Source organism: Rana temporaria, chromosome 10 (assembly GCF_905171775.1).
Source record: "Rana temporaria chromosome 10, aRanTem1.1, whole genome shotgun sequence".
Classification (NCBI taxonomy): Eukaryota; Metazoa; Chordata; class Amphibia; order Anura; family Ranidae; genus Rana; species Rana temporaria.
The window spans coordinates 100605035-100731499 of record NC_053498.1 but is presented as its reverse complement, the minus strand read 5'-3'; the positions used below and the strand labels follow the sequence as shown (position 1 = coordinate 100731499).

Below are 126465 nucleotides of genomic sequence, written 5' to 3'. Positions count from 1 at the left end.
ATATACTCCTCTATGTGGGAGAACTAAAGGGTTTCTTCCTATACACTGGTGGCCACTAATGTGAGGTAATGAAGAGGGGGAGGGGTGCTCCAGCCAAGAGACCTGGTCAGGGTCTATACAAAATACAAAAAGATACTTGGTGGGCACACCCTAAAAATGCTATACATCTAAGCTGGTGCTGCTATAAGACCAAATACAGTACAAAACAGATTATAGCGCACACATGCAAAAATGACATTTATCCTGCAAGGCTAGTTAAAAACACCTGAACATATTCAAAAATACGGGGGTTTGGTCACACTATATAGTCATATAGTGCTAAGCCCACTTACTGCGACAAAGTACCCCGAATTAGTGGGTCCTACCCTAGTAATAGAATGAAAGAACCTGGGTCTCAACCATGGGAGATATACTCCTCTATGTGGGAGAACTTTTTTAGGACCAGTCACCAACACGAACAGTGAGTCCGACCTCCGAAACGAAGCCGTAGCAGACAACTACACCCGTAGGGCTCGAACCACGTCCAAGGAATGTAAAGTGGTCTCCTTCTGGTTTTTCGGCTGAGGGCATAAGGATGGAAGAACAATGTCCTCATTAATGTGAAAGGCCGAAACAACCTTTGGAAGGAATGATGGCTGCGGTCGCAGCACCACCTTATCCTTATGGATGACTAAGTAGGGAGCCTTGCAAGACAAGGCCGCCAGTTCAGATACTCAGCTGACCGAAGTAATTGCCACCAGAAAAAACACCTTCTGAGACAGAGTCAACAAAGGAATTTTCCGAATGTCCTCAAACAGAGCTTCTTGAAGCGCCGAAAGAACTAAATTCAAGTCCCATGGAGGTAGCGGAGGACGCACAGGAGGGGCCACATGCCGGACCCCCTGCACAAACGTACGCACCAGGGAGTGCGACGCCAAGGGTCACTGAAAGTAGACAGCTAGAGCCGAGATCTGACTCTTCACCGTACTCAAGGCTAGAGCCTGATCCACTCCACGCTGTAAAAACAGCAAAATTCGGGACACCACGTATGTACGGGGGTGCCACTTCATCTCTTCACACATAGAGATGTAGGCCTTCCATGTACGATGGTAAATCTTTCGTGAAGTGGACTTCCGTGCCCGTAGCATGATAGAGATCACCGGGCCCGACAGGCCTCGGTCCTTCAACACCTGGCTTTCAACAGCCACGCCGTCAAAGCCAGCGACTGTAAAGCAGGGTGAAAGATAGGACCTTGCGACAGAAGGTCTTCTCTCAGGGGTAGACACCAGGGAATGTCTGCCACCAGCCACACCAGGTGGGTGGCACTGATAGATGGCTTTTGAGGGCACTGATTAGCAGCACTGGTGGGCACTAAGAGGACTGGTGTCCCTCCAAAAGAAGACGGTTAACAGCTTTCTTCTTTCTTTCATGTTGACAGCCTGAAAAAATAAAAAGCCAATAACTGTCTTCTGTTTGCTTCCTTGAGCAGCTGTGATTGGCTGACAGCTAATCACATGATAAAGGGCCCGCTGTGATTGGCCCTTAACCCGATCTGTGATCAGCCAAATCCCAGCAGCGGGAGAATGGAAGGACGTCCATGGATGCCCTCCTGGCATTTTAAGCCCACGCTGTAGCCATCTTTCTGCTATAGCTTGGGCGAAAAGTAGGAAAAATCCAGTAATACACTGTCTCAACCTGCTCTGCACATGTTCAGTTGCTCTCCATATTTAGGCACTGTTCAGTTTGTAGAGGCTTATCTGCTGACAGCCTTAAAATTGAATTAAACCCTCCTATCTTTTACAGCCAAGAAAGCTGCTTCTGTTTGATCTGCAACTGCCATGGTATTGCACATGTGATTAGTTATGACACCAGCCATTTGGTGGAGGACACAAGTTTGTAGAGGACACAAGTAAATTAGACATTAAAGGGTCACTAAAGGATTTTTTTTTAGCTAAATAGCTTCCTTTACCTTACTGCAGTCCTGGTTTCATGTCCTCATTGTTCGTTTTTGCTCTGATGTTGCTGTAATTCTCTGTTCTGGACACTTCCTGGTTGTCTGTTTCCTGATCACCACAGTACTGGGAGATTCTAGTTTCATTTTTCAAACCATCACTGCTCTATGGCTCTGTATAGCACAGAGGCAGGATAACATGCAAAAACGAAACTACAGGTACATTATATGATTGATTTTTATCTATTTTTAATCAATTTTAAAAGGAATCGGTTAACTATTATGTCTCTATACCCTGTAAACAGTCATTTCAGCAAAAAAAATGTTTTCCTTTACAACTCCTTTAAGCAATCCTGGCATTCCAGGAATGTAACTGTTTTTCAAAACCATTAAATGAATGGGTTTAATTCCGCTTTATGATTTACTGCTGTTCAGGGGCACTGGGCTTCAGTAAAATGACAGCCTCCAGCAAGAAGAAACAAGAAACAGGAGCAATGCTGGACGCAATCTACAGTAGGGTGACCAGACATCCCCAGTTTCGGGGGACAGTCCCCTGATTGAGGACACTGTCCCCAGACCAAGTCTGTCCCTGGCTTTGTCCCCAGATTGGATTTAATAGGGGGCAGGGGCGATTTCAAAGAAAGTCAGTGCAGAATTAAAATAAAAAAAATTGAATTACACCCCCCCGATCCGCCGTGCCTACTAGCATAGGGGGGTTGTATTTTTCCCATTATCTGTGCCCCTTTCTGATGATCATGTGCTGGTCGGAGTGGAGGGAATATTTCTTCAGTTTCGGGCGCATGCCCATTCAGCTCCGCTCGCATGTTCTTCCGCCTTGGCTCAAATCCTGGCCAGCCACCTGCCTTCTTATCTCTTTGCCTTCGATGGCAGAGTGATCTTCCTCCGCTCTCCATCCAGTAGTAGCCGGGGCCTAGAGAGTAAGGCTTTGTACACATGATAGGATAGCCAGAGGACAACGGTCTGAAGGACCGTTGTCCTTGGTTAACCTATGAAGCTGACTGATGGTCCGTCGTGCGTACACACCATCAGTTAATAAACCGATCGTGTCAGAACGCGGTGACGTAAAACACAACGACGTGCTGAAAAAAACGAAGTTCAATGCTTCCAAGCATGCGTCGACTTGATTCTGAGCATGCGCAGGCTTTAAACCAATGGTTTTGCGTACTAACGATAGGTTTTGACCCATCGGTTAGGCGTCCATCGGTTAAATTTTAAAGCAAGTTCTCATTTTTTTGACCGAAGGTTAAATAACCTATGGGACCTACACGCGATCGGTTTGGACTGATGAAAACGGTCCATCAGACCGTTGTCCTCTGGCAATCCTATCATGTGTACAAGGCCTAAGGCTGCATTCACACTTCGGCGTACAAAATCGCAGCGTTTTGTCCCGCGAATTGCGGCGACAAATAGCGGCGTTTTGTACCGCGATTCGCGGCGACAAAACGCAGCGATTGTGAATGCAGCCTGAAGGAGGACACGGGGTGTCTATGACAGATCCGCCACTGTGTAGTTCTTTGATGGGGGTGTAAGGATGCTTTGGGTTGTAGTAACTAGATGGGAATGCTGGGAGTAGTATTCCTGCATAGCTGTGAGTGGTTGGGGCAGTGCTGGCAGTTGTAGTGCCTAGTTGGGGATGCTGGGAGTTGTAGTTTCTAGCAAGGAATAATGGGAGTTGTAGTCTCTGGTGGGGGATAATGGGAGTTGTAGTCTCTGGTGGGACATAATAGGAGTTGTAGTCCTCCCATAGCTGGCAGTGTGAAGTGTTGGGAGTTGTAGTCCTCCCTCTTACCTCCTCCAGCCGGGCGGTGATCAGTCTGCTCTCCCAGGCTCTCCCCGGGGTTCCGGTGATCGGATTGGGGGGGGACGGAGCTCTTTGCTCTCTTTGGGGCCATCGTGTGTGCTGTGTACTTCCGGGACGCCGTCCGTCACCTAGCAACCGGGCACGTGACTCGAACACCTTGTCTGCACTGCCCTCCTCCCCGGTGTCCCCGCCCCTGTGTATATATATGAGTGACAGATGTCTTCTCTGTGTAGACCGTCTCCCGTCCCCGGCACATAGCGGGTGTTCTAGTGACCCGGATCCTCACACATCCTCCTCTATGGAGATGGTTCCCATCTCCTATGCCGAACGCCGAAAGCCGCCTGAAAAAAAGGTCCAGGACGGCGTTCGGCGTGGAGATGTGAACCATCTCCATAGAGGGCAATGTTACATCATCCCTCTGGCGTGTCTGGGCGGCAGCGGGCATCACACTACAGGCGACAAAACGCCTATGTGTGAATGGGCTCTAAGACTTGAGAGGCTGTGAGGTGGGCGGCGATGGGCAGAGAGTTGCTGATTGTTGCCATTACTAGTAAAGAAAAAATATGTCCCCGGATTTCATTTTAAAAATCTGGTCACCTTAATCTACAGCACACACTAACTTTGGTAGCATAATTATTAATGTGCGATGTTAAATTATTAATGTGCAATTCCTTGCTAAAGAACGTTATTTTTTTATCAAGTTGTTATGGATAAAGTTGGACTTTAACTCTTATGTTCCAAGAGATAGTTTAGATACCATCCCCCATTCACATCGTCCCTGGCAACTACATACAATTATTGATGGGAATGGAAAATGCTACAAGTAAGCATTTCAAACTGTTTCTTTTTCTGTGCTTCTATTTGCAGTATTTTGAGTTGGTGACAGGGTCTCTTTAAGTCGCAGAACATATGACGTATTCATAAGTGGACTTCATTGTTTTACCCAAGTCTTCCTGAAGGCGTGTGATACCTAAAGTCTGCCACTAGGTGTCAGGCCTGTAGTGCGAGTCTGTGGCAGCAAGCCTGGCGCTCGGGCTCGTGTTGTCAGTGGGCGATGTTTCTGATTGGTGTGTGCTTGTCATGTGACTATGGAGGACAGGGTCAGGCGGTGTATGTAGTAGGAGGTGATGGCACGTTGAGCTCCCTCTGCTTTCTTTTAGCTGCTCTCCGAACACCGGTTTCTTTCTAGTTGTAAGACCGCCGCAGGTGCCGAGTTGGGAGGGTACGGCAGCCAGGAAAGTCCCTGGCTTCTGGAGGAGGCTTAGGCCGCTGCCAGCTCATCCAACAGAGCCTGACCCTAGGATGAACAGGCAGGCCTGGCATTGTCTGCACACAGGTAAGGGGATAGTTGTATGACGTGTCCTCTGTGTATATGAGGGTAGAAGCTGCTTGTATACAATGTGCACATTGCTGGCTCTGGCCAGTCATATCAGCCTTCCACTTTGTAGTATTAGTTGTACATTTGCTGGTGATATTGTTTGCAGCATATCCATTTGTTTTACTTTGTAGAATCTGGCGCTAGGACGCGGCTGGTATCGGCACCAATCCCTGCACGCAGTACTTGCCAATACCCATTACTCGCCGCAGTCACACTGGAATCTGATTGCATGGGTGTTTACATTGCAGCGTGACTTAAATTGCAGCAATCCCCATTTTATTCACTAGGGTCTCTGCAAAAAAAAAAAAAAAAGAATAATGTTTGGGTGGTTATAAGTAATTTTCTGTCAAAAAATACTGATTTAACCACGTCCCGTCCAGTCAATAGTCAATTGACGTCCGGGAAGTGGTTGTGAAATCCTGACTGGACGTCTATTGATGTCCAGCAGGATAACATGCCCGTCGGGGACGCGCGGCGATCGGTGATGTGGGATGTCAGTCTGACACCCTGCATCTCCGATCTCGGTAAAGAGCCTCCAGCGGAGATTCTTTACCACGTGATCAGCCGTGTCCAATCACGGCTGATCACGATGTAAACAGGAAGAGCCGTTGATTGGCTCTTCCTCACTCGCGTCTGACAGACGCGAGTAGAGGAGAGCCGACCTCCGGCTCTCCTGACGGGGGGTTCGCGCTGATTGTTTATCAGCACAGCCCCCCCTCCGATGCCCACACTGGACCACTAGGGAAGCCCACACTGGACCACCAGGGAAGGGGGCAACAATATATATATATAAAAAAAATAGAGAATAGATGCCAATCGGTGCCCACAAATGGACACTGACTGGCAACATGGGCACTGACTGGCATAATATGGAATAAAAAAGTGATGCCCAGCAATGCCATCAGTGCCACCCCTCAGTACCCATCCATGCCCAGTGCCCATCTGTGCCACCCATCAGTGCCGCCTATGAGTGCCCATCAGTGCCGCATACCAGCGCCGCCTATTAGTGCCGTCTATCACTGCCCATCAGTGCCAACTCATCGGTGCCCATCAGTGCCGCCATATCAGTGCCCGTAATTGAAGAAGAAAACTTAATTATTTACAAAAAAAGTTAACAGATAAGAAAAAAAACGTTTTATTTTTTTCAAAATTTTCGGTCTTTTTTCAGTTGTTGCGCAAAAAATAAAAATCACAGAGATGATCAAATACCACCAAAAGAAAGCTCTATTTGTGGGAACAAAATGATAAAAAAATAGTTTGGGTACAGTGTAGAATGACCGCGCAATTGTCATTCAAAGTGCGACAGTGCTGGAAGCTGAAAATTGACTTGGGCATGAAGGTGCGTAAGTGCCTGGTATGGAAGTGGTTAACCACTTCAGCCCCTGACCATTTGGCCGCCAAATGACCAGGCCAATTTTTGCTATTTGGCAATGTGTCGCTATAACTCACAAATGTGCGGTCGTGCGACGTGGCTCCGAAACAATATTGATTTCCTTCCCCCCCCCCCCCCCCACAAATAGAACTTTCTTTTGATGGTATTTGATCACCTCTGCAGTTCTTATTTTTTGCGCTATAAACAAAATTTTTTGGAAAAAAAGCAATATTTTTTAGTTTTTGCTATAATATCCCCAAAAATATATAAAAAAAAAACTTTTTTTTTCCTTCAGTTTAGGCTAATACGTATTCTACCTATTTTTGGTAAAAAAAAAATCACAATAAGCGTTTGATTGGTTTGCGCAAAAGTTATAGCGTCTACAAAATAGGGGATAGTTTTTATGGCTTTTTTTTTTCCCACTAGTAATGGCGGTGATCAGCGGTTTTTATTGTGACTGCGACATTATGTTGGACACTTTTGAAGCTTTTTTGGGACCATTCACATTTATACAGCGATCAGTGCTATAAAAATGCACTGATTACTGTATAAATGTGACTGGCAGTGAAGGGGTTAACCACTAGGGGGTGAGGAAGGGGGTTAAGTGTGTCCTAGGGAGTGATTTTAACTGTTAGGGGGCGTAGCTACGAGTGACACGTCACTGATCGCTGCTCCCGATGAGAGGGAGCAGACGATCGGTGTCAATAGGCAGAACTGGGAGATGCCTTGTTTACACTGGCCTCTTCACGTTCTGTGGCCCGATCGTGTGACACCGGCGGACATCAAGTACGCGGAGCTCACAGCAGGGGCGTGCGGATGCACCCACACGACGGGAAATTAAAAGTGACGGAAATATACGTCACTATTCCCAGCTGTGCCATTCTGCCGACGTGTTTAGTCGTGAGCCGGTCTTTAAGTGGTAAACTTGTGAACAAAAAGTGCCAGAAAAAGCCTGGTCTTTAAGTGGTTAAATTAGCACAAGTCCGTTAGTTTTAGGTAGAATAAAAAGCAAAATGCGCACTATTGTTTATAGACTGTACTATTTGAATTGATTTTGCTTTGTTCTTTGGTGGTAGGTTACGATAGTAACAAAAAATATACAGCTAAATTTAAAGGGAAAAAATATGTTTTTTTAATTTGGGCCAGTATTCCTTGTGATAATGGGGGGGGGGGGAGGGGGATCAAGAGATAAAATGAAAGCCCAATTTGTCCTAAAAAAAACTGATAGCAGGCAGAAGAGACACGTTGCCACTGTCGCTACGACTGAAAATAAGGGAAAATTCTAAATTGTCCCCAAAGAGTTGTGACCAAAGTGGGCGTGAAGAAAAATCTTCCAATGAGGACGCTTGCTCCATCTAACATGGGATTCCCCACGCATTGGATAGTTTTCTGCTCACTTCCTGTTGTGTCTACAGTACAGGAAGTGAAGGGAAATCTCCTTAATGTGACAGTATTTTTCTGCCAGGGGCTTTACCTATTTCATACTCTAATCCAGGGGTCGACAAAATCCAGGCGCCAGGTCGCAATTGCGACAAGAAATTGTGGCAAAGCCGCGGCCTTAATTACCGGCCACCGCGATCCTGTGGCGGGGGAGATAGGGGCGCACGGAGGCACAGGATCCTGTGTCTCTGTGCGCTCCCACCTCCGTGCGGCGGTCCCGAGACGGCCGGTAATTGAGGCCGTGGCTTTGCGGCCTTGTGAAGTCCCAAGCTTCCTTTTGTGACCTGGCGCCATCTGGTGGTGGCCCGTGGCATTACAAGTTTAACAGCAGTTCTAATTGTAGTTTTTCACTTTTTTCACTGCCATCTCCTTCCCTCTAATTAGAACCCCCAAACATTATATATATTTTTTATTCTAACACCCTAGAGAATAAAATGGCGATCGTTGCAATACTTTCTGTCATGCCGTATTTGCGCAGCGGTCTTACAAGCGCAATTTTTTGGGGGAAAAAATACACTTTTTTTGATAAGTAGAGTTATCCCAATTTATATTATGAAAGATAATGTTACGCCGAGTAAATTGATACCCAACATGTCATGCTTCAAAATTGCGTCCGCTCGTGGAATGCCGTCAAACTTTTACCCTTTAAAATCTTCATAGGCGACGTTTAAAAAAACTCTACAGGTTGCATGTTTCGAGTTACAGAGGAGGTCTAGGGCTAGAATTATTGCTCTCGCTCTAACGATCGCGGCGATACCTCACATGTGTGGTTTTAACACCGTTTACATATGCGGGCGCTACTCACGTATGCGTTCGCTTCTGCGCGCAAGCTCGTCGGGACGGGGCGCGCTTTCTGGCTCCTAACTTTTTAGCTGGCTCCTAGATTCCAAGCAAATTTGTCAAACCCTGCTCTAATCAAAATGAAAACAAAATTGGCCTTCGGAGATGCTGGAAATAAAAAACGTCATTGTTCTCAGTGCTGAAAGCCACATATTACACGTGTAAATTTTGGTATGTATATATAAAATGGACGCCAACAGTTTTTGATGGAGTTGTTCCTGAAATGACAGTTGTCTACCTATCTGTTATCCGCCCTTGTGTATGATAACTCCTGCAGTTTGTACTCATTATGCCAAATGTACTTTGATCTGCCTGTGCCACCTGCCTAGTAAACAGAGCCCTGCAAATATTAGAAGAGTATTCACTGTTTAGCTTTCCCTGCTTTTGTATACCTTTCTTCCACCTTTTGCCTGCAGGACATTTTTACTAATAGAGTGCTTTATTTATAGAAATTAAATCCTAATCCAACTGAAGGGACTAGCAGATTGGTGTTCTTCGTTACTGTGTATCTTGGCAGGCTTTGGCCAAATAAATGGGCAAAAGGCAAGCGAGGAGGCAGAGTGTCTCTAAAACATTGGGGATCTTTGCTACTTTTATGTTTCTTGCACCAGTAAAGCAGAAGTCAAGCTGGAAATAACAAGGTAAAAATAATTGGCCCTTTTAACCACTTCAACCCCAGAAGAATTTACCCCCTTCCATTACCTGAGCACTATTTGCGATTCGGCACTGCATGGCTTTAACTGACAATTGCGCGGTCGTGCAACGTGGCTTCCTTTTCCCCCCCCACAAATAGAGCTTTCTTTTGGTGGTATTTGATCACCTCTGCGATTTTTTTTTTTTTTTTTTTTTTTTTTTTTTTTTCCCGCTATAAACAAAAAAAAGACTGACAATTTTGAAAAAAACAATATTTTTTTGCTATAATAAATATCCCATTTTTTTTTTCCCCTCAGTTTAGGCCGATACATATTCTCCTACATATTTTTGGTAAAAAAAATCACAATAAGCGTATAATGATTGGTTTGCGCAAAAGTTTTAGCGCCTACAAAATAGGGGATAGAATTATGACATTTATTTTACTTTATTTTTTTTACCAGTAATGACGGTTATCTGCAATTTTTGTCAGGACTGCAATATTGCGGCGGACAGATCGGACACTTTTGACACTATTTTGGGACCATTCACATTTATACAGTGAACAGTGCTATAAATATGCACTGATTACTGTATAAATGTGACTGGCAGGGAAGGGGTTAACACTAGGGGGCGATCAAGGGGTTAAATTTGTTCCCTGGGAGTGATTCTTACAGTGGGGGGAGGGGACTGACTGGGGGAGGAGACCGATTTGTATCCCTAGGGACACGCCATCGGTCTCCTCTCCCTGACAGGATGTTCATCTCTGTGTTTACACACAGAGCTCCACGTCCCTGGCTCTGTCACTGCCGATCACGGGTACCTAGTGGACATCGTGGCCGCCAGGCACGCGCTTCAGCACCCGCGTGACACGACGGGCCCAGCTTTTCCCTGGGTGCGCATCGCGGAAGTAAACAGGATGACGTCCACCCGGCAGGAAGGCGCCGGCGCTGTAGACGTCTTTTGTCTATAGCGCGGGTGCCAAGAGGTTAAAAAGACTTCCTTATACATAGTGCTTGTTCATAAAAATGCAGCATCTCCTATGATTTTTTTTTTTTTTTTTTTTTTTCTTCTTGTTCAAAATTGCATTCCAACTTTTCCATCCAAATACAAAGTAGTATAGGATGCACATTGTTGAGTAGGAAAAAAACGTACCGATAGTAAGAACAGAGTGGCTGTAGATAGTATTACCTTCCATAATTACGAACTGTAGGCCTGTAAATCCTTTAACCACTTCCATACAGGGCTTTTATACACACCTCCATACCGGGCCTATTCTGGCACTTCTCTCCTACATGTACAAATCATCATTTTTTTGCTAGAAAATTACGCAGAACCCCCAAACATTATATATGTTTTTTTAGCAGACACCCTAGGGAATAAAACGACGGTCATTGAAACCTTTTATTTTGCACGGTATTTGCGCAATAATTTTTCAAACGCCTTTTTTTTGGAAAATAATTGTTTCATGAATTAAAAAAATAACAAAACAGTAAAGTTAGCCCAATTTTTTTGTAAAATATGAAAGATTATGTTACACCGAGTAAATAGATACCTAACATGTCACGCTTTAAAATTGCGCACACTCATGGAATGGCGCCAAACTTTGGTACTTAAAAATCTCCATAGGCAACGCTTTGAAATTTTTTACAGGTTACCAGTTTAGATTTACAGAGGAGATCTAGTGCTAGAATTGTTGCTGGCACTCTAGCGCACGCGGCGATACCTCACATATGTGGTTTAAACGGCGTTTACATATGTCGGCGGGACTTGCGTGTGCGTTCGCTTCTGCGCGCAAGCTACTGGGGACAGGGGCGTTTAAAAAAAAATTTTTATTTCTTTTTTTTTTTTTTTTTACATATTTCTTTTTTTACACTTTTTTATTTTTTTTTATTTTTTTTATTATCACTTTTATTCCTATTACAAGGAATGTAAACATCCCTTGTAATAGGAATGTGTGTGACAGGTACTCTTAATGGAGAGATGCGGGGTCAATAAGACCCCACATCTCTCCTCCAGGCCTGAAAGCATGAAATCGGTGAAAAAAAATTCACCGATCTCATGTTTACTGTTGCTTAGCAGCCGCAATCGCGGCTTTGTTTACTTACGGGGACCCGGGCGTGACGTCATCACATCGCGCCCGGGTCCTCCGACGGTCATAGAGATGACTGGTGACCATCTGGTCACCAGTCATCTCTATGCTTCCTGCGAGCGCCGGACGATTCGTTCTCCGGGCCCCCGATGACACGGGAGAGCCCGGAGAAGCACCGGATGGCGGCGGGAGGGGGGGGGATGTCCCCTCCCGCCGCCTGTAAGAACGATCTAGCGGCGGAACTGCCGCTATGATCGTTCTTACGTTGTGCAGAATCGCTGCAGGCATCATTCAGATATCCCCCCCACAAAGCCCAGAACGTCATATGACGTCCACTCTGAACGGCAGAGGTTCTTTGTGGACGTCATTTTACTATGGGCCGGTAGGGAAGTGGTTAAAGGAGAACTCCGGGCAAAAACTTTTTTACATGTCCTTGCTGCTGATCTCCTACCTTCACCGAACAGTGTATTCATGCATTTGCATCCAGTTCAATAAATGATTAAAGATTGGGGGTAAGGGTCGAAGGTAGGTTTAAGTGGGGATGAGGAGTAGTAGGGGGATTCCTGTGGGATCTGGCATGAAAAATAACAGCAGCTCAGGACATAGCAAGTCATAGATGTAGGGCCGAAACAACTAATCGATTAATCGACAACTAATCGATTATGAAAATAGTTGTCAACTATTTTCATAATCGATTAATCGGCCAGTTGATTAGTTAGCCTGCATATAGAATGCTTTATTTGTTTACATATCAGGAAATGCAGTGCAGAACACGTTCAGTACAGTACACCATCCATACATGTCACTAAGTGCCTGAGAATTTGTGAAAGTGTGAGGAGCAATGCCTCATGGGACATGTAGTCCTGGACAGGAAGTGAGTGGTTCTAAAGGCAGAAGTTTTTTTACCTTGCTATAGCGGGTGCTCTATACTATACTTTGCAGCTTGCTATTGAGGCACTCTGAAGGCAGGAGGAGCCAGAAGCATCGGTGAGGGACCCCAGAAGTGGAGGATCTGGGCTGCTCTGTGCAAAACCATTACACAGAGCTGGTAATATGACAAGTTTGTTTAAAAAAGAAAAAAATCACTAAAGACTCTGTGCAGGGAAGATCAGCATCTGAACCCAGAGAAAGTGGAGGTAATAGAAGGCATTACAATTACTGTAGTTCGTTATTTATATTTACCACTGCGTATGGATATTTAAGAATAAATTGCCTTTTTTTTTATATTAACTAAATTGTACACCACACTTAAAGATTATCCGATTAATCGAAACAATAATCGGCCAACTACTCGATTATAAATATAATCGTTAGTTGCAGCCCTACATAGATGGTACTATAGAGTTCAAGGAGTGCAGGATCTAATCCTTGTGGAGGAAAATGATCTACCCAAGGCTACCATATTTTAGTTTACTTAGGAAGGCTATCTTGCTATGTAGCTTCAATTTTGCCATGGATCATGGCAGTGGTGACCCGGTTTTTAGCTTCGGGGAAACTAGAATGTGGGGTTTCCCAAGCAGCAGCTACTTTTTGCTTTGTTGTAATTTGTAGAAGAAGTTTGAATTCGGCAGGGGTGATGTCTTAAGGGGGGGCAAGTTTAGCATAGCTATTGTGTCTAAAGCAGGGTCTGAAACTGGTGGCCCTCCAGCTGTTGTGAAACTACATGTCCCATGAGGCATTGCAAGGCTGACAAGTTACGACTCCCACTGTCAGTGGCATAATGGGACTTGTTTGGCAACAGCTGGATGACAGCTAAGGTGTCCTGTTAAGCACTTTAGAGAGGAGTTCAAAAATCTCAATCCAGGATTTGTTGACTATTTGACATTTCCACCAAACGTGCTTATGGGTTCCTGATTTTTTATTAAATTTTTTTTTGCAGCCCCAAAGAAACAAATTTAGAGATTCACGCAGAAGCCAGATACCCACGTGAGAGAGGGGCTTCCAACGCAGCAATGTTCATTGAGCATGATTGTGTGGCCAACCATATTTTGGTCCATTCTTTGGGTTCTATAGTGACACCGAAGTCCGTCTCCCACTTGCTAACATAAGTGGGGGGTATTTGGGGAAAGCTTAGAAAGTATCAAAAAGTTTAGGGGGGCGGGGAATAGGACCTGGGACATGGGGGTCCCTATCACACTTCCTTGCTCAATACATAGATAAACCTGTGGCAACTAGGGCTGCAACTAACGATTATTTTCATAATCGATTAGTTGGCCGATTATTGTTTCGATTAATCGACTAATCGGATAATCTTAAAATTGAGTATGGCATACAATTTTGTTAATATGTAAATTAAAAAAAATGCAATTTATTCTTAAATATCCATATGCAGTGGTAAATATAAATAACCAACTACAGTAATTGTAATGCCTTCCATTTCCTCCACTTTCTCTGGGTTCAGATGCTGATCTTCCCTGCACAGAGTCTTTAAAGTGATTTTTTTTTTTTTTTTTTAAACAAACTTGTTATACTTACCTGCTCTGTGTAATGGTTTTGCACAGAGCAACCCAGATCCTCCACTTCTGGGGTCCCTCACTGATGCTTCTAAGCTGTGTAAAGATCAGTAATAGTCATGAGTACAGAGCCATAAAACCAAAAATTAATTTGTTTATGTTTGAGTGCAGTAGTTTATGAGCGTGAGTGTCTTTTATGCATCTATATTGTATAACTTGGCAATGAAGAATTTTTACGCATACATGCGTTTACTCAAGGTGTTTACAGAACATTTTACACAGATTCTTTATGCCAACAAGATCTTGAGTATAAGCATCAGTAAATTATTACATCTATGTGCAACTGGCTAAAAATTGCAAAACAGCAATAACTGGGTTGCAAGCTGTTTCAGTGGGCAGAGGAGGGGAGCAGTGTTGAGTGATCATATATATAAAGAGCAGTTGAGGGGAGCAAGCGATACATAGACCACTGCTGCTGGTTTAGGCCCCTTTCACACAGACGGACCGTTCAGGTCTGCCTGACAGTTTTGACGGCGGACCTGAATGGCCGCTCCATGCAGTCCTATGGAGCGTCGGATGTCAGCGGAGACGTGTCTTCTGACATCCGATCTGCCAAAATCAGACATATGGCGATACGTCCATATCGGATCGGGGGAGATCTGACGAAAACGGACATGCTGTCCGTTTTCATCAGATCGCTCCATAGGAATCAGCGGCGCTGCACAAGCCCCTCCCCGCTCAGTGAGCAGAGAGGAGCTTGTCATCCACCAGCTCTGCGGACTGATCTCCCGCTGAGCTGGCGGGAGCAGGCGGACTTTGTAGCGATGGAGTCCGCCTTGTGTGTAACTGTCCTTATACTTCAGGGAGTTCTAGGATTAGACCATGTATGTGAAGGATGGTGATCCTGCATTGGATGACCCAGAGGAATGGACAATGATGCTGCTGTTTGACGTGGTAGGGATACACATGTCGATGGCTTGGTTGGGTATGGAAGAACAAAAAGCCACAGAAGCATTTCTTTGTAAACTTAGTGATGTAAGTATAGGCAAACGGGTTATTGAGCGGCGAGGAGGGCTAGAAAACGACTTGGGCGATAAGGAGAGACCTTAGAAGACATTGTGGACAGAGGTGAGACAGAACCGTGTGTATTCAGAGAGAGTTACACCGGCGTATCAGTAGATACGCCGTCGTAACTCTGAATCTACGCCGTCGTAAATTTAAGTGTATTCTCAAATTGAGATACACTTAAATCTAGTTAAGATACGACCGCGGGCGCCGTCGTATCTTAGCTGTCTATTTAGGCCGGCCGCTAGGGGCGTGTACGCTGATTTACGCCTAGAATGCGTAAATCAGCGCGATACGCCTATTCACGAACGTACGCTTGCCCGTCGCAGTAAACATACGCCGTTTACGTAAGGCGTTTTCAGGCCTAAAGTTATTCCACCAAAAAGATGGCGCAGCCAATGTTAAGTATGGACGTCGGAACCGCGTCAAATATTTGCATTTTTACGTCGTTTGCGTAAGTCGTCCGTGAATGGGGCTGGACGTAATTTACGTTCACGTCGAAACCAATAAGTCTGTGCGGCGTAATTTGGAGCATGCTCACTAGGATATGTCCACGGACGGCGCATGCGCCGTTCGTTCAAAACGTCAATCACGTCAGGTCACGATTCATTCGCATAAAACACGCCCACCTCTTCACAATTTGAATTAGGCGCGCTTAGGCCGGCACATTTACGCTACGCCGCCGTAACTTAGGACGCAAGTGCTTTGTGAATACAGCACTTGCCTCTCTAACTTACGGCGGCGTAGCGTATATGAGATACGCTACGCCTGCCTAACGTTAGGCTCATCTACGTGAATCCAGCTACAATTTTCCGTTTGCCTATAGTGAACTATTCAGATGGAACGGTAGAGCAGGTTTTATGGTACATAAGAAGACGGCCAAGTTCTGTTTGTTTTGGCTTTGTCAACGCTAATGTCAGACGTCTCCTTTTGGACAATATTTTTGTGCTCTCTTCAGGTTTAATCTCTTATGACTTTTCTCGGATACCTGATATATGGAATGTGGTATGGGTTACATATGGCTGTACATGTTGTTTTTTTCATTTAGTTGAAAGGACTGGGCTGTGCAATTAGGCCGATGTCACTCTTGTAATGCAATGCAGGATCTGCTACCAAGGACACCGCATGGTGGTGAAACACTCAACCTGCTTACATCTGTGGCTCCCTCTCTGGCTGGATGTTCGTTATCTTCACAGTGACCTAATTTATACAGTTTTCACTGTATGAAATGAATGCAAATCTTAGGCAAGCCATAGATTATGCAATGTTCTTTCCTGCAACCATGGGTTTCAAGAAAGAGAACATTGCTTGATTTCCATGGAGCTCCCTCCCATTGTGTTCTCCCAGGGAGGGGAGGGGTGGTGCGGGAGGCCTTCCCTGCCTGGATAACACAGTGATTACTGCTAGTGGCTATAGCCAATGACAGTAATCGCATGCTAAAAATCCAATATGCTGGTTGTAACCAAGTCGATCAATGGATTGAATTTGGTACAGTCAGCCTGCCCATAGTTGGATTGAATCTCGGCTGGTTCCTGCTGAACTGGCCAAGATTTGAGCCATATATGGCCAGTTTAAGCATGGGCGTTTATACCTTTCTGCTGACAAAGGTGGAGGAGAATGGTTGCGTGCATCCACACCTGTGCGCTTTAGGTGCAGTGCGTTAAAAAAATAATCTACATGCTGCATCTTTGATGCGCCTTTATTGAAATACACATCCTATAGAGTTTGGTGGTAACAAGCCTAAAACACCACTCTGGGTCTGCACCAATCCATTTTTTTTATTGGCCAGTGCGAGTAACGATACTTTTGGTCAAGTACTGGCCGATACAGAGTACAGATATTTTGCGGTGCAATTTGTGCCAATATTAAATGGGGCAAATTGCACTGCAATGAATCGCATATATAGAAAAGGAAGCGCCATCTAGTGGGCAGTATTAAAAAAAATTATAACTTGCATAGTGTCCCAGTCCTGGCGATTTATAGAACATCATAGCCGCTGGCAGTGCTCACAGAACTGAAGGAGAAGTTCTGGAAGCCGTGTGGGTATTGAGCGGAAGTCGTGTCAGATTGGGGGTGGACCGCCTATACATCTCCTCCAGCCCTGTGAGCACCTCTAGCTGCCGTGATTTTCTATCATCGATGGGAACGGGACGGTCTCCCTACACCACACAGATGTGAACCAGCGCTTACACTGATATTATTGTTTTTGTATTGTACAACATTCTTTGAAATTTACAATAAAAACCTGCCAGATGTTGTAACCCATCCTTTCCCTATGTTCAGAAAGGCTTCATAACCTGGAAGTGGGAGGGCAGGCCGTATGGCATTTTATAGTATATGTTATTGCCTTGGCTGCTAGCTCTCCTCTGTCATAAGAATTCCTGAAAGAATGATTGTTGACATGTCGTCATGGTTTATTTGCTCCTAACCACGCTCACGAATTGAAAAACCAGTTCTAGGAGATGGAGAAGTAAATCTGTGTTCTAATTTGTATGACGACCCCAATTAAAGTGGACTGTAAAAACACCCATTCTGTTTTATTGTGTGTATAAAACCACGGCCGGCCAGCCTGCAGTTCCGTTGCTTATTCCATTTCTGTGCTCTATTATTTAATCGGTCACATTGTTGTTTTTGGTGGTTTATTTATGGTTGATCCATCGCACAAGCTGTTCTGCTTGAACTGCTAATTGCCTTAGTACAATTATATGTTCTGTAAGCCGATTCCAGCCAAATTGCTACACATCCTTTGGAAACGAGTACAGGAATTGTAGGGTCAGTGCCTATGATCTTGTGATCCATTTATGTCTTCTGTGTCTTGGAGGGGATTAGTAGCTTAAAGCGGTGGTTCACCCTTAGAGGGCATTTTTTAGGCTTAGATTCCTGCTCGTTTTTACTAGGGGAATCGGCTATTTGTTTTAAAATATGTGCAGTACTTACCCGTTTACGAGATGCATCCTCTCCGTCGCTTCCGGGTATGGGCTGCGGGAATGGGCGTTCCTTCTTGATTGACAGTCTTCCGAGAGGCTTCCGACGGTCGCATCCATCGCGTCACGATTTTCCGAAAGAAGCCGAACGTCGGTGCGCAGGCGCAGTATAGAGCCGCACCGACGTTCGGCTTCTTTCGGCTACGAGTGACGCGATGGATGCGACCGTCGGAAGCCTCTCGGAAGACTGTCACTCAAGAAGGAACGCCCGCTCCCGAAGCCCATACCCGGAAGCGACGGAAGAAGATGCAGCTCGAAAACGGGTAAGTACGGATCATATTTTAATACAAATAGCCGATTCCCCTAGACCGAACGAGCAGGAATCTATGGGGAGAAAAAAAAAAAAAAAAAAAGAAATGGTTGAACTCCCGCTTTAAAGCGGATGTGCCACGGGAAAAATATATTAAAAGCCAGCAGCTACAAATACTGCAGCTGCTGACTTTTAATATAAGGACACTTACCTGTCCTGGAGTCCAGCGCCGATCGCAGCAGATGACGAGCCGATCGCTCGTCACCCTGCTGCTCCCCCCTCCATCCTCGGTGAGGGAACCAGGAAGTGAAGCGCTCCGGCTTCACTGCCCGGTTCCCTACGGCGCATGCGCGAGTCGCGCTGCGCCCGCCGATTGGCTCCCGCTGTGTGCTGGGAGCCGAGTGTTCCCAGCATACAACGGGGGACGGACGGGAAGGAAGGAAAAAAACCCGTCCTTTGCCCGTATCGTAGGGCCGGAAGTGGGTGCAGATACCTGTCTGTAGACAGGTATCTGCACCCCCCTCCCCCCTGAAAGGTGTCAAATGTGACACCGGAGGGGGGGAGGGTTCCGATCAGCGGGACTCCACTTTAGAGTGGAGATCCGCTTTAAGATGACATGGCCATTTATTAAAGTAGACATATGGACGCTAAGCGATCCCGTTGCTATGCTAAACATATCCATGCTTGTAAAAGAAGAGCACTGTATCTTGCTGCCTGCGCCCTTGAAAGTCACTCATTTATGAGAAATCATTAGTCAATGTCAGCATTCGCATAAACATTACATTAATATAGTGTGCATAAATCTTTTGCGCATTGATCTTGTAAATGAGGCTTTAAAGTTAAAGTGGAGTTCCGCCCAAATTTTTTTTAATGTTTTTTTTTTTTTTAAGTCGGCTACAAATCCTGCAGCTGCTGACTTTTCAAATGTGGACACTTACCTGTCCAGGGCACCCGCGATGTTGGCACCCGAAGCCGATCTGTCCCTCAGCTCTCGGGTGGAGGCGCCGCCATCTTCGGTAAGGGAATTGGGAAGTGAAGCCTTGCGGCTTCACCGTCAGGTTCCCTACTGCGCATGCGCAAGTCGTGCTGCGCGCCCTCACTAGTCCCCGCCGTCTTCTGGTACCTGTGTGTCTCCCAGAAGACAGCGGGGGGGGGGACGAAGAATGAGCCAGACGTGGCGTTGATATACGTGGATACTGCGGCTATCTATGCCCGGAAGTGGGAGCAAAGGTGCCAAATGTGACACCAGAGTGGGGGAGGATTCCGAAAAAATGGAAGTTCCATTTTTGGGTGGAACTCCGCTTTAAAGTGGAAGTAAAGGCAAGGCCTAACTCTAAACCTACTCTCACATTCTAATCTGTGAAGAAGGAAAAGAAAATCACTATTCTTGCCTATTCTGCAGCCGCTCAAGTCCAGTCCCAGGCTGAGCTGTCAGTGGTGGCTTCACAGTGTAGGAGAGGCAGTGACACCGGTAGCCCCATAGTAACTCTATGGGTGACGAAATTAATCGTGCATCGGGATTCGGCCGCCCACGATGAGGCATCGATGTTACGACTTTCAATAATCGATTGATGACGCCATCCTCACGCCGTGCTGCTGCCTCCGAAACCGAATCAGGCCTTCATGGTAGAATATCTGCTAGGAAACCACTGCTAAAGAAAGGCAACAAGCAGAAGAGACTTGTTTGGGCTAAAGAACACAAGGAATGGACATTAGACCAGTGGAAATCTGTGCTTTGGTCTGATGAGTCCAAACTTGAGATCTTTGGTTCCAACCCCCGTGTCTTTGTGCGATGCAGAAAAGGTGAATGGATGGACTCTACATGCCTGGTTCCCACCGTGAAGCATGGAGGAGGAGGTGTGATGGTGTGGGGGTGCTTTGCTGGTGACACTGTTGGGGATTTATTCAAAATTGAAGGCATACTGAACCAGCATGGCTACCACAGCATCTTGCAGCGCCATGCTATTCCATCCGGTTTGCGTTTAGTTGGACCATAATTTGTTTTTCAACAGGACAATGACCCCAAACACACCTCCAGGCTGTGTAAGGGCTATTTGACCAAGAAGGAGAGTGATGGGGTGCTGGGCCAGGTGACTACCTCTTGAAGCTCATCAAGAGAATGCCAAGAGTGTGCCAAGCAGTAATCAAAGCAAAAGGTGGCTACTTTGAAGAACCTAGAATATGAAATATATTTTATTAATTTTTATATTTAGTTTTGATGCCTTCAGTGTGAATCTACAATTTTCATAGTCATGAAAATAAAGAAAACTCTTTGAATGACAAGGTGTGTCCAAACTTTTGGTCTGTACTGTATGTAAATGTTTAAAACACACATGTGAGATATCGCTGCGATCATAGCAAAAAATATAGCCTGAGAACTCCTCTAACTCCAAACTGGTAACCTGTAGAAATGTTTTAATGTCGCCAAAGGAGATTTTCAAATACCAAAGTATGTCGCCATTCCACAAGCAGGCGCAGTTTTAAAGCATGACATGTTTGGTATCCATTTACTCTGCATAACATTCTCTTTCACATTATAGACAAAAACTGGGCTTACTTTACTGTTTTCTTGATTTTTTTCTTGATTTGATTTTGCCCCTCCAGCTTGTCTTTGTTTGTTTTTATGTGTTTAGAATAACAGGGAGGTGACACCTCCATCAATCAACATGTAATATCCCACCCCCATAGTGTTTATCGGTTTGGTTTGCATGGAGGCGGGAGGGTGTGCACTGTTATTTATCCCTATGTATACCTGTATATGACGTATGTGTGACTTTATGGCCATGTGACTTGCACAGATAATAAAGAAACAGGAGGAAATTAACAGCTTAGAAGGGAACTGAAACTGTAGATGTGCCTACAGCTGGTCTACACAATCTCAGGTTGCAGTGGGGTACGCAGTCAAGAGGGAGGGACAATGAACAGCAGGATCAGCCAGGTTTTTGGCAGAACACAGAAAAATAAATCCATAGTGACTGAGTTTGAACAGCCTTGTAATACAGCGTGTTCTGACAAGCAATGCATAGCTGTGCTGTGAAGGACTAGCTGTCTGCTAATCTATTTATAGCACCCACCCTGACACAAAATTCAGGCTGGTTTTATCTCAGTTGACAGAGAACTTGTCCGAAGTTATCATGCTGATAACAGAAGAACCAAGAAGGAGCAAGCCACTGGACTCAGGGCTTTGAAGAGGGATAAGTAAACACTACAGATGTGCCCAGCTCAAATTTTCCTGAACCAGGTTTACATCCACTTTAATGAAGAGGGTTTAAAGGAGAAGTATTGAAAAAGCTCTTTTGGCTGTACTTCTCCTATAGATCACAGGAGTGTAGTTTGGTTTTTCCACGCCTGTGACCTGTTTTCAGCTGACAGCGGGCTAAAGTGCGCTGCCGGCTGATGCAACTCAGTTGGTCCAGGCTCTGAAAAGATTCTGACCATATCGTTGGGATCCCCCTAGAACCTTGGAATGGCACCTGGTTCAGCTTCTCAGCGATCTACCAAGAGCCTGAGCCAGCCCCTCCCACCACCCGCCACAGCGCAGTGCTGTAGGAGAGAGCAGAGAGCCGCTGACCAACAATCCCAGCTTTCTGCTGAAAGTGGAGGGGGAGAACTGAGCGATGCCGGTTTAAGTGAGGAGAAATCAATATAACGGAGCCCAGGACAGTAGTAAAAATCTAGGAGTTCAGATCCTTCCCAAAACTTAAAATGTTTAATTCAGATAATTAATTTTTTAATTAAAAATACTGTATGATTTGCAATGACAGAGAAAATAAGATGAACTGGTAGATTTTGTGATGGTGTAATTCGAAATCAGTGGCTACTTTGCAGTGTGTTTGGCCAGAGAGGACATGTGTTTTTTTGCCTTCAATTCCATGTCATGGAAAGTTAGAGCCAAGTGAGTGTTGTAGTAGGGTGTATAGTGAACTGTATGTGGGAGTGGCCAGCACTGATGGGCAGGCCTGCAATACCAGTACCGATGCCTTACTGCAAACAGACTGAAAATAGGACTGCTTATTATCTGTACATTGCTGTAACGTTTCAAGACAAACGGGATTGTTCTTCACAGCTCAGGGGGGACTCTGGGAGGTTCAGACACAGCAGCATGTGAGTATGATGTACATGCATATTGCAGTAAGCAGTTTACCATGGCAGTTAGTCCAGATGGTAGATATTGTAGCAAATTTCTATGATCCTGAACAAGTGGTGTTTTATTGGAGATGTGTATTTTTATATTTTTTGATTATAGGTAGCACAAAGCTTTGCTGAGTATGTATTTGCTTTCAGCAGAGCGTGCCGCCTGCCCCCTGGGCTCATACAAATACATACTGACCAAACCTGTATGTCGGAGTGTAATGTCATTTAACCTACTTGTATGTTTCCTAATTTTGAAAGAAGAGTAGAAAGCCTGAAGTAGCCCTATACCAGCACAAGGAAAACAAATGACTAAATAATTCTAAAAGTAGTCAAATATTTGACACGACAGTCCAGTTTTTTCAGCTGATGCATAAATCTGTTGGGCTTGCTTGTCATACTTCAGTGGTATTTTGAGTACAAATATGATGTGCATTCTAGTAGCATCTGTTGTATAGACATATATTTTTATTTTTTAATATTTTTTAGCAGGCAGGAGGCCATCTGTGCATAAAATCATTTTTACAAGTAGCAGCCAGTTGTTGAACTAAAGTCGTCCTTTCTCAAGGAATATGAGAACTTTTGGATGCTGACAGAAGAACGCCCAGGGTATGTAAGGCTATGTGTGGGCTTGATGTTTTGTAGAAAGGATGAAAGTTTTGTGGTCTCTCGTGCTCCGTTGCCTGAAGCCAACATCCCCGGAATATATTTAAGACTTGGCAGTGATTGCTGAGCACTGTACTGCCACGTTTTAGAGGATTTTCTTACAGATGTAGCAGCAGCAAAAGAGCTGTAGGTCATGTGGATAAGCTAAGAATCCTTTCTGTGCTCTCATGGAATGTCTTTCAAAGTATGGCCTTTTACATTTCTTTAAAATATATATATATATAACTCAAATATTAAATAACAGGAATTGCATACAATGTATAAGTTTAGTGTGTGTGTGTGTGTGTGTGTGTGTGTGTGTGTGTGTGTTTTTTTTTCCTCCAAGCTTGAACTTGTTTTCTGTGACTTTAGTTAACCACAACTCTGTGTCTTTTGGGACTTTGTTTCCAGTCTATGCACCTGCAGTATCCCAGTGTCCTGCCCAGCTCACGTTGGCGGTGCTCTTGATTCTTCGGCCACACTGAAGACTGGATGCCAATAGTTTCAATCAAACTGAACGTGCTGGCCTTCTGTGTGCAGACATGTGGCCTAAGGTGGCATAGTAAAGCAACACTGTTGTCTAGGGCCGAAACAACTAATCCAATGGTTTCTAACCTGGGTTCGGTGAGTGAGTCTCGGGGGTTCGGCGGAGGTCACACAGGGCCGCCGTTACAAGGCAGGGGCGGACGGGTGCCCTGGGCGATACTATTTCGTATAGGAGGGGGGGGGCGCAGCCGCAGGTGAAGCTCTGCCACAGCCACGGCCGCCAGCACTGTACAAATTGTGTGCCGAGTGCACTCCTGCATCCGGGACTGTCACCTCCCGGCTCCCTTTCCTGTCTGCTGCAGCCTGTTTACTCCCCCTATGAAGGAGTCTCTTGGTCCCTTCCAGCTGCGTGACGTCACTCCACTTATGGCCGGAAGTGGGGGACTCGGAGCGCTGCGCAGAGAGCTGTGTGTCGGCACTGCCTGTGACAAGCTAGAGAGGCAAGGACTAGTCTCGAGGAGCCTGCCTGACTAGTGGAATTTGAACCTAGCAGACAATGTGCTAAAAAAGACTACCAAACTTGTTTAAAAGTAAGTAGAACCTGTTAAGAGCATATAATTAAATGGCTGGATTGGGGGGGGGGAGGGGAGGAGGCTAACTGAGGTGAGGTGACCAGCACTTTATTAATATAAAATGGCAGATAAAAAAAAGGTTTTTGTGTTATTTTAAATGAGCCTTCTCTGACTAGCAAAAATATATATATATATATATATATATATATATATATATATATATATATATATATATATATATATATATATATATATATATTGCAGCCTACCTGTGCCCATCACACGCAGCCACTGTGCCCATCACACGCAGCCACTGTGCCCATCACACGCAGCCACTGTGCCCATCACACGCAGCCCCTGTGCCCATCACACGCAGCCCCTGTGCCCATCACACGAAAAAATCATTTTATTTTACCGATTAAGAAGGGTTCGGTGAATGCGCATATGAAACTGGTGGGGTTCAGTACCTCCAACAAGGATAAGAACCACTGAACTAATCGATCGACATCTAATCGATTATGAAATGAATTGATTACAATTTTCATAATAGATTAATCAGCCAGTAACATAATGGGGTTAAAAAGCCCCGAGAATTAGCCCTTTATAGTACAAAAAAGCAAATTGCTACTGTAAATATTACTTTCACTGTCCCACAGTAATAGAATTAACCCCTTACAGTAGCGATTATTTGCTCTTTTTGTACTTTTTGTTTTTTAACCCCATTATGTTACTAAACATCTCAGGCCTGGGTCACACCTCTGTTTTATGGTGCTTTTTGCAGAAACGCACTACCGTTCATTTACATGTTTTTTTGGTTCAATATACTTCAATGGAGAAGCTGCAGAAAAGCATGTAATGTGTTTTTTTTTTTGCGGCAATTTGTGTTTTGTAATCTGCCCAACAACAAATTGCCCCCCCCAAAAAAAAAGCTTTTTTTGTTTTGTTTTTTTAAGGCTATTATCCGATTAATCGAAACAATAATCGGTGAACTAATTGATTATGAAAATAAACGTTCATTGCAGCCCTACTGTTGTCCAAAGGGGGAAAAAAAAGCAAAGAATAAAAAGCCTACAAGAAAAGACCTACAAGTCATAAGTAGGGGTAAACCTTTCCCAATTTTTTTTTTTTTTATTTGTGCTCAATTCACACTGCTGTGGTGCGAATTACATCCGTTTTTTAATGCGATTAGGGTGCGAATTCACAGGGCAATTTTCATGTGTCAAGTGGGATTCTTAGGCAAATTTATTGCTGTGATTCTTTTTTTTTTTTTTTATGGCCAATAGAAGCCAAAAAAAGCTGGATTTGCAGTAATGTGAACACAGGATTGCACATGACCCTTTAGCCACATCAGAATGGCATTGGTGTGAGTGGCTTTTTAAAAAGCCAATGTTATTTCCAATGACGTGAATCTATGCATTCGGAACAATTCGAAAATTGCATCAAAATTTGCATCGGTGTGAACCGGGCTTTGGGGTTCACCTTTAATGAGCCTCATTATGTCACACATTAACATGCATTGCCTTAGGCTAGGTTCACACATATGCAAATTGGATGCAGGTTTAGCTGTGTGTGTCTTTAGCTTTGTTTCAGGGCCAAATTCGGACAAAGATTTGGCCTTGCTTCCTCCCTGAACCAGAGAATGGAGACGCACAGCGTTCCTGTGCAATCTGTAGCCAGTTCCAGTGTGAACCGAGCCTTAAGGTCACCCAACTCTCCAAATCAAACAAAGGTGCATGCAGTATTTTTGGCAGTACAGCTTACTTTATTGTGTTTTGCTGCAACACAAGTGTGTTGAGAAGGTACATTGTGATGCTAGTAGTGTAAATTGCCCCTTAGGATTTATAGTACATACACTAAGGGCCAGATTCATGTACGATCGCGCATCTTTGTGCGGGCGTAACGTATCTGAATTACGTTACGCCTCCGCAACTTAGACGGGCAAGTGCTGTATTCTCAAAGCACTTGCTCCGTAAGTTGTGGCGGCGTAGCGTAAATTGGCCAGCGTAAGCCCGCCTAATTCAAATTTGGAACAGGGGGGCGTGTTTTATGTAAATGTTGTGTGATTGACGTTTTTCACGAACGCGCATGCGCCGTCCGTGGAAATCTCCAAGTGTGCATTGCTCCTAATACGCCGCAAGGACGTATTGGTTTTGACGTGAACGTACATTACGTCCAGCCCCATTCACGGACGAGTTACGCAAACGGGAACGACGGCCATACTTAATATTGGTACGCCGCACTTACGCCACCATATAGCAGGGGTAACTATATGCCGGGAAAAGCCTAACCTAAGCGGCGTAAATGTACTGCGTCGGCCGGGCGTACGTTCGTGAATTTGCGTATCTAGCTAATTTGCATACTCCGCGGAATTCGACGGAAGCGCCACCTAGCGGCCAGCGTAAATATGCAGTTACGATACGACGGTGTAACACAGTTACGCCAGTCGGATCTACGGGAAATCTATGCGTAACTGATTCTAAGAATCAGGCGCATAGATACGACCGCGCAACTCAGAGATACGCCGTCGTATCTCGTTTGAGAATCTGGCCTTAAGTTTTCTGCAATATGACTGCAGTACATATTTTGCAACATATGGTTATTTTGTTTTTCATACATCACGGGACACAGAGCTGCATAGTAATAACTATGTGGGTATATAGGCTACCTTCAGGTGATGGACACTGGCACATCCAAGACAGGAAGTCCACTCCCCTATGTAAACCCTATACTACAGGAGAGTCAGGACGCCCACTAACACACCGCTCCTTTCTCTATCTGCAATGTAGAGGGTCCTGACTCTCCTGTAGTCCAAGGGAGGGGGCGAGCACAACACTCCACACCAGGGAGAAAGCCTTGCATTACTGTGTGGAGTTACAGACAGAAGAACAGGAAGTGAGTATTTTTCAGAAGAAATAAGGACATTTAAAAGCAAAATCGAAGGATGAGGTAAGGGAAGGAGGACTGCACTAAGGTAAAGGAAGCTATTTAGGAAAAAAAATTGTACCTTTTACAACCCCTTTTAAACTGGCTTTGAGTACTATCAAGGGTCCGGTTTCGGCCTTTTAGATATTATTTCAAAGACTGCTGGCTACCCATTCTTTAGTTCTGGCCTTCTTACAGGGGGTAACGCTGATTAATCCGCCATTTAAGTCACCCTTGTGTCCATGGGACTTGGATTTGGTTCTCTCGGCTCTGCAGAAACAGCCCTTGAGCCATTACGTCCATATTCCCTTGGTCCTCTTGACTAGGAAAATGGTGGCCATATACTTGCTAGGAGGGTATCAGAATTTGGCTGTTTTTTTCTTGTAAAGAACCGTATTTGATTATTCATAAGAATAAGGTGGTATTGCGTCCTCATCTGTCCTTTCACCAAGATGTGGTTCTTCCTTCATTTTTTACAGAACCTAGTTCTGCAGAAGAAAAGTCACTACATTCTTTAGGGGGGGGGGGAGCCGTCTGACTTTTTTTCTCAGAAAGTCCGGCCGTGTGTACGAGGCATAAGGGGTTATTCCCTTTTCTCCATGTACAATTGCTATCCATCCAGATACATGGGTCAGGAAGAATCTTTGTACTGCATGTCCTAACATCTGTTCTAGGTAGATACAAGGACCAAGTACAAGGTGTACCCTTTGTGTCCTTTTTTTAGTGACCTGCTTGTCTGGGGGGAGCATTCAGAGGCAGATTTTTCTTTTTGAGATTATTGGGGCACATGCAATTTATCAGCCAATTTTAAACGGCACAGGTCTCATAAACAGATTGAATTTAGAGCGGAGTTCCACTCAAAAGTGGATCTTCTGCTTTAAAGGCTTCTAACCCCCTGACATGCCACATTTGGTATGTCTTTTTTTTTGGGGGGGGGGGGTACCTAGTTTTGGCAAGTATCCAGCTCCCACTTGGGCCAAGTTCTCAGTTCAAGCTGTCACAGACGGGTGCCCACACTTGTGATGCCGGAGAGAGCCGAGGAATCAAGTGGCCGCATCGCTGGACTATGGGACAGGTGAGTGTGTTTGTGTTTATTAAAAGTCAGCAGCTACACTTCTTCTTTTTTTTTTTTTTTTTTTTGTAGCTGCTGACTTTTAATAAACACAAAACCGAGTGGAACTTTAAGTTTTTGAAAGCCTTTAGAAGTAATGATGCTGGTCCTCATTAAGGATGAGCTGTGGCGTGTTCGCATGGTACACGTGCAGAGCCCGCCAGGAGGTGTGCACGGCGCTGTGCTAATCACAGCCAGGGAGACATTGTCCCGATGCTCGGCTGCAGAGATCGGGAAATATCTCCCTGGCTGTGATTAGCGCAGCGCCGTGCAGACTTCCTGGCGGGCTCTGCACGTGTACCATGCAAACACGCCAGAGCTCATCCTTAGTCCTCAATATTGATTGCAATAAGGAAAAACTTTAATCGCCACTATTGTTTGCCAGATTAAGGCAAACAAGCCATGTGACTGTCACATTCAAATCTTCTTGTAGTTGATTGAAAATAACTTACTTTTTTTTCAAAAGAAAAAAAAATCCTTTTCCTGTTGCGTTGGGTTTGTGAATAGAGTCTTGTGTCTAATTTGTCTCACTCATCTTTTTATACACCTCGTGACAAGTTTTATAAAAATATTTTAGATAACAAAGGAGGAGGCTTGGTTTTGCCAATTTATTTATCTCCTCAATTTCCTAAAATAAAATATCGGTCCATTATTGGGTCAACCCATTTATTGAAGGGTCACAAAGTCATCTCTTCCAAGTGCTTCAGAATTATACCTGAAAAGTTGTGCTATGTATGGATCTTTGGTCCTACCAAGAATGGGGTAATCCTCCTACTAGATTGATGATGATGATTGCTTTTCTGTTTAATATGGAAGCCCCCTATCCAGACCTGTTGTAACAGTGCATATAAATCAGTCAAAGTTTTATATGGATACAGGGAAAGGGGGCAGTTTGAAGTATATGGCTGGTATTAAATTGATAAAATATGTAACTAAAAGTTTTAATAAACCCATAACAGTAAAATCAGTCTGTATATGCCGTAAAGCATGCTTGTTATACTCACTGTGAAACCTAAGGGGTTAATCCTCTACATTGTGTAAAAAGGCTGTTTGATCCTGTGTGTGTGTGTGTGTGTGTGTTTGTTTATTTTTTTTATATACTCCTTCTTCCACTGTCCCCAGTCCATTTGCTGATAGCACAGAGCTCTAGGAGTCACTCTGCACATGCTCAGTTTGGTGTGTATTGCTAGAGGTTTTTTTTTTCCTCTTTTGGAGGATGCATATGAAAAGCACAGGGCCAATCGGCACTGTCCAGACAGTGTCAGGGGTCATGCAGCCTCCCAAGTCAGTCAGAGGAGAATGAAAAGTCCTACAAGCTTTAACCAGTGCTCGCCTGGACACTGATAGAAGTCTGAAGACTGCTATATACTGCTGATGAGAAAAAGTATTTAGCAGTTTATATTTACTGAAATAGTTGCATTTTCATATTCTGTGTACTGTGGGGGACCAGATATAGTAAATACAGGGTCCTGGGTTTAGGATCATTTTAGGGGTAGGCAGTAGACACACTGGTTGTAATGGTATGTGCAGCAGGGGCAAGATGAGTAATAACAAGCAATGGGATGGAGTTCTCTGGCATCCAATGTGAGGATGCCACAGTGCACTCCCACCCTTCAACATAAAACTAACACAAATGTAAAACTGGTATGAAGAGATTGATAAAACTAGGGCAGTTGTCTCCAAACTGTGGCCCAAGGGCCAGATTTGGCCCTTTGTTCACCTTTTTAAATAGCCATTGGGGCACTAATTATCCCACTGACGCCAATGAAGGGACGCAATACCTCCCAAAGACAACACTGGGGCACCATTCCTCCCAATGACATCGGTGATGGGACACCATTCCTCCCAATGACATCGGTGATGGGACACCATTCCTCCCAATGACATCGGTGATGGGACACCATTCCTCCCAATGACATCGGTGATGGGACACCATTCCTCCCAATGACATCGGTGATGGGACACCATTCCTCCCAATGACATCGGTGATGGGACACCATTCCTCCCAATGATACCAAGCGATGGGACACCCTTCATCCCACTGACAGCAATGATGGGGCACTATTCCTTCCAATGACCTCAAATATGAGGCATTGTTTACTCTCTCTAGTCCAGCCCCCCTAAAGTCTGAAGGACATTAAACTGGCCCTTTGTTTAGAAGGTTTGGAGACCCTTGATCTAGGGGTTAACTAACTTTAACTACAAATTTTAGGGTTAACATATCTTTAGTGTTTAATGACAAATTGTATTCTGCTATGTGTCTTTTTTTTTTTTTTTTAAGGCACTAGATCATGTTTCTGGTACAAGGCATTTATTTATTTTTTTAATTGGCACTACAAACGGTCATAAACACAATGCATACTAGGCAGCAGAAAACATGCCAGAACTGCTGGAAGCGGCTCTCCCTGGGGCCGCTCAAGAAGAGGAGGAGCCAGGAGCACTGTCAGGGGACCCCAGAAAAGGAGGATCAGGGCCGCTCTGTGCAAAACCCTTGCACAGAGCAGGCAAGTATAACATGTTTGTTATTTGTAAAGGTTTTTTTTTTTATAATTACTTTAACCACTTAAGGACGGCTTCCTGCAGATATACGTCGGCAGAATGGCATGGCTGGGCACAAACACGTACCTGTACGTCCTCTTTAAGTGTCCAGCCGTGGGTCACGGGCGCGCAACCCGGTCCAAAGATCCGTAGCTGTGGGACCCGCGGACCCGATCGCCGCCGGAGTCCCGCAATCGGTCCCTGGAGCTGAAGAACGGGGAGAGCTGTGTGTAAGCACAGTTTCCCCGTTCTTCACAGTGGCAGCTTCATTGATCGTGTGTTCCCTGATATAGGGAAACACGATCAATGACGTCACACGTCCAGCCCCGCCCCCCTACAGTTAGAAAAACATATGAGGTCACACATAACCCCTACAGCGCCCCCTAGTGGTTAACTCCCAAACTGCAATTGTCATTTTCACAGTAAACAATGCATTTTTATAGCATTTTTTGCTGTGAAAATGACAATGGTCCCAAAAATGCAATAAAACTATCTCCTATTTTGTAAACGCTATAAATTTTGCGCAAACCAATCGATAAACGCTTATTGCGTTTTTTTTTAGTTTTTTTACCAAAAATAGGTAGAATACGTATCTGCCTAAACTGAGGGAAAAAATTTTTTTTATATCTTTTTGGGGGATATTTATTATAGCAAAAAGTAAAAAATATTGCATTTTTTTTCAAAATTGTCGCTCTTTTTTTGTTTATAGCGCAAAAAATAGAGGTGATCAAATACCACCAAAAGAAAGCTTACACCCGTAAATTGCGAAGATAAGAAAAAAATTACTCAGTGAGCAGTATAACATTTTTGTATATTTTTGTAAATAAAATGTATGTATTTTTTGATAATCCCGCCTTGCCTCAAAAGTCCGTCCATTTAATTACTGCTCTGTGAGTAATTTTTTTCTTGTCTGTACAGTTTGATTTGGTCCTGTGCTGATCACATGCACTCTCCCAAGGAAAAAAAAAACTCTTTAGCAACACCCACCAAACTGGCAGCTTGTCCCCTAGACTCTTTACTGTCCAGAGATGGTTTTGGGACTCTGGAAGAAGGGGAGGATCAGATAAGACTGGATCAAACTGCTTTTTTACACAATACATATGATTAACCCCCACAGTGAGTATAACGAGCATGCTTTACTGCATATACAGACTGATTTTTACTGCTGTGGGTTTAGTAACACTTTAAAGCCTGGCTGTCTTTGGTCTCAATTATTTGAATTCCTGACCAAAAACAAGCACGCGCTCAGTCAGAATGGAGAGGAGTCGGCACTCATAGTCTGCATTCTTGTACCAGGGATGCGAGTCATGCAGACACACCTTCTGTTTTAAAATAGCTCTACTGTCTGTAAATGGTTGTGGACCTGAACTCATAAGTGACGATTTAGTGTTTTATCTGAAACGTCCTGAAATGTTAATTGTCTCTAAACACTACCCTATTATCTTGAATTTTCCAGAAAAATAGCAGTGCGCTTGTTGACATATCCTAGATACTTGTATACTTACAGCCTCATAGCTATATATCTAAGGCAATTTACTCCTAGTCTTGTGCTCACTGTTCTCCTTGAGGAAGCTGTACCTGAGGACCTGCACTGCGTGTATCTCCCTTCTCCTGATTCATTATTTCTGCAGATATTTCTTTACTTATGCTGCTTGTTGGTCATTCCCCCTCCAGTCATCAGATCACCAGATTACTAGGGTTGTCCCGATACCGATACTAGTATCGGTATCGGGACCGATTCCGAGTTTTTTCGCCGGTACTCAGACGCCGATACCCCGCCCCGATACACAAATAGAATATTTAACCCCCCGACCGCCGCCACCGGAGCCGCAATCCGCCGCCGTTACGCCGCATCCCCGCTACCGCCGACTGTGTAATACGGGCGGGAACATTACAGCTTTGAATAGCTGTAATGATTTGCGCCGCGCATAGACACTCCCCCTTGCTCGGGTGAACTGTCCAATCCCGAGCGAGGGGGAGTGTCTATACACGCAGCGCGGCGCCAATCATTACAAAGCTATTCAAAGCTGTAATGTTCCTGGCCGGCCGTAGTACTGTACACAGTCGGCGGTAGCAGGTAAGCGGGCCATGGCTGCATATGGGGGGGAAACATGGCTGGATGGGGGGGAGACACATGGCTGCATATGGGGGGGAGACACATGGCTGCATATGGGGGGGAGACACATGGCTGCATATGGGGGGGAGACACATGGCTGCATATGGGGGGGAGACACATGGCTGCATATGGGGGGGAGACACATGGCTGCATATGGGGGGGAGACACATGGCTGCATATGGGGGGGAGACACATGGCTGCATATGGGGGGGAGACACATGGCTGCATATGGGGGGGAGACACATGGCTGCATATGGGGGGGAGACACATGGCTGCATATGGGGGGGAGACACATGGCTGGATGGGGGGGAGACACATGGCTGGATGGGGGGGAGACACATGGCTGGATGGGGGGGGAGACACATGGCTGGATGGGGGGGGAGACACATGGCTGGATGGGGGGGGAGACACATGGCTGGATGGGGGGGAGACACATGGCTGGATGGGGGGGAGACACATGGCTGGATGGGGGGGAGGCACATGGCTGGATGGGGGGGAGACACATGGCTGGATGGGGGGGAGACACATGGCTGGATGGGGGGGGGGAGACACATGGCTGCATATGGGGGGGAGACACATGGCTGGATGGGGGGGAGACACATGGCTGGATGGGGGGGAGACACATGGCTGGATGGGGGGGAGACACATGGCTGGATGGGGGGGAGACACATGGCTGGATGGGGGGGGGGAGACACATGGCTGGATGGGGGGGAGACACATGGCTGGATGGGGGGGGGAGACACATGGCTGGATGGGGGGGGAGACACATGGCTGGATGGGGGGGGGGGAGACACATGGCTGGATGGGAGGGGGAGACACATGGCTGGATGGGGGGGGGGAGACACATGGCTGGATGGGGGGGGGAGACACATGGCTGGATGGGGGGGAGACACATGGCTGGATATGGGGGGGACATGGCTGCATTTGTGGGGGGACATGGCTGCATTTGTGGGGAGACATGGCTGCATTTGGGGACACATTAAAAAAAAGTATCGGTATTCGGTATCGGCGACTACTTGAAAAAAAGTATCGGTACTTGTACTCAGTCCTAAAAAAGTGGTATCGGGACAACCCTACAGATTACCTTTGCAAAGGTCTGCCTCTACCAATATGGCTTTTTTTTTTTTTTTTTTGTAAATCATAGCAAATCACTAATGAGGAAACGATCGGCTTCAGGAAGCCTACTGGCAATACTAGTGACCAGTCTTTTTTTGCATATTGTGCATTTAACCACTTAAAGCAGTTGTATACCCCACTTTTGTGGGTTTTTTTTTTTTTTACCTACAGGTAAGCCTATAATAAGGCTTGCCTGTAGGTAAAATTAATATCTCCTAAACCTCTAAGTTTTAGCTGTCAGCGGCAAAAACGCTCTGAAGGTCCAAGGAATGCTACCGAAAAATCGGAGCACTTTGCTGGAACTGAGGACTCCTGCGCATGCGCGGCAGTGGCGTGCTCAGGGCCCCCTTTTGCAGCGACGGAGCCGCAAAACCAGAAGAAACACAGAGGGAACATGTCAGCTCTCTGTGGTGACCGGGAGGCGGTACGGGGGCTTCGTTCTAAGGTAAGTATTTCATAATGAGCTAGTATGCTTATTGTGCATTTGCCTTTTTTTTTTTTTTATTTACAAGTTTTTTTTGGTCGGGCATACAACCATTTTGAGGAGTCCAGCCTTTGGAGAAGAGTTCATTTAAAAGAGAAGCATGGACTATAAAGATTTTTTAATATATATATATATATATATATATATATATATATATATATATATATATATATATATATATATATATATATATATATATATATATATATATATATATATATATATATATATATATATATATATATATATATATATATATATATATATATATATATATACACCTAGGTGGATGCAACATCAATTTGATGCTGTTTCTGTTCCCCGCTGGCTCTGCACAAAGAGTGATCAGACACCGCTGATTGCTCAGCTGTCCACCCACTCTGAGCAGAGAGCCATGACCATCAGCCACCACTGTCTGCTCTCCTCTCCAGAGCTCCCTGGAGTGTGGTGTGGGGGGGAGGGGCTGTTTCAGTCCCCCAGCGGCTTTCTGAGAGGCTGAGCCAGGTGCTGATCCAGGCTCTGTGATGTCAGCTGACCGTGGGCTTTAACTTTAGCTTAAAACGGGTCACAGGAGTGCAAAACGAACTGCATTTGGCTATATTTCTCCTTTCTTTCCCTTTTTTTTTTTTTTTTTTTTTTTAAATGATGTCGCTTTTATTTAATCTCTTTGTAGTTCTTTAGATCTACATGTTATGACTATTTTTATTGGTAAATGCCTTATAATGGTTTCTCTCATTGAAAAAGGGTTGCTTTGTAAACTCATAATGCAGTGGTCTGTGCTGGCCCAAGTGTCTTTCCACAGACCTGTATTGTAGAAAAGAGGAGGGGGTGTCTGAACAGTTTTGAGAACTGAGTGCATTTGAACCAACTGTAGTGACTATTGAGCTGCACACTGACACCTGCTGTGGCAATAAAGTGTGGGTGTCTATCAGACTAGGTTGTAGAAGAGAACGTATAGATTCATGGGGAGAGTGTACAAACTTCCTGCATGTAATGCACTTGGTGGGATCTGAACCTAGAATCCCAGTGCAGCCAGGCAACATTTTTTACTGTATTGCTTCTGTACTGGTTAACCATCTCAAGCATGCATTTCTTAATAAAATCAGTTTTATATCACTTAATTTAATATTTTCTTTTCTCAGGGCACAAATCATAACTCCTAAGGCGTACAGAGGATAGGAACAGATGGAAAGCTGTTTGGGCTGCATGGAGTCAAGCTATGTCACTGCATGCCGGTGTCCTTCCATGCCAGATGGGGTTTATTGAACAGATGACAAATTTCTTTGGGATATGACTGTCAAGATGCTGTCTGGTAACTCGCAATCCCCGGAGGAGTCTAAAGCTCTCCTGTCTCAGGAGAAATTGAAGGGTAAAAGTCCTTATCATGTTGGACCTCTCTTCCCGCATCGGGCTGAGAGGATTGTCATCACCCGAAGCGAAAGTGTTCCAGAAGAGAATGTACTGCAGATCACCATCACAGAAACGACCATTATCGAGTCTGACTTGGGAGTTTTCAACTCTAGAGCCCTAATCTACCTCACATTATGGTTTTTCTTCAGCTTTTGTACTCTATTCCTCAATAAATACATCCTCACCTTATTGGAGGGGGAGCCGAGCATGTTAGGTAAGCTTCTGTAAATTGCTAATATCATATTATTCGAAGAAAAAAAAATCCAGTTTAACAGCATATTTGTTGGCAGTTTAAGAATATCTTCTTGCTTAGTTTTAAAGCGTATGGAAATGTAATCTATTGCAAGTTACTATTCTTTAGATGAAGTGCCTACATTCGTTCTTCAGGCTTTTTTTTACCTGGTGAGCGTGCAAATAACACACTTCCTGTCCTTGGATGACCATGCTCCACTCCTCCAGAAATCCACTGACCAAAAAATCTGTTAATCGGTCACCCACTCCAATCATGCCTCAGTTTTTTGCTACTGTTCTAGGAGAATGGATGTCTTTTCCCTTCTGCAGTCAAGATTATTCATTAATGCTGAGCCTAGAGAGTTTCTAGATGCAGTTTTCCAGATCAGGTTGGCTAATCCTCCACATAGCTTTGGAACCCATATCCGGACTCTTCCATGAAGAAGATGTAGGACTCATCTGTTATGTGACCCTTCGGGCACTGGGCTTCGCTTAGAATACTTTCCAGGTCACCTAATGTATTGTGTACGTTAGCTGCAGAGCGCTTCACAGGTCCAGAATTACTAGCATGGGCTCAATATACAGTTCCCAACCTGTCAAAATGTTCCCAGTACATTGGCTCTGAAAACTGGTTTGGTATAGTGACTGGCCTAATCCTTAATAGTTCCTCAAGAAGTGCTGCATTTCCATTGTTGAGCCAGCTATTTCTTGTCTTATTAAGAATATGACCATACAAGTCAAGGACATTCCATTGTTTAAAGAACTTGTGGGGAAAAAAAAAAAACTGGAAACCCCTCCTAATGTCGTTCCCCCCCCCCCCCCCCCCCCCCCCCCCCCCCTTTCAAATGGTTATTCCTGTCATGTCCATCTGCAAGTCCCTGACAGTATGACCCTAGGATATGTCTGGGGATCGAACAATCCACCCTTACTGGTCCTTTTGCCTGTAGCCATGCACTACTGTATTGTGTTTTGATGTGCTTGCAAATATCACGTGCCTTCCAAACCTGGGACTCCATTCTATCACAAGGCTTGGACTCCCAAAGCCTCCAAGCTGCGACAAAAGCTCTATAAGTGGGGGGGACATTTGTTGGCAGTTGCTACCACCTGGTCTGAAAAACATCTCAGACTCATGAATGATGAATGTAGTGTGTAGGGGTTACAGGCTAAAATTTCAAGCTCTACCTCTGCCTGCTGCCTGTTTAACCTGCCAATATCCATGCAGAGACGAGCAGACCTCCACACTGCTTTGGCACAACTCCTCTCTCAGGAAGTCATCATTTCAGTGTTTCAACTCCAACCTGTTTACTCTCTCCAAATCAAAAGTGGGCATTTGCCCTATGCTGGGTTTAAAGCCCTTCAAGTTCACCGGTTCAAGTGCAAAAATGTTGTATTGAATCGGTCAGGTCAGTCATTGCCTCTTTCCACCCAGGAGACTTTATGGCCTAGGTGGACATTGAGGATGCATTCTTGCATATCCCGATCTATCCAGCATGCCAGAGACACCTGCATTTTGCAGTGGGCTTATAAACACTACCAGTTCATATCCTTCCCATTTGGCCTGTGCACAGCTTCTCTAGTCTACTCTGAGGTGCCTAGCCCCTTTGCTTACTTATTCCCAGAGAATCACTATAATCAAGGGGTCTCAAACTCAAATTACCTGAGGGCCACAAGACAAGTTTTCATATCCCATGGGGGGCCGCATGCAAACTTAAACTTAAGAAACAACAGTGCTGGTGTCAGCGAACGCACTATTAACCCCCAGCACTGGTGTCAGCGGACGCACTATTAACCCCCAGCACTGGTGTCAGCGGACGCACTATTAACCTCCTGCACTGGTGTCAGCAGACACACTATTAACCCCCTGCACGGTGTTGGCGGAAGTGCTATTAACCCTTAGCACCGGTGTTGGCGGACACGCTATTAACCCTTAGCACCGGTGTCGGGGGGAAGCAATATTAACCCCTAGCACCGGTGTCGGCGGGCGCATTATTAACCCCTAGCACTGGTGTCGGCAAACGCATTAACACTGACCACTACACTACACAGGGCCCAGCACATCAGGGCACAAGCCACATCGGGGTACAGGGCACAGCACATCAGGACAGGGCATATCAGGACATGACACATCAGGACAGGGTACAGGACACGGCACATTGGGCACATCAGAGCACGATCGGAGTACAAAGGACACAGGTCAGCGTTTACTTGTCGTTTTCTTCAAATGCAGAGTAGCGCAGGAAGCGTCTGTCATAAGTTCAATTCTCTCTCATGACGCGCTGCTGCTCCCCGGTGGCCCCTCCTCTCTTTTCCTCATCCAAGATGATGTCACAAGCAAATGGGGATGAACGAGAAGAGGAGGGGCCGCTGGGGAGCAGCAGCGTGACATGAGAGAGAAGTGAACTTATGACAGACGCTTCCTGCGCTACTCTGCATGCATCTTAATCTGCCGCCACCACCCTGTCTGCAGGCCATTTATAATCGGGCCAGTACTTTGAGACCCCTGCTATAATCGTATACCTGGAGGACCTTTTCCTGACAGCACAGTTTATGAACCTTTTTTATAATGGTTCTGGACTTGATGACTTCCTTCTTTGGGGCAGTCTGGTATGCCTAAGTGTATTCCAGACTGTTGCAGCTCAACATTTGGCTAGGTGGGACCAACGGGCAATTTCTCTAGACAATCACCTGTGCCTGACACCCAGGAACAGGCTGTCCTTGGCTTGGGGGTTAAATGAATCTGTGCCTGGAGTCTGGAAGAGCCTCACAATGGACGCCAGTCTGATGGGCTGAGGAGGAGTAAGACACCCTTTCAGTGCAGGAGACTTTGTCACCGGAGTAAGCCTGCCTCACTGTTAATATACTGGTACTCAAAACTATCTGTTTATTCCTTCAATGCTGGACATCTTGGCTGTAGGGTCATCTAACAAGGATTCAGTCACAGTGCCAGGAGGGTGGATGTACATCAACCATAAGAGAGGAACCCGAAGTCTTGCTTCTCAAAGAGAGGTTGATCAGATTCTGTTTTGGATGGAACCTTATGTTCCGACTCTATCTACTGTGCACATTCCAGACATGGAAAATTGGCAGGTGGATTTTTTCAATGTTAGGACACTGGAGATTGGTCTCTGCCCACAGGTGTTTCAAGAACTCAGTAGCAAGTGGTGAACAACAAACTGAGCTGATTTATTTATTTATTTATTTTCCCAGCTCCAGGGATCCTCTAGCTCTAGTAGGGAATGCCTTTGTGACGCTGCAGCATCAGTTTTCTTGATCTACGCTTCTGAAGCTCCTTGCAGGAATTGAACTGGAAGGTGTTCCAGTGATTACTGTCTCATTACAGCAGATAGAAGCGATTGTGTTCAGCAGGCGGCTCTTCTTTTCCCCGCGAGGGTCTGCTGCTGACATTCATCGTAACTGATAGATTTGCATCCGGGGACATGTTTAATTTTATTTTTTTATGGACTTGTCGCACACAGTCGTGTGTGTGTGTGTGTGTGTGTGTGTGTGTGTGTGTTTTTTTTTATTTTTTATTTATTTACTTTTTACATTCTTGTTCACACTGGGGCGACTCATCAGGCGGCTCAGCCGCCTGACTAGTCACGTCCCATTCAATGCAATGGAACCGTTCTAATAGGAGCGACGCAAGTCGCTCCGACTTAGAAAAAGGTTCTTGCTAAGGTAAAGAGGCAAGTACCTCTTTCGCTTCTCTTTCCCAATTTGCCCCTTGTCTCTTCCCCTAAACTGTTCCTTCCATTCCCTTCGGGGTTAATTTTATTTATTTATTTTTCTTCTCTCTCTCTCTTCTCTTTTCCCCTTCTTTTTTTTTTTTTTTTTGGGTTATCTCTCCCTTCCCTAATGATGGACCCCCCATAGATCGAATGAGGGAATGAAGTATAACAGTATGATCTCTCTGGCCAGCTCTCTTGGAGAGAAGATGGGAATTATGGAGAGGCCCGGAGCTGCAGGTTCCTCTCTCTTTTTTTTTTATTTTATATATATTTTTCCTATATCTCTTTTGAAGGATAGCTCTTATATACTGAGATTTTTTTCTTTTGGTTTGTACTAAATCCACATAAGAGATAAGGATAAAGGAACAATACAGAAGCCACCTATGGCACACGCCCCTATACATAGGCTGACGCTCAAAAACCGTTAAGACGGTGAGTGTTTTTTCTTATTAGCAGGGTAGCTAATATTAGCAAAGTGAGACATCTCTCATCCTATTGAAGGGGGAGATTGTCTCCCTTTTTTTTTTTTGTTGTTTTTTTTTTTTTGTTATTATATAATTTATTTATTTGTATTTTTTTTTTCCTCTCTCTTTTCTTGTTTTGTCTTTTTTGGTCTTTTTTTTTTTTTTTTTATTATAAGGGTGCCCCTATCGTTTGGGGTTTTTTTTTTTTCTTACCCTTGTTCTTTTCCTCCTTTCTCTTACTGTTTGCTCTCCACCCCTATACGCCTAATAAATATTCTGTTGTGAACATAAGGAAACTGGGATGGAGACATTAAATGTGTTATCATTGAATGCGAAGGGGTTGAATACACCCGAAAAAAGGAGGGTCCTTATGCACGACTTACAAAGACTGGGAGTTGACGTGGCATATATACAGGAAACTCACTTTAGAGAAGATAAAATACAGATTCTAAAGAATAAGCAATACCCAATAACATACCACGCGACAAATCAGGAGGCTAAGTCAAAAGGGGTGTCAATTCTTATAGCAGGGAGAATCCAGTGGACATATGTAGATTCTATGAGAGACCCGAAAGGAAGATATATATTTGTGAAAGGTAAGATAGGAGGAAGAGGGGTAACATTTGCTACTGTGTATGCCCCAAATGAGCACCAGGAAATCTTCTTAGATAAAACGATTAAGCGTCTGCAAGATTTCACAGAAGGACAATTGATTTTGGGAGGAGATATGAATATTCCGTTAGACCCCAAGGAGGATACCTCTTCGGGAAAGTCTTCCATTTCTTACGGTGTGAGAAATCGTATCACTCAAAATCTGTATAAAAAACAGTTGATTGATATATGGAGGCTGCTGCATAATAAAGAAAAAGATTACACGTTCTACTCTGTCCCACACAAAACATATTCTCGTATAGACCTTTTTTTAATTCCACATGCCCAACTGCATTCAGTACGAGCGGCCAAAATAGGATCCATTACGTGGTCGGACCACGCCCCGATTTTTTTGGAATATGAGATACAAGACCCAAGACAGAATAGATCAAATCAGTGGAGATTAAATGAGAGCCTGCTGCAAGATAAAGAGGTCTTAGAAGATGTAATTAAAGAGCTGAAGTTTTACTTCAGCACAAACGACACCCCGGAATGTGACCCCGGAATTGTCTGGGAAGCACATAAGGTGGTTATCAGAGGGGTGTTAATAAAACATGGATCTAGGATTAAGAGGAAACGCACGGAAAAACTAAAAAGGTTACTGGAAGAATTAACTATTCTAGAGGGCAGACATAAACAAACAAGGTCAATAACAGTAGAGAAAGAGATGGCTAGGAAAATAACTGAAATTACAGATCTCCTGTATTACAAAGCAAAAGCAGCAATACAGAGATGCAAAAAGTTTGCATATGAATCAGGAGATAAGTGTGGGAAAAGATTGGCTAGACTGTTACGGGAACAAAAGATGAGTAATTATATTCCATATATTAATCCATCGCAGAAACCAAAGGTCACAAAACCAAATGATATAGCCAAGGAGTTTCAAGAGTATTACTGCTCTCTTTATAATATACAGAGTAAGCCCCCGACCCAAGAACAGATCGATCAGTATTTAATGGAATCGGCAATACCGAGATTATCAGAATCTGATAAAGAGAAGTTAGATGAACCCATAACAGAGGAAGAACTTAAACTGGCAGTAAACTCAATGAAAATGGGGAAAGCCCCAGGACCCGATGGCTACACGGGCCAATATTATAAAATTCTGTTCCCCTCGCTATCGAGATATATGGCTAAATTATTTAATGCATTAGGGACATCGGCCAGTCTAGCCAAAGAAACTTTATTAGCCTATATCTCGGTGATACCAAAAGAGGGGAAAGATTTGGCCCTCTGTGGAAGTTACCGACCGATCTCCCTGTTAAATTTGGATGTGAAGATTTTCGCTAAGGTATTAGCGAATAGGATACAACAGCATATTCCAGATCTAATACATTTAGATCAGGTGGGATTTGTCCCTACGAGGGAAGCACGCGATAACACTATCAAAGCTATTAACCTGGTTCAGATAGTGAACACAACACAGACGCAATGTGTATTTCTGAACACAGATGCAGAGAAGGCATTTGACAGGGTGAATTGGAGGTTTATGCGGGCAGTGTTACAGCATGGAGGCTTTGGGAATAAAATAATAAAGTGGATATTTTCTATGTACTCAGGCCTCACGGCACAGGTACGGGCCAATGGAATATTGTCAGAGCCTCTTCAGATTTCGAATGGGACAAGACAGGGATGTCCCCTGTCCCCACTCCTCTTCGCCCTGTCATTGGAGCCTTTTCTGTGTACCTTACGTTTAAATCGGAACATCTTAGGAATACAAGTAGGGAAGAACCACTGTAAAATTACAGCTTATGCAGACGATATGTTGTTTACCCTCACTAAACCGTTGATCTCAATCCCGAACTTGATGAGGGAATTTCAGAAATACGAATCTCTTTCGAATTTACGTATTAATTTTAACAAATCGGAAGCGATGGGAGTCAATGTCCCACATGCATTGATAACACATTTAAAACAAAAATTCAAGTTCAAATGGACAGACAGAGCATTGACATATCTGGGCATACAACTACCAGGGAAGGTGGATAAGATCTTCGAACTAAACTTCCCACCATTATTGCAAAAGGTGAAGATGTTACTGGATAGGTGGAATCGGGGGTTTCATACCTGGTTGGGCCGATGTAATATCATTAAGATGAACATACTTCCGAAAATTCTTTATTTATTACAAACTTTACCAATACGCATCCCAGTGAAGTATTTCAGACAATGTCAGAGTGATTTTTGAGTTTATTTGGGCACACAAAAATCCCCGGATACAAAGGAAACAACTAATGCTTACTAAGCAACAGGGAGGACTAGGGGTGCCAGATATACGGAAATATTACTACGCCGTACATTTGAATAGGTTAATAGATTGGAACAGGCACTCAGACATTAAGTTATGGGTACAAATTGAACAGTCCCAATCTAAGATACCATTAGAAAGAGCACCATGGTGGTTTGCCTCACTACCTAAAGAAATAAATAAGAACCCGATACTGGGAAATACGGTGAAGATTTGTGCAATAGCACTCCCTATGATTGGTATTGACCCTGGGATCTCTCCATTGTATCCGGTGATAGGCAATCCCCTCTTCCCATTGGGATATGAAGATGGTGCTTTTCGGCACTTAAGGGACAGAGACTGTATACAGGTAGTTGACTATATCCGATTGGGAAGATGGGTGACAATAGCTGACCTGATGGAACAAGAGAACGTATTCTGTTTAAAATTTTGGAATGCACTTCAGATGGTCCACTTCCTGAATACTCTGCCGAATCCAGGGGGTTTCGAAAGACCACTAATGAGATTCGAAAAAATGTGTATTGAAAAAGGTATACTATCACATACTCTCTCAATAAGTTATGAACTATTAGCACAGTCGGGGAGTTTCCCTCTGAGGTGCATACAAGAATGGGAACAGGAATTAAACAAGACATTTAGTAGTGAACAAAGACAACGCATATACAAGCGAGCGCACGAAACATCAATCTGCGCAAGGATACAAGAGACAAATTATAAAATCTTTGCGAGATGGTACAGGACACCTGAAAGGTTAAACCACATTTTTTCAGAGGTATCGGATAAATGTTGGAGGTGCCAGGGAAGTAAAGGGACGATGTTACATATATTCTGGGATTGTCCCATGTTAAGGAGTTTTTGGCGAGAGATTAGAAGGGTTCTCCAGATTTGTTCAGAATATGAGATACCAGATGACCCAGAATTCTACCTTTTACATATGAATCAAATATCAGAGAAAGCATACAGAGAAACAAGCATATGCCACCTCCTAGACGCTGCAAAGGCTTGTATAACGAAGATGTGGAAGTCACCATTGGCACCAACTATAGAGATGTGGATATGTAAAGTAAAGGAAATTAGCAAATTAGAAGAATTAGTATGGACAGCACAACATAAACAGGAAAGGCATCTAAGAATGTGGACCTCCTGGAAGTCCTTTTTGGACTCAAGGGTAGAGGTTTAAAGAGGTTAAGGGGGGAAAAAAAAGTTTTTATAAGAAGACTGGAGATCTGAAGGGGTTGTGACTAGGTAGACATGAAGAATAACAGAGAAGGGGGTGAGGGAATTTTTTCCCTTTTTTTTTTTTTCTCTCTCTTTTTTTATTTATTTATTTTATTTTTTTTCCCTTTTTTGGTAAGGTGTTTTGTTGTTCTTGATGTCCCTGGGATAACAGGTGGGAAGAAGACAGAGGTTTGAAAGGGACGCATGTTTGATTTTGATGATAAGGTAACAGGAGATGTATAATACTACGTCAAATGTATGTTGAGTGGTATTATCTGTATTATTTATCTATTATGTATTGTGATTATTATTTTTTTTTTATAATAAAAAAACAAGTTATAAATCAGAAAAAGGTTCTTGCACGACTTCGGGGGCGGCTCGGGGCGACCTGCATTGACTTCTATACAGAAGTCGTTTTGCAGAGTCGCCCCCAAAGTCGTGCCGCGGAAGTGTGAACCGGCTTTGAAGTTGGATGGATATGTGTACTATTTAGCCCACACTTATTCACATGGGGGGTTGCTGGGACCTGGAAGCCTTCTTTATTCTGATAAACTACCCCTCGCACCCCCACAACCACTAGGCCAGGATTGTGGGGAAGAGGCCCTTGTCCTCATCAGTTGAGGGCATGTGGCCTGGTGTAGCTGGGGGGGGGGGGGGGGTTGCCTAAGCTTCTGAACGCCCCTCAATAAAAGGCTATGTGTCCTTGCACACAAGGCTTTTAGAGGAGTTTAGGAGCAGCAGCGATCAAAGGCTTAGGAATGTCAAGACATGTTTAGGCACTTTGGAAATATTTTGTGACAAATCTGGGTTCGGGAGAGGAGCTTTCGAGCACAAAAAAGTGCCTAAACATATCTTGACGCTCCTATGCACACGGCGCATTTAGTGCTTAAAGTGGATTTCCACCCATAAATATAACATTACATCAGTAGTTTTAAAAAAAATGTCATTGGTCCTTTAAGAATTTTTTTTTTTTTTTTTTTTAGATGCCTTCAAAGTGTTGTTGCTAGGCAGAATAGTTAATCTTCCCACTTCCTGCACCTAGGTGCTTAAGCTTCCTAACCTAGCCAAAAAACAAGTGTGCACAGGCTTTTCCCAGAGCTGTCCCATAGACTAGGTGGCTAATAGAACCAGCTTGGCAGAGCACCTGGTAAAAGGGGAGCTTGGGAAGAAAAGTGATTTTGCATAATTTAAAGCTGATTTCCTGGCAAAGATTTACACAGCTCTGCTCCTGTCTTTGCCTCAAGCAGGTAACAATTGCAGGTCCCCTCCCTCAGCCTGTGATTGGACAGTGAAAGGGAGAAGCTGCAGACTGGTGATCCTATCTTTCTGTCAATCTGCTTTCCCATCTTATCGGGGCACGTTCCTTGTTACCGTAGCACATGAGCACTGCAGCACAACTAATTGGCTTGTTGTGCCGTTTCTTCCTCTTCTAGGCTGAGCTCTGCTGTACAGGGGCCTCAAGAGGCTGATACCAAGTCAAATGCATGTCCTAATATTTCTTGTGTTTAGAAAGATATTTATTGATATATAAATAAATACAGTCCCTGTTTCTGTTTCAGGTGCTGTACAAATGCTGATGACCACTTTTATTGGCTGCATCAAGATGTTCGTTCCTTGCTGTCTGTACCAGCACAAAGCACGAATCAGTTATCCTCCAAACTTCTTAATGATCATGCTGTTTGTTGGTCTCATGAGGTAAATTTACACAGTGGTTTTTCGTACATTTCCAGGGCAGTGTATCTCCTACTGTGAACGAGGATAATCTGGGATGCCTTCTATGGACAGGGGGCGCATTCTCTAACGATTCTATAATGGAAGAACTGACCTTTTTAGCACAAGTTGTCTAATGTATCCATTCGCTATTCCATCATTTTTCACCCAGCTCTAAGGCCCCTTTCATACTTGAGTGACCTGAAAGTTGTGCAATTTTGCTGCGATTATTTTATGTGCCGCGATTTTGGCGTGACTTGAAATAATGCCTGTATAATGTTCTGGTCTAGGGACCTTAATTCGCCTCAAAGTCAGACCAAAGTAGTGCAGGGACCATGTTGAAGTTGCTGCGACTTGAAGTCGCAGATATCAACGGTACTCATTGAAAATTATTGAGTACAACTTGTCATGTGACTTTACTGTCCCAGGTTGCAGGGCAAATCGCACAAGTGTGAGAGGGGCTTTAGACTTTGGATTGTTTGATCAATGTAGGAAACTGTCACCTGGTTTAGTAGCACATCTCCTTTCCCACAGCAGAACTCTAGGAGGTGGATGTCTACGCTAAATTCACTCCTCATCATCTCAATGTTATACCATTCTGTGTACGTGAGCAGTTTAGGTCTTTTGTTTTTGTATTACGGTGTTCAGCTTAAAGTATTAGTTTTTAAATGTACCGTATATGTTTGAGCCGGGGTATGCCTAGAGGCTCTATGTTGTAACTCTCTATTTCTCTTGAAACATCAATAAAAGATATAAAAAAATAAAATAAAATAAAAAATGTTTACCAGAGGGTCTGAAATTGAAGCATTACATTGAAAGTTAATCATCCAGGTATAGATTTATTCCAAAATGTGATAACCGCTTATATCGCAAAGCTAACGCATTTCAGGGTCAGAAAGCATAATCCCGCTGCTGATGGACTTTGTGCCTTAGTGCTTACCCAGTCCTTCACAACCGCCTATGTACCAGCTGAAAAACCAAGGGGCTTTACCGTCTACAAGCTGCACATATGTCACTGGGGTGGCTGCTGATTTCAGCAACTCTTGGAAGACAGCCCTCTGTTCGTCCCCCAGCATTCAGAACCTTTCTTTTCCGGGGCAGGCAGAAAGGGATTAAAATCCACATTCTGTCCAGTATAAACAATCTCTATCTCCAAGCTCTGATGAGTAAGAGGTTTTCTGAGGTATGAATGTGTTGGCTTTGTGATAGTCTTATCTTTATTGTAAACAGATCTGTATCTTTTGATGCTTTATTCTCAGTCTGTTTGTTTGCAAACCAGTTAAACAGTGAAAATATATTGGCCTGAAGAAGACGCTTATCCAAAATCCAGATACCCTAGCCAAATATTACTATTCCTGTCAATATTAATATTATCCAGGTTCCAGCACCATCCTTTCATTCTTCCTAAGTACCTATTGTTTATAGACGCTCTTGCAGTCTCCTTTTTGCCGATGAGCCTACCCCTTCCAGTGTTGGGCCAAAAGCATGGTGCAGCTAGGTTGGGACTTCCCCCAGAAAATGTTGGAGTCTCCATGTTTGAGTGCCCAGGTTTTAGGACTGGGCTCTTGGAAGCTCTTTAGGGTCATTGAACATATTTGTCTGCATTTTATTCCATTAGCAATTTTTGCATCTTTTTAAAGGTGCAGGCTTACTTTAAAAGTGTATTGTGACCATAAGTAATATATTGCAGCTTACCAGACCCTAAATATAGTGGTTGTATCAGTTTTTTTACCTTTATTTTTACCTGGTGATCTTGTAATCAACATACTTCTTGGCCCTCCATGGCTACACCCTTTTTTTTCTATTGTATCTATGGAGGGAGCCATTGTTACACAGGCTGGACTATTTAAAGATTATTTTTTTTTTCCTAATAACAAACATGTCATGCTTATCAGCTCTATGCAATAGTTTTGCACAGAGCGGTCCCTTTCCTCCTCTTCTTGGGGTCTTGGTAGCCCTTTTCTATAGTGGCACACATGTGGGCTGTCTGCGTCTATTGACACACGCAGTGCAGCCCAGGGCCCACCCGCTACTTCTTACTCACTGGATTTGAGCGACAATGGCTAAGCCAATGGTTCCTGCTGCTGCCTCTGTCCAGTGATTAAAGAGAGCAGCACTGCTCCTCTCGGGTACAGCGCTGGATTGAGTATTTAGCGGGTGCTTAGGGAAAGCTGATTATAGAAGGATTTTTATCTTAATGCAAAAAATGCATTGAGAAAAACCTAACAATCTCTAAACTTGCTTGGCACATTTTAAGCCTAATCTATCTAGCCCCGTAAAGAAGAAATCGCTATACTTGCCTGTTCTGCAGCCACACCAGTTGGGTTTCATGCTGAGCTGTCAGCGGTGGCTACTCTGTGTAGGCATGTGCAGGAGAGGCAGCCGACAGTGGAAGCCTCATAGTAACTCTATGGGTGACATCACTTCCCAGGCATTTCCCAGCTGTTGCTGGCTTTCTCCTGCCTATCGCTTCCCCACTGGAGCCTGGATTCGATTGGCTTCAGAAAAGGTATGTATAGCGTGTGTTTTTTTTTTTTTTTTTTTTTTTTTTTCGGGGTTAGCTAGATCAGTTTTAGAATGAGAGTAGATTTAGCATTAATTTATTTTTTGACTGAACTACCACTTTAAGCCTTTAAAACCACTTTAAGCTATGTAAAATTATAGACCCCTTTGCATCAGTTGCTACAAGCATAAGAAGCATGAATGCTTGGTGGGAAAATGGTAACGTTGACTCTTAGAATGGGAATCAAGACAAATTTACGGTTGTTCGTGTTTTATTACCCAAATGTAACCTCTATAGGCACCCACTGACCTTGGGGAGGAAAGTTCTTCATGAGCAGGTGGGATGACGACCATGATCATTCTTTGGTCCATTGGCCTTCTTTTACTCTATGTTGGGTTGGTGAGCTAGATCCTGCCTACTCGGCATGGATGGTTGATATTGTTGTCAAAAGTTTTCTATGTGTTACCACACACTCGTTTTCCACCCAATGCCTTTTGTGAAGGTACAATGCTACAAAAGCACCTAAGTGAACTAGTGAGTCATGGGTTTGTAGTGGTATGATATTAATACCAGGGCATTCTTTTTTTTTTTTTTTTTCCTTTTTGTAAGGTATGACATTGAATTTTATGTTGTGCTGTAATTGTATTCTTTTCATTTGTACTCTACATGCCTGCTGCTGATATATTTTTTTTCTTTTTCAGTAACCTGTGAAAAAAAAAAAAATTATAGACCCCTGCCTGCTCTTGGTGGCATTTAGAAGCTGGGATCCCTGTCCTAGGACCTCACTGTTCTGTCCAATGACTATGGGCCAGATTCACGAAGAATTACGTTGCTCCACGGCAGCGTAACGTATGTGATTTACGTTACACCGCCGCAGGTTTACAGCGTAAGTGCCTGTTTCTCAGAACTCTTACCTGTAAACTTGCGGGGGTGTAACGTAAATGCGCTTGGCGCAAGCCCGCCCCATTCAAATGGGGCGGGCACCATTTAAATTAGGCGCGTTCCCGCGCCGAGCATACTGCGCATGCTCCGTCGGGTAAATTACCCGACGTGCATTGCGCTAAATGACGTCGCACCAACATCATTTGCTTAGACGTTAACGTAAATGGCGTCCAGCGCCATTCACAGACGACTTACGCAAAAGAAGTTGTTTTTTAAATTTCGACGCGGGAACGACGGCCATACTTAACATGGCTTAGGTCACCTAGGAGGTAGCCCTAATTTTACGCGGCGTAACTCAACGGAAAACGACGTAAAGTTAGATCGACGGGCAGCTCGGACGTTCGGGGATCGCCGTAAGTATTCATTTGCATATTCTACGCCGACCGCAATGGCCTCGCCACCTAGCGGCCGGCCTAGAATTGCATCCTTAAGATCCGACAGTGTAATTCAATTACACCTGTCGGATCTTAGGGCTAGCTATGCGTAACTGATTCTATGAATCAGTCGCATAGTTAGGAGTCAGGAGATACGCCGTCGTATCTCTTTTGTGAATCTGGCCCTATATTCTTTTTGTGCTGGAAGAAATCTGATTGCACGCTGATTCTTTTTGGGATAAAGTATTTGCATTTACAATGTTTATTAAAGGGATTGTAAAGTCAGAAGTTTTTTTTTATCTTGATGTATTCTATGTATTAAGATCGAAAGCCTTCTGTGTGCAGCAGCCCCCCTCAGCCCCTCTAGTACTTACCTGAGGTCCCTCTCGGTCCCGCAATGTCCGCGAGTGTCTCAGCCATCTGAGATTCTCCCTCCTCTCCCTGGGTTAGACACAGCAGCCACGCCATTGGCTCCCACTGCTGTCAACTAGCCGAAAAGGGGAGCGAGGGAGCGGGGCCAGGTCATGGCTCTGTGTCTGAATGAATGGACGCATTCAAGGTGTGATTCAGCTCAGGTGCCCCCATAGCAAGCTGCTTTCTGTGGGGGCACTCAACAGGAGGGAGGGAGGGACCAGGATCACAGAATAGGGACTTGAGAAGAGGAGGATCTGAGCTGCTTTGTGCAAATCCACTGCAACAGAGCAGGTAAGTATGACATGTTTATTATTTTTATGGGGAAAAAAATACTTTACAATCACTTTAAGGTATGACATCAACTCCCTAAACTGCATTGTTTTTAGTTTGAGATTTGCAATCATGTATTTTTTTTTTTTTTTTTTCAGATTTTCCACTGTGGTTCTAGGTCTTGTCAGCTTGAAGAATGTGGCAGTGTCTTTTGCAGAAACAGTTAAAAGTTCAGCACCTATCTTTACAGTTATAATGTCAAGGCTGATATTGGGAGAGTACACTGGTGAGTAAATTATTAAGTTTACTGTATACCACACATTTCATCCCAAATGGTCTTTCAAAGGGATTTTAAAGAATAACTGTACTTTTGCAGAAAGTAGCTACTCTTTGTACCCCTTGCCCAAACGAACCCTTCATTCCTTCCTTTGTTGCCTGTCTTGGGTACATACAATACTGTATTGGACAAGCACTGTCCGCAGAACTGTTCAGCACCTTCACCACGTTTGCGCAGTAGAACCCCATAAGCTTCTATAAGATAATCTCCTGATACCACTTAGAACATAGGTGTCAAACACAATGCCCGCGGGCCGAATTTGGCCCTCCAGGCCATTTCATGTGGCCCTCGCACCTCTCCTGCAGCTGCAGAAGAGCTCCAGCCCTCCTCTGGTCCTCCTCCAGACCCTTACTTTCTGCTTTTAAGCAATGCATCCTGCTTCTTCCCAGCAGCAGCATGAGGAAAGGGGGGTGCACTGTGATGTAAGGAAGAGTGGGGGACTCAACTTCTGATGGTGGGATGGCTTTTGACATCTAATGTAATGTAAGGGGATGCGCTGGACATCTAATCTTGCAGACACAACCGGCCCTTTTGACGGCAATCATAATGCTGATGCGGCCCACGATGAAATTGAGTTTGACACCCCTGACTTAGAAAATGGCCACATAAGATGATGGGGTTCTAGTGCTTAAGTGCATGGATTGCAGTGGTAGGCTGGTTCCTAAATCAAAAAATACATTGGGCTGTACATTTGCAAGCTCTCATTTGGGCTTTTTCAGTGATAAGGGAAAAGTGCATTGATTAGGATTTGGCCTGCAGTGTGACTGGATACAGAAAATTAATACAAGCATGAAAGCTACAGCCCTTAATTCTGTGTTGTAGCAAGGTTTTGGTGTGTGTGTGTGTGTGTGTGTGTGTGTGTGTGTGTGTGTGTGTGTGTGTGTGTGTGTGTGTGTGTGTGTGTGTGTGTGTGTGTGTGTGTGTGTGTGTGTGTGTGTGTGTGTGTGTGTGTGTGTGTGTGTGTTTTTTAATCCTCATTTTTTTTTTTGCAGGAATGATGGTGAATCTGTCCCTTCTGCCAGTGATGGGTGGTCTTGCACTCTGCACTGCAACTGAAATTAGTTTTAATGTTCTTGGCTTCTCTGCAGCCTTATCTACAAACATCATGGACTGGTAAGATAATTGTATTATTATTATAAAGGATTTGTATAGCGCCAACAGTTTGCACATAGCTTTACAACATGGGGGCAGACAGTACAGTTCACACTGGAATTAAGAGCAGGCGTTTGAGAGGCTTTAAAAAGGTCCCTCAAATGCCCATGCACAAGATACAATATACAGCACATAGTGCTGTTCACACTAAGCGTTAGCGTTGCGTCGCTTCAAAATGTCCGCATGTTGAGTCAGGAGGTGTTTGAATTCAAGTCTATGGTAACGTCTCGCAAATGCCCTGGCAGGCAGTTGCGGAGCATTATGATTTGTTGTAAACCAAAGGAAGTGCAGCGCAATATTTAACCAAATTATGGGACAGGTGGCTGGAAGATGGAGAAACGTGTACTGTCTGAGAGTAAAGGTACAGACCCTCGGTGAGAGCCAGAGGGGGATTAAAAGGGTGGGGGTCACATGGGACCTAATGGGTGGTACTGTCGATCAAAATGTTTCGGTTTATGTTATACATGGTCGGGGACGTGCTTATTTCGGTTTATTTATGCCAGGGGGTACACCTGCGGAAGGGAATGTAGTGGCTATGAATACAAGTAACTGTTTTTGCCATTGACTATATGGGGAATGTTGACCCATTGTTACAAATGTTTGTACACCATTTTTCTACATTTTAATAAACTTGGATTTATTTGGAAAAAAAAAAATTTGATCTTGTCCAAAATTGGCTATATATATATATATATATATATATATATATATATATATATATATATATATATATATATATATATATATATATATAATGTATGTATATCTGTGTGTATGACTGTGTGTCCCAGCGTGTCGAAATCCTACGGGGTAATATGACCGCACCAGCCAAGCAGACACTGGCTGGAAAAAGCGCCTAGAGGCGATTCAGTTTGCATGTGTAGCGCTATACAAGTCATTCATTGACACAAATTTACATTTTGTGCTCAATTTGGAAATTTTCACTTATTTTGAGGGGACAGCAAATTTACACTGTTATACAAACTGTACATTCACTACTTTACATTTTAGCAAAGTGTAATTTCTTCAGTGTTGTCGTATGCAAAGATATAATAAAATATTTACAAAAATGTGAGGGGTGTACTCTTGTGAGATACTGTATATGGAGAGATCACCTGGAATACAAGCTTAAACTCCAGAGAGCACCATATATGGTTGAATTGGAGTGCATGAGTGGACCTGGCCAGTAAGATATTGACAAGCAGTTGTGCAGGGCTGATGTAGTCGCATAGTTGATATCTCTTGCTGGATCAGGGACAGACGAGTATAAGGCTATAGCTGGAAGACCTTTTATGTTTTTTTTTCTCTATAAATTATGCTCACGGGCTAAATTTCAGACTCCATAAGTTGTAAAGCAGGGATAAGGATGATAAACCACAGTATATTTAAAACCGTGGCAATTGCCATATGTTTGCCTTGCTAGTTTTCCTTTAAAGGAAAACTCATTTAAAATTGATCAGGGTATTGCTTTCAATGGGTTTCAGAGGTATTCTTTGATCAAATTGGCATTAAATGGACCAGGCTATTACTGTTTGCCACATAAATTAAGCAAACAATGATGTTTTATTTCAGTTTACAGAACGTCTTTTCAAAGAAGCTTCTCAGCGGAGATAAGTACAAACTTTCGTAAGTATAAAATGTTTTTTGACTTGTGTATTTCCATATAGATGATGGATCTCAAAAATTAACAGAAAAGTACATGTAGAATGCTGTGATAAAGGTTATGAAAACAGCAGACCCTAGCATACGCATATATGAGTATTTTATTTTTGCTTTGTAGGTTGAGCTGGACATTTTATAGATGGGCAACTCCTTCCCTCGTATTGATTAGTGGTTCCAAATTAATAACTACTCTGCATTATATATGTCTTTTATATCTTTTTTACTACTACTATACAATTTTGGCATTTTTTCATTCTATTATAGATACCCTCATACTGTATATCTGCTCTTGACGAGTGGTATAAACCACAAAACGCGTAGAGCTTCTTCATAATGATATGTCACAGTATATACCTACTTCCTACATTTTAAATATTTTAATGGACCGACTACTATTGTCATTATATTTATTATATTTATTTGTTACCTTTACAAATTCAATTCACATACCCAAGGTTTACTATCATGTTATGTTACTGTGAGACTAATATGTACAACTATGTATTGTCTAGACTTATGATTACTATACATTACCATGTATGCTATGTTGAGACAATTGGGTACTATCTTGCAATGTCTAGACTAGGGGTGCAACGGATCAAAAAACTCACGGATCTGATCGATCCTCGGATCATGAGTCACGGATCGGATCATTTTCGGATCAGCAAAAAAAAAAAAAGGGTCCGTTTTTTCATTGGTCCAAAAAAAAAAAAAATGTGTATGTGTGTGTGTGTGTGTGTGTGTGTGTGTATATATATATATATATATATATATATATATATATATATATATATATATATATATATATATATATATATATATATATATATATATATATATATATATATATAATTTTTTTTTTTTTTTTTTTTTTTGCTGTAAAAACATCAAGATTGTACTTTAAGTCCCAAACAGCCTCACCTGCTTCCTCTTTAATCCACCCCTGTGAATTGCTATTGTGCTCTTTTTTCCCCCTTTCCCCCCCCTCCTCTCACACAAGTGCTTCACTGCTATCATTCCCATTCAGCTTGCTAGAGCCCAGTGCACAGCGTGACACGCCTCCCCGGGGAGGCGGGGAGGCGTGTCACGCTGGGCTCTGGCAAGCAGACTGGCCGCCGCTCCGGAGCTAGGCCGAAGCCGGGGACTTTCCTAGGCCTAGGCTCCGGAGCACTCCGCGGATCGCGGGGTGTGCCGATCCGAACGGGGTGGCCCGTTCGGATCACGGATCGGTGACGATCCGTTACACCCCTAGTCTAGACTCTATCTATTGAAACTCATGATCATTATATTTTATCTATTTTATATTATATGTATTGTCATGCCCGGTTTGTAATTAATAAACAATGTTTACCATAGTTGGTTCATTCAATCTAGCAGTGCGCTTCATCTAAAAGTCCCACAACTTAGTCTTTTCATTCAACCTATTGGGGATGGAGGTATATACTAGGTATTGCCTCACTCAAAGTCCCAACCTAGCTTTTATTTTAGAAATTTGTTCTGATCCATAACATATTCAGTTTAAAAAAAAACATTGAACTAAAGGCTGTAATGTAACAAAATGGGTAAAAGGCCAAGGGGGGTGAATACTTTTTGCAAGGCACTGTATTTATTTTGATTTGAACTTTTTCTACATTTTTATATGCAGTCCCCAAAGCATAACCTGCCAGAGCCAATCTGGCCATACACTAGTAGAATGTTGTTTTTGTTTTAGGAGTTCATTAGATTTTCTAATTGTTGGTAGGGTCAGCTCGACATTTGTTCACATGCTGAAACTTCAGCTTTAAGCACTCCTCGCCCCCTTACGTGCCACATTTGGCATGTAATGTTTTTTTTGGGGGGGGGGGGAGTGGGTACTTTCTTTTGAGTGCGAATTCCTGTCCCACTTACTCCTTTTGCCTAGGCGGCCCCTCCCTCTCAGCAATCTTCTGGAACACGCGTTAGGACGTCGGGTCCCAGAAGATTGCCTGTCCACTGGGAGAGCACATGCGCAGTGCGTGCTCGGCCATGAAGCTGAAAGCTGTCATGGCCGGGTGCCCACAGTGGCTATGACGGCACCAGCGGAGAGGAACGACGCTCCAGGCGGCCGAATCGCTGGACCGTGGGGTAGGTAGGTAAGTGTCTGTTTTATTAAAAGCCAGCAGCTAAACTTTTTGTAGCTGCTGATTTTAAATAAACAAAAAAAGCCTGAACCTCCGCTTTAAATTGGCATACAAATATATATTTGAAATTAAATCTTAATTATTTTGTGGCAATAACATGGTGTGAACAAATTTCTGCCTGTGTCTTAGGTGAAGGCTCCATCAATCTGCATGTAATATCCCAACCTCCTTAGCTGGTTAGTGGGCATGAATGGGCATGAATGGGGAGGGAGTGGGCCGTCATTTACCACTGTGTATACCCAGACATGTTTGACTCCATAGTCACATTGGCTGCTCAGATGTGATAGGGAGGAAATGCTCATCATAAAAAATTGAGCATGTGCAGAGATGATCCAACACTGATCTGCAAAACCCCTAGCTGAATTGGGGACATGAACAGAGAGCAGCAGAATCAACCAGGTTCGTTTTCTGTATTCTGCAAAAAATCTGATTGAGTCTGAACAGCATGATGTGGGTTTAGTAACACTTTTTAAGTTGTCTATTGTTTGCTGTGATGGTTTGATTTTAATCTACTGTATATTGCCGTTTTTGCCAAAGTGGTCCCATGTGAACATAGTGACTAAAGGTTTCTGTTGTAGCTACTGCAATTCTTCAGCTGTCATTTAGCAATGTATAGCAAATCTCTGGTTTATATGAGAAACATTCTCACTTTATCCCTCCTCAAGTATACTAGGCGTTCTTTTCTTGGTTTATAATCTTGTGTTTTTTTTTTTTTTTAAATATACAGACCCCCTGAGCTTCAGTTTTACACCAGTGCTGCTGCTGTAATCCTGTTAATCCCAACATGGATTTTTCTAATGGTAAGTAGTGAACATTTCTGTTAAGGCCTAAGATATATAGGCATTATGTGAAAACAAATGTATATTTATTTCGTACTACTGTGATCCCCTGCTTGGCAGGAGAGGGGAGGGTCAGTACTAGAAGCCATTCAGGCTTGGCTTCAGTGAGCGTGTGCAGACAATGAAGAAGCGGACAGGAGCATTTGGCATTGCGTTTCTGATGCCCCTTCAGTATCCGTTCAGCAGTTTGGGTGAGATTCAGAACCTGAATGCTCTGTCTAGCAGGAGTATCTGGATAAAAAAAAACAGCTGCACAGTATTGAAAATAATTTGGCAGGTAATACAGGTCCTTATTTCCTCTTTGCAGATGACACCAAGCTATGCAGTGGAATAACGTCCTTACAGGATGTCTCCAATTTACAAGCCGACCTCAATGCGTTGTCTAACTGGGCGACTATGTGGCAGATGAGGTTTAATGTGGATAAATATAAAGTTATGCACTTGGGGGCTAAGAATATGCATTCATCCATCATACATACATACATACATACATACATACTAGGGGGAGTACAACTGGGGGAATCCGTAGTGGAGAAGGATCTGGGGGTTTTGGTAGATCGTAAGCTCAATAATGGTATGCAATACCAAGCTGCGGTTTCCAAAGCGAGCAAAGTCATTTCTTGTATTGAGAGGTATGGACTCCAGAGAGAAATATAATTGTGCCCCTGTTCAAATCATTAGTAAGACCTCATCTGGAATATGCAGTTCAGTTTTGGGCACCAGTTCTCAAAAAGAATATCAGGGAACTGGAGAAAGTGCAGAGAAGGGCAACCAAACTGATAAGAGGCATGGAAGAGCTCAGCTATGAGGAAAGATTAGAAGAACTGAATTTATTCTCTCTTGAGAAGAGGAGAATAAGGGGGGATATGATCAACATGTACAAATATATAAGGGGTCCATATAGTGAACTTGGTGTGGAGTTATTCACTTTTAAAGTCAACACAGAGGACAAGGGGGCACTCTTTACGTCTAGAGGAAAAGAGATTGCATCTCTAAATACGGAAAGGTTTTCTCACAGTAAGGGCTGTGAAAATGTGTAATAGACTCCCTCCAGAGGTGGTTCCTGGCCAACTCAATAGACAAGTCTGAGATGCGCTCCTCTGTCTGCAGATGCAGCAAGGGCAGTTCTTAGACCAAGCAGGCATGAAGCCAGTGCATTGTGCATGGTCACCGAATTTGTAAAGAGTAACGGGATTGCAGGTTACTGAGAACAGTGGGAGTAGTTAAAAGCAGCATTAAACCCAAAAGCAAGCATTTGTTTTATATTGCAGCTTATCTATTCTTAGATATGGTGGCTGCAATTCCTTTTCTTAAGCTTTCTTTCTTCTATTTTCGCCTTACAAGAATAAGACCAACTATTTAATGCTGACAGGGGTTCTTACAATGGTCAGCTTTTAATTTATTTATGTAAAACCTTTATCTTGAAAGGAAAAATCTGTTTTCTCTAACTGCTTGTAAAGTATTGGCTGGAATTCGGCTTTAATTTGTTAGTGTATCTAAATCTGCTAGTATTGGGGTTGTACTTCCAACACCCCCCTTCCCCCAGACTGACAATGCTGTGCTTCAAATGTGCCCCCTGTGCTCCTTAATTCAAGGTGGAGGCACTCTAATACAGCAGATGTGTTACTGGCCAGATCACCAGGTGAAAGAGAAAAGGGCCAATATAGAAAACGAATGCAGCTACCACATCTAATGATTGATAAATCATAAACACACATACACAATCTGATTTATTTCTTTATTTTTTTGCATTTAATACCATTTAATGCAAATATAAGGCAGTCACTAACAGTTCTTTACAAATCATTGACGCATTAGCAAACCTATATAGATCCAACAGTACAGGACTGGTATTCATACAGGGAGTGCAGAATTATTAGGCAAGTTGTATTTTTGAGGATTAATTTTATTATTGAACAACAACCATGTTCTCAATGAACCCAAAAAACTCATTAATATCAAAGCTGAATATTTTTGGAAGTAGTTTTTAGTTTTAGCTATTTTAGGGGGATATCTGTGTGTGCAGGTGACTATTACTGTGCATAATTATTAGGCAACTTAACAAAAAAAATATATATACCCATTTCAATTATTTATTTTTACCAGTGAAACCAATATAACATCTCAACATTCACAAATATACATTTCTGACATTCAAAAACAAAACAAAAACAAATCAGTGACCAATATAGCCACCTTTCTTTGCAAGGACACTCAAAAGCCTGCCATCCATGGATTCTGTCAGTGTTTTGGTCTGTTCACCATCAACATTGCGTGCAGCAGCAACCACAGCCCCCCAGACACTGTTCAGAGAGGTGTACTGTTTTCCCTCCTTGTAAATCTCACATTTGATGAGGGACCACAGGTTCTCAATGGGGTTCAGATCAGGTGAACAAGGAGGCCATGTCATTAGTTTTTCTTCTTTTATACCCTTTCTTGCCAGCGTGGCAGTGTGGAGTACTTGGACGCGTGTGATGGAGCATTGTCCTGCATGAAAATCATGTTTTTCTTGAAGGATGCAGACTTCTTCCTGTACCACTGCTTGAAGAAGGTGTCTTCCAGAAACTGGCAGTAGGACTGGGAGTTGAGCTTGACTCCATCCTCAACCCGAAAAGGCCCCACAAGCTCATCTTTGATGATACCAGCCCAAACCAGTACTCCAACACCACCTTGCTGGCGTCTGAGTCGGACTGGAGCTCTCTGCCCTTTACCAATCCAGCCACGGGCCCATCCATCTGGCCGATCAAGACTCACTCTCATTTCAGCAGTCCATAAAACCTTAGAAAAATCATTCTTGAGATATTTCTTGGCCCAGTCTTGACGTTTCAGCTTGTGTGTCTTGTTCAGTGGTGGTCGTCTTTCAGCCTTTCTTACCTTGGCCATGTCTCTGAGTATTGCACACCTTGTGCTTTTGGGCACTCCAGTGATGTTGCAGCTCTGAAATATGGCCAAACTGGTAGCAAGTGGCATCTTGGCAGCTGCACGCTTGACTTTTCTCAGTTCATGGGCAGTTATTTTGCGCCTTGGTTTTTCCACACGCTTCTTGCGACCCTGTTGACTATTTTGAATGAAACGCTTGATTGTTCGATGATCACGCTTCAGAAGCTTTGCAATTTTAAGAGTGCTGCATCCCTCTGCAAGATATCTCACTATTTTTGACTTTTCTGAGCCTGTCAAGTCCTTCTTTTGACCCATTTTGCCAAAGGAAAGGAAGTTGACTAATAATTATGCACACCTGATATAGGGTGTTGATGTCATTAGACCACACACCTTCTCATTACAGAGATGTACATTACCTAATATGCTTAATTGGTAGTAGGCTTTCGAGCCTATACAGCTTGGAGTAAGACAACATGCATAAAGAGGATGATGTGGTCAAAATACTAATTTGCCTAATAATTCTGCACTCCCTGTAGACCAGGGATAAGCAATTAGCGGACCTCCAGCTGTTGCCAAACTACAAGTCCCATCATGCCTCTGCCTCTGGGTGTCATGCTTGATGCTTTCAGAGTCTCGCTATGCCTCATGGGACTTGTAGTTTGGCAACATCTGGAGGTCCGCTAATTGCTTATCCCTGCTGTAGACCATGGGTTTTAGACTGCTACCTTCAGCTGATTGGACACTAGCAAAAACTTTTGCTAGGGCCGCTCCTAGAGCTTACCCATATAACCCTACCCACCCTGTGAGGCTACAGTATGTTGCTAGTGTCATTAGGTGGTGGACCCATTCTTCTCTGTAAAAGTATTTTTTCTTTATAAACCAATACCTTCAATATCTGACTGCTTATTGCCTTGTGCTACCTAGCTTCCTGATCAGTTCTCTCGATGTGTACCTCATGGACCATACCACCATACCAGACCCCACTCTGTGGGGCTGGCCTGTAATGTCTGCATCTGGCACTGGTTCAAAGTTCAGCACTTACCTTGGCATTAAGTGCCAAGTGCAATTAGCTGAAGGGTGCTATACAGGTCATGGCGGTGGTCAATTTCTATAGTTCCCAGAGCCCAAAGACCCCTTAGGGCATGTTTGCTCAACCTGTGGCCCTCAGCTGTTGTGAAACTACAAGGCCCATGAGGCATTGCAAGGCTGACCGTTTATAAGCATGACTCGCAAAGGCACAATGGAACTTGTATTTTTTTTAAAACAACTGGAGGGCCACAGGTTGAGCACCCATGCCTTAAGGGCATGGGTGCCCATGATGAACGAAGCTGAGACCTTTTCATGGCCCAGCATTGTGGGTAAGGTAAGATAGGGTTTTCTTGTACATGGGTTCCAGTTCCTAGCTGTAAAAACGCTATCTGCCGGTCATAATACATTATGTGGTTTAGTGGGCAGAGAATTGGGGGGTTTAAATTAAAAAAATTACCCTCCTTTTTCCCAGCATTTTGATTGGCCGAGCCACAATGACGTCACTCCTGCGCATGCACGGGTATGTCGTGCCTTTAGTGGAGGTCTGCCTCTTGGGCCTGGTTAACTCCCTAGCCAACCGTAGAGCCCCCAGAACTCTGATTGGACAGCTATTGATTTATGCAAGACAAATCATTGTACTTCTTTGGAAGGCTCCAACTGCCCCTACCTTGGCCGCATGGAAAAAAATGGTCAACTTTAATTTGCCCTTATACAAGGCCACTTACCTGTCGAAGGAATGCCCACAAAAGTGTCACAAGGTGTGGGACATTTGGACTGAAGTTCCCTTCACTAATGCAGACCCTGATCTTTCTCCTTAAACATTCCACCCACTACTTTAAAGTTACAAGACCCAAAGATTGACCCTGACTGGTTTAAATACAAGCACTTTGCAGGTGTACTGTAGATTTGGGAGCGCACTTTTAGTCTAAGTGCCAGTCAGGGAACTAATGTTTTTGACTGTTCTAAGTCATGTTATATTGTGTAAAGGTTCTGAGCCTGGGTATGCCCAATAGGCTCTGTTTTTGTATGTTACTCAAAACCTCAATAAAAAAAATTCAAAAAAAATTAGGAACCAAAAAATTATAGTGCTCACCGAATTATTTAATACACATCTTAGCACCGGCTGTCGTTTTACGTTGGTACTTTGAAGAGGAATATCGTTATGGCAGCAGCTAGCTACCATAACCCAGGTATCCTCCTCTTCAGCTCCAGTGCCCTCTGCCGCTTACCGGAGCCGTCGGTAGCAGCAGAGGTGATCGTGTCCTCTTTCTGGCTTGGTAGGAAGACGAGTGAGGGGGAAGATGGCCCCCACCCGTCCCCATATCATTGCAGTGCGGAAGTGATGTCAAAACAGCCCAATGCTCTTAAAGAAACATAGAAAACTGGCATATACAGGTTTTTGCATAACGCTACCCCTATCACTGACACGTCCCATTTTTATATGCAAAAGCGGTCCCAGTTAGTGAATCATCCCATCCCTCTCCCTCAATGGCAGGAGATTTGGGAGGCTGTTTCCACAGCATCACAATGTGTGGAACAAAAAGACGGCTTATAAAATATTATTTTTCTGGTACAAAACCCCTAAAATTTTGCATAGATACGATCCCAAGTCCCCTCGGGTGTGTTGAAGATGCCCGGGAGATGTTGGCTCTCATTTCCACATTGGGATTGTCCCTTAATCTGCTCATTTTGGATACCCATTCAGACCTTTATGCATGATCTGTTTAATACCTCCCTCGCACTGGATCCTGTCCACTTTCTGTTGGGCCTGCTGATCCCTAGCCTCTCCAAATATGCCCAAAAATTGTCCACCTTTATTCTGCTTGCTGCAAAACGGGCTATACCCTTGTGGTGGCTTTCACCCTCCCAGCCTTCTCTTTCACAGGTCCTACAAACGTTGAAACAGATCTATGCGATGGAACGCCTTACTGCAATAGTGCATGACACCCTCCCGCAATTTTCAAAAATCTGGGATTTATGGGATCACTCCGACCTTAACCCTGGTATTAGTTCCCTATTCCCTGCTGAAGTGACACTTCCCTGACCACGGTTCTTGGCGTTTTTCTTCAATGGTTTGTTAGCTCATGACCTCGATGATTCCATGGTGCCTTTTCCCCCCGCCCTCCTTTCCTTAACACCCCCTCTGTTGTTGTTTTTACCAGGTGGGACCTTGTGTGGTGCCTCCGTTCCCTGGTTGGGGCGCCCTAGGGGTCTCACTAACACTTGACCCAATGAGTAACAATCTGCTTATCCATGACTTAAATTGTTTAGAAATACCCACCCATTGGGTTTCCATTTGTTTAACTGATGTTCTTTTGTCCTAAGTTTATTGTTTTGCCTTTCTTTTATCCTATCCTCTTCATTTACTCTTAACTCACCTGAAAGTCCGGACTTTCGTTTGGTGGCATTGTAACTGTTTTGATTCAATTTTTCAGAAACAATGTATGTTGTATACAAAACTTAACTGTTTTCACACGTTTTTATATGTATGGGAAAACATTTTTTCAATAAAAACTACAATAAAAAAAAAAGAAACAGAATTTTTTTTACATTCCTTGTAATAACAATAAAAGTGCCACTTTTTTCTTTCTTTTTTTTTTTAAACTGTAAAATAATAAAAGGTAAAATAAGATATATATATATTTTTTTTAAACGCCCCTGTCCCGCCTAGCTCGCGTGCAGAAGCAAACACATACGTGAGTAGCGCCCGCATATGAAAATGGTGTTGAAACCACACATGTGAGGTATCTCCACGATCGTTAGCGCTAGAGCAATTATTTTAGCCCTAGACCTCCTCTGTAACTCAAAACATGCAACCTGTAGAATTTTTTTAAACATCGCCTATGGAGAGTAAACGTTTGTTGCCATGCCACAAGTGGGTGCAATTTTGAAGCGTGACATGTTGGGTATCAATTTACTCAACGTAACATTATCTTTCACAATATAAAAAAAATTGGGCTTACTTTACTGTTTTTTGTTTTTTTTTTCAAAAAAGTGTATTTTTCCCCCAAAAAACTGTGCTTTTAAGACAGCTGCACAAATACAGTGTGACAAAGTATTGCAACGACAGCCATTTTATTCTCTAGGGTGTTAGGAAAATGTTTGGGGGGGTTCTAATTTTAAAATGTTTTTAACTTGTAAACACCAAATCTCAGAAAGAGGCTCAGTCCTTAAGTAGTTAAATTATTCCATTGACATCTGTAAATATATGCATATCTCGAGTCAGCAATAGTTACCAGGTTGAAACACTCCTTGCCTTCATCTTGGGCTCGCCCAGTGTATTGACATACGTAAACCACACAGAGCTTTCTCGCTGTACAAGCCGCTCTTGGCACACCTTTTTTTGAGTGACATTTCTCTTAAATAATTCAGTAAATGCTTTACATAATTCACTCTGAGGTCTGTTCTTTTGTTCCTCTTATGTTCCCATATGCCTCTGAGCGGAGTTGGTAAACCCTGGAGAACCTGTGTGTCAGTTGTATGTCAGACAGGTGTTGTCGATCCCTTATAATACAGAAATCCCTTTCATTCACTACAGAGCTTTATTTTTTACCAGCAGGACACTATGCAGTGAACACCAGTGTGTTGTGTTTTTTGTATCCTCAGCTTGATAAGATTAAACAGATTTCATTGACTGGTTTAACCACTTAAAGACTGGCTCACGCCGATATACGTCAGCAGAATGGCACAGCTGGATAAAGTGACGTATATTTACATCACTTTGAATTTCCCGCGACAGGGGCATGCGTGGGACCCACAGACTCTGTCTACTGGTGTCCCGCAATCGGGTCACAGATTTGCAAAATGGGGAGAGGCCAGTGTAACAGTGTACACAAGGCATCTCCCCGTTCTGCCTAGTGACACAGCACTGATCGTCTGTTCCCTCTCATCGGGACCAGCGATCGATGACGTGTCACAGTAAGCCACGCCCCCTAAAAGTTAGAATCATTTTTCCTAGGAGACACTTAACCCTTTCACTGCCAGTAACATTTATACAGTAATCGGTGTATTTTTATAGCACTGCTCGCTGTATAAATGTGAATGGTCCAAAAATAGATAAAATGTTGCTGAATGCTGTGATGGTTCAGAAGGCAGACACAATAGTTCATTCTTTCACATTCGTGCACTTTGGACGTGTAAAGTTTAGTCTTGTTACTATGGTAGTGCCAGTTGATTAGACTGAGGGAAGTTGGACAAGATCAGCTTGTTATTGCACATATTTGTGACCCCAAGCTCAAAGGGCAGACATTAGCAATATATCTAATGTGATACAGCACAAAAGTTTACCAGAGTTGAGAAGAAAATGCGATCACTTGCAATATAGTATGGTGTTGTTTACAGTGCTGTGACAAGGTCCTGTGGTATCAAAAGCTAAAACCCCCAAATTATTATTTATCAGATGCGTGTGTGTGGGGGGGGGGGGTGAATGATGTAAAACAAGCAATATGAGCTTTACCTGTTTTTTGTTTTGTTTTTTGTGTGTTTGCAATAGACTTTGTCACCTGGCTACAGTCCTGTGTTTATTTATTATGCCATTTAATTACCAGTGAGTGCTCAGTATCATGATACAGTATGTTTCTTGTACTGTGAGTAATCTGTCAGGGCAGGTTTTTACTAAGTTTTTGTGCAATCTTTATAAAGTAGAGAACATAATAGGCTGTCACACAGCATCTTAATTGGTGGATAAATCAAATCAAGGCTGTGCTCTTGCCATATGTGATTTTACCACTTACTTACTGGGCACTTAAACCCCCTTCCTGCCCAGACCAATTTTCAGCTTTCAGCGCACTTTGAATGACAATGGTGCGGTCATACAACACTGTACCCAAATTATATTTTATATCCTTTTTTTTGCCCCCACAAATAGAGCCTTCTTTTGGTGGTATTTGATCACCTTTGCAGTTTTTATTTTTTGCGCTATAAAGAAAAAGACAACATTTTTAAAAAAAAAAAATTTTTTTTTAATGTTTTGCTATAATAATATCCCAATTTTTTTTTTCTCAGTTTAGGCCAATACGTGTTCTTCGACATATTTTTGGTAAAAGAAAATCGCAATAAGCGTATATTGATTGGTTTGCGCAAAAGTTATAGCGCCTACAAAATAGGGGATAGATTTATGACTTTTTTTTTTTTTTTGTCTGTTGTACAGAAACAACGATTTGAACCTATTAAGGAAATCCCATTAGACTTGCTGTCACGCAAGCTAGCCTTCCTGATGGCTATCACCTTGCCTAGAAGGGTGTCCGAGTTGCAGGGAACCGTACTTAATCATTCACCGTGACAGGGTCGTGTTACGACCTGTTCCATCTTTTTTGCCAAAAGTGGTGTCGGCCTTTCATTTAAATCGGGTCATTATTTTGCCGCCCTTTTTTTTTTTTTTTTTTTTTGGCCTCGTGCGGCGGAAGAGAGACGACTGCATTCTTTGGACGTTGTCCAGGCAGTCAAAGTTTATTTATCAAGATCTGCGGAGATCCGAGGATCAAACTCCTTTTTTGTTTTACCAAAGGGACCCAAGAAGCAGCAGGCAGCTTCCATTGCCAATTGGCTCCGTCAATTGGTCGTTCATATTAGCCTAACTCTGTACCATGATGTACTTAAAGAAAATGATTTTACAGGTAAGTATGATGAAAAAATTCTATTGTGATTGGACATAGCCGATCACTTTGTAAAGAGCCGCTGATTGGCTCTTTACCTCAATCTGTGATCAGCAGAATCCGGAGGACACTGCCCACACCCCACAGCGATCACAGGACGCCATCATATAATGGCATCCCAGAGCTAGCCGGCTGCACTGTAGCCATCATTCGGCTTTAGCGCGGTCAGAAAGTGGATAAGCTGAGCAGTCGCAGACTTGTCATCCGCCCAACTCGGGTCCTATCAGCAGGGGATCTGTGAACATCTCCCCTGCTGATTAGAATGCAAACCGTTTGTGTGAAAGGACCTTTACAGGCCTTGTTGCTCCCTCAACCTGTGACTGAACAGTGAAACGAGAAGCAGCAGAGTGAAGAGCTCATCTCTCACTCTACTCTCTCCACCGATTGGCATATTCTTTGCACTGCAGCACAAATAGTTGGCTACTTGTGCTGCTTCTACTTCCCCCAATCTGAGCTTTGCTGTACAGAGTCTGATACTAAGTCAAATTCAGATACTTACACTTCTTTTATTTTATAAAAAAAATGCACTGTTTATCCTTTTTATTCTCTTAGATTACATAGGGTGTATATCCTTAAAGAAGTTGTAAACAGTGTGTGTGGACAATTTCTATACAAATGTATGCTAAACTTACTGATATCTCTGCTCTCTCTGCAGGATGTACCACTGATTGGGAAAAATGCGAAGAATTTTACCTACAGCTGGGACATTATTGTCTTACTACTTATTGATGGTGTCTTATTCCACCTACAAAGTGTCACAGCATATGCCCTTATGGGGAAGATCTCTCCAGTAACGTTCAGGTATGGTTATTGCACGGTTGCACGGACATGCACACAAACAGGGTTTCTTCTGAATGTTTCACCAGAGGAGGAGATGGGCAAGTCTGTGCAAGACATTGTAGTCAGCAGAGGGGAGCAGCAAATGGCTCAAAGACTAGATAGTATGGAGGTTGTGCATTCTGAACTAGTTCCCCTTCTTCAAAAATCTCTAGTGTAATGCTGTAGAAGACTCAGTAAATCAAATGTCCTTTTTCTGTTGTAGCACTTGATATATTAAATGCTTACAGCTAAACTCCAGCCGGATATAAAAGACATGAATTAGAGCGGTAATAAATCCAAAAAGAAAACCATTAAAGGGGTTGTAAAGGTTAGTTTATTTTCTAAATTAGGTTGTGGATTGTTGGTCACTTTTTCCTTCAATTTCCCTTCTAAATGTTTTTTTTCTTTGTCTGAATTTCTCACTTCCTGTTCCTCCTCAGTAAGCTGTTCTAAATGACTTTCCAACGCTCAGATGATGGTGGAAAGCTTACTGAGGAGAAACAGGAAGTGAGAAATTCAAACAAAGAAAAAAAAACATTTAGAAGGGAAATCGAAGGAAAAGGTAAGTGAACCAACAATGCACTAGCTTAAAGGAACCTATTTAGGAAATAAAAGACGAACCTTTACAACCACTTTAAGTTGCAACTCAACCACTTTAAGTTGCAACTCATTCCTGCTATTGTCCTAAGGTGTCTGAACATTTTTTTATTCATCCAGTATGCAGACACCCTAAGGCCCCTTTCACACTGAGGAGTTTTTCAGGTGGTACAGCGCTAAAAATAGCGCCTAAATTTCGCCTGAAAAACTCCTGCCCAGCATTCTCAATGTGAAAGCCCGAGTGCTTTCACACTGAGGCAATGCGCTGGCAGGAGTGAAAAAAATCTCCTGCAAGCAGCATCTTTGAAGCGGTGAGAGGAGCGGTGTGTATACTGCTCCTTCACTGCTCCTTCCCATTTAAAACAATGGGAAACGGCGGTAATACCGCCCACAATGCGCCTCTGCAGAGGCACATTGCGGGCGGTATTACCCCTTCTTCGGCCGCTAGTTGGGGTTAATACCGCACTGCTAGCGGCCGAATCCGGCGGCAATTCCGATGGTTTAGCGCCGCTATTTTTAGCGGCGGTTTACTGCCGCTGCACCTCCCGCCCCAGTGTGAAAGGGGCCTAAGGCAGGAAGTGTGTTGCTGGCTAGTTCGCCGGGTGAAAAAGCCTAAGAAAGGAAACTAATGCAACCACCACAGCTAAGGATTGGTAAACTAAGAGATTACGTTTTTGGGTTTCTGGCCAAGAAAACTTTTAGAGAAAACTGCTTGTTTGATGGCTAGAAAAGCAAAGACATATCCTTTTATGGGTACAAAAGACCTACAGGCAGGTGGGACTGACACAGGAACAGTTGCACCATTCATCAGGAGAAAGCTTTATCTGCCAGCTCATCACAGTGATGTCTGGGTGATCTAAAATAGCAACGTGCAGCTTTGTGTTCATTATTACAGTACTAAATATATTTTTATACATACAAGCAGCAAAGATGCCTTAGTGTGACTTCATATCAGCCTACATTTCTAGTATAGTGGAGCTCACAGTAGCAGAGGGAGAAGCAGCACAAGTAGCAAGTCAGTTGTTTTACATGGTTCAGTTGTTTTACATGGTTCGTGTACTAACAGGGATCATGCTGATAGGAAAACAGAGCAGAGTTACCGAGATAAGCACATCAATGTGCTGCTTCTCCTTTCACTGTCCAGTCACAAGGTGGGCAAAAAACAATCACCTATGTGTATAGTTTTGTAGCCTTCTGGCTTTAGCAGCGCCTGCTGTCTTATTCACCTAGCACTATTGTGTTCACCTTGGATTTGTTACTATGCATCACTGAAGTCGTGTACTGTTACACTGTTTAGATGCACTTATTTCATTTTTGGATCTAGCACTGTATTTATGAGATTTATACTATTATTTCCTATCCCTACAGCGCAGCACTATTTTTTTATTCATATATTTTGGGTGTTGATACACTTGCAGTGCCGCAGCAGTTTTACCCTTTCTCCCCTTGTTTGTTCACTGTCCTTCCCCACTCTCCCATCCCCCCTTCCCTTCCCTTTAGTTTCCCTTCCACAAGTCCTTTGGTAGCACGGTAATACCCCTTCTTACAAAAAACAAGACCTGTAAGTGTTGCTTTTAAAGTACAGTATATTTCAAGCCAAAGATTTTTTTTTTTTTCTAATTTCGGATACAGCAAGTAGGGGTTAATATTTGGTGCCTGATTTTGCCATCTGTGTCTCATTGGCAATATTTCCCGTCACTTCTGTCCTGTAGACTTAACAGGAAGTGGGAGGATCAAGAAAATTGGCAAGATCCAGGCAATGAAAAAAAAAACTGACAGAGGTTCTAAAGGCCTCGCTAATTTATCCGAATACTGTATATAAAGAAGTAGTCCTGCCAGACGGGGACTGTGCTGTAAAAATATCAGGACTGGTAAAAAGGCTCCTGTATATGTATTTCAAGTGTATATTTTACTGTTCAACTGGAGTTCAGCTTTGACGAGTTGTGTATTATAATTTTTCCATTTGCTTTTCTGTCATTTTAGTGTCGCCAGCACTGTGAAACACGCACTTTCAATCTGGCTCAGTATTATTATTTTCAGTAATCGGATTACCAGCCTTTCAGCCATTGGGACTGTCCTGGTCATAATTGGTGTCATGCTCTTCAACAAAGCCAAACAGCACCAGCGAGAAACTTTCCGCATGATGACTGTGCCAGCTAACCTGGAGGATGCTGAGCCACTCAAGGGACAAGAGCAGAAATCTCATGGAAAGTAGAATGAATATAACTTCATTGCGGCCCCTAAAATGATGGAGACTAACTGCTTTCACTGTGTTACTGGGTTACCAGGAAGCTGTTCCCAGCATGACCTGCTTATCAGATGCCCAGGAGAGAAGTGTTTTAAAGTGCTTGAAAAATAGAATATAAGGGACCATAACATCTTGGATTTAGGTAGAAATTATCAGGTTAAATTGCTGTTGTACTTTTTAGTGCCAGGCACATTTATTTTAGGCATTGGAGACAATTTTTTCACTGTTTAACCGTTCTCTACATCTGTTACTGAGCTCATTTGCTGCTTGCCTTTTTACTGACACAGTGTAAAACGTTCATGATGGGAAAGAACCAGTACCAAGAGATTATAGCCTGCAAAAGGCAGGAAAGTGGTGCTCTGCCATCCGACTACATGCATCATATTTGTAGTCCATCCCCCCCTTCTATGCAGTAGGGAAATAATATGCCGACATGAGGCAGCTATAGAAAGTAAGCTTCATTACAATTTCTAAGGATTTTAGCTGATTTTGTAAGGGGGGGGGGGGGGATACCACCTCCTACACTATATTGTCAAAACTATTGGAATGCCTGCCTTTACACCAACATGAACTTTAATGGCATCCCAGTCTTAGTCTGTAGGGTTCAATATTAAGTTGGCCCACCCTTTGCAGCTATAACGGCTTCAACTCTTCCGGGAAGGCTGTCCACAAAGTTTAGGAGTGTGTCTATGGGAATGTTTGACCATTCTTCCAAAATAAGACTGGGATACCATTAAAGTTCATGTGCGTGTAAAGGCAGGTGTTCCAATACTTTTGACAATATAGTGTATATCAAACTTGAATTATATAGCAGCACAGTACCACTTTTACTTTTAGGGGGTAAGGCACTGGCCATCTTCTAGCCAGAGATTTAAGTCCATGATAATATTTAATGCTAATATTTGCTAAATTGACTCTAACCACTAACAATCACAATAGAGGGTGCCTGAGAGCCTAATTTCCATCCTTGCGCACTACCACTTGAGCGTTGATGGGGATGGAAAACCTTGACTTGGAGCACCCAGGGTTTTTCATTTTTATCCGGTGTGCAAGTGGGGTAGATACTAAAGGTGAATATATAAGCAGCTATAGGGTAGGGAGTGGGGCAGTTGAGGGAATTGATTACCTCACCCATAATGGGCAAAGTTTGCTGTAAAGGAATTGCAGACCATGAGTTTCCTTTTAAAAGTTTTAGCCTCTCCAATTTTTGTTAAACACCAGTTTAAAAAATCATTAGTGATGTTTGAGCCTCACTTAAGCTCCTTTCACAGCTGCCCGGTGGACACGGGCAGACCTGTCTGCTCTTTAGGCTTCGCTGCCCCTTTATAACCTGCTACCTCTGGTCCTCAAAAGCAAAGAAAGGTGTAGTTCTTTAGGATCCTAAAAGAGGCTTTAGGATCCCAATTATTCTGAACAAGCATTTTCTAAAAAAAATTGAGTTTACAAGTAGCAGCCAGTAAGATTTCAATATGGTGTTCCTTGTGATGGTTAAAAAAACAATGAAACAACTGCTTCCTGTAAGCAGCACTGACATTCGTATTTAAATCAGTTTTTTATTTTTTGTAGGGTTTTTTCATTTGTTTTTTATTTTTTTATTCTCCTATATCTCTGGCCAGATTTACTTACCTCACAAAGCTTCCTTTTGGACTCACTAAAATTGTTCTTTTGTTTGTAGTGCCTCCTCTTCTGGCATTTTATAGACCTTATTTGAGTTAATTTTTTAATTGTAGATAAAAGAAAAATAGATAAAGGTTGATGGTGTTTCAACTTTAGCTGGCCAGAAAGACAAAACTACGTAGACCTATCAGAGTAAAGGACCTGCCACTATTTTATTTATTAAGGAACTTGTAAATGACTGACAGTAACACAATGCATCCTTCAATGCTTAGACCTCATTAAAGTTCACTTAAATATTTTGTCTAAATTTGCTAGATACATTCGAGATTCAAAAGCATTTTTTTTTCTTTCTGAAGCAGCCACAGTCTCAATAGAAATATACTGCTAGCAGCTGCAGAGTAGGACCCTTGCTGTGTGTGGAGAAGCAGTGATTTCTCTGCAGAGAGGTCAGTCCACTGATTGGAGAGCTTGAGCGCTTAGTCTGAGTCAGCAGAGGTATCGAACTTCTTCAAAAAGATCACAGCTTGTCCACAGACAAGGCTCCCACCCGCAGCATTCTGCCAGGGGAAAGGCTTTTTTACTCAGGCTGTGGCTGATGTTTAAAGAAAATAAACTGTAATGCCCTGTACACACGATCGGTTCATCCAATGAAAACGGTTTGATGGATTTTTTCATCAGATATCCGATGAAGCTGACTTTCATCAGTTAAAAAAAACGATCGTGTCAGAACGCGGTGACGTAAAACACAACGCAACACGACAACGTGCTGAGAAAAATGAAGTTCAATGCTTCCGAGCATGCGTCAACTTGATTCTTAGCGTGCGTGGATTTTTAACTGATGGACGTGCCCACAGACAATCGTTTTTTTCTATCGGTTTTTTAACCATCAGATAATTTTAAAACAAGTTCCTAGTTTTTTCACCGATGGATAAAAAACCGATGGGGCCCACACACGATCGGTTCGTCTGATGAAAACGGTCCATCAGACCGTTTTCATCAGACGAACCGATCGTGTGTACGCGGCATTAGATTTTGCAGACTTTTTGATGCACATGTAATGTATTTAGCTGATTTAAACTTAAAGCTGAACTCCAGCTTTTGATACACTTTTTACATAGTTAGTTTGAGGCAAGCTGACCCAAACAAACCATGTCCCTCACTAACATGTGAGGCCTCTGGATGTGCTGTATACATTGTATGTAGCTGAAGCTACATGCAGCATACCGCACTGTATTCCGGGTTCGAGCATAGACTTCTTGTCTCATACCGGAAACACAATAGAGTCTATCTGATCGGTGCTTGGCCATTCAGAGAAAGCAATGTATTCTAGCAATGAATACAAAGCTTCCTCTGATTGGCTGAGTCAGAGGTTGTTACATCCTCGGCTACATTCGGTTTATACAGCACATCCAGCAGCCTCACGTGTGAGGGACGTAGATGGCTTGGCCCAAACAAACTATGTAAAGTATATCAAAAGCTGGTTTGAGCTTTAAAGTTTTGTGGGACTTTAATCTAATTGTTGGATACTGTATGCTGCTGTGGGTTATTGCACTGTACACGTTGTTGCTGCTTTTGCACAGTTTATTAAGCCCATCTTACTGCAGCAAATTCCATTGCAGAAACAGTTGACGTAAGAAACCGTCCAAATGCCACCTAACAGAAGGTGGAGTGCTAAGGGACCAGTAATTTAAAGCTGGAGCTACACTAATAGATTTGCATATGAATATTTGTATGAAAATTCTCATCAGTACATACAATCACTTGACGAATGTTGCTCAAAGATACTTTAAAATGTTATTTGCTTTCAACATGCAATTTGAGAATGAATGTTATCTCCACATTCACTGTTAGAAATTTGGTTCATTCATACAAGAAAAGTTTTCCATCCTGCGCCTTCAAATGTTCTCATTACTGCAGTGTTTTGACCCCATTATCCATTTGAACAAAAGTTTTCAGAATCAAAAGTTTTCTAATAAAATTCCTCTAGTGTATGGTCAGCTTAAGGGTATAGGTAAGTGTGTATGTCTGTGATAACCATTGTATTTCACTGATTGGGCTTTAGTCCACTAAGTAATATTCTCATGGGGATCCTAGTCTAACATAAGATTTCATTTTATTTGTGGAATTCTCATTTATATGACATATAATATCAAAAGGTGTAAAGAGGTATTTGTAATAGATCATGTGAAACCATTTATTTTGGATTCGCTTTTGAGCAATGTGATAGATGAACTTTGACATTTCTTATGAACGTTCTAGTCCTTCGGGAGCAGAAAAAGCACTAGACAACTAATTGATCTGCCCAAGTCCCATGTTTTAGCTTTGAACTTCTTTTATATAAAAAGGAAAGGTTCTCACAGACCCATTAAGTACTTAATGCCCAATGGCTGATCTGTCTCCATGACCCTTTCTGCCTGTAAAGTCCCTGCTACATTTATGAAAACTAGTCCAACTATAGTAGAGTCGGGCTTGTGTTGGTTCTGGGGCTGTAAATCTTAATGCAGTCGCTTTGCAGATGCAAGTTTTTTCATTTATATACCAACGGCCCCCACGGGGCTGGACAAAATAAATGTTAAATATGTATATGGCTAGCTAGTGTATTGGATAGTTAAACTTCCTGGCTCAACAGATTTATCAGTATAACGTGCCTGAGTATTTGCATGAGGTTGCGTGCCTATAATAATGGTGGAGAAACGCCATCAGTCCTTCCGTCCTTCATATAAAAATGTGTACGTTTAGAAGGCAGAAATCGTGTGCATGGTATATGAAGCTATGACACTTTTATAGTCCTAACAACAGAGCCTCAGAATCAAAGTAATTTAATGTTATTGCCTTAAAATCTATTGTGACATTTAGTTGCCTTTATTCAAAATGCATTTCCTGGATCTGTTCACGGTTAACGTATCCTTCTGGCCTGCAGTTATTTAGTATTTTATGACTGCTGCCAGCTTGGCACGGCTTTGGTAGAGGAAGACAACTCTTTTAGAAAGTCTCTTGGGTGGCTGAGCACAGACTGTAGTTCAAATTCAACTCTTCAGGGAGTTATATTGTTGATGGCAATGTAATTTTTCACCTGTGGATTGTACAGAAATATATATATTTTTATGAAATGTGTTTGAAACCTTTTGTAAAACACATACATTCCTAATCTGTGGTAGATAATGTTACATTTAATTATGAGAGAGATAGATGTTTGCCTTGCGAGAGAGAAAGTAATTACTTGAATATTGTTAATGAACTGTTATCCTTTGTTTATTGCTCCATAGAGCCCCTGAATTATAGGAGAACCCCAGCTAAGATATTAAGTTATTAGTAAATGTACATAACATACTAATATGTGCACTAATTACTTTTCAGTAGCCTGGGCTGAATTGGAGAGGTTAGAATGAAGAGAGAAAGCAGCAGAATTGTGTGCTTCCTCTGTTTTTGTCTTTCATTGCCTGACTTGCTTTTACATTGATAACCCTCACTTATGAATAACAGCAAACCACAATAGACAGTCCAATGATTGACTAAAGATCAGCTATATTGGATATTCTTGATTAGTTGTCATTGTCTTTTGTGTGGGTGGAGCCAATGTTTTGTTAATTTTTCTTTCAGCAAAGCAGGATATACAGTAGTTTTCTATTAATTACTTTTCTTAGCACATTATCCATACATTCTAAATTCTGCAAACGGGTGAAACTTTTGCTGTTATTCCCATCTCTCTGTAATGGAAAAGTAACCATTTAAAAAAAAAAAATATTCTGCGTTCTTTGTGTTTTTAGATGTCAGTATTGAAAACCCAGTAGTGCTCAACTTTGGTTATCAAGGCTCACTCACAATGTGTTTTCCCTTCTACTAGGTAGGGGCACAGTTGCACTAGGTGCATTATGACGGGCATAAAGCCCATGTCATGACAGCGGTTCTTTCGCTGGCAACAAATCACTAATGACCACATTTCTAAAAATCCACTCAACCCCTTTTACCAGCAGCAGAATCGCCATTGTGACATCAGCAATGTCACACTAGCCAGTGAGAGAGATGCCACCAGCAACAGGTTAACTGGTGTGGCATGGTCCTAATGTGGGGTACGCATTATAACTAAATCGGGCAAACAATCGTCCGATTTTCCTCATTGTTTCACAGCAAATCGGAACCGATGAACGGAAATTCTAGTGTGACAAAGGCTTTTTTGTGGTTGGTTGTTTCTGGTCATGTAGTCTTTCTTTTCGAATTTTTTTTGTACGAAAATTGTACACGTTAAATGAAAATCATTCGTTCGGTTCCCATATGAGAAAAATCTTGTAGTTTGTCCCTTCAGGATTTTTCGTAAAAAACTTTGGGATTGGCTGTCAAAAGTTGTGTACGACAGCTCCTCGGAGGAAAATGTTTGGCTGATTTTCTTATAGTGCGTGCGAGCCTTAAGAATATAGCAGTTATTATCGCACCCGTGCTTCATGCTCAAGGGAAATTAAAAAATGATAACTGTTAAGGTGGGCCACATGGGCAGTTCTAGCTCTGGTGAGCTCTTGGCAGCAAATTCAGATTCCAATATCACTAGTGGTGTGGTGGGCTGGGCTGTCGCCGCCCGTAACACTGTTAAAACACCATTGCTGGTGGGGGAGTAGCGATTCAGTAACATATCGCTAGTTTGAACAACAATTGAGACACGCTATAGAATAATTTTAATTTGTCAAAAGCAGCAGGATCACTTGAGGGGCATTGCACTTAGGGAGCCTTGAGGACTGGAGTTGAACTCTGCTGTGGACCCTCCTAGCAATTTCAGAAGTAATTATTGTATTTTGTCGTTGTTTGTTTTTAATAATGTTGAGTGCATTTCAGTCCAATGTTAAAGCCAGTGTTGGTGCAGTCATTAATTTCCATTGGCCTAAACTTTGGTTTTGTACTGTTTTCATGGAAACACAATGGGTTATTTTCTCAAACCGATATCATGCCATCATTCCTTTCAAAGTTGTTTGCTTAATGTCTTACAGCATTCTCTTTCTGTTTTCATCAAACTTGTCAATGGGAATGGGTGCATGCCATGCCTGAAAGGTGTTTTATCCTTTGCCTGTAGATCCATCATCTTATCTAGATCATGAAAAACTAAAGTGCCAAGTCCTGCATTACTCAGGACTTAAATGTTGTTACTCACTGCAACTTATTACTTTCATCATTTGTGGGTCAGGCTGGAATTCTCCTTCAGTTGACTTTTGGTATGTTTTTTTGATCCAAAATACCAGAGGTGGACCTAGTACAGTATAATTTAGTTGTCGGAAAGAGATTTAAGGATCGTAAAATGAAATGCTATTCTAAAGAAATCCTGTAAAAAAAATAAAAATGCAAACCTTAACAGATCTATCAATGTGTGTTAATTAATGCAGTCAAAATCATTACTTGTTTTAGCTTGTTCTCATAGTAATCTAGAATTAAAGGGTCACTAAAGGAAAAAATTTTTTTTGCTGAAATGACTGTTTACAGGGCATAGAGACATAATAGTTAACTGATTCCTTTTAAAAATGATTAAAAATTGATAAAAAACAATCATATAATGTGCCTGCAGTGTAGTTTTGTTTTTGCTGTTGTTTGCTGGTTCTCTGATGTACAGAGAGCCACTAGAGGGCAGTCAGCCAATAGAGAGCAGTGATACTTTGTCTAAAACTCCTCAGCACCAATCCAGTTTCGTTTTACTCACACCTCCTTGATTAGTGACCACCGTGAGAAATCTCCCAGTACTGTGGTCATCAGGAAACAGGCAACCAGGAAGTGTCCAGAACAGAGAGGATTTACAGCAACATGAAAGCAAAAACAAACAATGAGGACATGAAACCAGGACTGCAGCAAGGTAAAGGAAGCTATTTAGCAAAAAAAAAAAATTCCTTTAGTGACCCTTTAACTTCAGTCTACAATTATTCAAGTTTTTCTTTTTTTTTTTTCATTCAGAGCAATTGTCCTTTTAATTCACCAGTCCACCCAAAATTAACCCAATAAGTTGCATGACTCGCTGTCTTATCTCTCAAGTGAGCATTACTAAAAAATGTCCACTGCAGCTGTAAGTCTTCGCCCTAAAGCTTATTACACACGGACCGAATGTCAGACCGCATCGACCAGTTCAATAGAAACCGTCCCGACATTCGACCTTTGTGTACTGGAGTCGGTCATGACCAAAAAAGGTCAGACGATCCGCTCCTTCGGGCAATGGCTGAGAACGCTGACCGGAGTGTTTTGACAGGGTGGGAGATGACAAAAGCACAGCAGAGGAGATCTTTGTACTAACATCGGGTTGTTAGTACAGCAGGTCCAACCTAAGCCGTCAGTTTTTTTTTTTCGTTCAACCCGCTGGGTTGAAAAAAATAAATAAATACTAGCAGTATGAACAAGGCTTTAGGCAGGTCATACAATAACCAGTTTTATTTCCTTCAACCACGACACATTATTGATGGGGAAAATCCTTCCTGTGGAGCTTTTGTATTCTGACATCCCAACCATCTGAATACAATCATTACTGCTGGCAGTGATCACATGAAAAAAAAATCTGACCGGTTGTACTGAAGTCGATCAATGGATTGACTCCAGTATGATCAGTCTGCCTATACATGGATCGAATTTCAATCCATCCTATGGCCGGCTTTAGGCTGTTGAGAGACACAACTTTTGTTATCTTCATTTACCAATTTATTTGAATGCAGCACAAGGAATGTGATACATTTTTTAGCCTAGTTCATAATGGCTTTGATTGGGAGATTTGAGTAAAGTTTTGTGTTCATTTATTTTTCTCTACAGAGCTTTGGTCATAAATGGCAATACAATTATTATTTTTTATATAGGGCAGTGTGTGGGTCAGGCAGTTGAGGTACTTATCAGAGCGATTTCCAGTAAGGGCCCAATTCAGCATAGAGAAGAAAAGACCAAAAGAATCATGTGCGTACAAGTATCTGTGTTTGGTGGGGATCATGGCAGTTCCTGGGTATTGCAAGAAAGGGCAAATCTGTATATCCAGCTCCTTGTTCTAGGGAAATATTATCTACCTGGCCAAGGGCAGCTTAAAACCCTTGGGCCCCTTTCACACGGGGACGGATCAGCTTTCAGCGGTCCACCAGCTCAGCGGGAGATCTCTCTGCAGATCTCTGCTGAGCCGGCGGTTTAACAAGTCCCTCTCTGCTCACTGAGCGGGGAGGGGCTTGTCCAGTGCCGCTGTCTTCTATGGAGAGATCTGATGAAAACCGACAGCATGTCCGTTTTCATCAGATCTCACCCGATCCGCCATGGACAGATGGCGGCGTATCGGCATCCTTCTGATTTTAGCGGATCGGGTCGGATATCATGTCTCCGCTGACATCTGACGCTCCATAGAGATGTCTGGAACGGCCGTTCAGGTCCCCTGACAAAACTGTCAGGCGGACCTGAATGGTCTGACCGTATGAAAGGGGCCTTAAATGTGAGGAGACTACCCTCCAGGTGATACACAGAGAATAAATAAATCCTCCTACATAACTTGTATCTGTCTATCTGCAGTCTTCTCTACATCCGTTCAAAGTGCTGAATTTATAGGCTTGTCTGAGAGTTCAGAAAGAAAGGGGGTGGAGAGCAAAGGTTGCACTCTGCAGAGCTCTGAGAGCTAATCGGAGGGAAGGGACTCATCCCCTTCACACCGGAACACAGTTGAGGCTGCCAATCAGCTGGAGATCCTCCCGTCACAATTTTTCTCTTGGTGTCAGGAAAACCTGTAAGAAGTGATTCATGCTGATTGCAGAGAAACGAGGCAGCAGACAGAAATTACACTTGGTGCTCTTAATTGAGACAAGTACTCATTATAGAGGGATTTGTTAATATTTCATGTCTGAGGTTTACAACCACTTTATGAATATGAGATGCTGATGGGTTATTTAACCTACTGGTGTGCTTTCAAACTGAAATACATTTTTGGGTGGACTTGGTTTTTAAGTTTTTTCCATATCCCTATGTACAGTTGATTTTTGGTTTAAAAACACAGTATATAATTTGTTATACGTTGTTTAAAATATACAAATATGGAACGTTGTCTTAACATAGTTTTAAGTTATGTCACTGATCTATTGTATTTCATCTGCTTGTTGAGGTCTGAGGGCTTCACTGTTTAAGTTGCCTTGTACAAATAAATGTGACTATTGTTCTATTTAATGCATTTTGTTTCTTTTTTTTAAGTCTGCAAATTGGAATATTCTACATACCGCTTACTTCTTAAAGCAAACACACTAATATAAGGATTGTTATTTTTTTTTTTAAAGTAATTGTAAATCAAAATTAGATTTTATTTTTAAAAGATATCTTTACACATCTTGTAATTATAACTCTGTACCCAGGATCTAAAAAGTCATACTTTCTGCATACAAGGTATGACTCGCATTCCCCTGTGCATGTCCTTTCCCTTTTTAGAGTTTAATAGTTAAAGCGGAGCTCCACCCTAAAGTGGAACTCCCGCTGATTGGAACCCTCCCCCCTCCGGTGTTACATTTCACACCTTTCAGGGGGAGGGGGGTGCAGATACCTGTCTAAAGACAGGTATTTGCACCCACTTCCGGCCACACAGTCTGCAGGTAGACTGTGGGCAGGACGTCACCTCCCGTCCCCCCCCGTTGTGTTCTGGGAACACTCGGCTCCCAGAACACAGTGGGAGCCAATCAGCAGGCGCAGCGTGACTCGCGTATGCTCCGTAGGGAACCCGGGCAGTGAAGCCGGAATGCTTCACTTCCTGGTTCCCTCACCGAGGATGGCGGGGGGGGGCAGCAGAGTGACGAGCGATCACTCGTCCTCTGCTGCGGACGGCGCTGGACTCCAGGACAGGTAAGTGTGCCGATATTAAAAGTCAGCAGCTGCAGTATTTGTAGCTGCTGGCTTTTAATATTGTTTTTTTCAGCGGACATCCGCTTTAAGATTTAATATTTATACAATAGTATGGTGTTTTTTTAAATCAGAAAAGGTGTTTATTGAAAAAAAACATACAGAGTTACAAATATACACATTACTTTGTGCAGCAAATATCGAGTACAGGCTTTATCCTAACACATTTCTTTTCTCATACAAAAGGTTACGGAGCAAGGTAACCTATACCCATACAAAAGTATAGACATTTGTCATAAATAGTGCTGTACTATATCCCAACAAATTCTCTCTCCCTTTTTTCTCAAATCAAGGAAACTTATTGAGAAGAAACAAAATAAGATACTAATCATATAAAGTTGGAACATCGAAAAAAGAGAAGGAAAAAAAAAAAGGAAAATTACACAGCAGGGCAAACAAAAAGGAAAAAGTTTTACAGCTCCTATACAGGTCCCACAGGTAGTCATTCAACACAATCTGCATTGCAAGAGGGATACAGTGGCAGTACTGCTAACACCTGCTACCACGCATAAAACAAAAATTCTGGCCTCACTTTCACCGGGAATCATCATTGCAGAAGCCCGCCCCGCGATAAGACACGAATACCACAAGAAGGTCACATTCTCTGCTCTCCTGGTGTTTACATCACTCAGCCACCCCCTACCTCAACAGCCGATCCATCACCAGATAAACTGGGGACAGGCCAGGGGTATCTAGCCAAGGTGCCCACAGTCTGTCAAACTTCCCCGACCGACCCCTATGCTGATATATAAATTTCTCCAAGCGTATAGTGTCACCTATTCGGGTAATCCATTCCCTCACCTTTGGTGGCATAGTAGCCTTCCAATGTCTAAGAATCAGCTTGTGAGCCTGAAACAGGGCCCTAGTTATGGCCTGTTTAGAATTATCGTCCATGGGGATGTCATCCAAGGTTCCTAGTATGCACGGTTTCGGGTCTGTAGGTATGGTAGTCTGAAACACCCCGTTTTATTGTGGCTAAGACCCCTGTCCAGTATAAGTGTAAATTGGGGCACCTCCACAACAGATGGATTAGGTCCCCATGATCTCTCGCGCATCTGGGGCAATTAGAATCCGAGTATGGTGTTTTTTTACATGGTTACTATTTTAAAGAACACTTATCCTTCTAATAAAGTTTTCTTCCCATAAGATTACATATACATTAAATGTATTTTATGCATATTATTTTACCTGTAATGGCTTTCATTGTGTAGTCATACAAAAAGGACCGAGACTGTTGTTGGACACCACCATCGTAAAGGTGTTGTCAGCAGTACTTTCACTCAAGTGAAACTCTGTAGTATTCCCATTCACTCCTATGCCAGCAGCTACGTAAAAGGTTATTTAGGGAGGTGAGGGTAGGAACAGAGAAGCTGAGCATGCACAGAGAGTTATAAGTTACCCCCAGAGAGGAGGCGTCTATGCTAAGGTAATGGACTTTGTCAAGCAGAGTCCATTGTCCATTGTGCTTTGTCAAGCACAGTTCCGCGGCGTGGTCAGCCGCGGAACTGTATGGCCGCATTCTAAGGGAGCTCCCTGGGAACAGATCTCCCTGAGCAACTAATACAGCGACCTGTAAGCCCTGAACGACACCAGCCGGTACCGGAAATTACCGGGACTAAAGCAGTCATGTCGGCTAAGAGGAAGACCAGAGAGGGGCCCCGTAAACTCACCGCATTCTGCAGCCCGGCCGGACTGCAGAGAGAACAAGATGGTGCTGCCCCCTCCCCTCACTGTAGTACAGAACGGCGGGCTGCTCCCTCTCACCATGAGGGAGAAAATTTCACAGCTACAAAGCCCCATCCTGGCAGTGATCGCCTGGATGACATACTGAGCCCAGTGAAACAGAAAAGGAGGATCTCTACTGAGCAAGGTAATCCTCACACATCCCACACTGACATTGCATGCAGTCTGGACAAAAATCCCTATGATGAAAAACTACAGGCTATGCCCACTACAGATTTACCAATTCTTGACACTACTTTTAAAGACATGATAATGTCATTAAGAGGTGCATTGCAGCATGATATGGTCAGCCTTATGCACAAATATAAAATGGAGATTGATGCTCTGGGAGAGAGAGTAGATTATGTGGAGAACAAAATGTGCGATTTTACTACTGCGCACAATGGACTAGTGGACTAGAAGTAGGACAACTTAGAATCAAAGTCGGAGACATTGAAGACAGAAATTGAAGAAACAATATAAAATTTAGAGGTATACCTGAGAATGTGAAGCCAGCAGATCTAAAACGCTTCATTAAAACCATGATTTCTGACCTAATCCCTGCTATTCCTCAACAAGAGCTGGAAATTGACAGGGCACATAGACTACCTAAACAGCATTACATAGCAGAGAAAATGCCTAGAGACATCATTGCTAGAATCCATTTTTTCAATGTCAAGGAACAACTGATGCAATACGGTCAACGCCACTCCCAGACCCATATTCTGGAATAATACTATATTTGGATTTGTCACAAGCGACAATCTTAGCTTGCAAGAATCTAAACTTGATCACTAAAATGCTAAGAAACCATGGCATAATTTACAGATGGGGTTTCCCCACAAAAATTCTTGTAGAATTTAAAGGCACCTCATACACTATCAATGGAATGGAACAAGGTCTGAAAATCCTCGGCTCATGGGGTCTACTCCCAAACCAAGAGAACACAAAAATGGATACGACCACACCTGGTCCCATTTCCCATGACTGGAAAACAGCTTAAAAGTCCTCTCATGACAAATTTAATGTCTCATACTGCAGTTACAAAATGAGTCCTTGCAATCCTCTCATGCCCATTTTACAGGGTCTAAAGAAGCTCAGGGAATCCAGATCTTGAATAATTATTTCTGATCTTGTTAGGTGAGGATTTGTCCTCCACCACCACAAGCTTCTATTTACCTTGGTAGGTAACAAAACTTTTGACTCCAGAGACCTTGCTTCTCCATCCCAATTTTTCAGAAGAAACCTCTGCAATGGTCTTTGATGGAATCTTGCCCATGGCACTGCAGGGAAACACAAGGTCATCAGACCTACTGTCCTTTGAAACTTCCCTCAGCGAGACCAACTGATTGGTCTGTAAGGCTGAAAGTGCTTGCACCATCTTTGAGACCTTCTCCTCTGGGAGAAAAACTTTTTGGTCTACTGAGCAAAAATCGTAGCCCAGATACTTCACCTTCTGGGCTGGATTTAGGGAAGACTTCTCTCTGTTTATCAACCAGCCTAGGGATTGAAGGAAGTCCTGTACAGTCTGGAGATCTGTTAGCAATTTTTGGTAAGACTCTGCCACTATTAGGAGGTCTTCCAGGTAAGGGATGATAGTTATCGCCTTTAACCTTAGCGGAGCCAGCCCCTCCCCCAACACTTTTGTGAAAATGCGTGGGGCTGAGGACAGACCGAAGGGTAGGGCTTGAAACTGAAAGTGACGAATTTCTGTTCCCATTTTCACTGTTATTCTCAAAAATCGTCCCTTAAGTCCAAAGTGGCCATGAAGCAGTTTGGGTAAAGCAGGCTTTTGATTGTGAACACTGTCTCCATACAGAAGTGCTTGTACCTGATCGATCGGTTTAGAGACCGAAGGTTCAGAATAAGCCGATACTTTTCTGATGGCTTTCTGATAACAAAAATATGGGAATAAACCCCTTTGCTCTGATCTGAGCAGGGAACAGGAATCAGGACTTTCTGGTCTAACAAGTCTTCTATTTGGAGACCCAGAGCCCTCGCTTTTTCCAGGATGAAGGGACTTGAGGTGACTGCTGCCCACTGTGAGAGAAAGGCCCTCAATCTTCCTCCCACAGGAAGATGCTGGTCACTGTGGCTTGGCGGGCTGTTGAGGTGTGTTAAAGATAACACCCCCTCTACCTCTGCCCTTGTGCCCGGCCCAATGTTTCTTGGGCCTGTTGTCCTTTTCTCTAGGACTTTGCTGCCTGTTTTGGCCACGAAATTTTTTTCTGCCTGTCTGCTTTTTCTTGTTTTCTGGAAAGGCCTTTTTTCTATCGTCCGTACGTTCCAGTTCTTCCTGCAGACATGGGCCAAAAAGATGATCCCCTGTTAGGGGAAGCCCACATAGGCGCAATTTAGAGGCTGCATCACCTGACCAGGTTTTAAGCCAAAGGCTTCTCCTGGCTGAATTCACTAAGGCCGACGTCCTGGCTGTCATTCTTACCGACTGACAGAATCCGCTAAAAAACCCACGGCACTAAAAAGGAGAGGAAAGGATTTTATAATCTCCTCCCTAGAGGTACCTGCCAACAGATGGGTTTGTATCTGTGTGAGCCATTCTTCCAGGTTTCTGGCTACACAAGTGAAGGCCAGAGCCAGTTTGAGATTCCCCATAGCTGAATCCCAGGCTCTGTGAAGAAGAATATCTCCTCTCTTGTCCATCGGGTCCTTAAAGGGGTTGTAAAGGTTTTTATTTTATTTTCTAAATAGGTTCCTTTTAAGCTCATGCATTGTTGGTTCACTTACCTTTTCCTTCAATTTCCCTTCTAAATGTTTTTTTCTTTGTCTGAATTTCTCACTTCCTGTTCCTCAGTAAGGTGTTCAGTAAGCTGTTCTAAATGACTTTCCACCGCTCGGATGATGGTGAAAAGCTTACTGAGGAGAAACAGAAAGTGAGAAATTCAAACAAGGAAAAAAAACATTTAGAAGGGAAGTTGAAGGAAAAGGTAAGTGAACCAACAATGCACTAGCTAAAAGGAACCTATTTAGAAAATAAAAGACAAACTTTTACAACCCCTTTAAGCGTGCCCATATCATCAAACGCCAGGTCCGAACTTTTTGAAACTTGAAAGAGGTGCGTCTAACTTTGGATTTTTGTTTTTTGTTCCACGGCTGCGCTGCATCCTCATCAAATGGAAACCTTCTTTTTAGGTTACCAGAAAAGAAAGGTTTTCTCTCTGGATTTCCCCACTCCAGCTTGATAGTATCAAGGAGGGAACTGTGCACTGGAAAGTTTTTAGATTTCTTCTTGTGCAAACCTTTGTACATAAGGTCATGCTTAGACAATTGTACCTCCTCCTCTTCCATTTCAAGAGTTGTATAAATAGCCTTTAACCACTTAACGACCCGCTCATGTACATTTACGTCGGTACTTTAAAGATGGATATCTTGGTAACGGCAGCAGCTGCTGCCACAACCGAAACATCCATCTTTAGTGTGAGCGGTCCTGTAAAAGATAACGGTGGTCTCCGCGGCGGTTTTCGCCGCAAGATCACCGTTATCGGCGGCAGGAGAGGGCTCCCGCTGCTCTCCCGCGCCCTCCGCCGCTTACCGGAGCCGTCGGTAGCAGCGGAGGCGATCGGGTCCTTCAGCCTGCTGTGTGAGGATGCGAGTGAGGGCAAGATGGCCCCCACCCGTCCCCATAGCATAGCATAGCAGTGCGGAAGTGACGTCAAAACGTCAGTCCCGCCCATGCGACTTAAAGGCAAATTTTTTTGTTATTTTTTTCAAATGACAAAATTTCCATTTTTTTTTTTTTTTTTTTGCATTTAAGTCCTAAAATATGAGATGTGAGATCTTTTTGACCCCAGATCTCATATTTAAGAGGACCTGTCATGCTTTTTTCTATTACAAGGGATGTTTACATTCCTTGTAATAGGAATAAAAGTGATCAATTTATTTATTTTATTCAGTGTAAAAAAAAAAAAATAAGAAAACAAAACAAACTTTTTTTTAAAGCGCCCCATCCCGACGAGCTCGCGCGCAGAAGCGAACGCATACGTGAGTAGCGCCCGCATATGAAAACTGTGTTCAAACCACACAAGTGTGGTATCACCGCGATCGTTAGAGCGAGAGCAATAATTCTAGCCCTAGACCTACTCTGTAGCTCAAAAAATGCAACCTATAGAGATTTAGTGTAAAAGTTTGACGCCATGCCACGAGCGGGCGCAATTTTTAAGCGTGACATGTTGGGTATCATTTTACTCGTAACATTATCTTTCACAATATATAAAAAAATTGGGCCAAATTTATTGCTGTCTTATTTTTTTTATTAAAAAAAGTGTTTTTTTTTCCAAAAAAAGAGCGCTTGTAAGACCGTTGCGCAAATATGGTGTGACAAAAGGTATTGCAATGACCACCATTTTATTCTCTAGGGTGTTAGAAAAAAATATATATAATGTTTGGGGGTTTTAAGTAATTTTCTAGCAAAAAAAACTGTTTTAGTCTTGTAAACACCAAATCTGAAAAACACCCAAGGTCCTTAAGTGGTTAATAAGTTATCCACGTCTTCCAAAGACAACTTAAATCTTGAGCCCCTAGAGGATTCTCCATCCCTGGGCCCTGTATCTGACCCTGATTCTTCTGGAGAAGAACGGGTAGATCTGGCTTCAGCCTCAGAGTCTTCACTCTCCACCCTTTGTTGCGGAATGCTACTAACTGAAGCCTTTCTATTTGAAGACTGGCCCTCTGTGGGAGCCTGAAATTTATCAATTAGAGTTTTGAAAGAGATAAAAGTAGATTTAAGCTCATCACTAACTGAAGTCAGTATTTTCTGACATGAGGCTACCGGGTCACCTTTTACTAGGCCTGAAATACAGGAGCGGCAAACTGGTTTACTCCATGAGGAGCTCAGTTTACTTCCGCACACTGCACATTTTTTTTTTGGTGGCTGCGCTTGGGCTTTGTCCTGAGTCTTTGCCTGCAAGAGAACTAATGACCCTGTAAATTTTCTGCAACATACCCTCCATTACACCCAGTGCAGGAGAAAAAGAAAAATGTGCTCCCTTCACCTAGTCCCTACTAGTTACAAGGGGAAAGACACTCACAGGCTGTGCAAGAAAGTACATACACTTCAGGCTTACCTGTGAGGAGCTGGTGTTAGGGCTTGATTCCGCTTCCTGCGCAGGTATCTCAAAGGAGTCCATCCTGCCCATGTAGTGGTCCGCAGCCTTTGCTGGGTTTCACTTTTTAAACGACCAGCCTCCCAGCGTCCCTGTTCATGCCGTTTTGAGACCGGAACTAGTGTCTCCGGTGCCCGTCGATGACGTCACACGCCCTGGAAGTGACCCCTCCGGGATTTTCCTGTGAGCCAGCTTGGAACGCAAGTCCCGCCCATCCCTGCGCACAGCTTCCTCCTTCCCCTGAATGTTCTAACTTGGCTGTCCTGGTAGGAGGAGCCCTAGGTCTCATGGGCTGTCCTGGAAGACGCTTGGGAGAAACCTTGTTTTACCCCAACAAAAGACAAATTATGGCTAAACATTGAATGTCTAGCCACAAACAATTTTGACCTCTATTACCTCGCGCCATTCTCCCTAAGATAATAATTCCTAACCTAATTGGCATTAAAACCACATTGTTTGCTTGGAAACACATTCTCTCAAAAACCAGACATGCGAATCGCCTCTGAATTCGTCCTCAGGACGACTTGTAGAGTCGCCCCCGAAGTCGTGCCGCCTATGTGTGAACCGAAGGATGCAACCTGTAAACACAAAAGAAAGGGGAGGTCTCTGTAGATGTGCTGGCACAATTATTAAAGGTAAACTCTGCCCATGGAAGGACGTTGACCCACTCCACGTTATTATTGGCCATCAGACAACGTACCATCTTCTCTAAAGTCATTTTGTCTCAGGATGATATGCTGAAGAATAAGATAACCTAATCCCCAGCTGAGAGCAAAGTGCCTTCCAAAACTTTGTGTGAGGCACATACTGGGGGTTATTTATGAAAGGCAAATCCACTTTTCACTGCACGTGCACTTTGAAGTGCAGTCGGTTTAGATCAGAGGGGGACATGCAAGGCAAGTAAAAAACAGCATTTTAGCTTGCACATGCTTGGATGATAAAATCAGCAGAGCTTCCCATAATTTAAGATCTAGCCCTCAGATTTACAGCGACTGCACTTGTAGTGCAAAGTGGATTTGCCTTTCGTAAATAACCCCCACTGTGTATTATATATCTCCATCCCTGATTCAATTGAACATAGAGAGGGAGTTGGGACTTTGTGTGGGGCAAGTGGCAACCAAATAGGATAATATACATACAGATGGTTAAGCAATTTTGTTTATTTGTCATAAAAAGGGTATAAAATTGCACTCCGTATAAAAAGTATAGCAAAGCCATTGAATAAATACACACAGAATACGCGGATCCAGGAGGGAGATTCTTGTTTCTTAAAGGGAAAATAGGGGGCGAGAATGTAACATTAGCGACGATTTATGCACCGAACATACATCAAGATAGTTTCTTATCAAAGGTGATCACTAAACTGATGAACTTTAAAGAGGGTAAATTGATATGTGGTGGAGATTTGAATATAGCCTTGAACCCAAAGGAAGATACCTCAGTAGTGATGTCGTCAGTGTCAAATAGAATTAGGAAACAAATCATACAAAAACTATTTGAATTTCAGTTAGTAGATGGATGGCGCATATTACATGCAGGAGAGAAAGACTATACATATTTTTCAAACCCACATCAAATATATTCAAGAATAGATTTATTTCTGATACCTCATCAGTGTTTACACTTAATAAAGGACATTTCAATTGGGAATATAACTTGGACAGATCACGCCCCAGTAACAATGGAAATAACTTGGGGAGAGGGAACTCAGACGTCAGAGCGGAGGTGGAAATTAAATGAGAGTTTACTACAGAATCCCGATATAATTGAAGACGTAAAAAAAGAAATAACATGGTATTTCCAGACAAATGATAATGAAGAAAGTGATCCGGGAATAGTTTGGGAAGCCCATAAATCAGTGATTCGAGGGGTTTTAATTAAACATGGCTCCCGAGTTAAGAAAGCTAGAGAAAAACAAATAAAAGAATTATTAGAAAAGATACAGAGATTGGAGATACAACATAAAAAAAAGACAGAAATGGGTATAGGAATTGAATTAACACATTTAAGAAGACAGGTAGCGGATCTCCTTAGATATAAGGCTGAAGCGGTTCTACAATATGCAGAGAAGATGACATATGATTCAGGTGACAAATGTGGGAAGTTACTAGCAAAAAAATTGAAAAAATTACAGTCACGGTCATATATCCCATTTATTAAAACCAAAGAAGATAAAAAACTCCACCTTTCAAAAGAAATAGCACAAGAATTTAGGAAATACTACGCCGCGTTATATAACCTTCAAGGGAAGGAGAAACCCCTCTGGGGCTGTGGAGAAATATATATCCTCAGCAGGTTTGACTAGATTAACATCTCCAGAGCGAAGGGATTTGGGAAAACCAATTACTCTGGAGGAAGTGCAATTAATAATGAAAACAATAAAACGGGGTAAAGCCCCAGGCCCAGATGGGTTCACCATACAATATTATAAAAGCTTTAGTACACTATTAGGGACCTATATGACTAAATTGTTTAATACAGTAGGACAAATAAGAATGTTACCCCCGGAGACGTTACTAGCACATATTACGATTATCCCAAAAGAAGGGAAGGATCCAGGGGCATGCACTAGTTATAGACCAATATCATTAATAAATGTAGACATTAAAATTTTGACAAAGATTTTGGCATCACGTATACAGCCCTATCTATCTAAACTGGTACATTTGGATCAGGTTGGGTTCATACCAAATAGAGAAGCAAGGGATAGTACTATTAAAGTGTTAAACTTAATAAACCAAGTAAAAGAAAAGAAGATATCGAGTGTTTTCTTGAACTCAGATGCAGAGAAGGCATTCGATCGAGTGAATTGGGAGTTTATGTTGGGAACAGTAAAACAAATGGGATTAGGAGAGCGGATGGTTCAGTGGATAGCGGGGGTGTATGCGGGACCCAGAGCTTTGGTAAAAGTGAATGGGGTGTACTCTGAGCCTCTAGCAATCACAAATGGTACTAGGCAGGGCTGCCCCCTGTCGCCTTTATTATTTGCATTGACATTAGAACCATTATTAAACAAGATTCGACAGAACAGAGATATAGTGGGTATTCAATTGGGAGGGAGGGAATATAAAGTATCGGCTTACGCAGACGACATGCTCTTCTCCCTAACAAAACCACAGATATCCCTTCCAAATTTAATGAAAGAAGTAGAACTCTACGGGAGGATGTCAAACTTTAAAATAAATTATAATAAATCTGAAGCAATGGGGGTCGCTCTGCCAGGGTCGATTAAGAATGGTTTGGAATTTAGTTTTAAGTTTAAGTGGACGATGAGGGCATTGAATTATTTGGGCACTCAAATGCCACCAGATTTAAAGGATACTTTTGAACTAAATTTTAAACCATTATTGGGTACAATCAGAACAATGTTAGATGGATGGAGTAGAGGGATGCACTCTTGGTTTGGGAGATCTAATATTTTGAAAATGAGTGTAGTGCCAAAGTTTTTATATCTTTTTCAAGCTCTACCAATTAAGATCCCCATGTCGTACTTCAATCAAATTCGGGCCTTATTTACAAAATTTATATGGGGGAGTAAAAGGCCCAGGATCGGTAGGAAATTATTGATCCTACCCAAGAAGGTGGGAGGGATATCAGCACCGGATATGTTAAAGTACTATCACGCAGTCCAGTTGGGAAGGATAGCAGATTGGAGTAGACATGGGGATTATAAATTGTGGATCACTATAGAGCAACAAATGTGCCCTGTACCGTTAGATAGGGCAATATGGTGCTATTCTGCGTTACCCCTTATAGTTAAAACTCATCCAACGATAGGACCAACTTTATGGACTGGAAATAAAATATGTCATAATCCGAATTTCTCAACTAATAATTCCCCCCTCTACCCAATAATAGGAAATCCAGAATTCCAGCCTGGTTTGGAATCCCATATACTCAAGAAATTAAAAGAAAAGGGTAGATTTCAAGCCTCCCACTTTCTGGGTGAAAGGGGGTGGATGACAATAGGAGAAATAGCACAAAGGGGAGGGAGCGGTGAGATACCGATATGGCAAGCGCGACAGGTACGACACTTTCTGGAGACTCTGGATGGTGCAGAAAAGTATAAACGGGCACTCACAAAGTTTGAGGAGTACTGTGGAGGAAAGGAACCACTAGCCCATATGGTCTCTAAAATGTATATATTATTGACTGCACCACCAGAAGACTTTAGAATGTCGAGCCTAGTAAAATGGGAGAGAGATTTAGGCCAAGTTTTTTCCCCAATACAAAGCCAAAATATTATAAATTTAGCATTAAACTCTTCAAGATGCACGAAAATACAAGAATTAAATTATAAAATATTAACAAGATGGTACTATACGCCAGCGCGTTTAAACACATTTTTTCCTGAAATGTCAGATAGATGTTGGAGAGGCTGTGGGGAGAAAGGGACAATGCTACATACATTTTGGGGATGTCCAATAATACAACAATTCTGGGAAACAGTACGGAGAATTACACAAGTATTTACGGAATATCATATTCCAGTTGACCCATCGTTTTTTCTACTACATCATGCTGAAATATATCCGGTGAGATATAAGGGATCAATGATGTGTCATTTGATAAATGCGGCGAAAAGTTGCATTGCAACAAAATGGAAAGACCCCGAGGCACCTCCAATATCTATGTGGCTGAAAAAAGTAAGGAAAATAGGGATAATGGAGAAACTCCTCCCAAAAACAATAGATAAGAAAGAGCAAATTAAAATGATATGGGCACCTTGGGAATTATTTTTACAGTCGGAGGAAGGTAAAAAGCTAATAGGAGAATAAGATAAAGGGTAGTAGATGGAAGAAAGAAGGAAAATAGGAGAGAGAACATTTTGCGCACGGTTGGAGGACAGCGGAGGAGGGGAGGGATGTATTGTAATGTCTTATTAAGAAATTTTTTTTTTTTTTTTTTTTCTTCTCTTCTCCTAATTCTTCTCTCCGGCCTGAGGATAGACGGCTGGAGGAGGGGAATGGGGGAAGAAGGGGGTCTAGAGGTAGGGATAAGGGGGGAGGGAAAGGGGGGATAAAATGAGGAAGGAAGTGCTGCGGGAATAAGGAGGGAATTAGTACTTTAGATAAAGAATAAATGGATATTTAGTGGGAGATGGAATACTCGGGTAGTCTGAAATTTAGTTTAGAAGTAGAAAGTATTTGGTCTATCATAGAGGAATGGATTGAAACTAGTAGTGATACAGATATTATGAATAGTAAATAGAGTTGAAGAGAGAGAATAAATATAATTTCCATATATATGTTGATGTATAGGACTATGCTTAGTCCTCTTCTTATGTTTCCTGTATCACTTTCTTGCTTTTTGTTTTCTTGGAAAAGAAACGAAATAAAAAGGAAAATTTGAAAAAAAAAAAAAGAATAAATACACACAGATGGATAAAGTACAGTTCATGAATACAAAAATATAATGCATATTCCAAATAGTTCATATACACACACGTTATAAAAACAAAATGGCAGCACATTTCAGTAATATTAAAAAGAAGAAGGTAGGGGGCGCTCACTGACTGAATAACTATGTAACTAAATGGGTGAACAGAAGGATAATTGATAAGATAAAAACTGATCAAATAATACAATGTCCAAACAAATCCAAAACAAGCAATTCCAGTGCAAAAATAAACCTAGTGGACAAGTGGGAAAAAAAAGGTGAAATAGGCAATCAGTAACCCATATAAGATAGATGGATAAAAATCCAGTAAATAGATAAATGTGCAACTGACATCAATCAATGTGCATAAAAGTGCAAAAGTGGAAAAGTCTGATACAAAATAAAGTCTTCAAACAAGTTCATATTTCATAGTGATGTGCAATAAACTCCAAACGTTCAAGCATGCAATCTTTACAGGATCACAGTGATTACAAAAGTGCAGGTACTGTTTTTCTTCCAGTGCAGGTGCTAAAAACTGTTTCCCCCAGCCCCTCACCTTAAAAACCTTGCTGCAATATCTCTTTAGGACTGGTTACTTCTCATTACCGTACTGGTTGCTTCTCATTACCGTCCCAGCTTCTGATTTCACATGCACAGCAGGCTTACACACACATGTTCCTGATGAGATCCAATAATCCACAGATTCAGCCTAGGTTCACACTGCTGCGATTTCAAAATCGCGGTAAAATGCGCGATTTTTACCGCGATTTCTCGGCCGCGATTTTGCCGCGATTTCGGCCGCAATTTAATGTAAATCGCGGCCCGAAATCGCAAAAAGTAGTACAGGAACTACTTTTTGAAATCGCAGATGTGGCGTCGCACTGATTAGGACAGTGCCATTGCCGACAATTGCCGCCGATTTGAGATGCGATTTGACATGTCAAATCGCATCTCAAATCGTTCCAAATCGTACCCAGTGTGAACCAGGGCTGTAAGCTCCAAACATGGCCAGCCTCCTCCTCACATCAGCTCACAATAACATAGAGGAGAGAAAGGAGCGCTCCATAGTGCAGTAGGTTAAAAAAGGGGGGATTTATTAAACATAAAAATCACACTTACAATAAAACAGAGAATCATCAGCGTTATAAGCATATGAACTCCCGTTCTCGGCCGGGAGTGCGTCACCACGACTCCCAAGTCCTTCATGCGTATCGTAACAGACTATGTCACTTTCTAAACATTTCAGTAACCCATGTATGGAGTAAATACTCTGTATGAGGATTAATAAAATATAATAACAGAGATTATTAAAGCGGTAGTAAAGCGTAGTAAAGTTTCAGACTCCCCGCAGGGAATGGGCGTTCCTATGCAGAGGGCTCGTGATTGACGGCCGGCTATGGCGCGTCACGCTTCACGAAAATAGCCGGAGTAGGTCTCGGCTCTTCACGGCGCTATACGGCGCCTGCGCACAGACATCGGAGCTGACTGCGCAGGCGCCGTGAAGAGCAAACTCCTATTTCGCTATTTTCATGAAGCGTGACGCGCCATAGCCGGCCGTCAATCACGAGCCCTCTGCATAGGAACGCCCATTCCCCGCAGGGAGTCTGAAACTTTACTACGCGAGTGAGTACGGCGCCCAAAAAAATATAAAGGCATACTGTAGCTCGCGCTAGTATGCTGAATGACATGCTATAAAAAAAAAATCATTTTAGGGAGAACCCCCGCTTTAAGTACTTGCAGTAATAATTATTACTGCGTGTACTGTATAATCTGTTATTATATTTTATATTGTCCAGTAGCCAATTTTATATTGTCTACTGGAGCAAACAAAAGGGGGAATGTTTCTTCCAAGCGAACACTGTGAACTGAGGCATGAGAGAAAAAAAAGGGGGGGAAGTGGGCGTTGCTCTTATACACAGCATAAATTCCTACCTTGCGCAAGGCCATAGTAGCATGCCACCAGAACAGCGTCTTTTCCACCCAAACAGTATTTCTTACATCATCCTGTAGTGGCCTTTAAAAGAAAAAAAAGAAAAAACGACTCCAATAAGTAGGAGCAGTTTTTAAGAATGCATGGCTCCAAATGCACACTGTGCTTTTACTTGTGTTTAGGTGTGGTCAATTTATCTGCATTTAAAGAAAATTGTATCCTGTGCATCCAGAATCTGATTAGACACTGTAAACACGTCCTGCTTTTAAGGTCCCTTGCACATGGGACTGTCTAGGAGCAGTGTGTCCCTTGCAGCAATTTAGTGCACAGGGAAGAGACAGGTGCAGTGTTCTGCCCCACTACCTTCAGCCTGTTAAAGTCTCTATGGCAGGATGTGGCTTGATGGGGCTGAATATAGTGTCAAGTGCTACTTGCATTTGTGCGTTCAGGGACAAAAATCTGGAACACAGGTCTTCGGGATACTGGACCTTCATCCCTGAATGCACAGAGCCCTAAATGTGCTCTGACTGTTAGTACCAGTCTGCACAGCCTTCAGCCCCAGCCTGCCATAGATTTTTTGAAGGCAGTGGGGCTGGATGCTTCACCTGCCCTAAGTGCACTAAATGGCCTGGCGGGCGTAGTGCTCGTAAATGGCCTCATGTGCAAGTTTTTCAGGTGGTACAGCGCTAAAAATAGCGCCTAAATACCGCCTGAAAAACTCCTGCCCAGCCTTCTCAATGTGAAAGACAGAGGGCTTTCACACTGAGGCGATGCGCTGGCAGGAGAGAAAAAAAATCTCCTGCAAGCAGCATCTTTGGAGCAGTGAGAGGAGCGGTGTGTATACCTCTCCTTCCCATTTAAAACAATTGGAAACCGTGGTAATACCGCCCGCAATGCGCCTCTGCAGGTATTAACCCTTTATCGGCCGCTAGCGTGGGTTAATACCGCGCCGCTAGCGTCCGAATCCCGCTGCAATTCCAATGGTATAGCGCCGCTATTTTTAGCGGTACTATACCGCCTCCCGCCCCAGTGTGAAAGGGGTCTTAGGCTTGGTTCACATATAAGTGGTTTTCAGGCGGGTTTTGCGTTTTTTTTTTAAACACGCCCCTTTGCATGCAGTTTTCATGCATTTTTTTTCTCTTTAACTGGGTGAACAGCCAGTGAGTCATCAGCTGTCGGCGAGCTTCCCTGCTGACAACTGAATGTAAAAAAAAAAATTGCCAGCAAATAAAAATCAGGAAAAAAACATCATGTGGACCTGGAAGCCCCCTTTAACAAGGGGGGTCCCCAGAGATCCCGGCCTTCCAGATTCCGATAAGGGCCCTGCCCGCAGACCCCCACAACCACTGCCCAGGTGGCGGGGATGCACTATTCAATTGAACATCGGCATGTTTTTTTTATATATATATTTATTTGTCAGTGGGGAAGCCCACTGACAGCTGATGACTCATTGGTTGTTGTTATGGAGGTGGCGGCCGGCCTGCTCCTTAGCAACCGGCCATACACAATGGGGTAGATTCACGTAGCATTTACGGCGGAGTATCTCCAGATACACCGCCGTAATTTCAAATCTGCGCTGGCGTATATTTATGCTGATTCTCCAAGGCAGATACGTCGAAAAAATAGGTTTCCTCCGCCGACGTAACTTGAATGCGGCAGCGTATAATTGTGTGCATTCTTACGTTGGCCGCTAGGGGCGCTTCCGTTGTTTTCGGCGTAGAGTATGCAAATTACCTAGTAATGCCTATTCACAAACGTACGTGCGCCCGGCGGTAGTTTTTTACGTCGTTTGTGTAAGGCTTTTTCGGCGTAACGTTGTTCCTGCTTCTATGAGGCGCACGCAATGTTAAGTATGGACGTCGTTCCCGCTTCGATTTTTGAATTTTTTACGTCGTTTGCGTAAGTCGTTCGTGAATAGGGCTGGACGTAATTTACGTTCACGTCGAAACCAATACGTCGTTGCGCCGTACTTGGGAGCAATGCACACTGGGATATGTACACGGACGGCACATGTGCCATCCGTACAAAACGTCAATCACGTCAGGTCATCATAGATTTACATAAAACACGCCCCCCCTTCCACATTTGAATTACGCGTGCTTACGCCGGCCCCATTTACGCTACGCCACCGCAACTTACGGAGCAAGTGCTTTGTGAATACGGCACTTGCTCCTGTAAGTTGCGTCGGCGTAGCGTAAATACGATACGCTGCGCCGCCGTAACTATGCGCGCCCCTACCTGAATCTAGCCCAATGTGTTAAAGAGAAAATAAATGCCAAATTACTAAAAAAAATGCAAAACGCAACACTTGTGTTATTGGTGTGGCTTCATTGAAGTCTATTATGCAAAAAAACTAATCTGTTGTGGGAAAAAAATGTCCCTGACTCTTTCATGCAGCGCTGCAAAACCCACAGATCTGAACTACTTCCATAGGAAGCCATGTTATATAGAATGTAGTGCGTTTCTGAAAAACGCACCAAAAAACGTGCATAGGTGTGAGCACAGGGTAAGTGAAGAAAAATCCAAAATGTCAGAGTTGTCCCCAGAACAAGTGGTGAGGGGAAATGTTCCAATAAGGACACTGGGCAGAAGCCCAGTATTCTCCTACGTTTGGGAGATTTTCTCTAACTTCCTGTTGAATCTCTGGAACGGGAAGTACAGTAAAGGGAAATTTTCCCCAATGGTATGCAAAAAGTGAAAAGTAAACCAGCAAAGGCAATAACCCTTCCCTATTCTTTAAAGAACATGGCCATGCACACACTTCTTAATAACCATTAGGGCTCATTTACAGCTGCTTTGCTGTCTGAAAAACGATCTGCGTTCAGGTCGCTCTTTAGAGAGTAATAGCAGGCAGTGAGGAGGTGTTTTATAACCTCCTTTACTAACCCTTTAATGGTGGCCATACACTAAAGAAAAATCGTTTGAAAATCTGTAATTTGAACAGTTTGTTAGTTTATCGTCTAGTTAATGGGAACAAATCTAAAATCAATTGTGATGTTTTTGAGCTGAAAAATCGAAGGACAAGTTTTGGAAAACTTTGGCCAAACGGACGATAAATTGAAAGGTTAAAGCGGAGGTCCACCTCAGTTGCGTCACTAGGGTTGGTGTCCCCCGGTGCAGTAAAACATGGTGTCACCCCCCCTCTGTCTAGGCTGCCCATCACCAAGCAGGCAGCGCACGGGCATGGGGCGCACCCCAAACCAGCCCCTGTAAATGATAGTATAGGGCAGTATAGTGGCAGGTTAGGGTAGTATAGAGTGGTATAGTGGCAGGTTGGTGTAGTGGGGTGGTATAGGACAGGTTAAGGTGGTATAGGGCATGTTGGGGTGATATTGGGTAGTTTGGGGTGGTATAGGGCAAGTTAGGGTGGCACAGGGCAGGTTGGGGTGGTATAGTGCAAGTTAGGGTGGCATAGGGCAAGTTGGGATGGCATGGGAAAGGTTGGGGTGGTACAGGGCAAGTTAGGGTGGCATTGGGCAGGTTTGGGTGGTATAGGGCAAGTTATGGTGGCATAGGGCAGATTGGAGTGGTACAGGGCACGTTGTGGTGGCACAGGGCACGTTGTGGTGGCATGGGAAAGTTTGGGGTGGTACAGGGCAGGCTGGGGTGGTACAGGGATGTTTGGGGGGGTACAGGGCAGGCTGGGTGGTATAGGGCTGTTTGGGGTGGTACAGGGCAGGCTGGGGTGGTACAGGGCAGGCTGGGGTGGCACAGAGCAGGCTGGGGTGGTACAGGGCAGGCTGGGATTGCACAGGGAAGGCTGTGGTGGCACAGTGCATCTTGGAACTCTATGTAGTGACACTGAGTAACTTACTGCAGATGAAGACCCGGGCTTGTGGGCGGGGCTGCTGTGTCCTCACCTCTAGCTGCTTGAGCTGCAGCTTCATCGATGGTGAAGGAGTCTGTGGGAGGAGAAGAGGAGGCAGCCACACCCACAGCTCTGCCCACCAACTCCGGCTCACACAGGGATAGCCTGACTGACGAATGTTACAGGCAGCCTCCCCACACGGCTAGATGCCCTGCTTGCACCGCTCCAATCAATTCAGTACGGTGTTTAGCGGCGCGGTGGCCCCGGTGTCACGTCTCTGGCGGGTGTCACCTGCTGGGCATGACCGCACCCCCCTAGCAACGCCTCTGGTCCACCTAAAAAAATAATAAAAGCCAGCAGCTACAAATACTGCAGCTGCTGACTTTTAATAAATGGACACTTACCTGTCCAGCGCGCCTGTGATGTCGGCAGCAGAAGACGAGCAATCGCTCGGCTCTCCCCACTGCCACCTTCGGTGCGGGAATCAGGAAGTGAAGCGTTGCAGTTTCACGTCTCGGTTCCCTACTCTGCATGCGCGAGTCGCTCTGCGCGCCCTCACTGGTCCCAGGAGACCAGTGTGTTTCCCAGAAGACAGCAGGGGGTGGACAGGAAGGGGCGTGACTCCCGCGGGAGTCTATGACCGGAAATGGGTGAAAATACCTGTATTATACAGGTATCTGCACCCCTTCCCCCCAGAAAGGTGCCAAATGTGACACCTGAGGGGGGGAGGGATCTGAAAAACGGAGGTTCACTTTTTGTGTGGACCTCCACAATGTGTTTCTCACAGATTGCACTGGGCTTACGTGACAAAACGAATGATATTGCCTGCTAAGCATGAAAGTTCCTGCCATGACTGCGGCATGTGTACACCCCAACCACTGCCTCTGCAACAAAAGGGGGTAAAAATGTGACCCCACATATGGCGACCCATCACATTTGGCTACCCGCTGGAGTGCGCATGTGATGGGTTATGGGTAGCCAAATGTGACGAAGAATATAGCTAGAAAATTTAACTGAAAGGAATTTGTGAACATTTTAGTAATTGCTTTTTGATGAGAATTTAGCATTTTTTTAAATGTTGGAACGCATATGGCGGCGTCGCGCATGCGCACTCCAGCGGTAGCCAAATGTGATGGGTCACCATATGTGACGAAACATGGGCATAAAAGCATTTCACTTCACTTTAAAGCCCAGTGTGCTTTATAATTAACACTGTTTCAAAATACAAATCTGTGGAGTTTGGCGTCAAGAGCTAGCACAACTCAAAACATTCAGCAACCGATTGTATTTCCCTCCAATAAAATGGCGGACACTGCAGGCTGACGACCGTTCAAATGAACTTTATTGTGCACGGGGAAAAAAACACCAACATTGTCTCTGCATCGTGCTGCGCCGCGCCGGAAGTGACGTCCAATTTGTGAGCCGGGAGGCTTCCCTGTACGGAGGTGGTTCGTTGTGACTAGAACTCGGCTGGCTGGGAGGAAAGCTTTCTATAATAGGGGTAAGAGGCGGTTTATAAAACGTGTAATTTGGTTCCCTACACCGGCCGTGTAAGTGTGGAAGGCGTGCTGAGCCACACCATGTGACCGGTGTGTAGGCGGGAGAGCTCTCCGCTCAGTGCGTCCGGCCACATCCGTATTGCTGGGTGACCGAGGCCCAGCTTTGTATTCTTTGCTTAGCTGAGGCTGTATGGGCGCGTTCCTGATTGACACAGACCACCAATTCCTATAATCCTTCCAACCTGCCTCACATCAGGCCTGTGACCCCTGCCTCGTATTGGGCCCCGGCCGTGTGATGGTCAGTGTTTGGTGCTTACATAGGAACTCTGGTTCTAGTAGTAGAAGGTTAGGTATATTTCTACTGTTCTGTCCATTCCTCTTCTCTGTACAGGAATGTTTCCTCTCATGTTTATAATAGATATCACTGAGAGAAGATCAGATCAGGGGCACTGATTTATCAAGATTAGAAACGTAGTGATGACTAACAGTCTCTTGTCGGATGGGGCAACGGCGGATTTCAGGGGACTGGGGACACCGATCTAGAAGCACTGATCTATAAAGATTGGAATCGCAGTGATAGCTAAGGCCTCATGTACACTGCTGCTAAACGGACATTAAGGCCGCATTCACACTGTAACGCGGCATATTTCGGCGTATTTTGCCGCGACAAATTGCGGCGGATTTAACCCGCGATTTGCCGCGACAAAACGGGTCTTTTTTTTTTTGACAACACATTGTTGTCTATGGCTGAACGCCAATGCCGCCTGAAAAAAAGGGTCCGAGACTTTTTTTCAGGCGTTTCGGTGTGAGATGAAAACCATCTCCATAGACACCAATGTGAAATCTCCCCTCCAGCGGCACGAGCGTCGGGCGTCTGGCGTGAAAACGCCTAGATGTGAATGGAGCCTAAGCCCCCATTCACACCTAGGCGTTTTGTCGCCTGTAGTGTGACGCCGCAGCAGCCCCGAGACGCCAGAGGGACGAAAACGCATGCACCTCTATGGAGGTTCACATCCGAACGCCTGCCGCCTGAAAAAAAGTCCCGGACCTTTTTCTCAGGCGGCGTTCGGCATAGGAGATGTGAACCATCTCCATAGAGGGGGTTAGGCTGCATTCACAATCGCGGCGTTTTGTCGCCGCAAATCGCGGTACAAAACGCCGCAGTTCGCGGGACAAAACGCTGCGATTTTGTATGTCGAAGTGTGAATGCAGCCTTAGGATCAGTTGGGCATTTCTTTAACTGCTCCTGAAAGTGGTTGTTAACCCTCAGGTAGAACTTTTACCTACAGGTAAGCCTATATTAAGGCTTACCTGTAGGTGCTTGCAATATCTCCTTAACCTACACGGTTTAGGAGATATTTGCAAAAAAAGACTGTACCGATGTCTATGGCGCATGCGCACTGAGCGTGCCGTTTTATGAATGGGGTCATGCCGTAAGTGACGGCTCCTGTGACTCCGGCTAGTCACATAACCAGAGTTCGCGGACCCCGGAAGAATAGGGGTGAAGAATGGCGTTCGCTACTAGCGAGGAAGACCGGGACATCGCAGGCTTTTCCTGCAGGTACGTGACACATAATGGATTACTATGCGGTGCATAGTATACTGCCCATTATGCTTTACCTTTGCAGGAAAAAAGAGGACGTAAACCCATCAGGGTTTACTTCCTCTTGAACTCTCCTCTGTTACATGTACACTGGGTCATTCTAGGAAGTTAAAGGGGTTGTAAATGTAATTTTATTTTTTTCCCCCTAAATAGCTTCCTTTACCTTAGTGCAGTCCTCCTCCACTTACATCATCCTTCCATTTTTGCTTTTAAATGTCCTTATTTCTTCTGAGAAATCCTCACTTCCTGTTGTTCTTTCTGTAACTACACACAGTAATGCAAGGCTTTTCTCCCTGGTGTGGAGTGTCGTGCTCGCCCCCTCCCTTGCACTACCCGAGAGTCAGGACACTCTCTACGTTGCAGATAAAAGAGCTGTGTGTTAGTGAGCGTTTTGACTCTCCTGTAGTCCAAGGGAGGGGGCAAACATGACACTCCACACCAGGAAGAAAAGTCTTGCATTACTGCGTGGAGTTACAGACAGAAGAACAGGAAGTGAGCATTTCTCAGAAGAAATAAGGACATTTAAAAGTAAAATGAAATAATGAGGTAAGTGAAGGAGAACTGCACTGAGGTAAAGGAAGCTATTTAGGGGAAAAAAATTGTACCTTTACAACCCCTTTAAGTTTTTAGAGGCTTTTTGGAATGCAAAAAAATGGGTTCAGAAGCTGAGTTTAGAGGTATATTAAGCGCCAAATGCTTTTAAACGTGGTAACTCACATTTAGCCGTGTTTCGTTTACAGGCGTTTTTCATTTTTGCCTATTTTTTATTTTTTTAAACGCAAAGTGGTAAAACTGCTAAATGCGGTAAAACGGACGTTTTAAACGTGGGTTACTATCTGTCAAGTTAAATCGTTCAGCAGAGGTTGTAAAAACATCCTGTGTCTATGAAGCCTAACAGTCTCCCACTGTGCGTGCCTGAAGTCTCTCGCTGTCACTGGTAGCATTTTTAATGTGCGGCCAACCTTTTTAAAGTGGAAGCAAACCCTCCATTTTTCAGCCAAGGAAACTGCAATCTTGGCCTCTGTTTAAAGCAGAGGTCCCACAACAAAAAAAAAAAATATTAAAGGGTCACTAAAGGAATTTTTTTTTTTTTTTTGCTGAAATGACTGTTTACAGGGTATAGAGACATACAAGTTAACTGATTCCTTTTAAAAATGATTACAAATAGATAAAAAATCAATCATATAATGTGCCTACAGTTTAGTTTCACTTTTAAACTGGTTTCATGTTCCTGTGAGCTAGAGAGACACACAAAACAAAAACAAACAAATCCAGGGCAGTGTTTTGTTTTTAAAATGAATCTGATTGGTTCTGTTAAGTTTTAGACACACAGTAATGACAGCTTAGACCACAGTGAAAAGCTCCCAGTATGATGGTTATAAGGAAAAAGACAACCAGGAAGTGTGGAGATCACAGCAGTTTTACAGCAAAAACGAGCAATGAGGACATGAAACCAGTACTGCAGTAAGCTAAAGGAAGCTATTTAGCTAAAAAAAAAATTCCTTTAGTGATCCTTTAAGTCACCAGCTAAAAATGCTGCAGCTGCTGACTTTTAATAAATGGACACTTATTTGTCCAGCGCGCCCGCGATGTCAGCAGCAGAAGACGAGCAATCGCTTGTCTCTCTGCTGCCCCCACTGCCATCTTCGGTGAGAGAATCTGGAAGTGTCCCGTTCCCTACTGCGCATTTCCCAGTGGTCCCCGCTGTCTCCTGGGACCAGCAAGGGGCAGGGGGGATGAGAAGTGGAGTGACTCCCGTGGGACTTTCTCCCCGGAAGTGGGTGCCAAATGTGACACCGGTGGGGGAGGAGGGTTCCGAAAAGCGCAAGTTCCATTTTTGGGTGGAACTCCGCTTTAATCTTCAACTGCCATGGTGCTGCACATGTGATCGGTTATGACACCAGCCATTTGATGATTTGGTTGAGAGCACAACCAATGTGACAGCATTCCTGGCATGTGCGGGGAATGTAATTGCTTTCTGAAACTGTTAAATCGGTTGGGTTTACTTTTAGCTTTAAAGTTAAACTTTACCCATGACAACTTGATAAACAAATAATTTTCTTTAGCAAAGAATAGAGCCTTACAATTAATCGTTAAAAAAATTGAGATCTCGCTTCAACCCCTATTACGATCCTAATCTGGTATTTCCACGATTTGTGTAACAAGTTCCGAGCTGTCAAATACAAAACTGGCAAAGTTTATCACAACATTGCTCAGCACTGAGATAAAAACAATGTATTATTTGGCTCTTTTGAGTCAAAGGGATGAACTTAGGTCTGTAAATGAGGTCAGATTAACCAATTAAAAGAAGTTATGTGTTTTTTTTTTTTGCTGTTTCATACTTGCCCGGCGCCTCTGCACTGAGAACCGAGTGATCGAACATCGACGATGGCTCGGTTCTCTCAGCTCCCCAAGCTCACTGGAGCGCTGAGCTGTGGAGGGGAGCGGCCATCTCTGGCTCTCAGTGGCTCGCTGAGAGCCTGACATGGCCATTAGTCCAGGCACCTGGCGGATCCAGACTTTGTTGGGATGATGCGGTGCCTGGACTGATTTCTGTGAAGTCAGCACAGAGTGGACTTTAGCCTGCTCTCTGCTGAAAACGGGTCACAGGAGTGTAAAATGAATTGCACTCCTGTAATCCATAGGAGAAGCCCAGCCAAATGAGCTTAGGCTGGACTTCCCGTCTAAAGACTAAGCCTTTTTCTGACACTTGTTGCTTACAAGTTAAAATCTGTATTTTTTTTGCTTAAAAGTTACTCGGAGCCCCCAAACATATATAATTTTTTCTTTTTTTGCAAAGACCCTAGAGAATAAAATGGTGGTCATTGCAATATTGTATGTAACACTGTATTTGCATAGCAGTCTTTCAAACTCAATTTTTTGGCGAAAAATACACTTCAATGAATTAAAAAAAATAAACAAAGTTGGCACCAATCTTTTGTATAATGGGAAAGATGTTATGCCGAGAATCACAAAAGTATTGTGATCTTTATTCTAAGAAAAATATTGTGATTTTCATTTTATCCAGAATTGTGCAGCTCTAACTTATAGGTAAGCCTATAATGAGGCTTACCTATAGATACTATAAATATTTCCTAATCGTGCGCCGTTTGGGAGATATTTACTGTATATGCAGCCGATTATGTCATTGGTGCATGCGCTCTGAAGGAACTGCCCACCCGTGTCGTTTCTTCAGGACCCTGTGGCGTGACTGTCGGCTCCCACGCTTATGCACAAAAGTGACGTCATGTGGCTCCGGCCAGTCACACTGACTGCGTCTGCGAAAGTGGCGAAGATAGATGCAGGGACAAGGGTTTAGTTTGCAGGTAAGTTTAACATGATGTGCTAGTATGGGCTCTGGGCTTCAACAAAATGGCAGCCTCCAGCAAGAAGCAAGTTGTTATGGGTAAAGTTCCACTATAAGTTGATAATCCCCTAGTGCAGGGATATGCAATTAGCGGACCTCCAGCTGTTGCAGAACTACAAGTCCCATAAGGCATAGCAAGACTGACAGCCACAAGCATGACACCCAGTGGCAGAGGAATGATGGGACTTGTAGTTTTGAAACAGCTGGAGGTCCGCTAATTGCATATCCCTGCCCTAGTGCGTGTCTGCCATGTCCAAAAGTCTTTTGTAGTATTCCATTCAGGATACGTTCTGAGCGGCCCTTTGGTGAGGTCAGGAGGTCTGCTTTTGTTTAGCTGTAACAATCTTTACTTTATCTCTCACTTAATTTGCGGTGTTTGCTGGAAAAAAACTGATGCAACAGTAAATATAAATTCTTCCATCTCAGTGAATTGGATCGATTTGACTTTGTGTGTAATCATATGAAAAACGAAGGCCTCATTCCCAAGGGCGTTCTACAGCATACACCCGTGTGAGGGCCGTGCTTGCCTGCATGGGGATGCACAGGCGTTCTGTACATCCCTGCGCATGCTGTCCCAATTGGAACATAATAACTCAGTGGGGGGAGATCGCTGTACTAATATCGCTTGTGTTAGAGCGATCTGTCTGTTTTTTTTTTTTTCATTTAGCCCGCTGGGTTAAAGGGAAAAAAAAACTCCCTGTGTGAACAAAGCATTAGTTTGTATAAGGTAGTGGGAGCTCCTCTGAGCAGACTGAAGGCTCATCCTATGTAGTTTATGGTGAAATGGGAGAACAACTTTGCTGTAAAGCTGCTTGCTGCTCTGCCAGTCTCTCATTTCATGTGAGTTTATAATAAATTTGGAAGTGTATTTCCACTACAGACAACATATTTTATTTTTTTTATCTGTTAGTTTTGGATAGAGCTGTGAAGAGACCCTCACTACAATGACAAGTTTTACCGGGCTGGAGGTGAGACAAACATCTAAAACAGCAACGCATAGAAATATATATATTTTTAAATCATTAAAGCAGGGGAAGGCTGGAGTCTTTTTCGGCTTTTTATTTCTCAGTGCAGATTTTTCCCTCACTTGTCATTTTCTGTCTGGTGAAACACTTGTCACAGTAACAGAAAAAGAGGAAAAATTTTGAAAGGAGTGCCAGATAGCAGTAATCTCCAACAAGTTCTAATCCATCCCGTGACTAGACATAAACTTCAAGAATGTATGCAGGTGTTTGACCATGTTTCCGGAACTATATGCAGGTTAAAAGGATTGTAAAGCTTTTTTTTTTTTTTTTTTTAATACGATATACTTACCTGCTCTGTGCAATTACATTGCACAGGGCAGCCCCCTCCCTCCTCTTCTCATGTCCCCCTAGAGAGCGAGCGCTGCTACAGATGTGCTCAGGGCTGGATCAGTTGAGGACTCGGGTAAGTGTAATGGGGGGTGATACTGTTGCCTAGATGTTTTTTTACCTTAATGCAGGGAATGCATTAAGGTAAAAAGTGTTTAGGTTTTAGAACCACTTTAACCGCTTAACGACCGCCGCATGTATATGTACGTCCACAGAATGGCACGTACAGGCATATGGGCGTACATGTACGTCCTTGCCTTTCCACGGGTCGAGGGTCCGATCGGGGAAAACCCCCCCCCCCCCCCCCCCCGCTACATGCGGCGGTCAGAAATCGTCGGGAGCGATCCGGGATGAGGGCGCGGCTATTCGTTTCTAGCCGCCCCCTCGTGATCGCTCCACGGAGCTGAAGAACGGGGAGAGCCGTATGTAAACACGGCTTCCCCGTGCTTCACTGTGGCGGCTGCATCGATCGTGTCATCCCTTTTATAGGGAGACTCGATCGATGACGTCAGACCTACAGCCACACCCCCCTACAGTTGTAAACACACACTAGGTGAAGCATAGCTCCTCCAGCGCCCCCTGTGGTTAACTCCCAAACTGCAACTGTCATTTTCACAATAAACAATGCAATTTAAATGCATTTTTTGCTGTGAAAATGACAATGGTCCCAAAAATGTGTCAAAATTGTCCGAAGTGTCTGCCATAATGTCGCAGTCACGAAAAAAATCGCTGATCGCTGCCATTAGTAGTAAAAAAAATAAAAAAACTATCCCCTATTTTGTAAACGCTATAAATTTTGCGCAAACCAATCGATAAACGCTTATTGCGATTTTTTTTTTTTAACCAAAAATAGGTAGAAGAATACGTATCGGCCTAAACTGAGGAAAAAATTATTTTTTATATATGTTTTTGGGGGATATTTAGTATAGCAAAAAGTAAAAAATATTGAATTTTTTTCAAAATTGTCGCTCTATTTTTGTTTATAGCGCAAAAAATTAAAACCGCAGAGGTGATCAAATACCACCAAAAGAAAACTCTATTTGTGGGAAAAAAAGGACGTCAATTTTGTTTGGGAGCCACGTCGCACGACCGCGCAATTGTCTGTTAAAGTGACGCATTGCCGAATCGCAAAACATGACCTGGGCATTTAGCTGCCTAAAGGTCTGGGGCTTAAAGCGGGAGTTCACCCAATTAAGTTTTTTTTTTTCTCTTTTCCCCTTAGATGGATGCTCGTTTGGTCTAGTGGAATTGGCTAGTTGTTTTAAAATATGAGCCGTACTTACCGTTTTTGAGATGCATCTTCTCCGTCGCTTCCGGGTATGGGTCTTCGGGAGCGGGCGTTCCTTCTTGATTGACAGTCTTCCGAGAGGCTTCCGACGGTCGCATCCATCGCGTCACTAGTAGCCGAAAGAAGCCGAACGTCGGTGCGGCTCTATACTGCGCACCGACGTTCGGCTTCTTTCGGAAAATCGTGACGCGATGGATGCGACCGTCGGAAGCCTCTCGGAAGACTGTAAATCAAAATAGGAACGCCCAGTCCCGCAGCCCATACCCGGAAGCGGCGGAGAAGATGCATCTCGTAAACGGTAAGTACGTATCATATTTTAAAACATCTAGCCGATTCCCCTAGACAAAACGAGCATCCATCTAAGGGGAAAAATGGTTATGTATGGGTGAACCTCCGCTTTAAGTGGTTAAATTCAGCCAATTTGTATTTCTTATTTAAAGAGCGTTGATGATTTCCACAGGTTTTATCAGTTTGTGACCCTATTAAGAATAATTTCCCTCCTGCCCTTCCTGCACCCCCATTTACATACACATGTATAGTTGTCCCCTGAACACAAAATATTGGATGGCCACAATGACCTTGCCAGACGTTCTACCACTTCCCCACTCTATTAGAGATGTGTTTTATCAGTTCCCTTATCACTTCTTACTCCTGGTAGAAAGTGAGAGAACATAAAAGCTTGACAGAGGTTGTACTTTTCTGCCATATTAGAAATAAACATTTTGCAGATTTTTGATCTTTTTGGCATTGAATTGAGTAACAACTGCTTACACCTTGGTAAACCTTGTATTGCTTCAAGTGACCTTAATTTGGAAGAGATTTATTCACTTGCTGTCTATTTGAGTGTTGAAACAGGAAGTGATAGGAATATCCCCCCAAAGGGGTCACAGAGCGCATTAAAAACACATGAATGGGATTTCTGTCTGTCCTCAAAGAAAATGTTTTGTCTCTCAAACAAACCAGGAAGAGGGTGCTAGGTAGGCACAGACTGGGCCTAATTGGCACTGACCGTTCTTAAGATGGGCACAAGATAAACACCATATAGGCAGATCCACATAGACACATCGGGGATTGGACTGCCTGTAGCAGTGACCAGAGATATTGGGGCGGCCAGAGTCCGGCTCGTATGTCTGCCTAAGGGACGGGGTGCTGCACAGGACACACCAAGCTAGGGCTTTCCTGTGTGCTGCACATGTGACAGTCCGGACTCCACCCTCTCCCTCGGCCCTCTGGTGTGTAAATGACAGGCTGGAGCCTCAGACATCAATGTACAAGAAAGACAAAAGGGCTGCGCTTCTAGGAGTATCTGTATCATGTACAATATCTCACAAAAGTGGGTACACCCCTCACTTTTTTGTAAATATTTTATTATATCTTTTCATGTGACAACACTGAAGAAATGACACTTTGCTACAGTGTAAAGTAGTGAGTGTGCAGCTTGTATAACAGTGTAAGTTTTCTGTCCCCTCAAAATAACTCCACACACAGCCATTAATGTCTAAACCTCTGGCAACAAAAGTGAGTACAAACCCCTAAGTGAAAATGTCCAAATTGGGCCCAAAGTGTCAATATTTTGCAGGGCTGCTGTGTATACAGAGGGGATCAGATACTATCAGTCTGGTTTATACACTGTAGGCCCCATTCAAACCAGTGTTTTCCAGGAATGTGCAAAAAAAAAAAAACATGAGCAATGCACTACACAGTTACAATATTTCTTGGGCACCACTCATCTATGGCGTAGGGTGCTGGAATGTTTTTGTATGTCATGTTTTGGGCAGACCATTCCCTTGAGTAGGCTGCCATATACAAGACAAATGCACCAATGAAGCTCCTACACCCGTAGAGCTTCACACTTTTAATACCACACAATTTGGCGCCTTTGTAGCGCATAAAAACACACATCGGCTGACCATGTTTGGGATGCCATTAAAAATTGATGGATTAAGAATTAGAGCGCATTGTGAGCATTCCAAAAACACAGGTTTATGTGTGCATTTGTGGAACAGACCAAAGTGAATGGGGCCTTAATGACACCCCAAACGCAGTCAGACACGTGAAGCTTGATGCACGCAAAGTTGCAAGAACGTCTTTGATATGTGTAGGGCAGCCCATATAAGTGAATGGGCTACCCTCATGCATAACACATTAAAAACATGCATTCATCCAATGCTAGATGTGAATGGGTCCTTATCTCAACATGTTTCTGAGCACTTAGTCTGCTTTTTCATCAGAAAAAGGGGTTTAACTACTTCACTCCCAGAGCGTACTTTTTGCACATATTTATAACATAATTTGGGGCCAGAAGATTACCTAAATTCCCCAAAACATTGCATCTTTTTTCAGGCAGACTGTCTGGAAAATAAAACTGTGGTAGTTCTAATACAACATTAGCGCAAAGGTTTATGAAATAATTTCAGTAAAAAAATAAACCAACATTAGTTTTAGGGCGCATATAGAAAACAAATATAAAACATGTCAAGCCTTAAAATTACAGGCACCTGCAAACCAGCACCAATCTTCAGTACCTTGTATTTACCATACACAGCGCTTTACCATGACGGCAATTTTTTTTAAAATAACAAGCGTGTAATACTCCCCTGCTTTGTGCAAGTCACTTGCTATGAGGGCACTCATGCAAGCTCATTCCCGAGCCTGCTCTATGTGTCCTTAAGACACCCCCCCGCTCTGTCCTCACTGGCTGTGATTGACTTAAATGTTTTAACCCTTGCTTACCTGGTTCTGGTGTCTTATCATTCTGGGTCTCCTATCAAATAGTGCCCGGGTTGAACTGCACATGCGCAGTCCGAGATCACGGAAATCTGAGACTGAACCTCTGTTCCATCAGCTGTAGTTGGAGCATGCACAGTTACGACGCTCGCTCCCGATGCTTATTGACGGTGGGACCCATTTCGATAGAGCAGCGCTGACTGCGCTCACAGCAATACAGCAAGGGACGGATGGTTAAAATGCCGCTCAATAATACACCTGCCCCTTGCTGTATTGCTGTGAGCGCGGCCAGCGATGTTCTATCGAGATGTCCAACCTGTAAAAAATCACTGCTCAATAATACAGCCGTCCCTTTTTAAAAACCCCCTGCCACCTTGCTGAATTGCTGTGAGCGCGACCAGCGCTGTTCTATTGAGATGGGTCTCCCATCTGATACAGCGAGCGTCGTGGATAAGCATCGGGAGCGAGTGGTCTGTCAACTGCGCATGCTCCAAGAACAGCTGACGGAACAGATGTTAGGTCTCTGAGATTTCCGTGATCTCCAATTGCGCATGCACAGTTCAACCCAGGCACTATCTGATGAGGGGACCAATACTGATAGAACACCGGGTCCTGCACAGTTAAGGTGCTTACCCGCCCAGCAGATTCAGCATTGACTTGCTGTGATCTTGTCTACTGCTCAGTCCCGCAACGCCATCTTTTTGCGTGAAGTCATCCGGAAAGTTTTTGCCTTCATGCACAGAATGCATGAGAAGAATGGGAATTTATAAAAAGAAAAAAATCATATTCCCCTACATGCTGCAGCACTGATCCCAGCTGTATCTGTGCCCTGCTGGCTCTACCCCTGAGAACTGAGTGATCAAACTCAGTTTTCACTCTGAGCAGAGAGCCGTAACTGTCGGTCACCATCTTTCTGATCTGCCCTGCCCCTCCAGCGCTCACTGAGCTGTGGAGGGGCAAGAGCAGCTGGCTCAGGCTTACTGGATTGCTGAACCAGCTGCCAGTCCAGGCAGTAAAGTCTTTCCCGAGCCTGGACATGCTTAGTGATTTCTTTAGCCTGCTGTTTGCTAAAAATGGGTCACGAGTGCAGAACGAACTGTGATCCATAAAAATACAGCCAAAATTGCTTTGGATATGCTTCTCCTTTTTAAGGTTCAAAACCTTGAGCCTTGATAACCACTTTAAAGCATAATTTAACCCCAAACCAATATTGCAGCTCACCAGTCCTTGGATGTGGTGACGGCTTAGTTTTGCTTTTTTAGGCTTTTCCGTTTTCTCCTGGTGGTCCTACTGTTATTTTTCAACCTACTTCAATTAAATAATCTTTTCAAAATTTGGGTTTAGACAAACCATTTAACGCTGACAGGGTCGCTTACAATGATCAGCGTTTATTCATTTATGTAAAACTTTCATCCCAAAAGAACAAAACTTGTAACTGTCTAAAAAGTGTTAGCTGGAGTTACACTTGAATTTGTTAGTTAAATCCATCGAAATCTATTATTTTAACTCTCCCCAGACCTATAATAACGCTGTCCAAGGGTGTCTCCATGTCTCCTCTATTCAAAATGGAAGACACCCTAAGGCTCGGTTCACACTGAGGCGACCATTCAGTGCAATGGAACCGTTCTAATCGGAGCGATTCAAGTTGCTCTGACTTAGAGAAAGGTTCCTGTGCCATTTGCGGCATCTTTAGAGAAACTTGCATTGACTTCTATTACAAAAATTGTTTGCAAGCTGTGCTGTATGGGGCAGCTTCAGAGTCGGTTGACTTTTTGAACCGTGATTGAGACTGGCCAGGTCAGTAAAAAAATAAATAAATAAGAAAACGAATGCAGCTACCCCATATAAGGATTGGTAAGCTACAATATTTTAAAGTATAACAAAAGGCAATTTTTAGGAGAGTGGAGAAGGATTAGAACACCTTTCAGGTTCTTATTGCTTTCGGTTAAGGAGATTCATCCTCTCTGTTTCCTGTAATAGAAAATCCTAAATTTGGTTTGTCACCAGAAAAGGAATAGAGGGCAAATCTTCCAATGGGAACACAAAGAATGGTGGCAGCAGAAAACAGACCAAGTGGTCCTCCCCACTCCGCCTTGCACACACACTTTCTAGCCTGGAAGCATCCAAGCATCCACTACTCTTTAAGTAAAATAATACTTTCTTTGCTTTGAAGTTTCCTCCAGCTGCCTTAAGGGCTCGTCCTTTAGCATTTGGATCGCTCTTTAGGGAGCATTTGACAGGGGGTGTTGTATCCCCTTGATCCCTGCACTAGCATGCATTGGTTGCGGGACCCTTACAGAGAGCCCCCTTCACTTGAATGGGTTGCGTTCAGCGGGTGCTACACCTACTAAAAAGCGACAGGAAGTATAATTCCTGCAGCATGGCAAAGCATTATGGCCACAACATGTGAACGCCTCTGCAGTTAAAGGGTTTAGCGTTTGGGGGGCAATAAAAGCAAGGCTTTACCGCCCTCAAACCGTTAGTTTGAACAAGCCCCAAAAGTCAATTGTAAAGCTGAATGCAACGGGATTGATTAACACATGGTAATGATGTGACGTTTATATTCTATAAATTATTCCAACTCAAACAATCAGAAATACAGTATATTGTAACTAAATGTATCATCCTCTATAAAATGATACTTTCTGGCACCATCTAGTGTCCACATAGTAACAGTGCTGCTAGAGAAAAGTTGCAATAGCCTTATTAAAGGAATCCCGTCATAGAATAAATGGAGGCTGCCCTTTGTAGTTAGTGGTGATCGCCACAATTTTTCAGTGGGATGAGCCGCCAGGGGCCACCCCTGATAGCCTTGATAGAAATCTGGAATTGCCTGCACTGCATTGCTATTTATTTCCCTCACACCAGTTAACTAAGTAGTATCAGGACAATGATTAGTTGGGAGTATGGTTCATGTGGGACTACGTTTGCTAGACCTCGTTTTAGTCATTTATGTGAAACGAGTGGACAGATCTGAAAAGTTTAAGAAAAGTCAGAATTCCTAGTTTTGGACTGGGTAAATGGTTTGAAGTATAGAACAAGTGGCAGCCAGATAACTAGCATTATCAGAAGAGGTGAATTATGGTAACTTATTTTTCCCTCCATGACGGATTTCCTACAAAAAATAAATTCAGTTTTAGTGACGTTGTTCCTTAATGTTCAGAGCAAAAGCTAACTGCATTATTTTGTTTTACAGATTGATCTACTCCAAATGGGGGATGAAAAAGACACCTGGAAGGTAAAAACACTGGATGAGATTTTGCAAGAAAAAAAGAGGCGGAAAGAACAAGAAGAGAAAGGAGATTCTAAACATAGAAATGTAAGCCTTTTGCCCTGTGCTTCAATAAACACATCTAATAGATGTCAGAGCATGGCAACAGCTGTTCTATCAGGGCTGGGCAGGCTTCACAAGCCATATAGCTCATGTACAATAAGACTAGATTTAAGCACTTGCTGACCGCAAAACGTATATATACGTTGTGGGTTGCAAATGGTTTACTGGGATTATTGCTGAAGATATCGGCCATAATCCGGCCATAATTGTTTATCTCAGCCGGCGGCTGGCTTTCTTTTGAAAGTATTCCAATCAGCTCATGAACCACTGAAAAGCTTTCAGAAGCGGCAGGAGGGGATGCCCCTCCCTTCCGCTGCTCACCGGTATCTTCTCGGGCTTACCGTTTCCGGCTCTCCCAATAAACAACCCGACTTTGCTGCCGGCTGGTCACAGAGGTGATCAAAGAGTTGATCGCCTCTATGGCTTTGGAGGACTGGAGCGAAGTTATGAGGCCACTTCCAGTCCAGGATGGAAGTTAACTTTATTTGTATTTGCTTTTTAAGGTAAAGAAGAGATATGGGGTCTTATTGATCCCAGATCTCCTTATAAAGAGGACCTGCCATCCTTATTTCTATTACAAGGTATGTTTACACTCCTTGTAATAGAGAGAAAAAAAAAGTGATTAAAAAAATTAAAGGGACAGTGTAAAAATGAAAGCACCCTATCCCTCCCTGCTTGCGCGCGGAAGTGAACGATGCATAAGTTGCGCACGTATATGCAAACGGTGTTCACACCACACGTGAGGTATGGCCAGGAACGTTAGAAAAAGAGTAATAATGCTAGCACTAGACCTCCTCTGTAACTGTAAACAGTTAACCTGTAAAGGTGTTTGCCACCTGTGGAGATTTTAAAGTGCAACATGTTGAGTATACATTTACTCGGCACAACATCATCTTTTGAGAGTATAGTGTTTTTAATTCATTAAAATTTATATTTTCCAAAGAAATTGCATATGAAAAACCGCTGTGCAAATACCGTGACATAAAAAATTGCAACGGTCGCCTTCCCCCCCCCCCCCAGGGCAGTGATGGTGAACCTTGGCACTCCAGATGTTTTGCAACTACATTTCCCATGATGCTCATGCGCTCTGCAGTGTAGATGAGCATCATGGGAAATGTAGTTCCAAAACATCTGTGGTGCCAAGGTTTGCCATCACTGCCCTAGTAGGGTCTCTGCTAAAAAAATATATAATATTTGGGGGTTATAAGTAATTTTCTAGCAAAAAATACTGATTTAAACTTGTAAGCAATCCATCGTGCTGAATTGTTTCCAGTACTAACCATAAGCCCAGTTAAAACCTGGACTAAAACTCCTCCCATAACTTCCTTGTATGGTATAATGATAAGTGAGCAGTCTTATCGTTCATCTACAGTAGATGTAAAGCAGCCCACAATCATACTAAAAACCTGTCCTCCATCATGCTGTCCCCACTCAGCAAAGCTCATGCTCCTTGCCGAGTGGTGGGCTCTGAGCTCACAGCAGAGAGGGCTGCAGCTTACATGCAGTACAGTCTTACCGTTTATTAAACTTTATTTAGATGGTACAGCAGCCCACAGCTATGGTGAAAACTGTCCTTCACTCTCACATGACAGAGCTGGACCCTTTCATCACTCCCCACAATGAGGGATGTCCTTCACTCAGCGGGAAGGGTAAGCTTTGCTATGTAGAGGGCTGCAGTTTTTGCTCACAGGAGGCAAATTGGACTGCAGCAGAGAGGGCCACAGCTTACAGGCAAAGAGCAGCTGCCTGAGGGTGCTGCATTAAAGCAGGATACATTTTACTAAGGCTGTGGGTTGCTGTACCATCAATATCAGAAATATTGAATTCAAAGAGGTCCTGTCACTAAAATTTTCTTCCAGCATAGCTCCAAATCAAATATTTGTGCGATGGCTCAGATCCTTCAGTTTACAGTCACCTTCTTACATCAGTTTCCTCAGTCCCCCCCATCTCACAGTCCCTCTTCACATCAATATTCCTCTTTACATCACAACCCCCACCCCTTACATCAGTCATCTCTTCACAGCATTTTATTCAGCCCCTCTTTACATCACATTCCACCTTCACAGCATTGTTCTCAGTGCCCCTTTACATTGCATTTCCTCTTTACATTACACCCCCCCTCCCCCTAATTCACAGCAGGGTTCTAGCCCCCTTTACATCAACTCCCCTTTCCCTTTCCAGATCTGGACTGAGTGGGTCTGTCACTTGATCTGAATCCAGTCCGCGGTCTGCCATTCAGTGATGCCTGACCTATATGAACAGTAAGACTCTGCTCTTTTACCATTTTACTGTATGGGGAAGCTGTTGGAAGAGTTTTGGTCTAGGGTTCAATTGGGCTTTAATCCAGTCTCCATTTGGCTGTGGGTCTTAGAAGCAGTTGTGGACTGAGCAGAACTTATGTTTACAGCTAGGACCCACAGCTGGATGAGTTTTAAATAAGTACACTGGAACTTAAAAATAAATAGGGCATTCTACTAATAAACCAAGAGTGCAGGAATTGGGAGTAGTCTGTCCTAGGCCAGGATACAAGCTTTGAAAACTGATTTTTAAATACAATTTCATCTCCGCCTAAAAGTGTCTTTCTGCTATATGGAAAAAGAGCCCCCCCCCCCCCCATATAAAAAAAACAGACCTTCTTAATTATTTTTGTTTTCTTAATAGAACATGTGTGTTTATTCTGATAAAAGGGTACTCAGAAGATTATTGTACCCTAATTAGAAGAGCACAAATAGTACTTTTGTTTCTGACTTTGTCAGGGCATGTGAAGTATAAAGACGCAGTTCCAGGTCCATGAAAAATAACAGCAAAGGGTGAAAGTGACTATATATATTTATATGTTTACGAGTCTCAAGCATGGAGATGTGTGCTTAGTGGAAATCATTTTTTTAACTATAGCATAGTTTTGATCTCTTTGTCGTTTGTGAAGAAAGCTCTATTTATACATATAGATGTCCCTAAAATTCCTTTCTAATTTTTCATTGGTAGGCAGATGATCGAGATTCCAAGAGAGATTCCTTGGAGGAAGGAGAGCTGAGAGATCAAAAAATGGAGATCACTATTCGAAATTCACCTTACAAACGAGAGGACTCAATGGAAGACAGGTATGTGTTCTGTGCCATTCTCTGTTGATTTATGAACCCCGGGCTTAACACAAATTAGTACTAACTTCATGACGTTAAAAGCTGTTTATCCCTTCTATGCACGTCTTTTTTATGCATTGATCGCCTAGTAAAGAAAACGCATACTGGCATTCTACCTACCATTGCTGTCTCTGACTTCCTCCTTGGTCCAGCACTGACAATTTTTAAAGGTAAAATGACAGTCATGTCATTCTGCCCACTTTTTGTGAGCCCAGCTTGTTGTTTACAGGCCCCTCCAGGGGCACGTAATCAAACAGGCTTGCCTCGAAGTACCACTGCTCAGTCCTGGATGAATAAACCCCACCTGCTGCTGGAGGAAATGCCAGTGATGTCATCAGCTCCAGGTAACTCTGTTTCTATATAATATTAGAAAAGAATGGTGCCTTTTAAACTCTTTATTTCCTGACCCAGTTGTTAAGTAATCTCTTGGTCATATGCTGTTGTAGAGGAATTGTCAAAAAAGGGTAATTCTTTTAATATATTAAATTCTTCCAGAGGCGAGGAGGATGATTCACTCGCTATTAAACCACCACAACAAGTTTCCCGGAAAGAAAAATCCCACCACAGAAAAGATGAGAAGAGAAAAGAGAAGCGCCGACATCGCAGCCACTCTGCTGAAGGAGCTGGAGGTACATTGTAGTTTTAATATCTTACTGCTTTTCTGGAGTGTGGTGGAGTTTCATGTACTATACTTGTGTATGTACATCCAAACGTTTTGCTATGGATGGAGTAAGGAAGGATTGAAACCCCTGCAAAATTTTATTTTTACTTGTGATCGCTCCAAAATGTTGCATCTACCATCAATCTCTGTGCCAGAGTCATCAGGATAAATAGAAGCTGAGCCTACCTAATGAGGATACAGACCATAATAAACTTTACAGGGGTTTTCAAACGATTGTATCCAAAACTAAAAACAGGTTTCAGCTATACATATTTTTGTTCAGATGACTGTGCCCCACAACAAACCCAAACTATGATTAAAATAGAATACCATATGCCTCATCTTCTGGGAAGAACCACTGTGTGTTGTATAAATCTAATAAAAAAAAAAAGGCAAATAGTTCTCAAAATGTGAAAGAACAAATTGCTTTCAGTCTGTATAGTGTGGTCACTCAATTGAATGGGGGGAAAAAAAACTCTTCTTGTGAAAACAAAAACATGTCACTGTCTGTCTACTGGCGCTCATTCCTTGGTCGTATGTCCTGGATATTTTTCTACTATTGAGCAGTAATGTGGAGCGACATTTATAGAATCTTGAGCTGATGTCTTCTTGCATATACAGTATCTCGCAGGGTGAAAGCCGGATGGAAATTTATGTAAGGACCATAAAAAAAACATAAAAACGGCTCAACTGACACACACAGTTTAATCATGAAGGAACCAATGCCATATTATTTGACCGCCCACACATGATGTATATTGATATGTTTGTCCTGTAAACCACAAAAACCAACAAATGCGCATGATGTAGCATCCAATGAAAGCGTACAGAAATATAATCTATATAAGGAATACTGTTCTACGCTTATATTGTAGGCCTGGTAGTGTCATAAACATATACAGTACGGTGACACTCTCATCATGGGAATGAAAATAATAAACCGCAATCAAGCATCGGGATCTGTGTGTGGTGGCTCTTGATGCACTGACTCCAGCCTCAGTCCACTCCCTGTGAAAGTCCCCAACACTTTTAAATGGCCTTTTCCTGACAGTCTTCTCCAAGCTGCGGTCATCCCTGCTGCACCTTTTTTCTTCCACATCTCTTTCTATTAATGTGCTTTGATACAGCACTTTGGGAACATCCAACTTCTTTTGCAATTACCTTTTGAGGCTTTCCCTCCTTATGGAGGGTGTCAATGATGTTTTTTTGCACAACTGTTGGGTCAGCAGTCTTTCCCATGATTGTGATTTCTACTGAACCAAACTGAGAGGCCATTTAAAGGCTTAGGAAACCTTTGCAGGTGTTATTGCTTAATTAGCTGATTAGTGTAAGACACTTTGAGCCTAGAATATCGCACCTTTTCACAATATTCTAATTTTCTGAGATTGTGGATTTGGGGTTTTCATGAGCTGTAAGCCATAATCATCACAATTATGATAAATCACGGCTTGAACTATCTTGCTTTGCATGTAATGAGTCTATCTCATATATTAGTTTCACTTTTTAAGTTGCATTAGTGAAATAAATGAACTATTGCACGATATTCAAATTTTTCGAGTTTCACTTGTACATCATGTGTAGGCGGTCAAATAATATGGCATTGGTTCCTTCATGATTAAACTGTGTGTGTCAGTTGCGCTGTTTGTTTTATTGTTTTATTTTTCTATTTTTTATGTGCTTTACATAGATTTGTATTTGGCTTTCACCCTAGTTTACTTTGTCATCTAAGCTTCATTGGTCCAGATTAAAGCTTTGCGTTAATAAGATATTACTATATTCTAATCATGGTTTGAATATTTTTATTCCTAAGTGTCTTATGTGTATTAATGTCCATTATTGTGTATATGTGCCGTTTTGTATTTTATTTTAATCATGGGTTGAGCTTTTTTTTATTTTATTTTTTATGGCACACTGGTCTGTATACAGGTACTTTTTTAATGCATCTTTTTTTTTGGTGTATTTTTTTTCAATTGAGGACACATGAAGCTTTTTATATATTGCTATACTAATCATTGTTTTGGAGTCGGGTGTTTTTCTTTGTGATTTTTCTCCTTGTTTTATAGTTTCGTTTTTCTTTTTTTTTTTTTGTTTGGATTGACTTTCTAGGCTAGTTACCTCTCTATTTGAAGGGTTTTATTACTGTCTAGGTCCCCAGAGAGGAAGTTTTCAGCTCACTTTGTGTCCTGGTGACAAGTGAGGAAATTATGGGAACACAGGGGCACTCCAAAACACATTAAAGCTTAATAGTATATATTTGTTGTAAACTATGTGATGGCCAAAGAAGTTAACAAGCTTTAAAGCAGTAAAAAGTAATTTATTGATCATAGGCCGAAGCCTGTTTTGGCAGGAAATCTATTTGTAGGAGATGAACATGTACATGCTGGCATAATTAAGAAACTGATGCAGTTATGTCTTTGGTCATTGGACAGGTAAATATGTTCGGGTGAAGGAAAAGGACAGAGAGCACGAGAGGAGAAAAAGACACCGAGAGGAACAAGATAAAGTACGCCGTGAGCGCGAGAGACAGAAGAGGAGAGAGTTGGCCAGAGAGCATTCCAGAAGAGAAAGGTGAGGGAGACTTGGCTGGGCAGCTTTATGGGCAAATCGAATGATATTAACCACTTAAGCCCCGGACCAAATTGCTGGTCAAAGACCAGAGCACTTTTTGCGATTCGGCACTGCATCGCTTTAACTGACAATTGCGCAGTCGTGCGACGTGGCTCCCAAACAAAATTGGCGTCCTTTTTTCCCCACAAATAGAGCTTTCTTTTGGTGGTATTTGATCACGTCTGCGGTTTTTAGTTTTTGCGCTATAAACAAAAATAGAGCGACAACTTTGAAAAAATTTTTTTTTTTTACCATGATAAATATCCCCCAAAAATATAGAAAAAAAATGTTTTCCTCCGTTTAGGCCGATACGTATTCTTCTACATATTTTTCTAAAAAAAAAAAAAAAAAAATCGCAATAAGCGTTTATTGATTGGTTTGCACAAAAGTTATAGCGTTTACAAAATAGGGGGTAGTTTAATGGCACTTTTATTCTTCTTCTTTTTTTTTTTTTTTTTTTTTTTTACTAGTAATGGCGGCGATCAGCATTTTTTTTATTTTCTTTGGTACTGCGACATTATGGCAGACACCTTTGACACATTTTTGGGACCATTGGCATTTTTATAGTGATCGGTGCTATAAAAATGCATTGATTACTATAAAAATGCCGCTGGCAGGGAAGGGGTTAAGTATGTTCCCTGGGTGTGTTCTGACTGTATGGGGGGGGGGGGGGGGACTCGCTAGGGGAAATGACTGATCACTGTTCATACATTGTATGAACAGACGGTCAGGCATTTCTCCCCTGACAGGACCAGGAGCTGTGCGTTTACACACACAGCTCCCGGTCCCCGCTCTGTAACGAGCGATCGCCCGGCGGTGATCGCCGGGCACGCGCGCGCGGGAGTCGGGAGCGAGCGCACCCCAAGTAGCCGCTTCGCGAGGTGGCGTTATACTACGTGTTCTCGCGCAGGGTAGCCAACCTGCCGCCGTAGAACTGCGGCGGCTGGTCGGCATGTAGTTAAAGTGTATGTCGGGGCAAAATTAAAGGGAAAAAAAACGTTGAATTGTAGGGAAAACATTGGGAAACCCATGTAAAAATGCCTTTATTTATATTGTAAATTACTTCACCATCCTTTGTACCTAAAAGAAACAAAACAAATTGCAGAATAAAATTATCTTTTATTATCTATACCTCTAACAAATATAGCATCAAATCATTATCAGATGTGAAAATGACTGCGGAGCTTAATTGGTTAAAGATCTTGCTGCACCTTGAACATTTTTGTGTAAAATCATTGAATTTAATAAATTGCTTCTTCTAACTTTATGGCCTGCCATGGCACTAATTATATATATATATATATATATATATATATATATATATATATATATATATATATATATATATATATATATATATATATATATATAAAATTTAATTTGTGTGCCTCCTTTCTATAGAGGGAAAAATTGAATATATAGTAGCAGTAGCATCCTGCCAGCATTCCCAAGCATCAAACCCAAGTTCAATATAAAGAGCTGGTATGTGACTGCTGTAGGATGTCAAGATCTAAATCCTTGACAAATCCTGCAATATTTGAAGACATTTGGTGGTAGAATTTGCCTCCTATAATGTTTCAGAAACAGAGCAGTTTAAACTAAGAATATTTCATAAGCACGTACCCGTAGCTCAACATATAAGCACACACCACATATAATAAATCCTAAATTTTCTGTGCCAAAACCACAAGGAATAGTTAAAGCTGTTCTTCACTGCATCTGAGCACCTCAAACCAAAAGCGCAATTTAATACATTTTTAATATTCAACAATTTTTTCCCTATCATCCATCCTTCCATGTCTATACTTTATTTTGTTGAGAAATCAGGGCAAATGATTTATGTAGCATTTACTTCCTGGAATTCATCTGCCTTCAGGTCATTAATGCATGCAGGAGAAGGTTTAAAACAAGTAAATATGATATTTTTCTTATCTATTTACTAATGCTAGCAGCATGAGGATTAATAAATGTTGATTGGGAGAGTGAAGTTCCACTTTAAAGCCCAACTGTGGGAAAAATAGCTGGTCGCTGGAATGAAAAAAAAAAATTGCCTGTTTTGTTCTGGCGGGGTCATTTTTTGGATGTTCACATAACTGTCCAGCGGTGGGATCTCTCAGGCACCAGAAGAGAAGTAATAGCATTACAAGGGGATGCTAGTTATGTAAAAACTATACTGTTTTTTGTGACCTAAACCAAGATTTTGCTATGGTCTACCTAGCCTTACTCTGTTGCTAGAATCAACCAAAATAGCTGATTACAAAAATACAAAATGACCGTTCAATTAAAAGGAAGTACTATTCTGTGCACTACAAGGCCCACAATTTAGTCTACCCAAGGAGACTTGCTCCCACCCACTCCTGTTATTTCTGCCTACCTGTTAGCCGATTGGTAGATATGTTGAAGATATTTAGCAGCACACACGCTCAATTCTATACATCACAGAGAGCGATACACCTCTCTTTGTATCTGTTCCCGTCCACATGTTAACTGATTGACTGAATTTCCTCCAGGGAATTGAATGTTGGGACCGTGTTCTTACACAGGAGCCAAATGGTCAGTTAGTGATGATGTAAGTAGCAACCATTTTTGGTTGAAATTGGCAACAAGGTTAATTTAAGTAGACCACGGCATAATCTTTGTTTTGTGTGGGGAATAAATATATAATTTATTTTACTGATTTATTAAGTGTGCTAGGATCATTGCGGATTTCTTTTTTTTTTTTTAAAGAAGGGCAGTTGTCCTTTACCCATTCAGACCAAGTAGGATCATAATTGTACTTGCATTATTTGTGGCATAACAAAATCCATGCTTCACCAGTACATGGTGTAGACAGCAACAATTTAGTCCTATTTGTACTCCGAACTCTCCATAGGATTAAAAAGAAATTGCAGCGTGTATGTGCGGGACTCAGTGGAGAAGAATATGAGAATAGGTTGTGCAGCGATGAGGAGGCTACCCAGCCAAGGGCTCAGCGGAACGTGGACAGGTGTGTATATGATGTGGAGGTGGGGCGGATGGTATACTTTTAGTAAGTGAAATTGCTTTAAAAGTGCAGTTACACTTTAAAGATTCTGAAATAAACATATGTGCAACAAGCATTTATTCTCTTTCTAAAGGTCAGTGTTTTTTTTTTACGTCACAACATATAAGAGATAAACACTCGCTATCCTAGATTTGCCAGATTTTATTACAGGCATTTTATCCAGATCCACAACCATTCCTGTTGAAATGGGAACAGGAGCTAAATGTATCCCCTGATGATATGGAATGGGGCAAAGCACTGACGCCTTCCTTTAAGCTGTCTCTATCATCTCATGCCCAAGAACGGAAATTACCAAATTGTGTCTAGGTGGTGTCGCTGCCCTACTGTCCTGCATACAATTGATACTACCGTACCAGATACGTGTTGGAGATGTTTACAGGCCCCCGACACCATGACGCACATATGGGGCACATGTTCGCTACACCACACCTATATGACAAACTTGTTGGGATAAACTCCCTAACAAACCTCGCGTATCCATAATTTCCATGTTGCCGGGCTCTTGTAAACAAATCAAGAAAAGCTTAATTCGTAATTTTCTTATGGCTGCCCGCTATGTTATTGCTAGATTTTGGCGCCAACTGGCAACTCCCTCTTTAGCTGATTGGGCTTGTGATGTGGACAAGATTGTACACCCTAGAACAGGGGTCCTCAAACTTTTTAAACAGGGGGCCGGTTCACTGTCCCTCAGACCGTTAGAGGGCCGGACTATATAAAAAAAAAAAATCCCCTCATTGCAAGCCCCCCCCTTGCCATCATCATTGTTAGCCCCTCATTGCAACCCCCCCTCACAATCATTAATTGCAGGCCGATTAAGATCATTGCAAGCCCCCCAATCATCATTACATCAGCATTATCATCATCATCAGCCCCCCCCACCATCATTAATTCACCATCAGCCCCCCTCACCATCATCACAAAATCATCAGCCCCCCTCACCATCATTACAAAATCATCAGCCCCACCATCACCATCAGCCCCCCTCACCATCATCAGACCCCCTCCCCCACCATCATCATCATTACAAAATCAGCCCCCCTCACCATTATCATTACAAAATCATCAGCTCCCCTCACCATCATTACAAAATCATCAGCCCCACCATCAGCCCCCCTCACCATCATCAGACCCCCCCCCCCCACCATCATCATCATTACAAAATCAGCCCCCCTCACCATTATCATTACAAAATCATCAGCTCCCCCCTCTCCCTAACAGCCTTTCTCCTTACTGTGCTGTGCTGTGTAACGGTCCGGCTCTGTCACGATGCTCACACACTGTTACAGTTCTGGCGCGCTATGATAACTGTCCCGCCCTCCTCCTCCTAGACCAGCTTGTGTGACAGACAGCACGCTGGCTCTATCACACAAGCTAGTCTTCTAGGAGGAGGAGGGCGGGACATTTATCACAGAGCGCCCGAACTGTTAACGCTGTGATCTCCTGACACAGCGGGATCGCTGTGTAACCGGCATTGCCTGTCAGGGTCGGGTGGGCCGGTTTAAAGTCCTCCGCAGGCCGCATGTGGCCCGCGGGCCGTAGTTTGAGGACCCCTGCCCTAGAACGTATGATAGCCTGGGAAGCTAATAAGACTGAATCCCATACATTATGTGGACCGTGTGGTACGCATCCAGTTTTTGCAGCAGATACAATGGACAATGCTTCCCATGAGTAGGTGGCTTCCCCCCTCCCTTCTTTTCCCTACATTTCCCATTACCCCTCCCTCCCCCCCTTTTTTTTTTCTTCCTTCTTTCCCTGACTTCCTTTTCTATTTTGCTTTCTTCTATCTGTTTTTCTCCTGGGCTTTTTTTATTTTTGCTGCTTTGACATAAATTGCTATTGTTTTTTTCTTTTAATTGTAGCATCACTATGTATTTACGTTAAACTTATTGTGATATCCAACATAACATGACTAGTGGTCTGAGTTAATTTTCTATACAGATTTTATGTTCACTTTCCCATGCCATAGGGGCCTTTATGTTATAGCCATGTGTTGTTTGACCTCTTATTAATATGGTGTTAATGTATACCTATACATTCTCTGTAAATGGACTAGCATTCTTATGTTTATGCTATATACGGTTTAAAACTTAAAGAAGAACTCTCGGGATTGGAAAAAAAAAATCCCCAATTAGTACACCCCCCCACAAAACACTAAACAGTTATCACATTTGTGAAATTCCTTACCATTGAAGAGAAAAGTCTAATTGAATTTTCAGGAAGTCAGCTCTCTAATTTAAAAACATGCATCATGTATTCTGCAAGGGAGGATTTGTTAGAACAGTGATTGCATCATACTCTCTCTCTCTCTCTCTCTCTCTCTCTCTCTCTCTCTCTCTCTCTCTCTCTCTCTCTCTCTCTCTCTCTCTCTCTCTCTCTCTCTCTCTCTCTCTCTCTCTCTCTCTCTCTCTCTCTCTCTCTCTCTCTCTCTCTCTCTCTCTCTCTCTCTCTCTCTCTCTCGTCCAAACCATAATTAAACTACATTTCTCATGAGGATATTGATGAACTTTTAAAATAAATTTATGCCTCGGAACAGATTGAGATGCCACAGAAAATCCAATCTGTGCAGGATAGAATGCATAGCGGTCTCTCTCTCTCTCTCTCTCTCTCTCTCTCTCTCTCTCTCTCTCTCTCTCTCTCTCTCTCTCTCTCTCTCTCTCTCTCTCTCTCTCTCTCTCTCTCTCTCTCGTCCAAACCATAATTAAACTACATTTCTCATGAGGATATTGATGAACTTTTAAAATAAATTTATGCCTCGGAACAGATTGAGATGCCACAGAAAATCCAATCTGTGCAGGATAGAATGCATAGCGGTCTTCAAGAGTGGAAATCTAGGACTTTTTCTGTTCACCAGTCACTTAAAGATATGATTCTTTCAGAATGGAAAGAACCTGAAAGGAGGTTGTTCCAGTCTAAAGGGCACAAAAGATTTCCTTTTCAATCTGAATTTGAAGAGACTTTCTTTAAATATCCTAAGCTAGATGCCCCTATGTCACAGGTTTCTAAAAAATCAGACCTGTCCATTGAAGACTCAGGGGTCCTTAAAGATTTAATGGACAGGAAGGCTGACTCTTTGCTGCGTAAGGCCTGGGATGCTTCAGCTTTATCCTTGGGTCCAGCTGTACCATCCACCTGTGTGGCTAGAAATTTGGATGTTATGGGTTCAGCATCTGGATGATCTTCTTTCATCCAACACCCCCAAAGAGGAAATTAGGGAGTCCCTCCCACTCATTGCCAAGTCAGTAGCCTTCTTTGCTAATGCAGCTGCAGCAAGCCTCTGTGAAAGCTGCAGCTAGGTCTTCTGCTCTCATTAATTCAGCCAGGCGAGCGATCTGGCATAAGTCTTGGGAGGGGGACCTTCTCTCCAAGAACAAGCTCTGCGGCATTCCCTTTGAAGGCAAGCTCTTATTTGGTTCCTACTTGGTGGAGGTCCTAGCACGTTCCTCTGAGAAGAGTAAACGGTTCCCTTTTTCTCAAAGGAATAAGCCACAGA

The 126465-nt window shown here is 43.0% G+C and overlaps 2 protein-coding genes across 12 annotated transcripts in view; both read left to right on the top strand.

Annotated features, from left to right (window-relative positions):
* The first annotated feature begins 4786 nt into the window (after positions 1-4786).
* Positions 4787-70460, top strand: SLC35E2B (solute carrier family 35 member E2B). Of its 3 annotated transcripts, XM_040325837.1 has the most exons (10): positions 4787-5088; positions 22877-22996; positions 35520-36001; positions 45887-46022; positions 50699-50826; positions 51870-51990; positions 53602-53655; positions 56578-56650; positions 66908-67053; positions 69652-70460. In XM_040325837.1, exons 3-10 carry the CDS (start codon positions 35668-35670, stop codon positions 69881-69883), a joined length of 1224 nt encoding a protein of 407 aa, XP_040181771.1. In that variant the 5' UTR covers positions 4787-5088; positions 22877-22996; positions 35520-35667; the 3' UTR covers positions 69884-70460. The 3 variants fall into 3 exon arrangements, with proteins under 3 accessions (XP_040181771.1, XP_040181770.1, XP_040181772.1); XM_040325836.1 differs by lacking the exon at positions 22877-22996; XM_040325838.1 differs by lacking the exons at positions 4787-5088; positions 22877-22996 and adding an exon at positions 22079-22360.
* A 29278-nt stretch (positions 70461-99738) lies between these two features.
* The window catches only part of LOC120915384 (cyclin-dependent kinase 11B), a 97332-nt gene continuing 70605 nt past the window's right edge, over positions 99739-126465 (top strand). The window contains exons 1-7 of one of the 9 annotated variants that reach the window (XM_040325826.1): positions 99739-99855; positions 105734-105791; positions 113387-113509; positions 116510-116625; positions 117160-117293; positions 119755-119893; positions 122805-122918. In XM_040325826.1, the coding sequence (XP_040181760.1) occupies positions 105768-105791; positions 113387-113509; positions 116510-116625; positions 117160-117293; positions 119755-119893; positions 122805-122918 (650 nt within the window). In that variant the 5' untranslated portion in view covers positions 99739-99855; positions 105734-105767. Of the gene's footprint in view, positions 99856-105733; positions 105792-113386; positions 113510-115705; positions 115786-116509; positions 116626-117159; positions 117294-119754; positions 119894-122804; positions 122919-126465 lie in introns of those variants that run through there. The other 8 variants (XM_040325834.1, XM_040325828.1, XM_040325830.1 and 5 more) reach the window with 8 other exon arrangements.

Excerpts from the sequence above, each read along its gene's own strand:
- SLC35E2B (XM_040325836.1), top strand. The coding sequence starts at position 35,668 with ATGACTGTCAAGATGCTGTCTGGTAACTCGCAATCCCCGGAGGAGTCT. Across the intron at positions 56,651-66,907 it reads CAACATGGATTTTTCTAATG|GATGTACCACTGATTGGGAA; the intron begins GTAAGTAGTGAA and ends CTCTCTCTGCAG. Across the intron at positions 67,054-69,651 it reads ATCTCTCCAGTAACGTTCAG|TGTCGCCAGCACTGTGAAAC; the intron begins GTATGGTTATTG and ends CTGTCATTTTAG.